At 49.7% G+C, this 144,179-nt stretch overlaps 1 protein-coding gene across 1 annotated transcript; it reads right to left on the bottom strand.

Moving 5' to 3' along the window:
* Positions 1–23,293: 23,293 nt before the first annotated feature.
* Positions 23,294–141,351, bottom strand: LOC144165177 (glutathione hydrolase-like YwrD proenzyme). The gene is made up of 9 exons (XM_077695288.1): positions 141,181–141,351; positions 127,139–127,292; positions 115,854–115,980; positions 105,075–105,266; positions 90,165–90,577; positions 80,465–80,621; positions 69,116–69,378; positions 50,511–50,667; positions 23,294–23,638 (listed from the first exon to the last, which is right to left on the bottom strand). The coding sequence occupies exons 1-9, from the start codon at positions 141,272–141,274 to the stop codon at positions 23,540–23,542; spliced, it is 1,656 nt and encodes a 551-aa protein (XP_077551414.1). The 5' UTR covers positions 141,275–141,351; the 3' UTR covers positions 23,294–23,539.
* Positions 141,352–144,179: the final 2,828 nt, after the last annotated feature.

Raw genomic sequence — 144,179 nt, 5'->3', positions numbered from 1 at the left:
TTTCCGCTTACAACGTAATGCTTCTGGCGCAAGCCTCTAGGATACCCATGTTATCTGTTCCACCGAAGCGTTGAGGAATTCTTTGAAGGCGCTTGTTGTAGGTTTCTGCTTCCGCGACACCCTTGTAGCAGTGATCCCGCTTGCCGCTTGACTGAGCTTCATTTCGCTTAGGGCCTGCTCTTTCTTCAGAAAGTGCAAGAACACCCACAAGTTCGGTGAAGCGCACCCTACGTTGCTGTGACAAACGAGAATGGGACCATAAGAAATACGATATTAAAATTGTCAATGGAGTTTGCCCGATAAAGTTAGTCGCATAAAAATTATGAGCAATTACCTGCAGGCCATAGTGCCACGCCTCTACACTGTTGTTTGTACGGGACATTTCATGAAGTGCCGACTCGTACACGGACCACAGTGTCGGAGGAAACCGAGCCGAGCACATGCCGTTCCGACGGGGCCTTCCGACGTACACGTCCTCAAAGTAGCCGGCGAGTTCGATCGCCTCCTGGTCAAAGACTTCTAACATGTCTTGAAAGGCCTCCGGGATAGCACCATCAGGCAGAAAGGCGAAGGCCGGGAGAATTTTTATCTGGAAATAAAACAGCTGTTACGTGAGCTGTGTTAAAGAAAACGGTCGTTTATCTATGTATAGGCATCTTGCGGTGGACAGAGACCATTGCTAATCCAGACATGCACTACCCAGCGCTATGCGCTAATTTCTCAACCTACTATGACCCAGAGTATGGCGGGCTGCATCCCGATCGGTGCAGTGCACCCCGATGAATGACAGTGCCGATTCGCAAGAGCAGAGCAAGAGCAAAACAGGGTAGCAGTTTTGTTGCATATTTCGTTTTGATGACGTTATCACGGGCGCCTTCCACGAATGCACTAATGCCTTGGTGGCATAACTCTCTCGATTACTATCTAGGAAAATGTGCTGATGTTCACGTTCTCTGAATTCAATGAACGACGGCTATAACGAACGCTTGATGTACTACCCATCTAATGACGCCTTCTGTTCGCTGAAGCGTTGACGTAGAGAGCAGCTGAAATGCGGTGCTGTCCGTGACCTTTGCTGCCGCGTCCAGAAGAATCTGCTGTACTGACGCCCGTCCTCCAACTAAAAAGGCAGTATGCGATGACTATCCAATAGAAATTACCCTCACAACAAAACACAGTAACGAATATTCATGCGTTTTCACTGGCGCTCGCCTTCATTTCTAAACGAATTTTCAGGCAGCTAATCTCGGTTGGGTCTGGAGCATGGCTGTGGTCATTTGAGACTCTAACAACGCGTAGCTTCGAGACGTCAGTCACGATCTTTGCTTCGCAGGTCTCTCTTTTTCTACACAACCAGTAAATCCTTTGCTCAGTCCTTCGGTTAACAGTATATAAAAATCCTTTGCAAACCAGCATTTCCCCGCCCCTTTCTGTCGTGATGACTTTCATAGCGACTGTGAAAACGAGCGCTTAGACCAGTTATTTTATAGTATTTCGCTGGTGAACTTTATCGCGCAAGTCTTGATAGTTCGTTCTGGAAGCTCCATTCAACTTTCGGCCTTGAAAGATAAGATTGGTCCGGCGAACGCGCAGCCTCCGGTGCACTGTCAGCTTCAGGGTGAATTGGACTTTTCTTTTATGCAAGCACGTACCATGCCCCTCTTTCCCGAATTCCGTTATGCTGTAAGCCTGGAAATGTAACAAAAAAGTTTTTTTCTGAGCGACTAGATGCCCAAGCGACGAGTAGCCCTATGACGAATTGCCCTACGTGACCGATTGCCCTGCTACGAATTGCCCTATTACGAATTGCCCTATTACGAATTGTCTTTCGACGAATCGTCCGTACCCTATCGTCTGGACACCTTCCCACTCCAGTCTTCGTGGAAATCTCGTCGCTCACACGAGTGCCCGAGAATAAGCCGGTCGCGCTCCACAAGAAGATCAGCAGGGGGTTAACCAGTGGTTGGTCACGTACAGAAATTTCACTCAACTATAGGCCTTCCCGACAGATATACCCGCAAGGCCATAAACCCCTCACAAAAGAGCACGAAAGCTCACTTAGGCAGCTACAGACCAATACTTTTCCGCACCCTACCAGGCTCCACGCTATATTCCATGCAATGTATACATCCACTGGCCCTCACTGTGGTGAGCTCTCAACCTTATATCACATGGTGTGGGCTTGCCAACACAATAAGAGCATAGACAGAATACGAAATCCAACTTTAGAGCAGCGGGAGCGAGAGCTGGCCAGCTCAGATCCTGATCGTCAGCTTCGGCTCATCGAGAGGGCGAAGGCGGCAGCACGCTCTTCTGGGGTCCTGTACTGAGGACTCCACTCACAGCGCTCTTATTTGATATGAATAAAAGTCCTCGCTGTCCCTATTGCACACGCCCCGCGACAGCACACAATCTGGCGTTAGTTCTCCCAATGCTTCTTTCTCACCCCATACTTTGGACGCCTCCACGCTGGATCTCGTTGCACGTCATGCCATTGTTATGATAAAACAGTGTTTCCGTGCTGACTGGCTTTTTATTAGACGAAGCTCCGCGAAGAAGAGCATTTTAAACTCTGATCCGCTTGGTGGCAGCAGTAATTAGCTAAGTTGTGGCACTGTTAGGGTGATGGAACAGGCGGCATTCAATGAAAAGTTTAGCGGGCGATTTCTCCGCCTTGCAACACTGAAAACCGCCATGTCGGTGGCCACTGTGCCAGCGCATGCGCTTTGCGACCGCATCTTGAAGAAAAAAAATACCAGCGCACATTGTCTGCTGCGTTTCAACCCGATTACCGGTAGTGGCGTCAACAGATATAATATTAATCGCACTCACATTAAGTGGTGGCGCTCTACTTACCCTCGAGCACTTCGAATCCACGGAGGATGAAACCGCGGCTGCGAACGGCGCCTAAGTCTGACGCTTCATTTCGCTGCCGCCGGGGATGTCGACGCAAGTGCACGCGCACCGCCTCCATGACTTTATGTCTGTTAGGTGCACTCTAATACATCATCATCATCATCACCAGCCCATCTACGCCCACTGCAGGGCAAAGGCCTCTCCCATTATTCTCCAATTACTTCGGTCCTGTGCCAACTGTGACCAATTTATCCCCGCAAACTTCTTGATCTCATCTGCCCATCTAACTTTCTGCCGCCCCCTGCAACGCTTGCCTTCTCTAGGAATCCACTCTGTTACCCTTAATGACCAGCGGTTATCTTGCCTTCGCATTACATTACATCTTGCCTTCGCATTACATTCGCATTGCCTTCGCATTACATGCCCTGCCCACGTCCATTTCTTCTTCTTAATTTCTACTAATATGTATTTAACACCAGTTTGCTCCCTGACCCACTCCGCTATCTTCTTGTCCCTTAATTTTGCACCTATCATTTTCCGCTCCATTGCCCGCTGAATCGATCTCAATTTAAGTTGAACCCTCTTAGTGAGCCTCCATGTTTCTGCCCCGTAGGTGAGTACCGGTAAGATGCAGCTGTCATACACTCTCTTCTTCAGCGACAATGGTAGTCTGCTATTCATTATCTGAGAATGCCTGCCATATGCACCCCACCACATTCTGATCCTCCTAATTATCTCTGTCTCATGGTTGGGATCTGGGGTCACAACTTGGCCTAAGTGGATATATTCGCTTACCACTTCCACTGCCTCGCCACCTATATCACACCGCTGTGCTGTCACGAGGTTATTGATCATTACTTTAGTTTTCTGCATATTAATTTTCAGGCCCACGGTTCTACTCTGTTCGCCCAGTGCGGAAAGCATGCTTTGCAATTCGTCCCCCGAGTTACTTAGCAAAGCAACGTCATCAGCAAATGTGAGGTTACTGAGGTATTCTCCATTAACCCTTACTCCCACCTGTTCCCAATCCAATGTTCTGAATACTTCTTGTAAACATGCTGTGAATAACATTGGAGAGATTGTCTCCTTGTCTGACACCTTTCCTTATAGGTATTTTACTGCTCTCCCTATGGAGGGTGATGGTAGCTGTAGACCCATTGTAGATATCCTCTAGTATTCTTACATAATGCTCATCTACCCCCTGGTTCCGTAATGCCTGAATGACTGCTAGGGTTTCGACCGAGTCAAATGCTTTCTCATAATCTATGAAGGCTATATATAGGGGTTCAGTATACTCAGCGCCAGTCTATCACCTGATTGATCGTGTGAATATGGTCCATTGTTGAATAGCCTTTACGGAACCCTGCTTGTTCTTTAGGTTGACTGAAATCTAAGGTTGCAGAAATTCGGTTAGCGATTACCTTGGTAAATACCTTGTAGACGACTGACAGTGAGCTGATCGGCCTGTAGTTTTTCAAGTCCTTCATGTCGCCTTTCTTATGGATTAGGATGATGTTCGCGTTCTTCCAAGATTCCGGTACCATTGCGGTCATTAGGCATTGCGTATACAGGTTTGCCAGTTTTTCAAGTACAATTTCTCCGCCATCCTTCAAGAGGTCTGCTGTTATCTGATCCTCACCAGGTGTTTTGCCCCCTTTCATTTCTTTCAAAGCCTTCCTTACTTCTTCGGTCGTTACTGGCGGGATGTCTATCTCCTCTGAACTACTGTCTCGTTCGGCATTATCCTGAATGTCCCGGCTGCTGTGCAGATTCCTATAGAACTCCTCGGCCACTGTGACTATTTTATCCCTATTTGTGATGACATTGCCTTGCTTATCCTTAAGTGCATACATCTGATTTTTCCCCACGCCAAGACGTCTCTTCACTGCTTTCAGACTACCTCCATTCTTTACAGCGTATTCGATCCTCTCCATATTATACTTCCGTATGTAAGCTGTCTTGCGCTTATTGATTAACTTCGAGAGCTCCGCTGGTTCTATTTTGTCAGCTGCGGTAGAGATTGTCATGGTTTGCCGTTTCCTGATTAGATCTTTCGTCTCCTGTGAAAGTTTACCAGTATCCTGTCTAGCCATAGTGCCCCCGACTTCTACTGCACACTCCGTGATAATGCGTGTAAGGTTGTCGCTGGCTTCCTGTGTCGTAAGCTCGGCTTCCTCGTTAGGAGCGGAATATCGGTTTTTCAGCGCGATCCTGAATTCTTCTACTTTACGTCTTACTGTTAGCTCATTTATCGGCTTCTTTCGTACTAGCTTGTTGCGGTCCCTCCTCAAATCTAGCCTAATTCGATATATTACCATACGGTGGTCACTACACCTTACCCTTCCGAGAACTTCCACATCCTGCACGACGCATAATATAAAGTCTGTTTCATTTTTGTGCTCCCCATTCGGGCTCCTCCAGGTCCATTTCCGACTCTCCGGTTTACAGAAGAAGGTATTCAGTATGCGTAGGTTATTCCGTTCTGCAAACTCAACTAGTAGGTCCCCCCCTGCTATTTCTACAGCCCAAACCATAGTTACCAACTGCCTTGTCTCCAGCCTGATTCTTGCCTACTTTAGCATTGAAGTCCCCCATAACTACGGTATACTGTGTTTTTACTTTAGCCATTGCCGATTCCACATCTTCATAGAGGCGTTCCACTGCCTGGTCGTCGCGGCTAGATGTTGGGGCGTAGCCCTGTACCACCTTGAGCTTGTACCTCTTATTGAGCCTAATTACAAGACCTGCTACCCTTTCGTTAATGCTATAGTGTTCTTCTATGTTGCCAGCTATGCTTTTATTGACTAGAAATCCCACTCCCAGTTCTTTTCTGTCCTCTAGACCATGGTCATATAGGACGTGTCCATTTTTCAGCACCGTAAAGGCTTCGTCTGCCCTCCTAACCTCGCTAAGCCCTATTGCATCCCATTTAATGCCCTATAATTCCTCGAACAACACCTCGAGACTTGCTTCGCTATATAAGGTTCGCGCGTTAAACGTTGCCAGGTTCAGATTCCATTGGCGGCCTGTCCGGATCCAGGGATTCTTAGCACCCTCTGCTGCGTCACAGGTCTGACCGCCGCCGTGGTCAGTTGCTTCGCAGCCGCTGGGGACTGAGGGCCGTGGGTTAATTGGCGTATTCATGGGAGGTTGTGGCCGTTACTACACCAGGGTGGCCAATCCTGCTCTGGTGAGGGAGTGCATTACCGGCAATGGTCGCCGGGGCCAGGCCGCACCCCAAGCCCCTTTGTGCAATTCCATCAATACACGGATTTTTTAAAATTTGGTGGGAATTGTCCGGCACCGGGATTCGGACCACGGTCCTTCTGCACGCGAGGCGGGTGTTCTACCTCTACGCCATCGCTGCATCTCTACAATACGTGGTTGAGTACAAAAGCGAATAATTTCTTTGGAGAAATGGCTCACGCGTACACAGATTGCGCTAAATGTTCTCGTGCGCTAAATGTTTCACAACCAGCAAAACAACTCACGTCTGACGTTAGAGCGCGGCGGCTGGCAATCAGCCGATCTGCGGGGGCTACTTCATACGCGTCTGGCGATAGGTAGATCGTATTGTGCTGCACTCAGCAGCACTTGGCGTCGAGGTATTACTTTGCGTTCAGAGGGCAACAGTTTGGTAATGATGCAGTTCCTGCTGTCAAACGGACCACTGCGCTCACGTTGCAACCTTTGTGCCCCGACCGGCTCGCACTCGCTCGTATACGCATGGGTCGACAAACTCACTCATGAGCGCACTCGCACATCCCCCACTCGCCACTGACGAGTGAGTAGTGAGTGAGCCTCACCGTCATTTTGGCCTGGTGAGTGCGAGTGCGAGTGGCACTCACGGTGAGCCCCTTCACCACTCGCGAGTGCGAGCTCCACTCGCGGCGAGCCTCGCTCAGCACTCGTGAGTGGCGAGTGAACGCGCGCTTCTTGCGCGATGTGCGGGGCTTACCGCAGTGAGCATCACTCGCTGTTGGCATTCGTCGCAGGATCCGCTTGCTGCTGGCGATATCCACTCGTACGCACAGCCACTAGTTAATGGAACGACTGCCTTTAGCTTCGGGAATACTCTCCTTCATAACCCGGCAGCCGGTGATGGCCGCGTGCTTAGGCGTAAAATACACGGGCGAAAATATCGCGCGGAAAGCCTCTCATGCTGAAAAATTATAGGCTCACGTTGGCGTTCAAAGCCGGCAAGTTGCTCTCGTAACGCCTGATAACGGCGCTACCGCCGTTATCAGCCCATTGCGAAAGAGAAATCGGTGGTGGCGAGGGGAATAACAGTTGTGAAAGTAGTGTCAGCAGTGGCGAGGAGAAGTCTAGTTGGGTTCGCAATATTGTGGGCTGCGTTTTAGGTTTCATGGTACACAAAATTAGCGAGATCAACGAACCAAGGGGACACCACAAACGCAGCTATCAATTTATTTATTACAAGCACAATATTTGCATGGACATCATGATGGGCAGCAAGATGCCTCAATACCCGCCGGGGTGGTTATAAGGCGTTGCGCTGCTGAGCACGAGGTCGCGGGTTCGATTCCCGGCCGCGGCGGCCGCTTTTCTGATGGAGGCGAAAAGCAAAAACGCCCGTGTGTACGAGATTTCGGCGCATGTTAAAGAATTCCAGGTGGTCAAAATTAATCCGGAGCCCTGCACTACGGCGCGCATCATCGCCTGCGTTGCGTCGGCGCGTTAAACCCCACAATCAATCAATCAAGATGCCTCAATAAGAAGCTTCAACTACACCGCCACACGTGCCAGCAAACAGCCCCCTCAGGCAATCTGTCGCTGCACTGGATTATTGAGAGTGCCGCCCAATGTATGAAAATTCTTGTTTTGGAAAAATAACAGATCAACCACACGCGAAACTTCGGAAGTCTATCACATGTGAAGCGAGCAGAGCGCATACGTGAACTCTTGTTCGGTTTTTCTGACCGCGCCTGCAATAGACCTAACGAAAGGCAGCTTACAGAGAGTCGACACACGGAAAGAATAGGCGCCAGGTACGCGGGTTCGATTCCCGGCCCCGACGGCCGCTATTCTGGTGAAGGCGAAAAGCAAGAACGCCTGTTTTTTCGAGATTTAGGCGCACGTTAAAGATCCCCAAGTGGTAAAAATTAATTCGGAGCCCTCCACTACGGCGCGAATCATAACCTGCGTCGTTTCGGTGTGTTAAACCATATAATAAATCAAAAGCGTCATGCAGAGAATATACTGCTGCTTAAAGGAGTACTGACACGAAATTTCTAGCTTTCAGTTTTTATGCTGTATAGAATACCTATTGGCCCAGTAATTACGAAAATCGAACCGAAAGCCGTCAGCCGCCAACACAGAATTTATTAGAGCACGTTTATTGCAACCAATTTCAAATTTGGTCGCCGCGCGGGAAAATGGCCGTTCGAAGGCCAGCCTGCAAGCGGGCCAGCCTTACGTCATGGTCTCACCCGTGACGTAAGGGACGTTTTTCTTTCCTCCATGCGTTCGCCGCATCGTCGGCTACATGGTCCTGCACATGGTCCGCCCTCGCCCGCGCAGTCGACATGTCGTCTGAATCGTCAGACTCGGATGAGTCGCTGCCACCCGACAGACAGAACAACTTTATTTGGCAAGGCGATTAGGCTGGCGATGTCTTCGCCGTCGTCCGTTTTTTAATATCACTGCGGCTCGTACCGGCGCAGACCGTGATAGCAACAGCTTGTTGCCACTCTTCTAATCAATCTGATTGCGAAAAAGAAGTTCCACATGCGAGAAAGTAGATGTTAGTGTGTTGAAAAATTGTGCTAGGGGTTGTTATCAGCGCTGAATTTAAAAGTGGCGTTCAGATATTTGCCGCGATGGTAAGCCTACGCTTACCGGAAGCGGAGGTTCGGCGCTCCGACCCAGCACTGCCGGCACAGCGGTGCGGCGAGCGGCCGAAAGATGGCGCCACCTGCGCGCTAGAATCAAAACAGGCCGCGGCAGATGTCTTGGTCACCGATCGCCGAAGCGGAGATTATTGCCAAAATAAAGCTCCATATGCGAAAAAGAGGATGATGGTGTGGTGATTAGTTGTGTAAGGGATTGTCATTCGCAGTTGTACAGATACCAGCGATCAAATAGTCGCCACGATACCAACGATACCAAGCCTAAAGTTCCCAACACCCAAGGTGACCCGTGCAACCCCGAGCCGGCTGGCTTGGGCGACAGTTCTAGCGGCCGCCGCGGCGCACGAACGCAGTCCACGTTTAGCGCTGCATGTCGTCGCGTGGAAAATAATGCATCTTGGCGTTGTCGTCGATTTGCTCGGACAGGTTTCCACGAGCATAGCGCGAGCTTGCCATACCACAACCAGGGCGAGCTGGGTGACGCGCGCACCGCCGCGTCGCCGCGGTGCCCGTCGACATCGCGCAGTTTTCGGCACCAGTGCAAGGGAATACCATGCGCCGGCCACGAACTGAAGAGCAAAGACGTCGAACACGCAACGTTTACAAGCATTGCTCACACAGCTACGCCCACGTCTCCTGCCCAAACGAATACCACCGACAACAGCAGAGCAGGATATCGTTTCCGGTTCCGAAAACGACTATATTACGTCACCCTGAACCGGCCAGACACGCAGGCCAATGTTTCGTCACGCCGAAAGCGATTTCGCTAGTGCTGCCGATTTGTGAAAGCTCGCGGCCCGGGCAATCAAAACCGATTTTAGATGTGATTCCGGCCTCGGATCGCTGCAAAAATTTCTGTGAGGCATCTGTACAAACTACTGAAGCCAATGATATCATTTTTTAGGCGTCAAAATTTGGTTTCAGTACTCCTTTAAGAAAAAGTGCCTTTTACCAGCTTATGATGCTTTGCCGCCTGTCACCTGGGAGTTATAGTGAAATATTTTCCCACACTTGCCCCTCCCCCCTGCTATTTGTATCTTCTAACACTTACGACGTGTTTGGTCTCCAAGGAAATAATGTACTTGTAATAAATCAATTTATACAGTAGCGCTCACACCGTCCACTTGGTGTGTCTTAATTGGTTTCACCATGTAACCTAAAGTGCATTCTCCAAAACTGAGGTTAAATTCATTTTGATGTATTGAGGGCGCAATGATCGGCCTAGCAAATTAGCAGACGCCGCTGCCTGGAGTCGGCCGTTAAAGCTGAAAGACTGTCGCCATAGAGAAATATTTTTTAGCTGTAGCGCTAAGCAGCTGCATTACCGCTTTGGGAGGTTACGCGTTACTCCTTTTTCAGCGTGTGCTTGAGGCAGTTGTTGCTGGCTGTAATGTGTGCGGTGTGCGGCGTCATAAAAAAAACTGTCATCGTTACTCCAGCTGTTTACCGAGCGCACGAGCAAAGTCTCACGAGGAGCGCCCGGTGTCGTCCTGGCTTGCGCGTGGCGCTCGCAAAAAATACCAAGACAACAGTTCGCGTACGTCTGCGCCTCAATGGGGGAGCACAAGGCAGCTCGCGCCACAGACGCCCAGTTCGCGAAGTAGATTTCACCTGCGGACAAAACGACACGGACCCGCCAGTCATGCATGAACAACGGTATCGATGGATATGACAATGGCTACTACTACCGCAGTGAAAAGCGACTATGCAACACGTAAACAAACAATTTCAAACCAAATGCAATGCGTCGTGGTGCTTACATCGAAAGAGAGTGCCTACAGAGAAAAAAATCATCCAGCTTCGTTGTGGTGTAAGCCTTGCGCAACTTAGTGCAAACTTCGCCATTTTTCATGTGAAGCTTTTACTCCTCGCTGATGGCGTGGGAGCCTGAGTAAAAGCCCTGTAGGAAAGCCAACTTTACACAGTGGGTTTCAGAAAACAATGATGATGTTAAGCGAAGGCACATCAAGCACCTCAACAAAAACCTTTCCCTTGGTGAGGATTGAACCTGGGTTTCCCGCGATATGAAGCGGACGTCTATCCAATCCGCCTTTTTCACTGCGGTGTGGCGCCCTCTTGAGGTAGCGACGGAAAGCAGATCGGAGGTCAAAGTTAGCGCGGTGCGTCGTGGTTGTTGCCTTCGGCGTGAGCGCATTGTTTTTCGACACTAGAAGAGAAGGTAGGCTTTCGTCTCACCTAGTCGCTTTTTTTAAAATCTTATACTTCCCTTGACGACTGCAACTGCATCAGCATGCAATCGCCAGGGAAACAATTACTTGCCGTTACCCACGACTGGACGGACTTGGCCCGGTCGACTACCCGTAATACCCTATAGTTACACGGGCGCAGTTAACCAGGGTTAAGCGAACGGCGGTTAGACAAAACCGCAGTTTGCAGCCGAAATTGCGGTTGCCCCGCTAACCATGGTTAACGCAAACTGAGCTTGGCCACCTCAGTTCAGTCACGCTAACCGCAGTTCCCGCAGCCGCAGTGCTCAAAATCGTGCAAGTCAGTTCGGACGCAAGTGGCGGCGCATCAGCGGAGGCGAAAAAAAAAAAAAATCACCTGGCGTATCGGAGGAGACGAAGGTTCTCAAATAGCGGGCGCCCCAACGCTGCCCCCAAGAGGCGCTGGCGTTCTTTGCGTTGCTCTCGCAAGCAGCGCGACTTGCGTTGCTCTCGCAACGAGCGCAAGCAGCGGCTCGTTTCACGATTCACCCGATCAACTACGAAAAAAGCCGTGCTAAATTTGTAAATTCCGCGCGTAGTCCGCCAAAAAAATGGATAAACCAGGCAATTATGAAGCGTTTTCAACACTCGGAAACGATCGGCGCGCGCGTCGGCCGTGCCTGTGAACACGCCGGCGCGCCTGCCCGCACGGAACTACAAGCGGCTCGAACCGGCCCAGACCACGGCATCAACAGCTTATCGCCGCTCCGTGAAATCAATCTGATCGCGGAAAAGAACTTCCACATGCGAGAAAGTTTATGTTAGTGCGGTGAAAAATTGTGCTATGGATTGTAATTCGCAGAGAGAGAGAGAGAGAGGAAATACCTATATTCGGCCGAAGTTACAGGCCGAGCATGTCCACCGCCTGGGCGACCAGTCTGCGCTGTTGTTCTTCTCCTTCAGAGCCAAGCCAGTCGGTCCAGGTGGTGATGGAAAGGGATGGGGAGGGATAGGAGTCGGATAGCTGAGCCACCGGGCAGTAGAAGAGGCAATGAGGTAAGCCAGCGTAGGCAGTGGGGCAGTTGGGACAAGAGGGGTCAGATCTATAGCGATAGAGGAATAGGCGGGAGGGAGTGATCAGGGCATTCATTTGGATGTGCCGGAGGAGTCGAGCCTCCGTTACGGTGAGTGATGGGTGAGGAGGCGGGTAGAGGCGTTTGTCAAGACGGAGCTGAAGGTAGACCTCCTTGATGGTACAGCGAAGGGAGAGCCTCGCACCGTCCTCCGAGGGCCCGGGCCAGGGGATCAACGGTGCCCGGTAAGAGTTTCGCGGGCGAGTTGATGCGCCAACTCATTGCCGTCAATCCCGGAATGTCCAGGGACCCAACGGAGGAAAACGATGGATGGCTGTAGAGCGGAGACCGCTCGTTCGACCTCCTGTTGAAGGATAGAAGGTAGGGAGCGATTTTGTATGTGTATAATAGCGGCGTGAGAGTCAGAAAAGACTGTGTATTCGGGGACGGGGGGGAGAGAAGCAAAGGACTGAAGGGCATGGGCAATGGCGAGAACCTCAAGAGACATTGCTTCCGGAGGGTGAAGGTACGGGCCGCTAGTGTGGGTTTCTGCTTCAGCAAGGTGAGGGTGGTACAGAATGTAACCGCACGAGCCTCGAGGCGCCAAAAAGGAGGCATCTGTGTAAGCAATTCCCTGGGTCGCGAAAAGAGGAGAATGATGCTGCGCGGCCGCATGACGACGACCTGCATGAAGGACAGGGGACATGTTCGACGGGAGAGGGAGAATACGAAGGTTGGGCGCCGAAATTGCGTCGGGAGGGGTAATGGGGGAGACGGGCATCGGAGATATACCCGCCTGAACCAGTAACCATTGACCTTGACGGGTAAGGGAGAGCCGAGAAATCTGGGAATCTCGATGGAGATTGAGGAGAGAGCGAAGGGAATGAAAGAGGCCCGTGGCAAAAAGCTTATCTGTAGAAGTGGTGATAGGGAGGTTCAGTGCTGCTTTGTAGAGTCCCACCAAGGCGGTCTCAAGGGTATTGAGTTGAGTGTTGGTGAAGGAGATGTATGGGATAAAGTACAAGAACTTGTTGAGCGCGAGGGCGTGAGCAACCCTGCAGGCATTAGCTTCGTGAAGACCCGCACGTCCAGTGACCACACGACGTAGAAGGTGGGTTACCGAGTGGCAGGTCGCGACGGCGCTGTGTAGTGCTTGTATGTTCTTGGCTGCATGCAAAGGAAAACCAAGAACCTTGCATTTGGTGACGACAGGAATGGGAGAAACAGAAATATGGAGAGAGATGAGGGAATTGTGGGCGCGCTGGTAAGAGGAATGGTTGAGAAGGAGAAGCTCGGACTTTTTCGGAGCAGGGGAAAGACCAACAGCGGTGAGAAAAGAGTCGATGGGATCCAAGCCACGTTGCAGGGTGCTCTGCACATGGCCCGGAGAGCCAGATGAACACCAAAGGGTGATGTCGGCGTAAAGAATGTGATGAAGATCAGGGATTTCAGATAGTTGGGAAGCCAGAGGAGTCATAGCAATATTGAAAAGGGTAGGGGAAAGAACAGCACCCTGAGGAGTGCCTCGAGTGATGTGGTGGGGGTCGGACAGATGAGAGTCGACTTGAAAGTGAGCCACTCGGTGGAAGGAGCGGAGAGAGGAGTACATGCGGGAGCCGCAGGACATTGCGGCAAGCTGTGCCAGGATATGGTCATGGCACACACCGTCAAAGGCTTTACGGACATCGACGGTCACCAGAGCGTGGATTTGGGTGGGGGTGGAAGAGAGAAAGGTGTTCTGGAGAAGCAAAAACATATCCTGAGCACCGACACGGCGACGGAATCCGATGAGAGAATGAGGGAAGAAGTCCCTCTTTTCGAGAAATTCAGAGAGGCGAGTCAGCGCCATACGCTCAAGGGTCTTACCAACGCATGACGTTAAGGATATAGGCCGAAGGTTAGCGATGGAAGGAGGTTTTCCAGGTTGAAGCAAGTAAATCGGAGTGAAGCAAGTAAAGCTCATCCCCACACGCTCTGGTCTGACAGTCGTATCAGCCGATCAAGCTTCAATAGGCAACCTACAAAGGGCGATAGAATCCCATGCTCACCTAAAGACTGCACTGAAGACATCCCGACCTCCCCGCCGCCTACCTCAATTCAAGATATCTGGGGTGGACCCCAGTGTAGTTCCTGCGTTGCTAAGGAGTAACATAAATGCCAGAAACAATCTCAACATTCCTGAGCAAGAGTTCAAGCATCGTACATATTTCAAAGACCGGTCTGGTAATAATGTGCACATTGTAGAAGTATCTCCATCGGTCTATAGATTATTGAAGGACAGGGAACGAATCTTGGTTGGTTGGACTTCTTGTCCAATTAAAGAAAACTTCTATGTGGCTGCCTGTGATAAGTGCTGCACATACGGACATGTCGCAACAAGATGCAATGCGCAGATTCTTTGCTGCGCTTATTGTGCGGATTCTCATGCGTCGGCAGAGTGCCCAGTGACTGATCAGGAAAAAGTGGTGTGCAGGGAGTGTCGCGCAGCGGGTCGGCGGTTCGACCACGCTTTTAATGCGCCATGTTGCTTCATGGTTGCGTTTCGAATCTCTAGGCTAAAAGCGAAAACAACTTACGACCTACCTTCTACGCCCGCTCTCTGCGTTCCATCCACCGCCTAAAGCACTTCAACAAGCCCTTTCACTTCATTTATTTATTATGGCTACGCTAAATTTCCTGCAAGCTAACCTCAACCACACGCGCACTGCAACTTCTCATTTAGTTGACTTCATCGAGGCGCATCACATTGACGTGGCTTTTATTTCTGATCCATACGCCCGGGGGTCAACTGTACCAGGAGTGCCGCACCATTACCTCACGTTTTTCAATCAGGAGGCTCCTCATGGTATGATTTTATTGCCTCGACGAAACTTTGACGTCTTTCCTGTTTATTTGGCTCCTTACGTGGTTGCAATCAAAATACAACACAAGGAATTTATTATGCTTTTGATTGCTGCATATGCTGCGCCGTCCGTTCCACTAGATTACATACTCACTCTACTGAATGATGTCATCGAGCGCTACAATTGTGTCAATATGGCACTGGCAGGGGATTTCAATTCCCGAAACCCCTTGTGGGGTGGCACCGTATTAAACACTCGTGGGCAGCAGTTAGCACATTTTTTGCTTGCCACTGGACTGCAGCTACTGAATGATCCGACATCGCCGCCGACATTTCTGAATCAGTATGCAGAGTCGTGGATTGACCTGACGATGGTGCTTGGCCCTGTTTGGGAAGGTGGTAATCATTGGAAAGTCCATGACACGCCTTCTTTGTCAGATCATCGCTTAATAGTTTTTAGCCCTCTGTCAGTTACATTTCCTCGTAAGAGACGCCTAACGAAAGCGGCTACACGTCACATGATTGAGCACTTGACAAGTGATCCTTGGTTTCACGACATCGATCCGCTATGCTTTGCCACGCCCGAAGCCATCGATTCTGCAGTTAATGCATTTTATACAAAGTTTGATCGTGTCAAAAAGAAGTACGAGAGCGTCCCAAAAAAAAAAACACAGCGGAAACATGTGGTGGGCCGATTCCCTTGCTAAGGAGAGGTCTGCAGTCCGTGTTCTACGTCGGCATTTTCAGCGATGCAAGGATGCGCTTCAACGAGCACATCTCAAGTTTACCTATTACAAAGCCCTCAGTGACTACAGGATTCACATAGAAGAAGCGAAGGTCACTGCAGCAAGACAGGCGTGTTCATGGGAAACAAGAAGAAGCTTATTCGGGCGTCCCTTTGAAGCCGCATTTAGCCGCTATACAGTTCCAACAGTATTGCCTCCTCTTCTGCAAGCTGACGGCAGCTCTACAACTGGCACCATACAATCTGCCGACCTTCTTCTAAAGACACTTATATCAGAGGATACGAGGGAGACTGATACGTTGGCTCACATGGCGTTACGCACGTTTGTTGCTCACACACCATATCAGACGGATCACCAAGACGTCTACTTCACCCAAACCGAATTACGAGCAGCCGCCCGCCGCCTGAACCCTAATTCAGCCCCTGGATTTGACGGTATTACTACTGTTATGACTCAGCTATTAATTACCCACATTTCCCCATTCTTCCTCAATCTGTTTAACACCTGCCTTCAGCTTGGACACTTTCCGTCCCAGTGGAACATTGCCCGGGTTACGTTCCTTTTAAAACCTGGAAGGCCACGACATCAACCCTCGTCATACCGAACAATTTGTGTTACATCTATGCTGGGGAAGCTGCTGGAGAGGATGCTAAATTCCCGTTCTTCCTTTATCAATCTGGTCTCCTCCATCCTCACCAGTATGGTTTTACTAAGGGGAAGAATACGACGACTGCCTTGGTGGATCTCCGTCGCTCCCGGCAAGAACGCAGGGATAAAGGTGACTTATCTTTGGTCATATCTTTGGACTTTGCCGGCGCCTTTGACTCAATTTGGCATCCGGGGCTTCTATATTTCTTCCGGTCACAACGGTGCCCTAGCAATATATACCGGCTATTGCATTCCTTTTTGGAGGGCCGAACAATGTCATTTCTTTCCCACTCCGGAAGCATTACCCATGCAGCTACAAAGGGAAGCCCCCAAGGTTCACCTTTAAGCCCGGTTTTATGGAATGCTTATATCCATGGTCTGCTCTCTATTCCGATGCCTGATAACGTATATCTTCAGGCATACGCGGATGACACGATCGTTGTCATACATGGCGATACGCGAAGGCAGCTTGAGACAGCGGCTCGCCAAGCCTTGGAGAGAATTACCACTTGGAGCAACAACGCCAAACTTCGGATTAATCCGACGAAATGTTCCTGCTTACTGGTTTCGAGAGGAGAACGAGGAGCAAGCCGAAAACCCACAGTGAGACTTCACGGGACGTCATTACGATATGTGCCTGAGATGAGGCTCCTTGGGGTTGTTTTCGACAACCATTTAACCTTTGTCGCTCACGTTAATCACCTCAGAACCATTGTCGAAAACCTTGCGGTCTCTATGATACGCTTCAGTCGTATGCACACCATTGTAAATAGACAGCATCTTCGCCTATTACATCATTCGGTTGTGATGCCAGCCGTTTCGTACGCCGCTCCTGCGTGGTGGTATACGAGTCAACACTCCATGCTTCGGGCAAGAGTACGCTCGCTTCTCAGATCTACACTGTTTGCGGTCACAGGGGCGTACACGACAACAAGAACGGCTGCTCTAGAGGTAATAGCTAATACGTTACCTCTAGACATACACCTAGACATCCAAGTACTTATGTTTCTCCTGTTTTCGGAGCGGCAATCCATCACGTTCAACTCGATTAATTGCGAACCATCCGACGTAGACCTTCCCACTGTCTCTCTCACACATCCAGCCAGATTGATTCGAATTAGCAGCGGGAGGCTTAATGCTGCCGATGCTAACCAAAGATTACGAATCCCTGGCCTACACGCCTACACAGATGGGTCGCATACTTCTACTTCAGCTGGTGCTGGCTTTGTTATCATGTCTGGGCCTGATTCTATTACAGGAGTGCGCCGTTACCGGCTCGTTACCCCAACCTCTTCGTTCGACGCAGAAGCACTAGCCCTGAACAAACTACTTCAGTTTTTGCTTGATAATCCACCTTCTTCTCCGGTTCACATCTACACTGACAGCCTCTCTGTCCTAACCGCCCTTGACAACCCGTTTAATCAATCCACCGTAGTTCGCCAATTGAAAATAGCCATCCTTTCTCTCGCGAATGTTGTTTCTGTGCATCTTTATCACGTACCGGGGCACTCAGGTGTTTGGGGCAATGAGCTGGCGGACATGGTGGCGGCAAGTGCGGCTACGAGAGGAGAAGATGCCCGCGGTAAACTGTCCAAACGCATGATGAGATCTCGATTAACAAAAGAGGGTCACCTGCAATGGCAGCGAAGGTGGTCGACGGAAAATACCGACACAGAACTGTACAGATGGATACCCAATGTATTGGACATTCCCTCCTTCTTCCCTCCACCAAAAAAGCTAACTCAATTGATCACTGGACATGGACGGTTCCCACATTATTTTTATAGGTTACAACTGACGGTAACATGTCGATGCTTCTGTGGACAAGACGCACCTTCCCTTTCTCACTATTTACAAGATTGTACAAGAACAGTTGTGTACGTTCGACGACTCCACAATGTAATAAGAAAAGCACTGGAACCACCTCATTTACGGACAGTATTGAATGACTGTGTAGCAGTAAAAATTTTAACGGAACTCGTTGAGTTTATTTCAAAGGCACTGCCTGAAGTGTGACAGATATCCAGCAACCCGAGTCAAGATGTACTTTTCCGCGAGTGATGTGCTCAGTTTCTTTTTTCCGTGTTAGTGTGACTGGCTTTTGTTCTTTGCAGTGTGCGGGGCTGCAGTATCACATGAATAGCATTTTCTAGTTTGATGTGTGCAGTGTGCGGGGCTGCAGATTTGTGCTGGCTACCGTATCCTGATTCGCTGTGGGACTGGAGTTCTCTCGTGCAAGCGCAACATGCACTGAGATTTGTCTGTCTTTTTCTTATGCAGTGTACAAAGATATAGCGTCATGCTGTTTCTCCCCGCTTTTGAAACTTTGCGAGATACGCTTTCACAAGCTAGTCATAGGTGCCACTTTTTGTTGACTGGTGTCAGCTATATAGCGTTGTAGACCGCTTTTCGATACTGTGCGATGCCACATAATATGTGCACTGTTTACCTTTTTCTTTTCGCAGTGTGCGGGGCTGCCTTAGTGTGTATGTTTTATTTGTACTGATTCTGATTTTGTTTTGTCATTAGTGCTTAACCACTTCGCTATTAGCTTGCTCCCTGAGATTTGGGTAAGCGTGGAGAGTTTGGTTTGGTGCTAAGTATCATTTTTTTTCTCATCTACAAATTGGTTTCTACAAAAAAAAAAATATTTTTGGGCTATCGCTCCTTTTTATTTATTTTTTATTGGCTGTTAACCTGCCATAGCTTGGCTGGAGCGGGTTTCGTTCCCCGAATTTTTTTGTTTTTTTTATTATGGGGAATACGGAATTAATAAAGGAATAAAGTTTTGGGAATCATGGTAATAAGGGAAGACGTCCAGGAGCTAGGTAGGCTGCCACTGTCCCAAGCTTGATTAAAAATCTGGAGGAGGAACTCTTTCGCATTGTCGGGGAGGTTGCGGAGAGCCGTGTATGTGATGGCGTCTTCTCCAGGAGCAGAACGTTTAGCATTTCCAACCAGGGCCGCCTCGAGCTCCCGGAGAGTGAAAGGGCGGTCCAGATCAGAATTAGGTTCACCTGAGTAGTCCATATAGCTAGGAGTAAGAGGGGGCGGGAGATAAAGAGAGGCTAGTAGGTTGAAGAGGTCGGAGGCTGTTCCTTGAGCAAGAGCTTTAGCTAAAGTGGGAGCAAGCGTGGGCTTAGTGCCTAGGAGAGATTTAAAAAGAGACCATGTTGATCGTGAGTGCAAAGCAGAGTCAAGATTGTCGCAGAGAGCACTCCATCGAGAATGTTCGAGGGAAGCGCAGTGGGTAACAATCTCGTCTCGTAGAGCAGCGATTCTGGAAGCGAACTGAGTGTTTTGGGGTTGGGAGCGGAAGGAGCGCTGCAGTCGTTTACGCCGGCGCCATAAACGGAGAAAGTGAGGGTCAGGGTCTTGGATTGGATGACGGATGCGAGCACGACGACTGCTGCTCGAAAGCGCAGCGGCAATGCTCGACGTCCAGTTCTAATTCGCAGTTGTAGAGATAGCGGCGGTCAAATATCCACCGCGATCTTAAGCCTAAAGTTCCCAACACCGAGCAGACCTGAGCAAACCAAGCCGGTTGCGAGCAGTTGGTGAAGCCCCTCTCCTCTCCGCGCGCGAGTGCGTTGCGTTTGGGTCTGAAGCGACTGCTTTAACGATATTTCGTTTTATCTACACTGCTTCTCTTTTGTTTTTTCTCGTTAAGTTAAAAGTGTGGTACTTCATTTTTTGTTACGCTCACAACAAAGTGACCGCGGTCACCACAATCGGAATTTCGTGTGTAGCAGACAAAACCTCAGTTTGTGATAACCGCGGTTAAAGTTTCGTAACCACGGTTAAACTTAACTGCGGTTAATTTCGCTGCCCATTTTCAGACGGGCGTCTCACAGCCCTAATCCAGGCATCTCGGCGTTGCCGGTCGCGCGTAGCTGACGGGAAGCGAAAAAAACGCTCCTTCTCAGTGTCACCCTAGGCCCTAGAGGTGCACTTGTACGCAGCATACGAAAGCGGCATTGCATTCACACTACACAGAAGTGGCTAGATATTTGCAGATCACGTTGCCGACGAGGCATGGGGCTCAGCCGAGTATCGTGGACGCTGCAGACGGATGGCGCAGTGGCCCTCCAAACAGTTTTTCGCATTCACCGCTAGGGCTTCACGCATGCGCAGTGGCGTCTTGAAAAAGGCGGATTGCGACACACTGTTGAATCAGTTTCGATTTTAAACTTTGACTTTGACTCAGGTTGCACGGGAGAAAGAAAGCTTCGCGCTTCAATTCTCGTAATACAGGCTTTTCTTTTTTTTCAGTTGGATCAAGTTGGATCAAGTTAATGATTGTTTTGGGGCATGCCTCATAGCCAATGTGAAGCTTATCTCTTAAGGCGCCAAATTTTTTTCTCGCTTCACGTAACATAGTAGTGTCGGTGTCAATAGGGCCGCATTGAAGGTCTCCACAAAATGGAACGATTCATGTGGTTTACAATAAAGGCGAAGTTTAAACTCCGGTGCTGTAAAAACACAGTCAGTGGGAATGTGAATTTGCGGTGCTTGTGAGTGAGTGTGACTGGGTGGTCGGAGTGGAGAGTGCGTGTGAGTGGAGGAAGCGAGTGGTGATTACGAGTGATTGTGAGTGGTTATTGCAAGTGGTGAGTGTGAGTGCGAGGCACTGTAAGCGGCGAATGCGAGTGGTGACGATGAGTGGTGAGCGTGAGCGCGAGTGAGTGAGTGGTGGGGATGATTTGTGAACGTGAGCGTGAGTCAAGGAGGTTGTAAGAACTATGCAACCTCCTTGGCGTGAGTGAGTGCGAGTTGTGACGACGAGTGGTGAGCGTGAGCGCGAGTGGTGAGGATGAGTGGCGAGCGTGAGCGGGAGTGAGTGCGAGTGGTGAGGGCGGAGTGGCCAGCGTGAGTGCGAGTGAGTGCGAATGTTGACGACGAGTGGTGAGCGTGAACGGGAGTGAGTGCGAGTAGTGAGGCCCGTGTGGCGAGCGTGAGTGCGAGTGAGTGCGAGTGGTGGGACGGAGGGGTGAGCGTGAGCGCGAGTGAGTGTGAGTAGTAAGAGTGGAGTGGCGAGCGTGAGTGCGAGTGAGTGCGCGTGGTGACGGCGGAGTGGCGAGTGCGAGTGCGAGTGAGTGCGTTAGGATGAATATATTTTTTTTGAGTGAGTGCGAGTGAGTGGCATCCAGTTTTGCCTAGCTATGCTCGTAGGTGTGCGCCGAGGCTGGGGTTGAATTGCAGATTAGGTTGTCACACTCATGAGCGGAATCGCGACTTTTCGCATGACCAACGCTATCGCGGCACAACTGACTATCGAATCACTCGCACACGCCTTGCACGGGAACCCAAGGTGACGCGCGGCCCGAGGCCTGCCTGGTCGCCATGAAGGCATGGAGAAGGAGAGGGGTGCCTGATCTAGGGTCCGGGAGTACAACGTCGCCTTGGCAACAGACGCTTGGGCACAGATATGGCGGTGCACTCGCACGGTTGCCTGCATGCATTCTGCGCTATTGAATATCGGCTATAAGAAAATTAAAGCCGTTCCACTCAATGTGAAGGCTGTCGGTAGTGCAGGGCAGTGATTCGCCCTAATGGGCGGTGGCGCCGTTATCCGCTCACTGCTACCACCCATCACGCTCTTCGCCACCCTGTCTCACTCCTCTCCTGATGAATATGCAGTTCAAATTTCCCGCCTTCTCAGTGCTCGCGCACCCCCTTCCTGAAACTGCGCCAGCGGGAGTTCTGCTCTTTTTGTGCTTGCTTTAATTTCGTATGCTGGAGCTGTTTTGCGTCATTTCGAGAGCAAATTCTTTTCTTGCGCGACTGAAGCCTTTCTGCGTCAATTCCAACGCAGCATTTTTTTCTTGTGCGGCCGCTTTTTTCGCCTACTGAGGTAAAAACCAGCAAAAGGAGCATTCCTAACTACACAAACGCTGGGGCTCCCGGTTATATACACAGACTTTTCCTGCAATGTACCTGCAGTTTTCCTTTCACTGAACAACGGGAAGATGTATGACAAGCGCCAGCGGTTCACGAGGTTTGAAAGGTTACGACTATTTAACCGCTAGGTTTTCGAAGCCTCAACGTGACACCCTGACGACTCTCTGAAGCCAGGCTCTACTATGGTCCGTTATCTCACTGCGGGCCTGATTCTGGCAGTCGCTTGACATTGACCGTTAGCGAGCTACGACGACAAGGCGATTCCCTAAAGTGCTCTGCAATGAAAATCGATCTAGAACGAGCAGTAGCGAGCCGTGAGTCTGTCCTCTTAACCCCAAACTGAACTTCCCATGGACCCGCCGGTCTCGCACCGAGAACTGAAATGGACTGTGAAATGGATCCAACGCCGCAAAATCCCTCCCTTCTGCACCCCACTGAGGTGCGCGCGGCGTGCAACGTAGGAGACCCGTGCCGAAAAGACCGGTGTCGCTGATTGGGTCATTTCAATTAATAATCGCGTAACGCTTAGTGCGATGCCGAATTATGGCTAAAGACAGGATGGCAGACCGCCGGCGTAACGGAGACGCGCTCGTTGTCGATGCTATCTCAGATCTCGGCAGACGGTGATCAAGAAGCTTCTCGAAGAAAATTGCCGCTATTGCGTGCGAATAACTTATTTTAGGTGACTGAACGATCGAATCGCTAGAGAGGATTTATATGTAGGTGGGATTTATGTATTACATGCATGATTTATTATTAATATTATTTGTTATTTATTATATGTACAGAGGATTTATCCGCAGTAATGGCAGTTGTTGCGCTACTACACTTTGTTAAATTTACGGCGTGTAATGCAACATGCCTGTTTCTAATGCACGCTAGTGACGTGCTGGCGTGGTGTGTGTTGGGAGAAGGAAGGCGCAGAGCGCCGAGAATAACTGGCTCGGCTTGAGAGGCGGCTCTGTGCATAATGTTTTGTTGGTGTACAGTGAAATAAAAGTGAAGAACCAATTTAGTAAAATAATCGCGCAGTACACGCGCAGACATATTTCGGAACGTTGTCGGGTCTGTACAAATAAACTATCCCACATTTTGAAGCAGCTTGGAAAACACAGAAAAACTGAACAATACTTTCCGAGTTCCACGATTTTTCATGAAAAAAAAGGAAGATGCTTCTTGCAAGGCATGGTTTACGTGTCAAACTAATGCGTTTTTCTTTGTTGCTTGTGCTCGTTGTGGTATACATAGGGGCGATAATAAGATTCAGTTAAAAGAGCGCAGCACTGTCGTACACGTCTCGCGCTTGTCTGTCAAGCGGTTGCATTTCTCTCCTTGAACACCACCCGCAAACGGAGTGCACTGCCCGTGGACGCAGTCCAGCTTTTCGGGTGGATCGAACGCGTGCTGCTGGCCGGCGGGGTCGCAGGCGTGGGTCTCAAGGTTCCCCTCGGGGTGGCGGAGCCGCCATGGCTACTCCGTCGCATCGAGGGTCGCAGCCGAACCAGAGCACCGGTGGGCCTTCCTGGACAGAGTCCTGCGAGTCAACGTGGTATAAAAATAAATAAGAATAGTTGTCCGATATTTTTTGGTTATACGAGAGGTGTCTCCACGCAACCTGTGGAGAAGCGCAGACAATCACAAATTCTGAAAGTTCTCACGTTGCCTTAGGACGTGCCAAAGGCAACTCAGATAAATCTAGCTCTAATTCATAATCGGGGCGGTGTCAAGGAGCGTAAAAATTGCAGGCCCGTCAGCCTACTGTCTGCCGTGTGTGAACTATTTGCAAAAAATAACACTCAATCAAATAAACGGCCCGCCATAGTCATATTCTCAAAAGTCCACGGATCGAACAGGTTTCTCACTATCATGCAACTAACTACGCATTCGAAAAATTTTGCCATTGTAATATACCTCTGTGTACGACTTTATAAATATTAATTGTAGGGTTTAACGCGCCGACGCAACGCGGGCGATGAGGCGCGCCTTAGTGGAGGGCTCCGGATTAATATTGACCACCTGGGGATCTTTGACGTGCGCCGAAATCTCGTACACACGGGCGTTTTTGCTTTTCGCCTCCATCAAAAAAGCGGCCGCCACGGCCGGGAATCGAACACGCGACCTCGTGCTTAGCAGCGCAACGCCTTAGCCGCTGAGCCACCATGGCGGGTGGCTTTTATAAATAATGAAAAAGGCATTTGATAGAGTCTCCACTAGCACAACGGTAGAGGCATTGAGAAATCGCGGAATACAGGGCGCCTGATTGGCTGTTCAGGATTTATACGGACGGTCCTCGGGTACCGGAATACTTTATAAAAGGAAAAGGAGTCGAACCGGTAGACGCAATATCTCCGAAATTATTTGAAGCAGCGTTAAAAAATCCATCGAGAGAGGATAACGGATAATTGGGGAATTCTTGAGACACTTGAAATTCGCTGATGATTTGCCTTGTTTGGTTGTAGTCGCAGGGAATTACACAAAATGATTTCGGAAATCCACTCGGAAAGCTCAGCTGTGGGACTAAAATATGAACACGGAAATATACGCTGAAGAACACCCTTCAAAATAGAAAACCATCAACTGGAACAAGCTCGTAGAGCAAGAGCTGAAAGTAACAAGATCGTGAACATCCTTACCCGGACATTTCCACGGTGGTTATGTACGAACTGCTACGTGCCACCTGCTCCCTATCCGCCACTGCTTCGCTTGGCATGGATATAGCAGCAACTAAACTTTATCGTCGTTCACCTTGTTCCGCACTCATCTCCCATCTCTTTCCTGTGCCAGGGCTCACTACCCTGTCACGCTACCCTGTCCGGGACATACAACGAGGCTCGTCCAATAAATCCCTGCCCAAGACTTCTGGCGTGTACCTTACAGCAGTTATAACTACCTTGTACAAATGGTTTGCGCTGATATGAATCACTCACAATAAATTGGGCATAGCATTAAATTGGTTTGCGCAGTGTTGGGTACGCATCCTGAGTGTTTCAGCAGTAACCCACTTCTGCCGCTCTAAAAACTGGTATTCAGGTTGTGGTACTGCGGCTAAGAAACCTGGGGTCTCGCTAACCACGTTGAAAGGAAAGCTAAATCGGGAAAGTACAAGGAACCCGCCGCGGTGGCTCAGTGGCTAAGGCGTTGCGCTGCGGAGCACGAGGTCGCGGGTTCAATTCCCGGCCGCGGCGGCCGCTTTTCTGATGTAGGCGAAAAGCAAAAAACGCCCGTGTGTACGAGATTTCGGCGCACGTTAAAGATCCCCAGGTGGTCAAAGTTAATCCGGAGCCGTCCACTAAGGCGCGCCTCATCGCCTGCGTTGCATCGGCGCGTTAAACACTACAATCAATCGACCACAGTCGAGGCAGCAGCGGTTGCGGCGAAGGACTGCGCAACTAATCTCCGTCTGCCTTGCGAGCAGGTTATTCACACGTTATAGGCACTGTCTAGCACATTTTGTACAAGTTTTGCCGCTCCAACTGCTGCCAGACTGCTACTGTCAAATTTTGCGTGTGTGAGTGTCTCAGCATTTTTGTGTTCGGGCCTTCCGCTCTTTCGCTCCCTTTTCCAAGTGACCATGCCAACTAACGCGGAACTTACAAAAGAAATAGAAACACTACGCGCGGAAATCGGTGAACTTAAGTCGAGTCTCACACTGTTCAATGAGCTATATGAGTCCGTCAAAGAAAACCAAGAAGCACTTGTAAAAGAAAATAAGGATTTGGGCAATGAAACAAGAATTGAATTGGGAGATGCTTTCATCACGTAGAAGAAAATTGCGATTAAAACGTTTATATTTAATATTTAATAATAAAACTAGAATCGACAAGGACATGTATTTACAGACGCCATATTATTTGTCAAATCGAATTGATCATTCCTTTAAACTGAGGGAATACCGTCCCAGGACTGGAATTTTCGCAAATTCATTTTTTGTCAAAACGATACATGAGTGGAATGGGCTCCCAAATGTACAAGTGTCTGCTGTGAATGAAAACGTTTTTTTTCGAACCTGTCACCCCCCTGCTATAACGCCATCGGGCGCTGCAGGTATATGTTGAATAAAGAATAAAAGGAACCAACAGCTAACGGAAAGAGTTGCAGCCTTAGAGCAGTACTCAAGGCTAAACAACGTTGAGATTAGAGGTGCACCAGCCACAAAGGGTGAAGATTGCTCCGAAATTCTGAAGAGAATTGGCGAGAAAGTGAACTGCCCCATCACAAGCAATGACTTGGACGTTGTTCATCGGGTTCCTGCAAAAAAAGAATCTAACATCATTGTTAGGTTCTGCTCGCGCGAAAAAAAGGCGGAATTCGCTGCGAAGGCCAGGAAAGCTCGCTTAACAACTGAGTCGATCGGCATGCAACTTGAGCAACACAAACCCGTGTACATAAACGATCACTCGACACCTGAAAACAAGCGCCTATTTGTTCGAGCCCTGGAATAGAAAAAGGAAAAAGAATGGCAATTTCTTTGGGTGCAAAACTGCAGGATCCTGGCGCGGAAATCGGAGGACAGTCGGGTCTTTCGCATTTCTGGCGCCCAGAACCTGCACGTCATTGCTTAGGTCATGTAACATATACCACAGTCTGAGTTATGGCCTATCATTCCATCGATCAGTTTTCAAATCTTCTTCAGAATAACGCTATAAATCATAACTCCCTTGTTCATCTAAACATTCGTAGCTTACCCAAACATTACGATTACTTGGTAAACTTTTTAACCTTAATTGGTCACAATTTTTCCCTAGAGTGTCTTTCCGAGACTTGGCTAACACCAACCGATGCCCGCCTGTTTTCTTTGCCTAACTATCGAGAAGAGTTTGCTAACCGTGTGGACAGTCGTTGTGGCGGATCTGCTATTTTATCTCAATCATAACTAGCAAATGTGAATCGGTCTGGATTGAACTAGATAAGCCTTTTCTTTCCAAAACAAACACTATAATCGGATCAATCTATCGCTCTCCGTCATCCTCTTATCCAGAGTTCTGCCATGAATTTGATGAAGTTATGACTCGACTTAACAAGGAAAATAAAAACATCGTTATTGTGGGAGATATTAACATAAACATATTAGACATTTCTGATAGTACGTGTCTAGATTACGCTACTAATGTGCTAGGTCATGGCCTTGAATCTTTGTTAAAATTTCCCACACGTTGTATTCCTCAGGGACCAAGCACACTGATTGATCATATTTTATCCAACGTCACTACATCACAAACCGCTGGAATCATAGTATCACGGATCATTACCCTATTTTCCTGCTGGTCGAATCCGCAAACACAAATGGACCGAAACTGATCCAGAAAAGCTCATTCGATTACCGTCAATTCCACCAGAACATTAAAGAAACAGACTGGGTTAACATTTTGTAGGACGACTCCGCTAACAGTGCCTTTAAAAAATTCAGTTACGAAATATCTCAAAACCTTAAAATTTGCACAACAACGTCAACTGAAACAAAGTGGTTTACGGCCCCAAGAAATTTTTGGATATCAAAGGGTCTTTTACGCTCCATCCGTAAAAAAATAGCTTGCATAAAAAACTAAGGGCCAAACTATTTAGCTCTACTCTGCTTAAACGCTACAAGACGTATTCCCAACAATTGTCGGTTTTACTTCATGTAGGTAAAAGAAACTATTACCAAGCTCAAATTGTCAAAAATGGGAATACCACCCGCAAGAACTGGCAACTTATCAAAGAATTTCTTAACCAGGATCCAGGAAGTCCCGGAAGCTAATCCCAACTTTATCACTGATGGAACCGCAGTCTATTCTAACGACAGCGACATCGCAAATGCCTTCAACTCGTATTTTTCCCCCCATTCTTCCGCTGCCAATCAACCAAAACAAAGCTTCACTCGCTGTTCCCATTCCTTCTACTTACGGCCTACGTCATACGAAGAAGTATTTCAAACTCTTATCACCATGAAAAGCAGCGGTGCCGGGCTTGACAACATCTGCCCTGCTAAAGTAAAGGCTGTAGCTGGCGATATTTGGACCGTTATTGTGCATTTAATCAACACAATATTCAAAAGCGGCGTCTTTCCCGAAGAACTAAAGAAAGGTAAGATAGTACCAGTGTTCAAAAAGGGTGACCGAAATATCTTATCCAACTACCGCCCCATAACAATACTGCCCTTTTTCAGTAAACTGATTGAAAAACTGATTGTGTCGAGATTAATGAACTACTTCACAAAATTCAGTCTTCTAACACCACAACACTTTGGCTTCAGGCCTAATTATTCTACTGAACTTGCACTTACTCAGCTTACGGACTATATCAAGCAGAGTTTAGATAATCGCATTTTCGTGGGTGCCGTATTCATTGATCTTACAAAAGCATTCGACACTATCAATCATAATATCTTGTTGCAAAAACTAGAATCGCTGGGTGTATGCGGCCCGGCGCATTTACTCATAATAAATTACCTAAGCAACCGAAGCCAATCTGTGAAATTCGGCAGCGCTATGTCTGACCCAAGAATCGTAATGTCTGACCCCCCTATGTAATACCCTCATTGAGGGCCTTTAGGGGTAATATGAAATAAAATAAAATAAATCGTCAACCAGGGTGTTCCTCAGGGTTCTATTTTAGGTCCCCTACTATTCCTTATTTATATCAATGACCTCCCTACCTGCCTCAACAACAGTAACTGTATCCTCTATGCTGACGATACAACATTTTCTTGCGACAACGATAGCTCTAATCTAGCAGCAAAGTTAACGACCGATCTTGAACAACCTGTTACAAATTTACAGGCTAAAAACCACTTTCATGATCTTTCATTCCGCTCACAAAGAACTTACAAACACACCATATATGTTCTGTTCCTTGCCACCATGTCTTCATTATGCCACCATGTGATGTCATGTCTTGCCACTTCGTATTTTACTTTCCTTCGCAAAGTATTACACCATGTTTGTTTTGTACCGGCCTGTTCCCCACTCCTGCCATAGCCCTTACGGGTTGCAGTATGTATAAATAAATAATAAAATAAATAAATATATCATTTTTGACAATCACGTCATCTATTCATCAGATTCTACTACGTTTCTTGGAGTTATCCTAGACAAAAATATGAAATTTGACAAACACATAAGATCGGTCACATCTTATATTGCATTCGGCATTCGTGACCTAATTAAAACCCGCTATTTTTTCCAATTGTCCCTTCTACGATCGTTGTATTTCTCGTTCATTCACAGCCACTTTACGTATTGCTTGTCTTCTAGGGGCAACACGTATAATACCCATCTTGCACCACTGCGTCGTCTTCAAAATCAAGCCGTTCGTCTGCGTACTTTCAGTGATTGCTGATCTACTGTAAAACCAGTCTTCCACCACCTTGGCATCCTACCCCTCCCTCTCGAACTTGATATTAAGCTATGTGTACTTATTTCCAGTTTACGAGATAATCCTGAATTTCTCCCGTCCTTTGACAGAACATGTTTGCTTAACAGAAACAACAACAGGTTTTCAGCCGCAACATAATATATTACTTCCAACTGTCCGTTTCAACTACGGAAAACAAACACTATTATTAAATGCAGAGCATTTCTTTAACTCACATGTAGCGTCCGCCATCCGTCCGCAACAGCTCAGCGCGCAGGTGCGCCCTCTCCCCCACTCCTCCTCTCCCGCATTACGCTACCCTCCTCGCTCTCAACAACAGGTCCGCACCCCTCCCCCTACATTATATATATAAAAAATAATAGTTATCGGCGCCTGGTTTCGATCCCACGACCCTGTGGGCGGAACGCGAGGTACATGGTGCTCTTCCCACTGCGCCACAAAAGCGACACAGAACCAAAGGGTACGAACGCGCCTTATATCCTTGACTCATTCAAACTACGTCAAGAAGCTGCTGATACACGGCAGCAGTTGCATCGACGTCGTCTTCACCAGTTGCTGCAACGCACGACCATCTGCTTAAAGACCCCTTAACAGTACACTTTAGCGACCACGAAGCCGTCGTTCTCAGCGTCCAATACAACGACAGCAGCAACAAATAAATAAATAACGACTTACAACAACCTACTCCTTGCCTTCACTTCTTGCGTTACACACAAAAAAAGAAAAATTGGGCCCATCTCTCCTCGAGGGGAAATTCGAGTCGCAAAATCACGAAATAATTAATATAAGAAAGAAATAATAATAATTAATAGTAATAAGCAATAATAGTTAACACATTCACTACCACCCCACCACCACCCCCCAAACACTAACGTTAACGCAATACACCCACCCCCTACGCGACGCATTTACTCGAGTCCCCCCTCGTGGGGAGATGGGCCCAATTTTTTTCTGCTGCCACCATTTGGAATGCCTTACCCCCTTCCCTTAAATCGTACCCCTCCCAGTGCTCTTTTTATAGGTCTGTAAGAAAATTCATACTTGGTACACTCTCATAATCAAACTCTGATCGCCTGCTTCATTCCCTGCTCAACCTCAGGTATAGATGGTGCCTCGTACTTACGTCACAAGAAAAAATATAGATGATAACTTCTTGAACTACCTACTGCGCACATGCGCAACTATTTGTATGAATTTGTTCCTTTGTGTTCTATTTTTATCGCTGTGTATACCGCCTCCCCAATGATATTTTTGTTTGTATTATGAAACGGGAGGTCCCCCTTTCGGATTTTTTTAATAGGACCTCCTTCTGTAAAACCCTGTTTTTGTAAAAACTGCACCGCACTACTCAATAAAAAACAATGTCAATGTCAATCAATCAATCAATCAATCAATCAATCAATCAATCAATCAATCAATCAATCAATCAATCAATCAATCAATCAATCAATCAATCAATCAATCAATACAAGGGGTAATTCGGATGAAGAAGAACAGCTGCGCCATTCGTTTAAGCAATTGACACCGAGGAAACTAGGTTACGACCAAACATTCGATGGACAGATGAATACAGCTCATTTTGGGCAAAGAATTAACGCGGAAAACGCCCTTTGGAAGTGGGGGCGAACGTTTGGGAACGCCTTTCGTCCTGCAGTGGACGGAAGCAGGCTGATGATGATGATCATGATGTAATTGCGCAGGCAGAGCCGTCTGAAAAACAGGACACAGCACATGTGTTCTGGTGACAAAACTCAGCCTCCGCCATCTGGGAATGACTTGGAACCTTTCTCACATTCGCGGAGGGGCGAAGTAGCTACACGGACACACGTCGAAGTGACTTGCCTCCACTGTTGTAGAACATAATGTACACTTTCGTATAATTGACAACTATAGCCTAACTGATTTTTCAGAGTCACAGAAGGGCGTACTAATGTCCTGAACGACAGAAATATGTGAATAAATTACTGCAGTAATGGGAATCTCTCTGCATGGTTTTATGCAAGAATGTGTCTTTAAACCCTTTGTGCGTGTATTTGGGGTCGATTCCCTGCGCATAAAGCCACTCAAGGACAGGAATACAATTCACAGCAGCAAGGAACGTCCAGCGGCAGCTCGAGCTCCACGACATGCTTGGGAAAATGAGCTAAGGGCACTCAGAACTTTTACGAATGGAATGCACATGGGCCGTCATCTAAATTTTAGTACATGCATCCGGATGCGCATACAGGTTGCAGAAATACAGAAACTTTCAAACTTTCAAGCATAGGTCGGCAAAACAGAAAGAACTTACTCAAACTCTACCACAATTTTTTTTCATTCAGTCCAGCGTAGCCTGCTGAAGAGGGCTAGGGCAGCCAGCGCGGACCAGGGCTTCCCGGATTAGAGGAGGCCCTCACCGGGCGGGCGCCCAACCATCAGGGCCTGAAGCTCGTCTATATAAAGTTTACTCACTCACTCACTCACTCACTCACTCACTCACTCACTCACTCACTCACTCACTCACTCACTCACTCACTCACTCACTCATTCACTCACTCACTCACGCTGTACTCACTCCAACTGAGACTCTAGAAGCTCGTCTGTTCTCAAAATCACTCGTACTCACTTATCACATACTCATTTGTAGTCGTAGCCACTTGTGCTCACACGCATTTGTCTTCGCGAGTACCTACTCAATCTATACTCATGAGTAATGAATTTTTCTGCACTAACTTGTACTCATAGTCAATCTTTACTCACTTGTACTCATACTCAATTATTACTGACGAGTACTCGTACTCATCTGCACTCACCCGTAATGAACTCATCCCTACTCACGAGTAACCTACTCAATCTGTACTCATGAGTGGTACTACGTTTCTACTCCAACTTTTCTTCATTCTTTCATTTCTCTGTTTTGCCCATCTTCCCTTTTCCACAGGCGGGATAGCAAACTAGACTCTAGCCAGGTTAACTTCCCTGCCATCCTCCTACATTCTTCCTTTCTTCCTTCCTTCTGTACTCATGAGTACTAGAATTCAATCTGCACTCACGAGTACTCAACTTATCTGTACTGTTAGGTATAATGTAGGCCGTGGCTCGAATAAAAGACCTAATAAAAAAAGTAAAATGATTAATTGAGTAGAAAAACAGGTTACATATAGATCGAGATAGAGGACCATGGGAAGAAAACGTCTGACGCGGTGAGCTGTCGCCGGGAGACTCACTGCGCGAAGGCCCGTACCACGGCCGCTGGATGAAAGGACTGACCTTGCGTGCGTTCTCATCCAGCGGCCGTGCCCGTACACGTGAAGGAGCGAAACGGAACGTAAGCACTCGCGTTGCGTTTGGCGTCTCCTCTTGTTCTCCGAAATAAAAAAAAACGAAGTCTGGGCCACGTGACGATCTCCGCGGGGTGCTCGAGGCTTCTCGGCGTGGCGGTGGCCGTAAATTGCGGTTTTGCGCGTGTCTTAGGGCGGCAGCAGCTTTTGTCGTCTTGAAGTTCATGAGGATGGCTTGGTGGGCTAGTTGGTGTAGCATCACAAAGGGTTAGCAGCGAACAAACACGACGACACACAAGGAAGAGAAGACAAGACAAGCGCTGAACTACAACTGAGCAGTTGTAGTTCAGCGCTTGTCCTGTCTTCTCTTCCTTGTGTGTCGTCGTGTTTGTGCGCTGTTAACCCTTTTTTGTCGCCTGTCTTCGTTTCTCGGCGCGCTGATATTCTTCTAATCGTGCTCCGAAAGCTAATTGCGCATGCTCACAGGCACAATCCATTAGTCTGCGTAGATTGACGTCCGTTCGTATCCAGATCACTGTCCGCTTGTTTACAGTTGCTCGATGCTTTGTTCCCGATACCAGAAACTTCGTTAAGAGGGCGTTCGTATCGATGAGGTTCAGTGAAATTCAAATCGGTTTTATTTTTTTGCGTACCGTAGCATTCACTTCGTCGAACGTGAATATGACAGCGTTTACGGCGTTGCGTTAATCACGCCACTTCCGTCGGCGATTGTGCTTGTGTACCTCGTTGCATGCTTGATGCATGTGGCAGCGGAGGTGATGACGATGATGATGATGGCTGAATATTAATGGCGCACGGCCAACTAGGGCGAAGACGGCCAAGAAAGTGTTTCGATGACTAGGTGACAACTCAAATTGGTTAGAGTGAACACGAATAAAATCAATTGAAGACTAGGAGCACGGCTGGTTTACAGGGCCAGAATGAAGACCTAAAAGTGGTTAAAAGATAAATAACGTGGCTGGCGTATAGGACCACGGGTAAAACTATGGGTGGTATGAGATGGGCTGTAAGAAGGGAACTTCTTACAGAAACTTAAAGGTGCGATGAACATTCTCCTTAAAAGTATGACGGATATGTAATGGAAGATGTTGCCTGTAGAGTTCTCTAAAGTGCTTGCGCCGTGTAATGCCGAGTGCCTTGCATTGGATGAGGATGTGTATCACGGGTAGGTGCTCCCCACGCCTGCTACACAGGGATCGTGGAGATCCCGTGAGCAGGTGGGAGTGCGTTACATGTGTATGGCCAATCCATACATGGCCCAAGTGTGGTTTTATTACGTGTAGAGTGTTGTTCGATCCAGTCTGATTGCCTAGTTTTACGGAGTTGCTGTCTGATATGTGGCTCGAGGTCTGTGTAAGGTAGTGTTGTTATGTTTATTGTGTTTCGGAGTGCAGCACTGGCGGCCTTGTCATCCGTCAGTTCATTTCCGCCGATGCCAGAGTGGCCTGGCACCTAACACACAGTCACCTCAAGGTTTGAAGGATAATCCGGCATAATTAATTCGAAGAAAAGATTATTGACATGGTTTTTTTTGACGACTTTCCGGATGACAATGTACGGACAACGCTAAGCGAATCTATATATGATAAATTTAGGAATATGATGTTCAACTATGTGACTTACAAGAAAAATGCCATATGCTTCTGCCGTAAAAAAACTTGTCTTTCCATTCATGGTTCTATCTGCTTCAAAATAGGGTCCATGCGCAGCACAAGACACCGCAGTGAACATTCTAGAAGCATCACTGAAAAACTCTGCAGCCCTGTATTTATCCTGCAGATACATGAAATGCTGCAAAATTCCAGTTATAGGTGTCCTGTTCTTATTATATTGTAAGAAAAATAAGTCACATGATACAGGACGAAGATGCTATGGTGCTACAAGATCAGTGTGAGATGATTGGAATGTATCTAAGCAGGAGACCTCATCAATAGTAACCTCGTCCCTCGCTTTCCTCTCAATAGTAACCTCGCCCCTCGCTCTCGGTAGAAGGAAACAGAAATTGATGGGTAGTTTAAAAAGAGTTGAGTTGTGGATGTATCATTAAAAACCGGTTTAAAGGGACGGCCTCAAGCAGCCATGTCTAAGTCCTCGTTCTGATGGTTCTAGGTAGGAATTCAGCCTTGTCATTTTTTAGAACTGTATTTTTGGCATACTGCTGGCCGCTGATCTCAACTCTCCCTAGTTGTGTTTTGTATCCTGAGCAGTGGTATGGGTGTAGACATGTCTACATATCGCGCACAGATCGGGTCATTTGTTCCTTGCCGTGAGCACACAGGTTACCCTAGAGCTTGCTTCAATGGCGCGTCTAACCTGCTGCGCTTTGTTAGCCGGATACCATGTGTTTTGTTGAAAAGCACATGCCCTTCACTGCTCCTACTCTGCGCAGGCGACGTGGACGCAAACCCTGGTGTTAAGATCGATGGCGTTCTAGCTTCGATGAAAGATTTTCAACTACACTGACAGAAATAAAACAAGACATTGCAAGCATTAATACCAAAATTTATGAAATTGAGAAAGGTCTGAAACAAATGTCGCAAATTGAGGCAAATTGCGAAGATGTAGGTGATTCAGTTCGGGAACTAAAATCAAGCATATCAAAAGTAAACGAAAAACTTGATGTAGTGGATGACATGAATAACAGGATGAGGAGAAACAACCTCATGGTCAAAGAGCTTCATTAGACCGACAAAGAATATTACGAGGAAACATAAAAAATTGTTAAACATTTGTTTCCCGCACACCTTGAGGTACAAGTTGGTGACATCGAACGCGCCCAACGCGTCTGTGAGCGGCGCCCAGATTTCGATCAACCAATTATCATCAAATATCTAAACTTTAAGTCCAAAACGGAGGTCTTGCGCAATGCCCTGAAGCTAAATAACTTAGATTTTCCCAAGGTTTGGATTGACGAAGATTTTTCGCCGAGGTGCAGATGGCCCGTAAACGGTTGAGGGACTTCGCAAAACTTCACAGCAAAGGAAGCGAGAGTTATTCGCTTCGCTTCAACTGTTTGCACATTTGGGACCGCGTTTATCGATTCAATTTTGTCACTGAAAGCGTTGTGGTGGTAACTACCGGACAGGAATTCACTCCCCATGCAATAAAACACCAAGGCAGTGCCTTTAATGTAGCCTCATCACAGCAACCTCCCGCCGATTGACAAACTGTCTCTTCCAATCGGAACAAACACCACCGACCAATCCGAAGTATCTTCGGTCGTAATGAATTTCAGGAGCATTTTAAATAAGCTAGAAAACCTAAATTATCTCTTGTACACCTGTTCAGCCGACATATTGATCGGTACGGAAACGTGGCTCTCGGACGACATTTCCAACTCTAAACTTAAAGGGCTACTGAAGCGCTTTTAAAACCGGGCAAAACTCTACTTTATACAATTATTACATTGGTCAGTTTATGCCTGTACAGTTTTTTTCGAGATTTTTAGCTTGGGGACAGCGGTATTCGTCGTTAAAGTTGACCTACCGCCCACTGCTCCCTGCCGCATCGCCGGAAGAGCAAGAAACTGAGAGGCAGCGACCGGAAGTAGCGTCATATTCGGAATGCGGCCAGCGACGTGCGCCGCCGCTTCGCTGTGTCCCAGTTTTCTGGGCGAAATTCCGAACTAAGCAGGCGTGTAATCTGCAATTTATTAATCTTTATTGTGTAGAGGTGCTTCCGCGTCTATTTTTAACCGTAATGCTACTGTGTGATTCCCTAATGCGACTCCTAGATACCAGAGATTTCCTACCCGAGCGCCCGTGGCTACTACATCGCCTTCACGAGTAGTCGCGGGGCCGGCCGTGTCGGCGGGTGCTTCATACGCGAAGCGACGGGCTCAAAAAATACGGAGGTACCCCAAGTTCCTGATCCATTATTATAAGGGAATTAGAAAATTTGTGGGGCCACAGCGCTCTGGGCTTCCCGAACTTCTTGCTCGTTTTCTCGATCAACATTGTTAGCTGTGACGACTAATGACAGCTTAGCTAAGTATATTAAGTGCGAATGCACTTCTTAAGCGACCCTGAACCTGCGTCCACCGGCGATGTCCGCGCTCGTGCGAATGCACATGGCACATACCCACGTGGGGGATTGGCCAGGAATCTCCTCGTCTTCCTTGGCAACGGGGGGAGATGGGCGCGCGCTGCCTGGCCGCTGACACGGCACATACCCACGTGGGGGATTGGCCAGGAATCGGGCGTGAGAAGGGCTAATGCACCCGCTTAAAGGAGTACTGACACGAAATTTCAAAGCTGAGATCCGCTCTAGCAATCAAGTACAACGACAACACAAATAGGTGTCTGTGAATAAATGCATCTTTCTTTCTTTGTAGTTGTGTGTGTGTGTGTGATCTCTCTTTCGCGAACATTACCGAACCGCGCAAATTCAACTCGTGCATTCGCACTTTCACATTCTTCCCCTCGGGGAAATGCGGGGAATTTTTTTAAGAAGAAATCAAGCAAGGAGGAAAGCATGAAGCGTTTTCTGCGTGTCGGAGCGCTCCGCACACTCGCCGGCCGAGCACTCCCGTGCGGCACACGATGCGGTTCGAACCGCACATGCCGCGGCACCAACAGCTCTTCGCTGCTGTTAAGAAACAAGGCAGCCGCGAAAAGCAAGGTAAACGTGCAAGAGAGGATGATAGTGGGGTGAAAAATTGTGCTAGGGATTGTCATCCAAGGAGATTTCGAAAGAGGTTATCGAATTTGTATCGCGATGCGGAGCGCCGACCGGTCGCGGAGGCTCGTCGACGGCAGCAAACGAACCTGCCCGAGCACGAGATGCGGCGAGAGGCCGATAAGGTTCCTCACGCGAGAAAGGGGATGATAGTGCGGTGAAAACTGTGTTAAGGATAGTCATTCACAATTGTAGTGATAGCGGCGACCAACTATCTCCCTTGGTGCTAAGCCTAAAGTTCCCAACATCAGCGGCGATCCGTGCAACCTGAGCCGGCTGGAGCTGTTGGGGAAGGCGCTCTAAAGCTCGTCGGGGACCAGCGTGCTGCGATTGAGTTCCTCTACCTTTTGGGAGGCGACCAACGTTCAACTCCCCTATTCTAAAACATGCGAATGTGCAGCAATGCCACGTTCCGCTGACCGGCCGAGCAGCGACCCGGCACCAGCACCTCTGCGCGACGCGGCGACCGGCGGCGGCCGCGCTGCCTGTGCGCATCGCAGGCCGCTGCACAGAGCTTGTTACCGCCTGTTCAAATGTAAAAACAAAGTTCCACACTCGAGGATGGGGATGATGGTGGGTTGAAAAATTGCGCTAGGAATTGTGACTAACACTGGTAGTGAAAGCGGCGAACCAATATCTGCGCAACTTCCTTGCACCCGACAAACAAGTCGGCCGTGAGTCGTCGGGGAAGAACCCCTTTCTAAAGCTCGCCGCGAGCGAACCTGTTGAGTTTATACTTCCCTCAGGCTCTCCTATTCTAAGGAAAGATTGTGTGAGCCCTCCATTCACCAGAGGACCTTCTGGCCCGTATCTGAACGGGAACAGAATGAGATCTTCAGGCCAAGCGGTCAACGCAGCGCCGGCACTTCCGAGTATGATCTCATCTGCCGCCAGCCAATCGCGAAAGGCAGCCAGGGCTCTCACCGCGCCTGCGGGCAGGGGTCGTTTGTTTTGACGAAAAAAGATGGTTTGGTATTTACACATAAAACAAACATGTTTTTCGAATTCAGCGTGAAGAAAACCATAAGGTAATGCCCCCATCAAAGTTTTTTTGAAAAGCTCTTCACCAGCCCTCTAACTTTCCTTCACAGTTTGCAGTCTTCCGCAAAGTAAGATCGGTATCTAAAGGGGGAGGAGTAATCATAGCGGTTAAACAAGAATTCCAACCGTCAGTTATCGCCTACGATTCGTCCATCGAAGTAATTTGGGTTACTGCGCAGTGAGCTCACATCAATATCGTTATCGATGCCTGCAACCGACCCTCCGATAGCGGACCAGACTTTGCCGACTTGCTGAATGATTCGCTTGAGTATGTGTATACCATTATGCAAATTTTGTTCTTGTTCTGGGCGGTGACTTCAGCTACCCTGGCATAAATTGGTCGTCTTGTATCGGCAGTAACAGCTCCCACCATCATGAATGCTTGCGTTTTCTACGTTTGGCACACGTCCATTTCACGACCCAGTTAGTAACAGACCCTACACGTGGCGATAACATTTTCGATTTCTTTTCACTGAAAATTCTGAGAAAGCTTTTACCCACGAGCTTGAGGAAATTAGCGACCATGGAGTTGTCCACTGTTCACTATCTCTACCACGCGACGACAAATCAAATCAAAGGTAACTAAACAGTTATTGAACTACGTACGCGCCGACATCGACAAGATGAACCGTATGCTAGATGACTTTACACCCACATTTGATTGATTGATTGTGGGGTTTAACGCGCCGACGCTATGCCGGCGACGAGGCGCGCCGTAGTGGAGGGCTCCGGATTAATTTTGACCATCTGGGGATCTTTATCGTGCGCCGAAATCTCGTACACACGGGAGTTTTTGCTTTCCGCCTCCGTCAGAAAAGCGGCCGCCGCGGCCGGGAATCGAACCCGCGACCTCGTGCTCAGCAGCGCAACGCCTTAGCCACTGAGCCACCTCGGCGGGTTTACATCGCAGGTTTCGAACATCGCACTGCAAGTGAAAATTGGCTTCAATTCCGCGAAACACTAAAGAAATAGAAGAATACTGCGTCCCGAAACTAACAATCAGCACTAAAAAAACGACCCGTGGTTCACACACGATGTAAAAAGATCCTTAAATAGGAAGAAACGAGCATGTAAAAAAGGCTACGTAAATAATGCTCCAGAAGATTGGCTTAATTATAAAAATCTTTCAAAACAAACTGACGGCTCATTACAAGAGGCCAAGGATAAATATTTTAACTGCACTTTACACAATATTTTAACTGCACTTGTTGACAACTGATCCCCAATAATTCCTTGGCCTCTTGTAATGAGCCGTCAGTTTGTTTTGAAACATTTTTATAATTAAGCCAATCTTCTGGAGCATTATTTACGTAGCCTTTTTTAAATGCTCGTTTCTTCCTATTTAAGGATCTTTTTACATCGTGTGTGAACCACGGGTCGTTTTTTTAGTGCTGATTGTTAGTTTCGGGACGCAGTATTCTTCTATTTTTTTAGTGTTTCGCGGAATTGAAGTGCATCGAAGGGGTGCTCTCCACAGTCGACCCTTCTGAGTCAACTGTACCGAGTGATCAAGGCGAGGCTCTTTCGCTACAGGAAAGCGCTGAATGCTTCAACAAGCATTGTGCGTCTGAATTCACGGAAAAGCTTCCACTTGACTCACTGACAGTGACACAACCTAACATTCACGACCTTTTTTCTTCAATTACAATAACTGGAAATGGTGTTGCATCAGCTATACGACTTCCATGTGAGACTAGCCCGGGGCCCGACGATATTAGTGCAGAACTACCTGCCACAAATCAGCTTACCTATCGTCACAGATTTTTCAGCAATAGCTCGACACGGGTTGTCTAGCGGAAGACTGGAAATGCGCCATTGTTAAACCCATATTCAAATCCACCCAAAAGTCATGTCCCAACAACTAACGTCCAATCTCTCTAACCTGTATTTCTTGCAAGCTATTAGAACACATTATTTATTGGAAAATTATTTTTCATTTGAACAGAAACAACATTCTCATCCAAAATCAACACGGTTTTCGGGAAAAACGTTCTTGCAACACTCAACTGTTTGAATTTTTGGCAGACTTGCATAAATCGATGCATGGCTCTGCTCCTACAGATGCTATTTTTCTCGACCTTTCAAACTCTTTTGATGGTGTCCAACATAACCGATTACTGACCAAAGTCCGCAACCTCCAGCTTGATCAGAAAACAACCAAATGGAATCAAGAGTTCCTCTGTAACCGGTCGCAGTCAGTCAAACTTAACCACAGAATTTCCAGAAAGTGCATAGTAAAGTCCGGAGTACCCCAGGGCTCCGTGATCGGACCGTCATTATTTTTAGTTTGCATTAATGACATTGGACCTAATATAGTTTGTTCCTTACGCCTATTTGCAGATGGTTCCTTGATATATAAGGAGATTACCGAACCGAATGATATTAGAATCCTACAGTCAGATTTGTTAAAACGAACAGAGTGATGCAACTTGTGGCAAAGGGACATCAACGCAGAAAGGAGCAAACACATTAGATTTACTTCCACAGCCAACCCTCCCTCCGGCAGATTTATAGTTAACAACACAGGAATTGAGGCCGTTTCTTTGACAAAATACCTCGGCATTTTCATTAGTTCCGACTTAACCTGTAACAGTCACGTTGAATACATCACCAGCAAATAGTTGAAAAAACTCGGTATTTTGATACCGCGCCTGAGGTGCGCAAACACAGAAACTAAACTTCACGCATATACATCTGTAATCAGGCCTTCACTAGAATACGCGTTAATCATCTGGCATCCGCATACGGCAATATTATCTGGTATGCTAGAATCGGTGCAAAATAAAGCAGCTCGATTTATCACCTCCTGTCATTCTCGCCACCAAAATGCAACATTTCTTTAGCATTCTCCGAACCTTCCATTGCTTGCCCAGCGCAGAAAGTACTCCCGCCTTTATTTTTTTTCCAGAGTTTATATTACAGTGACTCGTCATTTTCTCGAGCATTCAGTACCCCGGCTCCCTATGTTTCTGTTCGCGTCGGTCATGCACGTAAAGTCGATCCCATACACTCACGCACTAAGAAAGATCAATATTCACCACTTTTGTTTTCCATAAACGAGTGGAACGCATTACCCTCAAACATCGTCGCTATTACAGTATCCTTGCTTTTCCAATCTTCCGATCTGGCAATCCACCAAAATTATCCGGTTCAGGAAACGCTAAGGATGGCAAGGGGGGGGAGATACTTCGGTGCGGCCTCTTTTCAGGGACCGATCACGTTTGGGGGGGGGGGGGATTAGGAAATACCATATTTCATAGCATATAATCAGGGGACGGGGGTACTTTCTACGCTTGGGTTACCCTCATATCGAGAGAGGTCGCGGAGCTCCCTGCCTGGTAAACAGACAGGGAGCCCATCCACCGGAGATTGACCTGGGCTCCGACGGATGCAGAGCATCCGTCGGAGATGCAGAGCATCTCATTCACTCGCCTTGTCCCTCCGGCGTCGTCGTCGGCGTCGTCCGCCCCTCCCCCATTCTCCTCGCCGCGCCAGCTGCGCTCTCCACCGCTCACCCCTCTCATCTCCGATAGCGAACACTCTCTCGCGAGGGGCATTGGATTGGATTCGATTGGATTGGCTTTGATTGGATTGGATTAAAGTGGATTGTGTTGGATTGTGTTGCGTCATAGCCGCGGCAGACGCGCTGGGGCCGGCGCATGTGTCATACGTGGCGAACGACACGGGCGCGCTGTGCATATAACCGGTGTGCCGTTCTCCGGCGAAGCAATATCCACGCTTGGCTCAAACACCTAGAGTCCACGCCGCTTTACAAGTACGCCAACGTCGTCATCGACCGGGACCGGCTTACGCAGTCCCCTCAACGTTATGCGCGCTATAAAACGCGGTCCCTTCGCCGCTCCGCCTATGCGTCGCATCTAAACAGGGGTTCCCGCGAGGGGAGGTGGGAGTTTTTGGTTTCTGCCCTTCACCTTACACCTCCTAGCCACGGTAGATTACAGCGTGAGGATGGGGACTCGGGGTTCACGGTGTCGCCAGTACCGTCACCAAGATTATTCAAGGTGCCCCGTGCGGGGAGCGTAAGCGACCATTTTGTCCGGTTGCGAGCTGCGGTGTAGATGGCATAGTTGGGCGCGTTGAGGACGTTGCTTCGATTGAGGTGTGCGTTGCGTATGGTGTGGGAGCCGTTCGTCTTTTCGTTTAGCGTGCGGTGGCGCGGCGTTGTCGTAGGGTGGAGTGGCTGATCGTCAAAATAGTTGCGGCCCCGTGCTCGCTTTTTCCGTTCTTGCCTCGGAAGTGAAGCCGCTGAGGTGGGGAAGCCGGCCTAGATCGTCCCACATTTCTTGGTGTGACCTCATCGGTAGGGCATTTGATGCATTCGTTTGGATCGGGCTTATTCGTTGTCGTTCTTGCCATGTCCGTGTAATCGCTCAAGCTCTCGTCTTTTGCCCGTTGTTTTGAGAATGCTGAGGTCCGTATCTCACCCCTACAAGCAGGCTTACAAGGGTTCTGTTCGTTCCGAGTCCGCTTGTTCGCGTTTACGTCCTCTTGTACGAAATGGTGTTTGTGGGGTGAGCCTCGATCGGAGTTGCGGGTGCCGGGGATCTTGGTCGTTGCGGCTCGAACATGCCGCACGCGCTGGCTGTGTCACTGCTCGTTGAGGGACCTACCTGCACAAGTGTGATGTCGTTTGTTGGCTGGACTCAGGCTGGAGCAGCGGGTGCCGGAGAGCTCTTATTTTCCGGTAGGGTTAAAGGGGTCCTGAAATGCCTTCCGCCGATGCATGGATGTACATGTAACCAAATAAAGCAATGTATTAGCAATCTCCTCCTGCAAGAATTTTGTTAAAGCGATGAGCATTAGCTGAGAAATCGTAAATCAAAAACCGCGAATTATCGTCGCGCCGTATTTCCTCCTCCTTTCAACTGTTTCTTCGCTGTTGGCCTCCCCTCCCATGATGCTCCGCTCCTCAGCGGTGACGTACTTCCGCTATTGCGCTCCCACATACTGCCGTCTGCTACGGGCCAGCTCTTTCGGCTTTTTCATCTCTGTAGACACCATGGACACAGGCTGGAAAAGCGAACGAATGACCTGGCCGCATGTGTGCGGCCTGGCCTTGCCCTTTCGCGGTGTACGTAGCTGCAGGGCTGCAGTTGGTATCGGCGGCGAACTCGCAGCCGCGTGGGGAGAATCGTGCGCTCGTTCCCTTTGGTGCACCGCGCACTGTTTATCCAAAAAGCGGGGTCTCAGATGTGGCCCCGCTGGTGCCGGGTGTATTTTGCGGTGGTTGTAATTCCTACTACCGGCGGCATGTGAAAAAAGACATTTTCAACAGACACAGAACCCGTGCACAAAACGCGCCGGATCGGATCGCTTTATCAGCGGCGATGAACGTGAAGGCGAAGAGCAAACCAACGCTGCACTCGATCAGCGAGAACCCGTGTTCTGACAAGCTGCACCCATGTGTTGCATTCAACACTGACGGGAAAGCGTTTGTTTGCACTTGTTTGGATAGTCGTAAAATGTCCAAACACTCCGGCACTCCGCTAGCAGATCAGCCGGCGAGACATTTCGGAAAACATTTGACAGATGGCGCCGTATGCATTAGTGTGTCGCTACGCAAAACTGATGAGACGCTCTACTAAAACTCCCATCGCGGTGTCACGTAGCGGGACGCAAAAATTTAGCGTTTAGCGTATGCAAAGGCCACAAACGCTGTACTAAAACTCTATTAGCAGCAAAATAGCGTGCGTATGTGAAACCGCTTGCGTTTACAAAGCTGCACGCCGAGCGCGTACGTTTCAAACTATAGTGACATCGTTTAAATACACTGGCAAGCACAGTGCAACGTAGTCAGATATCAACCGTATGCTCAGGCGACAAGCAAGAGCTTGTTTTATGTGGGGCGGAGATTGCGCATAAAGGCCCGTTCGCACTTGCGACGAAAGCGAGTGAGAGCGGCAGGAATTCCGTCGCTTTGTCGCGCGACGATCGTTTTTGTCGAATGGTCGGGACAAATTTTGGTTGCGCGACAGAATTCCCGTCGCTTTCGCTCGCTTTCGTCGCAAGCGGGAATGGAAAGTTCTGCCGCGCTGCCGTCTGCTACGCAGCTCGGAGGTAACCGCGCGATCTGCTCGGGCCGGATGAACGCGCACACTCCCGCACGGCAGCGCCCCAAGCGCAGACGGCCGCGTACATCGCTCCCGGCGCCCGCCTGGAGCCCGCCCTCGGCACACTAGCCAGTATATTTCAGGCACTATAATGGAGGAAAGATTTTTTGCTTCCGATGAACCTAGTTCTTTGCCCCTGTGTTTTTAAATACTTGAAGTGGTTAGCACGTCGTCCTCACGCAGCTCTGTATCGTCGTAGCATCGCTGATTGTCCGAACGAAGCTTGCAGCTAAGCCAATGCAGCGACCGAAGCTGTGTGTGTGTGTCTGTGTGTGTGCATCGCCTCCTGTGTGTTGTGGACGCGTTCGTTTCGCGATGAAATGCGACATTGTACTTCTGCGGGTGGATAGTGCTTCCGATGGTCTGGATTATCTTTCTCGAACGACGTACCACTCAACCTCGCATGGGGTATGTGCAGTGTGCCTGGCTAAAAGCCTTCTCGCTTGCGCGCCAGAGTTGTGACTTGCTGCTCGTCCCCGCAAACCGGGTGTGAGGTGAGTGCCGTATTTACGACGGGCAGGAGGAGGCAACTCATCGTCTGTCAATCGCGGTTCAGACTTGCAACGCATGTTGTGACGTTGCGTTCGTTCGAAACGCATCTCTGGATTGTTTTGAAGTTGAATAAAATGTACGCGTCAAACCCGGGCATTCAGCTCAGGGCGTTCTCTGCGATTGCATCAAAGAAGTGCCACGGGACTTTCTTTATGGTACGTACTCACGTAAGATAAAATCCACGTCGTGTTATGGCCGTGTTGCATTCAATACAAACGGTTAAGCGTTTGTTTACACTTGTTTCGTTTGTCGTAAAATGTCAAAGCACTCCGGCACTCCGCTGGCAGATCAGCCGGCGAGCCGACGCTGAGCAGACGACTCATCTCTTTGCCGGAAGTGCGTGAAAAAGCCGCCCAATAGCAGGATGTCTAGCTCATGACGAACATCTGGGAATCGATGATGTAGACATGTGAAGATGGCGGCGTCCAAAAACACGAAGGAAAGGGTGAGAAAAAAGCGACAAACTTTGCAATAAAAGTGTGAGCTTTCCGCTGCGCGTAAAAGAGTAATACTTGGCACAGGTGACGTTGGCGACCCAATCTAGCGATTGCGCTAGTTCATTTAGTGTGCTCAAAATGCCTTTCAGGGCCCCTTTAAAGCACGTGCCCTAGGTGTTTTGTTGCTTGTGTCAATGTTAACTTTTGCGATTGTGACGTTCGCTTGCCAAGTCTAGATAGCAGCAGCGCGAGCGGATGATGTTGCGAATGGCGTTACTTTTTGTGTGTGCTGGCTCGGTCGCGTTGCGTGCGCCAGGCGTTTCCTTCGCTGTGGTACGCTCGGCCAGTCCGGGTTGGATGTCGTCCATCACCTCTGCTGCGCTTCGAGCGCTGTGCGTCTCGTTTGTCGTGGGAAACCATGGAGGAAGAAAAATGTTAGGAGGGAGCATGACGTCAGGCGGCACAGCTTTGGCAAGCCAACCTCCTCTGACGCCGCATTCTCCTCTCCTCGGGCTCCTCCCGCGCAATGCATTATGGAAGATGCACCATTCTCGGGCCCGCGGTAGCATTTAGTGGCTCCGGCTGGCTGCCGGTGGAGGAGGAGGCGAGTGGCGTTGCCGAAGGCGCCGTACGCGATTTTTCGCCAGCGTTGCGCTCCCACCCTCGTATCCTGGAAGTACTGTCGCTGTTCACAGCGACACGATACGTAGATCCCATGCTCACGGAGCACCCTCACGAGCTGCGAGCCGAATTTGACGCTTACCGCTGGAACCACGACCGGCTTTGCTCGAACGCGCCGCTGTAAACACTCACAAGCACGGAGCGGCGTGTTTGCCAGGTGTGCTTTGACGATTGCGTTTCCAATTTTGCTGGGAGTTATCGCGCCACCTTCCCTTTACATCATAGCGCCGTAACGAGTGTCCCAGCAGCTGAGAGGTTGTGCGAGAAGCTTTGGTTTCGCTCGCGTGCGCATTTGCATACATTCGCCTTATCGGTGCTCCGGCATGGTGGCACGTTGTACATGCCACAATTGTCGTGACGATGTCTGTTTTGCGTTGCTGTCTCCTTCAGTGCATTAGAAAAGAAAAGGTGCAGAATCACTGACGTTGGGTGCGGGCGCGGGAAGAACAGATCATTTTCCGCCTCGCGTCGCAGGCAGAACGCGGGCTGGTTGTCCGAGTACTGCTCAATCCGTGCGATAGGTATATGGGTAACGAACGCTAAATTACGCCTGGGAGGTGAAAATATAAAATTACCAGAATCAAGGAAGTGAGGTGTGTTTGTGAAATAAAATGTGAGGCACGGATGTCGTACTCTGACATCTCCGCTTTTGCACTGCGGCGGAACACGACACTTCGACTGCGGCGCACTTCGACGGATCCCAGAGCTCAATAAATAAAGATGTTTTCTGTCTCTCCCGTCCGAACACTTTGCCTGCACGATCAGCCGGCTGCGCGTTTAGGGTTGCAGGCAGCGCTGCGCGCAACGCCCGGACGGGGACTCGTCGCCGAAACCCGAATACCCGGACACGCGGCCCGGCAACCAAACGGAACGACGCAGCATAGCGCGGGCAGGTGGACGGCCGCGTGAGGCGCAAAGAACTACCGCTTGCCTATCACGTGAGGCAGAGCATCTCCCATCAGTCTTTCCTTTTTATTTTTTATGACTAGGCTTCACGATAGTCACGTGACGCTCCCTCCTTAACTTTTCTTTCCTCCATGTGGGAAACTCCTCCCCTAACCTTGGTGCGCTGTCGTTCGCCACGTATGACGCGTTTCGTGCACCGTGCGTCTCGCTCGTCGTGGCCATGTCCACCAATCCGGGTGCGATGTCATTGGTTGCGTGGACCGGGGCCGGGACAGCACGTGCGGGAAATGTCGTACGTCCTGGCACCGTTGCGTTTCGCGCTTTTAGTGTTTCATTCGTGGAGGTCTGGGTCGGAAGAGCGGGTGCCGGGCACGTTCTGCGTTCTGGATCGTGCACGCTGCGTACGTTGCGCGTCTCGTTGCTTGTTTCTGAAAAGACCTAAGCGTGGGTTATGTGGCTCGTCGATTGGTTCGGCGTCAGAGACGGGTTTTTCGGTACCTCACTAAAACGGTACGCCAATAGTGTATTCACAGGTCCTTGGACAGCGCGGCGGCGACGACTCCATGTTTGAGGTTGCCATCCGCCGCGCGGGCAGCGCGATTCCCGACGCGAAACGTGGTTTGTGGCGTGGTGCAGGCAAGAACGTTCGTGTGGATGATTTTTTTTTCTTCGTGATTCATGGGTTTGTGAATGCGTTGTCGTATCGAGTAGCTAGCATTGTTTTCGCTGTATTCTGGATGGGCTGTTCACGTCTCATACAACCGCAGACCCGAAGACGGCCACACGACGAAATCAGGCGCGCCGGGATTTTTTCTTTCGCTGTATCGAAGCGGCGGCTAGGGCAGTGCTCGAAGGCTGTCTGTCTTCATTCGACGAATTCGCAAAGAAGTTATCGAAAATATGGCTAATCAGTACCGACTCCGTTGGAGCCCGTTTCATTCAGGTGGGCCCGGGACCATGAGCGTCAGAGCTTTCACCTCACACCTCGCAACATGTTAGAAACATACGCAGTGCTAAAATGTTCACAAGTTAAGGTAGCCGGCGTACTTTATGGATGAGACGAACCATACTGGGCGCCCAGCCTCTACATGGCTACTTCGAATGTTGAGGTGGACGCACGCGTACATGAAATGTCGCTTCCCAGGTAATTGCGGGAATCCAATTCTTCTTCGTCAGCTTCGACTGTTCTATAATGACCAAGCGTGGTACGTGATCAGACACTAAAGCTTGACGCTGGGTACACAGTTCGACTACTTCAAAAACAGCGCAGAGATGCAGGGACCCAACTAGAGCACTCTTTGTCACTTGTCTCTGTGCTGCTTTCGAGTTTCGAAGTAGCCAAAGCGTGTTCCATAGCCTTGTTCTGCTTATAATTTCCACTTCGTCGTTACCGAAAGGAAAAGACTTGAAAATCATCGGTGCGATCTTTGTCGTCGCCACAAATACCTAATTTTATCACGTACTTACCTCGCGATGGTTTCCATCCATGCAGACCCTGTGCGTAATTGTTACGCTTCATTAGGAGCTCAAATAGACGACCTTCGCGCGTTCAACGCACAGAACACTGTCGCCAGAGCACCTCACCGTCTATCATACTCCTCAAGAAGCGTGCAACATGCCTGGGTGGCACGGTAAAACCAGCTCCTCATCTGGCACGCCACCACCACATCAAATATCCTGGCAGCCTTGGGTGAAAAAATTTTCCGAAGTCGAGATCACTCCCCATTACCCCATGCACGCCCCCCCCCCCCCCCTCTCTTTTGCTGCAATAAAGGTTTGAATGAATGAATCAACTCGAGCAGCGGTCGCTTCAAGCAACAGAGGAAATAAGGAAATCGGCGCACGGGGATGACACCGTGATAGTGCGAAATTGCCGAAACGGACCGGGTTATGCACACCGCCGGCCGCACCTGTCAAAACGTCGGACAGTTGCATTCGTCGCTCGAAATCATGCCGTCTTCAAGCACTGTCATGGCTATCACTTCAAAACCGAAAAAAAAAAAAAAAAATACCCGGCGCATTTGCTTTCGTCGTTCGGCCTGCTTCGGGTCTGCCGTTGTAGGAACGTGAACAGCGCATCCAGAATTTCGCAGCGAAAACAATGCTAACTACTTGATACGACAAGGCATTCTCAAACCTACGACTCACACAGAAAGAACACCGTCCACACGAACGTTCTTGCCAGCACCATGCTGCACACCACGTATCGCGTCGAGAAACGCGCTGCCCGCGCGGCGGAGTGCACCCTCACAGATGGCGCCGTCGCTGCCACGCAGGTAGCACCACCGCGCGGTCCAAACACCCTATCAAACGAAAGTTCCTGAATGGCAACAAGTAGGCAATTTATCAGCACAAAAACTGTCTACGAATCTGTGCATCTAAATGTCATCCCCTGCCGCGTAACGCTCCTCGTCGCGTAACGAGGCGCACGATCATGTGCGCCACGTGAAGAGCGACTGGCATCATCCAGGGCTTGCGCTCCGTAAGGAGCTCGTAAAAGATACAAGGAAACAATAACGAGGGTTTTCGAGCTTGCGCCTCGTGAGGAGCGTCCGACGTCGGCCAGGTCAAGTTAACCTTGCGGAACACACTGTCCAGCGTTAGTTATGTCATCTCTCGCGTGCTGTTCTCTCTGCCAGTTCTCGCGCGTTCTCGCCTGAAGTGGGGAGCACAGCCGCCGAGTTCGCGAAGCCGGCTGCCGTGCGTGCTAGCGCCTGCTAGCGCGCTCCACGTCGGGAGAGACGTGAAATGCTGCTGCCGGAACGGTCCGGGGGTGCCAGTCATGGAGAACTTTCTGCGGCAAGTTCTAAAATCCATGGGAGGGGCGTCAGCCGGACCTCTGACGAACGGAGAGGGGACGCCAGCTCTGCTGTTTCTCCAACCCTGCACCACTAGTGCAAGCTCCGACAATTTTCTGCTTTTGGTTGAAATGTTGGTTTAACGCGTTTCTTTGCGATCGCAAAAGTTACTCCCACTTCTATGCTTCATTACGAGAATAGTGCAAACCATCATAATCATCATCATCATTATCATCACACCCTATCTACGCCCACAGCAGGGCAAAGGCCCCTCCCCAGACCTCCAATTATCCCGGTGCTGTGCTAACTGCGACCAATTTATCCCCGCAAACTTCTCGATCTCATCTGCCCATCTAACTTTCTGCCGCCCCCTGCCACGCTTCCCTTCTCTAGGGATCCACTCTGTTACCCAAGTTAATGACCAACGGTTATCTTACCTTCGCATTACATGCCCCTACCCACGTCTATTCTTCTCGATAGAGGCGCGTCACCGGTGAGGGATGGCGATCAACTCAAGATGCTTGCACGCACACGCGGCCGCCCTCTCACCTGGCTGTCCCAGCAGGAGCCTCGAGCGACGATGTGAGCCATGCTGGACGTGCAGCGCGCCAGGCCGCCCAGACGGCGCGGATGCAAGCGGTGGCCTCTCCGGCGGAGCTCGTTCGCCGCGTCCTCCGGGAAGCCTTCGTCCAAGACCAGCTCGTCCCTTGACAAAAGAGCAGCCGAAAAGAGCAGATGATGAGCAGCAGACGACAATGCGCAAACGACGACGGATCGCGCTGACCGCACGCGGTCGCACTTTTTTCCTACCCTTGCTTCGAATGCACGCAAAGCACGTGCATGGTGGACATACTGGGCTTCTTCGGCACAAAAAATATCCGTCAGCACCCAAATAAGCACCCAGGCGGTCGAGTTCGGCATGTGGTGGTGATGATGATAATTGCTAGTGGTATCCCCTTTGTAACGTGGTAATGACGTGTCATCTTACCAAAAAAAAAAGCAAATATACCTATGTTTTATACTCTTCGTATAATACTACCGCTGCTTTTAGGGCAGGAAAAAGATACTGAGTTTTTTGCTGCAGGTGGTAGCTGCCCTAAGCAATATTCCCTCCTTTGCATTTCTTCGACCATTATTCTAACCTTTTCGTCGCCTCGACAGCCTTGAAGTTAATTCCCTCTGTGCTACCCTTAAATTCCAGGGCTTCTGGTAGCTGCACATTTCCCCCACGTGGATCTGGATGGATACCCTCACATAGTAACGCTATGTGCCTCATAGTTTTTTTCTTTTACGCAGATCCCGCATACCCCATAATTTTGTGGATACTTCCCCACAAAGCTCTTAGTTCTCAAGCCACCCGCTCTAGCCTCAAAAAGCAAAGCACTGCCCTGGGAATTATCGTAGAAATTGCCCTTTCTGATGTACAATTTCTCATCCCTGTACACCTCTAACGACGTTTTAGCTTCCATTCGTTCTCTCCATTTACTCATTTTTATCCGCCTTGCTTCTTTTTTGGATACCTTGGCTGTCTTTGTTTCTTTGAGTCACCCGAGCCGGCTTTGGGAATTTTCTGAGGAAGGGAATTTATTTTTGCCACAAAATAACTTCACATAAGTTTTCCCCTGTGCACAAGGAGATATACACAAAATTTTCGTCTAAATTAAAGATGTCGACGGGACACGCCTGTGTGATTTCTCGTGAAAACACCCAGCTGTTCTTTCCGTATTTCAGCGTTAGCCCTCTAGTCTTCCTTAGCCCCTTCGTGTCCACGCTTTCCATGTATAGGTACCTAAAATCTTTAGCTGTCCGCCTACATTGATCCATTGCTGTCAGCCTCCGCTCAGCATCCATTGCTGTCACCCCCCCCCCCCCCCCCCTTCCCACTCCCTTCTGTCGGAGAGTCAGGCCACGCCACACAGCGGGGCAACAGGGAAGCACGTTGTGTAGCTCTTTTTGTCAGAAACAGATGGTACCACTGAACGGAAAATCCACAACAATGGGCCAATCGTAGGGGCGTTTTTACTGCGAAGCAATAGGTGTCTAACCATCGCCCCCCACGTTTTCATTCCGGTGAAGCGGATTTACTCGGCGCCTCTCCGGTGCGCCTCCTCGCCACCGTCGACCCGTATTTCACAACTGTTATTCAGTTATGCGCTGAAAAACTCGGCGCAACTGTAAATCCTTCATCAATAGAAAGAGCACATAAAATAGGTAAACACACGGCCTAGAAACCACGCCCATTAATAGTCAAATTCGGCCTTTTTAAAGACAAACAAAGGGTCCTTTTTGATGCGCTGAAACTTAAGGGCACTAATATCTCACTTAGTGAAGACTACTCGAAGAATGTTCGCCAAGAAATGGCAAAACGTTTAGCATATGCCCGAGAAAGCAACAAAAATACACGCTTAGATACAACAAGCGGACGATTCATGGAAAAACCTACATATTTGATGCTACCACTGATGTCGTTAGGGAAGTCACCCGATATCAGTTAACCAGTAGCGAAACCAAATCCAGTTATCGTTCTTTTTAAGTGCGAATGCACTTCTTAAGCGACCCTGAACCTGCGTCCACCGGCGATGTCCGCATAGCATACCCACGTGGGGGATTGTCCAGGAATCTCCTCGTCTTCCTTGGCAACGGGGGGAGATGGGCGCGCGCTGCCTGGCCGCTGACATGGCACATACCCACGTGGGAGATTGGCCAGGAATCGGGCGTGAGAAGGGCTAATGCACCCGCTTAAAGGAGTACTGACACGAAATTTCAAAGCTGAGATCCGCTCTAGCAATCAAGTACAACGACAACACAAATAGGTGTCTGTGAATAAATGCATCTTTCTTTCTTTGTAGTTGTGTGTGTGTGTGTGATCTCTCTTTCGCGAACATTACCGAACCGCGCAAATTCAACTCGTGCATTCGCACTTTCACATTCTTCCCCTCGGGGAAATGCGGGGAATTTTCATCAATTGACCGTCATAAATGTAATCTGGAGAAGCCTCAAAAACAAAATCGTCGTCGAGTTTGATGGATAGGTCAGCATTGTTCAACCAGACATAATACTTGGAACCGAGTCTAGGTTTGATGCCGACGTTTCAGACACTGAGGTTTTTCCAAGTTGTTATATCTCTTATCGGAAAGACCGCAACACACGTGGTAGCGGCGCATCTATTTTAGTCCGTGATACACTTCAGCGCATGGCCCTTCACTTTGCTGACGATGCATCCGAATCAATTTAGTGAACAATATTATTTCCAATGGCGGCAGCTTCGTTGTGGGTGCTTTTTATCGACCGCCAGGATCGAGTAGTATTGAACCGTTGCTGGGGTTGTCACGATCACTGACTGCTGTATCAGCAGGCACGATTCGCTGGGCGGTGATTTTAGCCTACCCGAAGTCACTTGGAGAGACCACCATCCGGTTGAAAATAACCGTTCCGGGATCAATGGTGTTCTTTGTGAAGTAGTTAGAACATTCGACCTTTTTCAATTTGTAGATTTTCCTACACGGTCTGGCCGCTCAGGTGGTAGTATACTTGATTTATTATTCAGCAACCGCAAGGAGTTACTGAAGTAAGCTATAGCAACACCTCGGATTAGCGACCACGATGTGGTGTTAGGTGCGGTAGCAGGTCAGAGTAGAGCACTGCACGGGCAGATTTTTTCCAGCCCGGGCCCGGCCCGGCCCCAAATCGCCATGCTCCGGCCCGCCCGCGCCCCGCCCGGTGTTTTCAAATACGGCCTGTACCCGGCCCGGGCCCGAAAGGTTTGGGCCAGACCCGCCCGGCCCCGCCCGTTTCAGCCAATAATGCCTTGAGCATAAACGAGGGACTGTCCAATCTCCAGTTATTGTGAAGATACCAGGAGCACATAAGATATTTTTTGGAGAATGCTGTGAGAACTTGAGACAACGTCACGATTTTCAGTGGTACTGTGTATACCTTCGGTTAATTACGCCCGTAACACTTTTGCGAAATACTTGCAGGGCAATATTATAAGCGGAGGCATAGGTGCATACACGCAGTGCTAACTACGCAATGTTCTTATTGCATTTAAAAGAATGACTACAACATACAACGCCACACATAAAGTAAAAAAAACGGTGGACATTTATGGTTCAGCTTACATTGATTTCTGACAAACTGGGGCTGTTGAGTAACAACAGCAGAAAATTCTCCTGCAAACTTCGTTTATTGCACAATGCAACGAGAGAGGGAAAAACACGCTGCAACTGCTCCTGGTGGGATTACGCCAGGCTGAGTAGCTGAGACAGGCAGGCATCCGGAGCATCTAAATGCTGCCGCGGGCCTGATGGAGGAGAATTCTCCATGATGACTTGCGCGGGAGGAGCCCGACGAGAGGAGAATGTGGAATCAGAGGAGGTTGGCTTGCCAAAGCTGGGCCGCCTGACTACACGCTCCCCCCTAATATTTTCTTCCTCCATGAATATCACACTACCACAATCGAAGGCTGTTATACCTCTTCGATTTTTTGTGATGATGATGATGTTGGCGTTTAATGGCGCAAGGCCAACGAGGGCAAAGAGCACCAAAACAGTGGTTAGGTATGAAGGATGTAAAGGTAAACTCTAAAATCGTTTAACAAAACAAAAGTGAAATCAGTAAACGGCAATGAGTATGGCTGGTGTAAAAGGCCAGGCTGTGATGGTGCATGGCATGAAAAAGGTTTAAAAAAAGACTACGCGTGATAGGAAATGAGGTGTAAAAACTTGATGTCACTAAGAAACATAAAATGCGTTGTACAGGAATCACGGGATTATCCGCCAGAAAGAGTGCTGGGTGTAGTGGAATGTATTGTCTGTAGAGTTGAGGGAAGTGCTTAGGTCTTGTTGTGTGGAGTGCTTTGCATGTAATGAGGACGTGAAGTACGGATAGGCCCTCCCCACACCTACTACACAGTGGTCTTGGAGATCCAGTGAGCAGATGGGAGTGTGTCGCGTATGTGTGGCCTATCCGTAATCTAGCTAGAGCAGCTTCGATGAATCTGTTGTGTGAGTCACTAGTGTATTGTCCTAAGTGTGGTTTTATTATGTGTAACTTGTTGTCTGTCTGTGTGCTCCAGTCAGAGCTTGCCATGTTTTGCGAAGGTGTTGTTGTATGTGTGGCTTGAGGTGAGTGTAGGGTATTGTTGTTATGTCCACTGTGTTTGCAATTGTAGCAGCGGCGGCCATTTGATCCGCGGTCTCGTTTCCGGCGATTCCAGCATGGCCTGGAACACAGCACAGGATTAGTTGAAAATTCTTAGCATATATATATACATTATGGCATTAAAGACAAGATTGACAATGTGGGTTTTCCAGGGTCTGTGTGAAGACAATGCATGCACAACGCTCAAAGAGTCTGTAAAGATGACAAACCTGGGAATTTGTTTTTTAAGAATGTGCTGAACGATGAGTAAAATGCCATATGCTTATGCTGAGAAGATAGTGGTGTGTACATTTATAGTTCTGCAAGAATTAAAGTTGGGACCATGAGCCGCACATGACACCGTATTTGAAGTTTTCGAGGCATCACTATAGAATTAGGCACATTTATATTTATCCTGAAGCGACAAGAAATGCTGCAGGATCGCAGCTCTCGGAACCCTGTTTTTATCTATTTTCGTAAAAGAAACACCACGACAAATAGGCCGCAGTTGCCATGGTGGTATAACGTCAGAAAATGATGATGATGTGCATACATCTAAAAACCCAACGGAAATACCTGAAGCTTCCTCTCTCACCCTCAGAGAGTAGGGCAAAGACACAGATGGACGATTTGAGAATAGCTGGGTTGTCGATGTATCGTTGAGGACAGGTTTAAAAGGATGGTTATTCAATGATGAGACCTTAAAGCATATAAAAAAAACTCCCCCCACCTCCCCGAAGGGGATCGTGCCGAAATGCGAATGCATTGGGTGCACCGATGAGTGCGCTGCGGCAAGCAGTCACGGAGAGAGGCGCGCGCTCCACTGCATTTATATATATTTTTCCTAGCGCAGCGAGCGGAGAGAGGGTACGCGGAGAGGAGAGAGAGACCCGCTCAACACGCCCGCCCCGCGCGCGAGCTCTCTCCGCCGAGCTCCGCGATGCGAGCGCCCTTACACGCCCGAGCGCGCTCCTCCTCTCCACTCACTCTCCGCTACTCCGCCCGAGCTCCGCGATGCGAGCGCCCTCACACGCCGAGCGCGCTCCTCCTCTCCCCTTGCCCTCCGCTATTCCCGCCCGAGCTACCACGCGCTCCGGTTGCTAGGCGCGCCACAGCTGTTGCTAGGCGCACGCCGGCCAACGCACGACAACCCCCAACTAAGAAATGCATTCGCATTTAAAAATCAATGTACATTCGTTGATGTTCCAGGCACCATTTGTTACTTTCAGCGTACAGACTCTGGGCCGGGCTAGTGCGGAACGCACCACACGCAAGGCGCAGGCTCAAATGGAGCACTGGGTCAAGCATTTTTAGTGCTGTTTTTGATGCCGACCCATACACAACTCTACCGTAGTCTACCCGAGACCCGACTAAGGCGGTAAAGACACGGAGAAGGAGTTCTTTGTCTGCACCATAGGATTGGTGGGGGAGGACTTCGAGAATGTTTAGTGTTTTCAGACATTTATGTTTAAGTTGTTTGATGTGTGGAATGAACGTCAGTTTTTCATCAAATATGACACCTAAAAACTTGTGCTCCTTTTTTACAGGAATAGAAGCGTGATGAAGGGTGATCTCAGGGTCTGCCTTAATCCCGCGCTTCCGGGAGAACACAACACAAGTACTTTTTACAGGGTACAGTTTAAAACCGTTTGCGCTCGCCCAGCCAGCAAGTTTGTTCACCCCAAGCTGGACTTGGCGTTCACAAATTGAAAAGTTACAGGACTTAAAAGATATTTGAATGTCATCTACATGTACAGAACAGGAAATGGTTGGTGGCAATGCCTTCCGAAGAGAGTTCATCTTAACAATAAAGAGTGTACAGCTCAAGACACCGCCTTGAGGGACGCCATTTTCCTGCACGTGTACATTCGAAAGAGCACTGCCAACCCTCACTCGAAAGGTCCTTTCCGACACGTAGCTAGTGAGGGTGTTCGGCATGTTGCTGGAAACACCAAACGACTTGAGGTCACACAAGATACCGTACCGCCAGGCCGCGTCATAGGCCTTTTCCATATCAAAGAAGACTGTTATACAATACTGTTTATGAATGAAGGCACCTTTAGATATGATTCCAATGCAACCAGTTGATCGTTGGTGGATCTCCCAGCCCTCAAGCCTGCCTGGCAGCTCTCGAGAAGACCATTGTACTCAAGCAAGTACACGAGTCTCCTGTTTATCATCTTCTCGAGAAGCTTGCACAGGAAGCTTGTCAAAGCAATGGGCCGGTAACTGGAAGGAGAGGGAGCCTCCTTCCCCTCCTTCAGGAAAGCCACTACTATGGCCTCCCTCCAAGAGCGTGGAATGTGCCCCGAAAGCCATATGTTGTTTAGATGTAGGAGTGTTTGAAGAGTGTCTGGGTGTAGGTGTTGTATCATGGTGTATGTGATTTTGTCTGCACCTGGAGCTGAAGGCTTACATGTGGTCACAGCGGCCTTCAGCTAACGAATTGAAAAAAGGGAATTGTAGGAAGTGTGCGACTTGTTATCACGCAGGGACTTCTCCGCAGATGTTTTGTGTTTTATTAAAGTGTTTGTGTAGTGTAATGAACTGGATACGTGTTCAAAATGTTGTGCAAGCATGTCAGCCTGGTCTTCGAGTGTGTCCCCTGTTGTGCTAACCAGGGGCAGGCTGTGTGTCTGTTGTCCTTTTAGTTTGCGTATACGTGTCCACACTTTGTGAGTGTCGGTGTACGAGTTGATAGAAGTGAGGAAGGCGCGTCAACTCTCCCTTTTCGTCTCATGACGCACACGCTTCCCAAAAGCCTTTGCCCGTTTAAAGGAAATGAGATTATCCGACGTGGGGTACCGGCGAAGGACACCCCACGCCTTGTTGTGGACCACTCGCGCTCGCCTGCAGTCTTCGTTCCACCAGGGCCTCCTTGGGTTGCATGGGGCACCGGAGCCTGGGCTTTTCGGCGGCGTCGCGGATGTGCGCCGTGAGCAGTGGGGTCGCCTCTTCTACGTGTAGGTGTTTTATGGATGTGTAGTGCGGTTTACATGTTTCTGTGAATGTACTCCGGTTTGGTCTTCCCTCATTGAACCTTTTATGAGAGGGGGAAGTGTTTGTACCTTTGCCTATGTATGTCAATTTGGTGGGGAAGTGGTCACTACTGTTTAGGTTTGTGTCCACATGCCACTCAAGAAATGGGAAAAGAACTGCCGAGCCAAGAGCCAAGTCAAAATGTGAATAACTGTTTTGTCCTATGTTATAATATGAAGCTTGGTTTTTGTTAAAAAGGTATGCTCCCGATGATGTTAGAAATTTTTCAATTAGGCGACCTCGGGCATCTGTGCGGGAAGAGCCCCAGATTGAATTATGTGCATTGAGGTCGCTTAAGACTAAGTACGGTTCAGGTAGTTGATCTATCAGGGCCTCAAAATCAGTGTTCGATAGTTGGTAATCCGGAGGGATGTAGAGGGAGCATACCGTTATTAACCTATCATAAATAATTGTTCGAATCGCGACAGCTTCAAGCATGGTGTTTCGGTGGATGGTGTGACACGCTAAGGATTTCCGGGCTACTATGGCCACACCACCTGAAGAATACGTGCAAGTGTGCCCGTCTTTTCGAAATACCAAGTAGCTATTCAAGAAGTTGTATGTTTACTATTTAGGTGTGTTTCCTGAAGACACATGAGACTTGGCTGTTGTGAATGAAGTATCTCGTGCACATCATCTAGATTGTTGGTAAGGACTCTACAGTTCCATTGAATGATGTTGTCTGTTCCCATTATATACATTTAAGAATGACTGGAGTGTGTGTGTGTGTGTTCATGTGTCGTCTTTCGGGGCTGTTACTCTGGTATTGGGCTTTTCGGGCCTTCCTGTAGGCTTGGAAGTCGGTGGCCGCTCCTTGCGCTGCGTTGCAGGCAGGAACGGCCCGACATCCATCTCGTCGTCGGATGTCCGAGGGGTGCCCGACGGACCGGGCTCCACGGGCTTGGCCCCCCCTCGGGAGCCCTTCATTTGAGCCGCCACCGCCGAGGGCGTGGGACACCAGAGGTGGCACGGGCGGTGCGGTGGCGGTGGGAGCCGGTGCGGGGCCCGTGGTGTCCATACCCTCGGCACCCTCCAACGTACTGGAGGACGGGGAGGCAGGGGCGGGAGCGGCACCGGTCCCTACGGAAGAGGTTGGCACCACAACCGCTGCTGCCTCAGCAAGCGGCGTGGTGACGGGTTGGGTGCCGGAGGCAACTCAGCGGGGGGCGGGGGAGGGACCAGGTCAGACTCGCTGAACCCTGTGGTAACCAGACGCCGCTCCGCCCCCTGGCGAGCTGCGTCGGCGTACCTCCCCAGGGGGAAAGAGGCGAACCTCTTCCGCGCCTCTGGGAAGGTTATGTTCTCTGTTACCTTGATGTTTATTATCTTTTTTTCAAGTTGAAAGTTTTCGCACTTGCGGGAGTACGCCGCATGCAGCCCCCCCGCAGTTCACACAAGTGAGGGTGTCAGATGGCCACTTGTCGCTCGGATGGTCGTGTGCCGCACATTTTGCACAAGTCGTTCGGCCACGGCTGGAGTTGGTACCGTGCACGAACCGCTGGCACTTAAAACAGCGCCGCGGGTTCGGGAAGTAGGGTCGGATGGAGCAACGAATAAAACCTGCATTTATGTGTTGTGGAAGAACTGCGCGGTCAAAAGTCAAGATAATGTGCTTGGTGGGAATCTCCTTGTCGTCTCTGCGGATAGTGATACGTCTCACGGCAGTGACGCCCTGATCCTTCAAGCCGTCAAGGAGATCCGCATCCGTTTCGTTCAGGAGATCTGTCGCGGATATCACACCCAGCGAGCTGTTGAGGCTCCGATGGGGTGTGACCCTGATGCCTAGATCAGCCAGTCTAGTCTGAGCTAGAAGCTTTATGGACTGCTGCTTGTCATTTATTTCGATGAGGAGTTCACCAAACCTTTGTTTTTTGCATTTATACGATTTTACTATTATGGCATCAAGATATTTTGGAATCAAGAAGACTGACTGAGATGCAAGAGGTTGGGTTGGATTCAGCGATTCTATTACAAGAAATCGAGAGTAATGATCCGGTTCAGGAAATGTTAAAGATGGCAATGGGGGAAAAGATGCGGCCCCTGTTCAGGGACCGATCACGTTTGGGGGGGGGGGTTCCAAAATGCCATATGATACATTGGAAAGCAGGGAGACGGGGGTACTTTCTCCTTTGACGTTGCCCTGGTAGTCAAAGAGGTCCCGGAGCTCCCTGTCTGGTAGACACGCAGGGAGCCCATCGGTCGGAGCTTGACCAAGGCTCCGACGGCCACCGTTTACGGGCTATACCCTTCACCTTTAAACACCACCCCACGGTTGCACACAGGTTATGCTTGGGAGCTCGGGGTCCGTGGTGTCGCTGCTCACCGTCACCATGAATACTCAAGATACCCCGTGCGGGGATTTGAATTTTTGTACCATGCAACGTTGTGACACGAGGTCCCCCCGACAGTGTTTCACTCTGGGACTTCTTCTGTAGGTATCAGTTATTGAATATCAATGCACCAACTATATTTTTCAATAAACCTTCTAACTTTCAAACCTTCAATGTGTTCCACCATTCATTTTTTCCTAACACTATTAGTGACTGGAAGGACCTCCAAACGAAGTGTTTCTTGCCACTAAATTGGCTGAGACTATAGAGCATGCTGTATAATTTTCTTTCCCAATTTTATTTGCCTCATGTATTGTTGTTCGAATAAGTGTTTCATGGTTATTTGTCTTACACTGGCAAAATTATATACTGTATGCTGTTCGAAATAACCCCCTACAATAATGCCCTACGGGCGCTGTAGGAACATGTAATAAATAAATAAATAAATAAATAAATAAATAAATAAATAAATAAATAAATAAATAAATAAATAAATAGTGACCGTTCCAATTGATGTGCAAAAAACCCTGCAGTCCCTCCCTCGCCACATCTCGGGCGACAGCGTGGTGGAGGTTCACATCAAGCGCCGACTCGTACACAAACCACCGTACAAGTCCGGAGTGCATGGGTTGCGAGTGGCAGAGGAGGGAGGCGGCGTGCACACGCAGCTATAGGTTGTATGCCCTTACTGCTGACACGTCCGTTGTGCTGGCGGGAGGATCAAACGACGATGTCAAACGGCCCAATGAGACCTCAAGCAGATGGGGTTAGTGTGTTACACAAACGTAAGATGCCTAAGGCGCGGGAGGAAAACAGACAGCTCCATCTTTGTCCTCTAAATAAAGCTGGTCATTTCAAGCTGCATTGAGCTTACTGGCCTGTTAGTGTGCTCAATAGCAAATTACAAACAAACGTGGTTTGTTTCACGCACTTCAAGGACTTCGACCAGCTTCGCAGGTAATCCTTCTTCACAGATTGGAAGGGCACAATTTTTTAGTTTGTCGAACCGAAAAACACTATTGGTTCGTTTACGGTTCGGGGTAGGGTAAAATAATTTTTTTTCTGGTTCACTACCAGTTCGACTAAATTTAACACAGAACCGGTTCGCAAGCCTGAACCGGCTCGCGAACAGGTTCGGAGTGATTAATTAAAACTAAATTGTAAAATTTTCTGTCTGTAGTTGAAAAGAATCTCAACAAACAAATACAAGTTTGTTTTATTCGAAATGTCGATCTTAATGGCAGCTTTAACCATTCAATCTGGTAAATGAACGAAGTTGCCGTTCACCAGGCCCCGTCCTTGTAAAGTGATAGGGACACATTTATGTGCTTGGCAGCCGCCGACCGCAGCCACCACTAAAAACCAGGTCTGCGAGGTTAGCGCTGCTTCCAGTTTTGTTTCACCGTTTTATACTCATTTATTCGAAAAACCACCACTGCATGGAACCACCACCCCCTCAATTGCTGGCATAACCGATTTGTCTGCATTTAAAAATACTATAGAAAAACACTCGTTGATCCGCGTTTTTTTTTCGATTTTTCCCGTTTTTGATATTCTTTCCTGTGTTTGCGGTATGTATTAACTCCACTGTGAGGCCGAGGAGCCTCAATAGCGGAAGTACAACAGGAGGTCAGAAGAAAACGCGCCATGCAACTGGTTACACCCTGCGGCTAAAGAGACCCAAAGTTTTTTTTTTTTCGGACTGCGAAGCTCGGCAAGGCCCGACATCCGTGCGGCCGGTCGCCGTAGATCGCGGCAGATATTTGAGCATCGCCTTGAAAATCGCCACTGATGACACTACGTAGCACAATTTTTCACCACACTAACATCCACTTTTGCGAATGTGAACCCCTTTTTCGCAATCAGTGTGATTTTAAAAAGCGGCAACAAGGTGTTGCTGTCGCGACCTACGTCGGTTCGAGCCGCCGGCGGGTGCAGGCACGTCGGACGTGTGTGCGGAGCGTTTCTGCGAGCAGTAAGCGCTTCATGATTTCCTCCTACACCTATTTCTTGAGAAAGACCACCGAAATCTACAAATTTAGCTCGGTGATCGTCGTAGCCCAGCTAAGTGTTGATCAGGGAAACGTCCGCATACACCACCACGTTCAAGTTTTATGCGGGCTGCAGCCTGCCACGGTTATAAAGTCCCCATGAGGTCAAACTACGCTTCACGCACTGATAATGAACTTCAAACGCCGAAAATTAGCACGGAAATGCACTTAGAAAGCGCGTCATAAACGAAATGTCACGCGCGGCAAGCTAACAACGCAAGGTATACGTGGCGCCAAAACGATCGCAGCGCCGGCCTCTCCAGTGCTGGCCATCGCGGCCAATACGCGAAACGTGAGAAGCTACGCAATCGCCTGAATCGTGTGAATCGCAAAGTTATGAATTGTAAAATGTGACCCCAAGATCCCCCTTGGATTTACCGTTTGTTTAGTAAGGTGGGAAAAGCCGCTAGGGGGCCACGGAGTGCAGGCGTGCTTCAGATGGGCTCTTGCTACTCAGTGCAGTTATCCCAGTTAGTTACGACGCAACTCTGTGAGCAATCATCGGACTCGCCAAGTGACAAAGAACACGCGGACATCAAACACTGACTGGTACGTTGACTGTAACCACAATAACTGATCACCCGAGTGCGCGACGTGGCCTAAGCCCCAGCTCGCCAGGCAGCAGCTCCACGGTGCACGTGGCGCTCGTGGCCGGCGCGCCGCTCACCGGTGAGCTCGTGGCCGCCTGTTACTGCTCCAGCATGCAATCGCCGGAGGGAGGAATGACCCAAGAAGAAGAGGAGGAGATGCAGGACGAAACGCCAGAAACCGTACACCAAGGCGAAAACAACGCCGTAAAAGTAAGTTTCGATGCAGACAGCGGAAGAACAGTATACCAAACGCTATGGATGAAAGAAGTCCACAGACGCAGCGCAGCCAAGACGAAAAAAGAAGAGGAGGGAAAGTCCGAAACCGCTGCAGGGATCAACAGCCTATCGAAAGTTGCCAGCAACCCCAGTACCAGTATCGGCAAACCACCCAGAAGAACGGGGAAATCCACGGGCAACAGGTCACCACCTTTGCCGGAGACCGACTACAAAATAGTCTTCAGACCAACTGCCGGGCTTCACCTTGCTAAATGGAAGGACTCCGACGCTGCCCTCGCAATGGCAAGAGCCGTAGACATGCCGCTTCGAGACTTTGTAAACAAAGTGACTACTCAAGTTCAGTGGGCCCAAAATCTACTCGTGGCAAGCACAGCGCACGAGGATATGATCGACCGCCTCACAGCCATCACACAACTCCAGGTAGGCCCAAACCTGTGCAACCTTACTGCCTATCTCAAACCACTGCCCAACACGAGTGCGGGCGTAGTTGTGGGAATTACAGATTGGCTAACCAATGACAACATAATGGACTACATATCGGCAGAACGCCATGAAATTGTATCAGCCAGACGACTGGGAAACTCGTCAGCGGCCATAATACACTTCGAGGGACCACATGTGCCTTTTTACATAAAGGTACTAGGAACAATAGCCAGATGCCGCCCCTACCGCAAATCTGTGCAATACTGCAAGGCATGCGGAGATATTGGACATAGGCAGGATGTTTGCCCTTCGCCAAAACCAGAAGTCTGCTCCAAGTGTGGAAAGAAACCCGAAAACGAGGAACACGACTGCAACCCGACGTGCAAGCTCTGCAACTTACCGCATGAGACCGCCGGTAAAGAGTGCAGGCGCCGGTTAAAACCACCCCCACCCCCGCTTCGCACCAGGCAGGCATGGGACCAAACAAGCGGAAAAGCAGCCTGGTCAACGGCTCCCTCAGAGACCAACTGCAACTCATTTAGCCTAAAAAGTGCCATGGCCGCAACAGGGGTGCCCTCAGGCATTCTGAAAGAAAGCAGTAGCGAATCGTCCCCTTCCACCAATTAGAGATCCAGATCACACTCTCGCTCAAGTCAAAGGATCCGTAAAGAGTCGCGATCGCCATCACGATCGCTTTCCAGGCGTGCACAAGGAGACGTGCACAAAGTAGTGTTCTCAGACGAACACTTCCCTTCCCTTGCACAAGTCTCCTGTCCTTCTAGTACCTGCACTAGTAAAGAAGGACGAGATGCACCCGACTGGGCAGCTGCCTTCGAAGCACTCAGGCGTAACGCTGAAGAGAACACGCGAATTACCAAAGAATTGATGAAAGAACATGCGCTTACGAGATCGTACATGGAAGAAATGCTGAAAGAAATAAAGCAAATGAAATTGCACCAAGCGGGACAAGACAAAGAAGTCAACCAGATGAAGCAGGATCAGGGCATGTTCCAGCAGATGGCTATACAAACGTTCGAGCAAATCCAAGCACAAATTCAGAATATTAACACCACCCTCAAAGAAACCTGGAAACCCAAAGAAAAATTCAGGACACATTGGCCACTCTCATAAATGAAAAGACCGAACTAGATAGAAGAGTTACCACCATAGAAGAAAAGGACAAAGCTCGTAAAAAGCCCAAAAGCTACCCGGGAAGAGAAGCAAGAATGGAGGAGACGTTAGACGATGACGACATATAGCCCCTCTCAACACTTCGACGACAAGAGCGCGGATCGACGACTCAAAATTTGGCAATGGAACTGTAGAACAATTAGGTTAAAGAGACATAATCTCTCACAACTAACTGAAAACCGGACATCCTGGCCCTTCAAGAGACAGGGACAGATTCATTAACATTGCGGGAATACGAAACGCATATAGCAGATGGCAGGACCCGCACAGCCATCCTAACTTCGAAATATCTAACGACGCAGCAGCATTCAGTCCAACATAGGATTGAAAACACCGTTGTTGAAATTTTGCCTCCAAAGAAGAATCAGAAGAGCCTCTTTATATTGAATATATACAGCCCGCCCTCGGACAAACTAGGGGACCTTGACAACCTAATTCGATCCGTCTTGAAAGTGACAAAATGCCATAAACTTATAATGGTTGGGGACTTCAATGCACCCCACGTAGCATGGGGATATACCCGAACTCTAAAGAAAGGGGCTGAAGTCCACAATGTGGCCCAACAATACCGCCTCACCCTGTGGAACGATACACAACACCCCACCAGGATCGGCAATAGCGTGTCGAAAGACACCAGCCCTGATCTCGCCTGCTCCAGGGGAATACCACATGTAGAATGGGAGAGGCTAGATGAAACATTGGGCAGTGACCACCACATAGTCCAACTGAGCCTCAACCATCACCACAACCGAACACCCACCAGAGTGGGCAAAGCAAGAATCACGGATTGGAAGGCCTTCAGAGAGGAAGATGACGACGAGGAAAATTCTTTGGATGACCTAGAAAAGTGGACAAAAAGCCTGGTGGAAAGGGCCAACAAATACACAAAAGAAATTAAACTGACAATAGAAAATCCAGCAGTGGACCCTCACCTTCTACACATCTGGGAGGCCCGCCGCAGCCTCAGCCGGAGGTGGAAGAAACAAAAGTGCAATAGGAAGCTAAAACTCCGTATTGCAAATCTAACAAAGCAAGCGGAAGAATACGCAAATCAACTGGCTCGACAGAACTGGAATAAACTATGTGACAGGCTACAAGGGACTCTTAGTACAAGGGGCACTTGGAATATCCTGAGATCCCTCATGTCTCAAAATAATGAATCCAAATCATCCACCAACAAACACGTCGCACGCCTTATTCACAATTTCCCAGGGACAGAAAAGGACGTCCTCCAAGCGACGAAAGAAAAGTTCCTTGGAAATAATAGCACCACGTCCGCGCCACCTGCCGTTACCAATCTGGACTACAGAGGGACCCCCAACCCCGAGTTAGACAGACCATTCGCAGGTGTGAGCTGGACGCCGCTCTGGCCAAACTCACAAGAAACACCACCCCGGGAAGTGATATGGTGACGAACAAATTACTGCGTAATACAAACGAAGATATGCAGAACAAAATACTAAAAAAAATCAACGATGTATGGGAGCAAGGCAGGCTACCGGCCAGTTGGAAACATGCCGACGTCACAATGATTCCGAAACCAAACAAACCTGTCGAAATACCTAACCTCAGACCAATATCACTGACGTCGTGCTTGGGTAAACTAATGGAGCACATGGTTCTCAATAGACTCACCTGTCATATCGAAGAATCACCAGAAAACAGAGGGGGATTTCCGGACACCATGTATGGCTTTCGCCCCCACTTGTCAACTCAGGATATCCTTTTACAAATTAAAGAAGAAGTGATTGACAACCTGAATACCACGCAAAAAAGCGCCATTCTTTCCCTAGACGTCAAGGGAGCGTTTGACAATGTGTCGCATGCAGCCATACTCGAAAATCTCCAGGAAACTCAATGTGGAGAGGAAGCCTATAACTATGTAAGGGACTTTCTATCCTCACGGACGGCAACTGTAAGCCTAGGAACCCTACAAAGCGAAAAATTCGGCGTACCAGCAAAAGGAACACCCCAAGGCTCAGTGATCTCGCCTCTATTATTCAACCTCGCAATGATCAAATTACCAGAATCACTAAAAACTATCCCAGGGCTTCGACACGCTATCTACGCGGATGATATTACTTACTGGACGACGACAGGGTCAACCGGCACACAACAGGATGCACTACAGGAAGCAGTAAACCACACAGAACAATACCTCAGGAATTGCGGCCTTTCCCTAGCTCCGGAGAAATCAGCACTTCTAATACTAAAGAAACGGACAAGAGGACGACCACCACCGGAGTCCCTCGACCACGAAGTGACGCTTCATGGGGTCGTCATCCCAAAGGTGGACACGCTGAGAGTCTTGGGACTTGTCTTCCAAAAGGACGGCGCGGGATCAGCCACTCTCCAGAAATTACAGTCTACCATCTCCCAGGTCACCCACCTGATCAAAAGAGTGACAAGCAAAAAGCACGGGCTAAAAGAAGAAGACACGATAAGAATGATCCAGGCACTAATCATAAGTCTAATAACCTTCGGAACCCCTTACCTAGGACTGAAAACAGCAGAAAAAGAAAAATTAAACGTTTTAATTCGACAAACATACAAGATGGCGCTTGGATTACCGGCCAAAACCTCAACCGAAAAACTCCTGCAACTAGGGTTGCATAATACGTGGGACGAACTGACAGAAGCGCACCGGGCAAGCCAACTGGAACGGCTCAAGCTTACAAAAACGGGCAGAGCTACCTTGTGCCGCCTAAACTATCAGGGCCCAATAGAAACAGAAAACCAAAAGCAACGCATCCCCCTCGATTTAAGGACGCACATCGAAGTAGCAAGCATCCCACGAAACATGCACCCCGTCTACCACAAGAAGCGTCGCGAAACCAGAGCGAAAGCACTCCACAGATCCTACAGAAATTATCAAAACTCAAGATACGTTGATGCGGCAGTGTATCCAAGCCAAATAAATAAAGGAGCTCATACAATAAGCGTTGTAGACTTCAAAGGTTCCCACCTATCATCGGCAACAATCAAGACGGGAGACACGGACTCGGCGGAGGAGGCAGCGGTTGTGCTTGCCGTCACCACAGCGCCTCAAACCAAAGAGAGAATCACAGTGCTCACAGACTCTCAAGCAGCCTGCAGGAATTACCAAAAAGGACGAATTTCTAAAACGGCGCATGGAATATTATCCAAGACTTTTCAAGCACGCCGAAACCCAATAGACATGTACATCGTGTGGACACCGGGGCACGAGTCCCTAGAAGGTAACACAGCGGCCGACGCCGTAGCCCGAGACCTCTCACTCCGGGCAGTTGCCTTGACGGGAACAAACGTCTTGCCCGGGATGCCACACAGCCATTCCATCGCCAAACGAAGCAAAGACATCTTGGAACGCCTCAGGCTTACAAGAAGGAAATACCCCCCTCCACATCCAAAGCTCATCAGAGAAGAATCAACACAACTACGAAGACTTCAGACAAATTCCTTCCCACATGCAACACAATTGCATATGATGCACCCCACATTATACAGCTTCGAATGCTAGTTCTGCAGCGGAACGCCCAACACCCTATACCACATGGTGTGGGAGTGTAAGGGCGTCAAGGAACTACCGGAGGTCCTGGCGCCATCACCGGAGCAGTGGGAGGCCGCGCTGACCAGCGCGGTCCTGGAGAACCAGCGTGGTCTGGTGAACCGGGCTCTTCGTGCTGCGGCAGGCCATGGCATCCCGGACTAGGGACGCCAACCAAAGGGGGCGATCACCTCAAGACCAACGCAGGAGATCATCCTCCGCTCCTTTACCAATTATGGCAAATAAACGTTTATACTACTACTACTTAGTAAGGTGCGATGGGCGCAGTATTTATCGGGTTCTTTTCTCTCCATTGAACGGATACGTAGGTGCGGCTATAGTGGATGCCTGCGTGCTCTTGGCTTTCTTGCGTTGCAGCGCCGTGTCTTTGACGACGACGACGATGATGCACGTACGTTAGGAACGGAAATTATATATTTACAGTTCCGGCGTGGTAGGCGGACATTTAGGCAGAAAAGTATTGAGCTTTGCGGGTCGCTGTGTGCTCTACGGCACTTGATCCGACATCAAGCACAAATGGGCACAGCCTAGACTACTCGCCCATTGCGTTTTTCGTGAGCATGATTATACACTTGCTGCTCCTCTGCGCTGCTGTTGTGCTCACCCCGGCCGCAGCACGTATCCGTGGCCGATGAAGAAGCGCGGCATGTCCAGCGCCTGCTGCGGGTCCAGGCCGCGCTCGAGCATGGCCAGCAGCAGCTGCAGGTCGACCTGCGGCTGCCCGTAGCCGCCCATGCTGCCCAGGGCGGCGAGCCAGCCCTGCGATTCGTCTGTCACCAGCACGGGCATCAGCGTGTGGTACGGCTTCTTCCACGGCCCGGCGCAGTTGGGGTGGCCCGCCTCCACGCTGAACCCACGGCCTCGGCACTGCATCGATCGACAAAAGCGCACTACTTGCAGTCGTACCCCACTGCGCGCACAAACCCACGCGATTCGACAAGTGAGACAAGAACTTTGTCCTGGCTGGGTGGAAAACGGAATTCGCAACCATTGCGCTCACTGCCACAGGGATGTCCACCTACGTTGTCGCCCGTTTTCATCTCACCGTTAAGTGCGCTAAATTTTAATTTTTATGCACACCGTGGTTGGTGTGTACTTTTCCGATTTCTCCCGCACACGCTCGCAACCCGCTAGATTTCGTCCTGCGAACATTCCCGCCGTTGCAAGCGACGTTAGCAAACCTGCGGGGAGCACGGTGTGCAGGAAACAGCGCACACTTCCCGTTGGAAATGCCTGCATATCGACCGACAAGTCAGGAAGCCGCCTACGCATTCTACACTTTAATGCGTAGCATTCTTCGCCGAGTACCACCACAGCCAGGACCGTGTAACGCACGGAATTTGCGCAAAAATGCAAGTATCACGCAAGTTGCACTTGTGATATGCAAGTTGCACTTGTAATCGCGCGTAAATCGAGAAAATTGCTGGAACTAAATCTTGAAAAACTGAAAATAAGAAAACTAAAAAATTACGGAAAATAGTGCACCGTGTATTGTCACAATAATGCAGATCTCGCAAAAGTTCCACGCGTAATTGTTATAATAGCCTAAATGGAGATAATTGCTTCATTTTCCATAATTCTGTTTCCTCGGCCAGATGCCATGAAGGCTGTTCCAACTGGGAGCTCGACATACTGCGTCCGCTCGTCGGGGTTAACGCAAGCCAATGCGCTATCATCGAATGCGGGGCGCACCGCACCGCATGTTCTTTGTATTCGTAGCGCAGCCATTTGATTTTGACTTTGGCTGAGTTAAAGCGGACTTAGCTTCAGAATTTGGCAGTTTGGATTTTGGACTGAGGAGGGCGGATTGCGGACTCTGATTTAATTTGGTTTGCATGGAGAAAAGTTCGCTTTTTAACTATGTTCCTCTTAAGGAAGTGGCAGAGCTAACCAAGTTAAAGCTAGCGAAGACCACCAGTCCGCTGTTTCCTCAGCCTTCCTTCGCATCGTAATTGCGAAGGTGGCCGGATTTTTCTAATGTTCAAGAACCACCACAAAAAATCACTGTGGAGAATCGATAGATCCAGTGGGGAATTGACAGATCCAGAACGCAACTGCAATGGTCAAGTACCCGGTTTGAAATTTCCCCCAGACTTGGGGAGCTTTTTGCAGGTTATGGGGTTCTAAAAGGCCCAGACAGCGTTCTGAGCATTGATCAGTTATTTATTGCCAAAAACCTCCTTCCATCACAACGGCACCGAACGGGCCTTTCGGCTGGCGGATGTTCCCCGCAAAGAAGCTCGTAGAACGTCTTCCCTGAACGTTCTGAGCTAAGTAGCGAAGCGTGACTCAAGTGTGTTTGACCCAAGAAAACCCAAGTAACGCCTCACCGCCGTGAGGCTTCGTCGCTCAACTGAAAAATTGCTACGCAAAAGCACGGCGTACGTTTAGCATTTCTCTGCCGATTAATTTTTAGATGCGACGCATCTCTTACTTTGAGGCATGTCCCTCCTGCGTCGGCGTCGGCGGCGTCCGCACGCCACCTGCGCATGCGCGACTCTCCCCGCTCTTCTCCCCGACAGCTGTGCGCAACACTCTCACTCCGTCTCATTATCATAAACAACAGCTGCGTGCGCGCGCTTCGCTCGCTTCGCTCCGCTCCCGTCGCGCAAGTGCGCGCATGCGCGACTCTCCTCCGCTGTCTCCTCTCCTTCAGGCGTTGTGAATATAAAGCGGGTAGCGCGCTGCGGCGGCTCACCCAGCGCTCGCTCTCGTTCGACTTCGCGTCACTTTGCTTGACGACTGCGTCACTTTGCTTGACGACGACCTCGTATTATACCTGTGGGATGCGCCGAATGAGACGGCCGGAGCAACGTCGCGCCGCCGGCAGCTGATCGCGGAGGCCATGCTTGAGAGGCCTGGCGGCACAGGCCGGCCGGCGGCCTCTCTCGCTCCCGCCGCTCGGGCGCTCCGATTGCTGGCAGCGCCCTCTGCACAGCGCTATGCATGCATCAGCGGCGCGGACACGCCTCCCCATAGACAAGGCGCGCGGACGGCAGACTAGCTCATATTCTAGGGACCATACCCCTCGCGAGAGAGTGTTCGCTATCGAACAGGAGAGGGGGAGAGTGGCTGCGGACAACAACAACGGACGCACGCACGAAGGACGGCCGCCGACAAGACATGCTCGCACCGTCGCATCTAATAACCTCGCAGTTCACTAGGCCCGAGAGCAATGCCCAAAGGCAAGTCACCTCACTCTCGGTAACCCAACAGGTGGAAAGGCGCGTCAGCAGTCAGCGCACCAGCACCTCAATGACGGCGCCCAGATGAGCTCTCGAGCCTTGGCGGAGGGTAGCGACGGTCCCGTTTAAGGTGGCCCAGCCGTCTCACGGGGTAGTTTCCACGGGCCGCGCCCTGTTCCGCCGCTTAGCTTCCAGCCGTTTCCTATCCAGCCTCTGCGATCACTTTGTCTTCGGATACTCTTGCACAATCGTCGGGACTGTGACCTGGCCTGTTACACTTAGAGCAGTTTTCGTGCTCCGTGATCACAGTGCGACAGTCTCGCGCGTGGTGTCCAGGACGATCGCATACAAGGCACTTCTTAGTTGCCTTTCCCGGTGTGTTCGCTGCACCCCCTGTAACGTCTGGCGCGTCAGTTGTAGCGTTCCCCAAGTTCGCAAGGCTTTGCGCCTCCAGGAAACGGTCCGTGACGTCGGCCAGGACACCCAGGGTGGCACATTTGCGTTCCTTTAGGAAGACCATGAGCTTCGGGTGGCAGCAACAGTAGAACTACTCCGAAATTACCAATTCGCGGAGTCCTTCATACCTTTGAGGAATGTTGGCCATTTCCACCCAGTGGTCGAGGTAGCTGGACAGCCTCGCCGCAAACTGCCTTCCCGTCTCGCCTTCTTCGGCCCGAGCTTTCCGAAACTTCTCCTGGTGCCCTTGTGCCGTGAATCTGAACAGCTGGAGTAACGCTTTCTTGACCTTGGTGTAGTCAAGCGACTCCTCTGGAGTCATGCGGCCAATTACGGTCAGCGCTTCCCCGGACAAGCACATACTGAGACCTACGGCCCATTTGTCCTGCGGCCACCCCTGCCTAGTCGCCAGGCGTTCGAGGCGCCGCAAGTAGGCGTGTAGATCGTCGTGTCTCTCATCAAACAGGGGTAGGAGTTTCTGAGGATTCACGATGGGCACATTTCGATTGGTTTCGTTCCCGGTAGTAACGGTGGTGGTGTTTTGCGACATTTCTTGAAGACGAATCTTCAACTCCAGGATTCGCATTTCTCTCTCGGCAGCTTCCTTGGCTATCTGGGCAGCTTCTCGCCGTCCCTATTTTTCCCGTTCTGCAGCTTCACGGAGTGCCTCCCGCTCAACTGCCCTTTCTGCACGCTGCTCTGCCCGCTGGGTGTCGATCCACTAGCGAAGGTCCAGCCCTGAGAGACCCAGTTGCGTCCCGATCGCCACTAGCTTCTCCACATCCATGTTATTCTTCAGTGACGTATTTTCACAGCATTCACCTTTTCTGCAGATGTTAGTGGGGGGATCCTGGCAGGCTCGCCACTTTTGTTAGGAATGGGTCAAGGACCATGCAGGCGGAGACGAACAGACGAACGCTATTTAACACGCTGAAGATATATTTCACGAGCTGAAGAACAAGCACATGACGGGAGCATAAAATACGATGGGGGAAAGCGCAACACAGTCTGCCCGTCCACAATATGGTCTGGCTGTTCAGAAGGTCTGAGGACAATGCCCGGTAGTGATTGGCTTACATTCCGTCGCGATGCGTTTCTGGCGGCTCAACAGCAGGAACGGCGGCGCCCGACAGCCGGAACGGAGTGTCAGCAATTGGTGCACCAGTGCCGCGATGACGGTACGTGGCCAGACGCGCTCTCGAGGCTTGACGGAGGGTCAAGAACGTCTTGTTTCGGGTGACCCGTGGACCAGACGTCCCACGGGGTCGTTTCCCACGAACCGCGCCTCGTTCCGCCGCTTGCCTTACAGCCGTCCTCGTTCTAGCCCTCGCGATCACGACCCCGCGCGGCTCCTCTTCCTTGTCGCTGCTGCAGTTACTGCTGTTTCAATGGCGTGGTCAAGCGCTCGCGTTGCCATTCATCACACGATCCTCTTTCCGGCTTTGTGTTTTAAATGCAGAGCATTTCAGTAACTCACGATGTCACCCGCGTTGGCGTCCGTGGTCCGCGTCCGCATCGCTCCCCCTACACTATATAAATACTTGCCGGCGCCAGGTTTCGATCCTACGACTCTGCGGGCGGAACGCAAGGTGCACGGTGCTCTACCAACTGAGCCACAAAGCCGACACAGAACGGAAGGTTACGAACGTGCCTTATATCCTTGACTCATTCAACCGTCGGCCAGAGGTGCGCCCTCTCCCCCGCGTCCTCCTCGCCTTCTCTCCACTCGCAACGCCCTCTCTCGCCGCGTTCGGTTCGGGCGCACAACAGGTGGGGACGTGCGCAACACCCTCTCTCGCCGCGTTAGGTTCGCGCGCAAGAACAGCTGGGGCGCTCGCATCCCGCTCTCTCGCCGCGGTCAGTTCGCGCTTAAACCACATATGGTTCGCGCGCGCTGCGGTCGCTAACATCTGTGGCGTGATCGTGACGTCAGCATCACGCGTTCGCGTGGTGGCGATTTCGGCGCTATAACACTCTCTCGCGAGGGGCATTGGATTGGATTCGATTGGATTGGCTTGGATTGGCTTGGATTTGGATTGGATTGAATTAAAGTGGATTGTGTTGGGATTGTGTTGCGTCATAGCCGCGCCACGTTGCGTCATTGCCGCTCCACGTTGCGTCATAGCCGCGGCAGGGGGTTCACGGCACGTTTCACCATCGACTTCATCGACAATGTCTACGCTGGAAGACAACAATTACAACAACAACCAATACGTAATCCATACGACTTGCAGGCGCCCCCCCCCCCCCCCCCCGCAGAAATGCTCTGCATTTGATCGTGCCCCTCGCGAGGGGGATGTTTTTTGACGAGCGCTGTCGTGTCACTTCTTTTTATATAGTAGGGACAACGACGGTCCGGACTACGGACGTCAACGCGGGTGACATCGTGAGTTACTGAAATGTTCTGCATTTAAAATGCTGTCCTCCTCTCCCCATCCTCATCGAATTTCCTATGACGTTTCGTACGACCTCTAAACAAGGTGTCGTGGCTTGAGTGCACTACTGCACGGCTCCCCGACCCTCCGACAGAATCAGTCAGCCCAGAGTTTAGTCGGCCGGTGGGTTGTCGCAATTCGTTCGCTCAGTTGAAACTAAGCCACGGCACGTTTGTGCAGGAAGAATGTGCCTTTAGTTCGTTAGTTTCTACACTAGTGTCAAGCTCAAAGCCCAAGTCATTCCACACAAGCCCACATGCGACGCTTCGTTGACCGGTACGCTAGTATAGAAATCTGGTACGCTAGTAGAGAAATTGAATTCAACCGAAACATATACCGTACAGCGTAAAACCAGGGTGCGGAAAGCACTTTCTACGCTGTGTGAACTACCACAGCCGTCGGCAGCACGACCACACAGGAATGCCGGGTGCTGACATGATATTCTGTGGGAATGTGGGGGTCTGCACGAGCACTATACAAGAAATAGTCATCTCAGCGGATTGAAATGCTAAAACTTGATGAAAATGTAAACTGGCTATATACATTATATTCCGAACAGGCGGCCGTGCTCTTACTGCAGGTTCACGGCGTTCACTATACGTTGAAGCAAGACTCGTGTGCAGTATAAGAGTTGCGGATGCACTAAGCTGGCTTCATTACACTCTAGCTATAAATGAAGCCTTCGTTTCACTATTTTCTTGAGCAACGTAAAGATATTGTGGAGCAACAAAGCAATTACGCTGCCGCTGGGCTTCTCCGTCGGTTCCATTCGCATCTGGCGCGTGTGACGAGGCAAAAGTGAGCGACGGTGACAGAAGCAGCGTAACCAGTTTAATCAGTGAGGTTTTGAGCGTCGCTTTATTGTCGCTTTATTTGGCTACCCCTTAATAATATGACGAATTAAAAGGTCAAAACGCTCCAACATCCAGACACGCCACGAGCTTGTGTTGGCTGCTTGTTTTCTGTTGGCATTTCTCGCCGGCTCGCCGCTCCGATCGGAAGTGGGAAATTCTGCTCTCGAGCACGGAACGATCCGTTCGTTGGCGGCGGAGGCGCGGGGATTTTGTTGGCTCATCGTGCAACTGGCCGCGACCCACTGTAAAAACCCGCGTATAATACGGACCCGCGTATAATACGAGGTATAATTCGGGGACAGCAAAATCAGAAAAAAAAGTTTGCATCAGCATATAATGCGAGGTAAAGAACACAGAAAACATCTATTTGCACTGCAGTTACCGTTCAGCCATTGCCAGTTTTCGCTGGGACTGTCTCCCGACTTCCGTTTAGTCATCGTCAGGTTCGCTGCCGCTGTCTCCTGAAGTCGCCTTGTCGGAATTGTCTTCCCACAGAAAGTGGTCCTCAGTGCCATCAAGGGCGTTCGAAATGCCGCATTTCTTAAAAGAGCGACTGACGAGCTCCTCTCGGATGCTGGCCCACGCATCCGCGATCTAGCCACAAAGCACCGCTCGAGAAACCCACGTTATCCATTCGGTAGCTGTCACTTACGGGTCTCCTGACCTCATCCACTCTTAGCAGCAGGACCTGATGCAGCCTTTGAAACGCTTGTCGATGGAAACGTCTAGCGGTTGCAGCTGGGATGTCATTCCTCCTGGCATGACAATGAGTTCAGTGCGGGGTTCACGCAACAACTTCTTCACGGAATCGGCCAGCTGGCAGCGAAAGGCGTCCAACACGAGCACTGACGGGAATCCCCAACAGTGCTCCAGGCCACCGATACCACACAGACTTTATCCAGTCAAGCACCAGTTGCTTTCTCCACTCGCGAATGCTGCCTTCGGTGACGCCGAACTGCCATCCTGCGGCGCAATTCCTGATGGTCTCGGCACATAAAACACCTTTTCTTTTAATTGCAGCCGAATACTGTTTTCGTGCATCCGACATCGTGATAGACTTGCGGTGAACGTGCCGAGATCCTTCGCGTGGTCAAAACAATCAAAATGGCGCCGGCTGACAGAAGCAGCAGCTAGCTAACGCCACCGCAAGGTGGCGCACCCTCCGCTGAAACCAAAAGTGCAAATTTTCGGCTGAAAACTTTGGGATCCACATATAATACGAGGCACAAATTTCACATAGTAAAATTTGGAAAAAAAACTCGTATTATACGCGGGTTTTTACGGTAAGCTCTACAGCGATCATGGAGGCATTGCACATAGCAGAACGAGGTGATAAGTGTGTAAGCCAAACAAGCGTGTGTCTGCATCCTAAAGAGATTGCCTATCTGCGTGTGCCTTGACTGTAACATGTGTATATCTACTTCTGTTGTCACCGTGACCTTTGCAAACTTGTTTCGACCATGCGCACTGTCTTTTGATTACTTGATTGTTTGTTTTCAGCATTTATATTCAGCCTTTCTGATATTAAAATTTAGTTGTTAGATTAGCGGCTGTCCATGTGTTGCACTTCCTTCGTCTTCGTCTGAGTTTGCGCTGGTTTTATTCAAGAATGTCTTTCCAACTAGCCCAGCTTGCAACCCTTTCTACAGCGATTCCAGGCGCTCTATTATAATTGCTTTTTTATTACACTGGGCGCGAAAACGCGCCGGGGACACGAAAGTCGCACTGAGCAGGCTGCGCGGTCACTGGGCACGCGGCGGCCACGGTCGCGAAGTGGCGCCGGCCGGCGCAGGTAGCTCGAGCGACAGCTTGTTACCGCTGCACAAAATTTGACTCAAGTCCCAAACAATGCAGCACATACAAGAAAGGGGTTAATGATGCGATGGCTAATTCCATTAAAAATCGCCATCTGCACCGCTTACGAGAGCGGCAATCGAATATCCGCCGCAGTTTCAAGCCAACACATCTGTAGACGGACCTGATAGACCGGCCGGCTGCTCCCAGCGCGCGTCGCCCCACCTACTGCCGTGGCGCGTCGTTGTCTAGCTTTGGCAGCAATTTGCACTGGCGGTGCCTGGTTCACGTCCAGCGTCGCTTTTTAATTAAGCGGCTGATGAGATTAGTACGCAGGTCGGGCATTCGCAGAAACTGCCCCCGACGCGGAATCGACAGTGCTGCGGCAAATCTGCTCTGTGATATCCGTCCGACAGTCACGTGGGCAGTCTTGTTTGTACCAAAATCAGCTTTCCGCGGCACCCGCTGAAATGAAAACTGCGACTGGCCACATTAAAAAACGTCTCTAATTGAATAACCGTCGCGCGTTGAAGGAAATGAGGTTTCTGCACGTGATAAATAGACAATTAGCCACTTATTGCTACAAGAAAAACAAGATGGTAAATTTTTGTATCAGTGCCCCTTAAAAGCAGACACGTCAGTGGAAGTGAATCTATGTATGATAAGGTGTGAGCATCAACCTGGTGTGTGCGTGCGCGTGTGCGTGTGTACGTGCAGTATAGCACAGCCAGATGGTTGGGTTAGGGGTTTGGTGGGGACTGATTGGGGTTGGGTTTTGGTTGGGGATATGAGTTCTCTTTAGATCACTTTTTCGATGAATGAAGTTGTATGAGTTTATTTGTTTGCGAGTGTGGGACATGGGATGACACGTGTATGAGTGCAGAGGTTTCTTCGGCAGAGGGAGGGGTGTGTCCCGTCTGCGCCTGGGTTGTTCCGGGTGAAGTGCTATGTACGGGAGTTCTTCAAACAAACAATTGTGAGCCAGTGACCATCCCTATCTTTTCTGTTTCCGCTCTCTGCGAAAGGTTCGTCCAGGGGTTTGTTCATTCATTCCGTCATTGATGTCCTCCTATTCACGAAATTACATAGCGCAACGCGACACCGTGACTATGCTCATTGAGCGATTTTCTGTGGGCGCGCCAGCCGTGGTTGTCAAGAGTCTTCGTGAAGACGCCAATGGGAAAAACGACGGCTGTGGATTGCGTGCTTGCCTGACGCCAAAATCAGACTTGGCGGCAAGAGGAGTGTGAAAGGAGCAGAATGACACCACGGCGGAGACGAAAAGATGGCTGCGCAATTTCGTCCCACCGCGACGCTCCTGCGCCTTGGAGTCCTCCCCCTGTGGCCTGTCGCCTGTGGCCGGCCTGTGGTTGGCCGGCTGTGGTCGCAACTGCCCTCTCTATGACCTTGGGTCACCTCAGTACAAAAATGGGCAAAATTTACACAAGGCTTTCCGAAATCAATGCGGGCCTCTTGCTGAAGGGTAACTCGACGGGACAAAGCAACGCGGACGGGAAACGCAGCGACTGGGCCACGTAGTCTGGCAGAAGAGAAATGGGAATTTCTAGACTTTTGAAACAAACGGGAAACTGAGCACGTGAGGCGTCCATTCCCTTCTCGACAAGGAGATTGGATACCTGATTCGAATGGTCACAGAGGCGGCTGAAATGTTATTGCCGTCGTAATTTATTTTTTCAAAACATGTAAAGTAACCTCATGCCTGATCGAAATTGCGCTAACTGGAAGAAATGAAAGCAAACCGCATTGTTTGTCTTCCTTCCTCTGCATGTCCAGTTAGTGCACTGAACCAACTAGCCAAACAGCGCATTTTACTGATGTAACGTAACATTTTATATCGCTTTTTTGTCTTCCAGTTTTTTGTATATTTTCCTGCCACGCTCAAGTGCTCATCAACGCCCGTTATTCTGATTTCTACCGTTGCGTGCGCCGCTCTTTCTTGCGAGTGACAATGGTTGGCCTGCATTATTGACAGGACCCGGCTATCATGTATAGCAGTCAAAAAACATACTGCTAGGTAAATAGCGTCTAATCCGTGCATCTCTCGCGGCCTTTTTGAGTGCCGGCCGCTCTATCTGCCAAAGTGGTTGCTCGGGGCAATGCCGCCTGTATTAACATTGCCTGACGCGTCGCGCGCTTTTCAATGGGAAGGGTAGGGACGCTTAGGTCAGGCACTGATCCGCTATGTGGCGCGTGCCGGCGGACATCTCGCCTTACGTCACTGCTCGCGAGTCGCGAACGCTGCACCCACTTCTACGACGTGTGTCTGTCAGCTTGCCTATTGGGCTTCAAGGGCCGTTTCGCTTACATCTTAGCCGCGGCGGGGCGCTAGTTCTGTGGCGCACTGGGGATCTCGTTCAACGTGTCGCTCGCTTCATACTTGCTGCACTTTTCTAAAGATAAAGACGGAGGCGGACTGAAATAGTGTAAGAACATACTTATTGTCGGGTGGACATATAGCTAACAGAAAAACGATATTTTCGGATGGGGCAGCCATTATTTTACTGATATTTTTCTTTCTGGAGTATTTAGAGAAGAAAAAATTGCGTGCACGCTTTTTGTTCAGGCGCTCACTTGTACGATTACTTTCCAATAATATCACGTGCTTGTAAACTTAAGAAAATTATAGGAAACAAAAGGATAAGCAGCTGGGATCCCGCCACGCTGTCGGGGCGCTTCTACAGTACAGTCCTCAATTTTAGAAGTGCGTACCGATGCGGAGTGCGAATAGCGGGGTCAAAACAATACCTAAATGCGGAGGGGATAGAGGTGGGATGCCCCACTCAGAAAATTTCAGGGCCTGTGATCCGAGTAGATAAGCGCGCAAAGCCGGCATCAGCCTGCATGCGGCAGCGCAAGGGATTTTGCTTCGTGACAAAGGAAGGTTTATCAGTGACAGACCAAGACAGACAGGCATGGTGAACAATAGGAAGGCGTAGGAGCGCCGCCTCGGGAACGCTAAACAAACTTTCCACTATTTTGCATAGTTTCCGAGAAGCGGCGCTGGCTGGCGGACACGAAAGCACGCTGGAAGGCTACGGAGCGGGGAAGGGTAGGAGAGGGCAACAGGAGAGTGGCTGTTCGGCCATTTTTCGCTCACGCGTTAATCAATGTTTATACAGGCGGCGTTGCTCGGGGCCGTGTTACGCCAGCACAGACTGAAACTCAGCAAAGGCTGTCGCGTCCCAGCTGAGCGCGCCTGCGCACTCACGTGCACGGCGAACCCGTGCTCCGGTACGACGGCGCAGCCGAAGCCCAGGAAGTTGCTGTTGATGAAGGCGCACACGTTGCCCCGCCAGTCGGCCGTGACCAGGAAGGTGGTGTGCGACTGCTCGCCCCCCGCCACAGGGCCCGTCCACGGGCGGGCTCTGCGCAAGGCCAATGAGAACTGGATCGGTATCAAAAAGAAACTAACCGAACTTAAGAATAGCACGTCCCCAAGGCCGAAATCATCTCATCAGCTCAAAGCACATGGTTCACGTCACACGTGAAAAGAGCAATAAATAAGAAGAAATGCATGTACTCAACAGCCAAGTTCTCTACCTTGGATGGCGATTGGGAACACTATCTCGAGGCATAAAAAAATGGAAATTTTTCCTTCAAGATTCTAAAAAAAATTTTCAGCAATGATATTATCAGCAGGTTAAAAAATACCACAAAGAAATTCTAGAAAATAATCAACCCCAAACGGGTTTCGTAAGTTACAGTAGAAATAGTTAAAGAAGGCGAATTACTTTGACCATCCTAGGTTGCCACCGAATTAAGCTCCTTTTTTAGCTGTTCTCATAGATGAAAGCTCACTACCACTTGAACTCCAACCAGCTTCTTATTACCATCACACCGGAAGGAATTGAATCTGCCATTGATCGACGTTCGAATAAATCCGCCCCAGGGCCCGATGGCATTTGTCCAAAACTGCTCCAAATGAATGAAGCAATTATATTTTGTATTTTAGCCGTAATATTTCATCAATCACTCGACACCGGTATCATAGGAGATGACTGGAGAATCGCACGCGTCATTCCCGTATTCAAATCCGGTGACCGATCGGAACTTTGAAATTATAGACCGATTTCACTAACAAGCATACCATTCCGAATTCTAGAGCATATCATATCATCAGCCATCATGACATATCTTACAAAGAACAACTTTTTTCATATTCATCAGCATGGCTTTCTTCGAGGGCGTTCGTGCGAAACCCAATTAACTGAGCTTGTAACCGACCTACATCAGGCCGTTCACGATTTATCCCAAATGCCTTATTCATCGGCTTTGCAAAAGTATTTGCTGAAGTACCTCACAAAGGCGTAATGATAAAACTTGCCCCCCGCTTAACACAAAGAGCAGCGTTATCAACTGGAATGCAACATTTTTAACCAAGCGCTATCAATACGTTTCAGTAAACGGCCACAATTCCCTTTAACAAAAGTGATATCAGGAGTGCGTCAGAGACCTGTACTGGGACCAATTTTATTTTTGGTTTACATTAAAGGGGCCCTAAATAGTCTTCCGTAGGTCGCCATTTCAATCGCGCAATCGCTAGAGTACCCCTTCACGACAACGTATACCAAATATTACACCTCTGCGTAAAGCAGGGGCAGCACAAACATACAAAAAAGATTTCACTTTCTCTCCTGGCTCACCAACCATACCTTGCCGCCACACTGCCGAGCTCTGACGCAGTTCTTTCTGGCTCTGACGCGCCTCTATGACGCACCAGACATTGCCCAGTACGGCGCCGCGAACGCGAACCACAGCGACAGCGCTCACCGTGTAACCGGAATCTACTGGGCGGGGCATGCGCATCGAGTGCTAAAAAAAAGCGCGCGCAGGGCTTAGCCCAGCCAATGACTGCACGTACACCAAGGAGGGTGATGGATTGCACTGTTTCTCTCGGTGGTCTTGCGCCGGGTCGATGACGTCGTGGCTTCCACAGTGCTTCGGAGGAGCTGCTGGAGGAGGAGAGCCCCAGGCCTTATGGGTGGCGCCTTTTAATGAGCGATAACTCGGATAATACTTAACGCATTTAAACAATTGTTTTCGGCATGACGTTCTTTGGATAGTACTGCGGATAGTGCAGTTTCCAGTAACCACTTTCGCGCCTATGGGAAGATATTCTCTGCACTGTTATCCTGATCGCTTTCTTTTCGAGTTAAAATTTCTCGCACTTCCTGGAGTAAGCCGCGTGTGGGCCTTCGCAGTTAGCACAAGTGAAGGTAGCAGAGTTGCAATTGTCCGTGGGGTGGTCCTGTGCGGCGCAGTTGGCGCAGGTTGTTTTGCCGCGGCAGGAGTTTGTGCCATGCCCGACGCGCTGGCACTTAAAGAAAAGCCGCGGGTTTGGGATGTAGGGACGGATGGAGCACCGGATAAATCCTGCATTGATATGTTTATTGAAGTGCCGAGTGGTCAAAGGTCAGGATGATGTGCTGCGTAGGAATTTCCTTATCGTCTCTACGAATATTGATGCGCCGCACAGCCGTGACGCCCTGATCCTTGAATTACTCAAGGAGGTCTGCAATCTGTTTCATTCAGCAGATCTGGCTCAGAGATCGCACCCTGGGAGCTGTTGAAGCTCCGTTGGGGTGTGACCTTGATGTCCAAATCACCCATTCGTGTCTCAGCTAGAAGCTATAAGCCTGTTACTTGTTGTTTACCTCGACAAGGACCTCACCAGTCCTTTGTTTTTTAGCTTTGTAAGAGTTTACACAAACGCCTTCACGATATTCGGCAATCAAGAAAACTGATGTTGTTGCAAGAGATTTCATAACAAGAAATCGAGAGTAGTTTTCCGGTTCAGGAAAGGTTAAGGATGGCAATGGGGCAAAAGATACTTCGGTGCGGCCCCTTTTCAAGGACCGATCATATTGGGGGGGGGGGGGGTTAGACAATACCATATAGCATAGTATAAAAGTAGGGAGACGGAGGTACTTTCTTCGCCAGCCTTACCCTGATAGCTGAACAGGTCCTGGAGCTCCCTGCCTGGTAAACAGACAGGGAGCCCATCAGCCGGAGCTTGACTTGGGCTCCGACGGCCACCGCTCGTGGTTTCTTACCCTTTACCTTCAAACACATCACCACGGTAGGTCACAGCTTATTATGGGGGGGCTCGCGGTCCGCGGTGTCGCCAATACCGACCCCAAGATTGTTAAACGTGCCCTCTGCGGGAGGTCGAATGATCAAGCGAGTGACCTCCAAAAACCACGGAATGATGCAGTCCAGAGCCACTAAGCTGGTACAAGCCTTTGTAACAGTCTCTAGATACACGTATGTTGCTCCTTTTCTAAACCGCATACCCAGAGAGAGGGACAGACTAGGCCGGGCTCTTCGTAAGTGCCCCAAACTATCTTTGGGCCTCCCAGTATCTACGTCCAACGAGCGCCTAATGGCTCTTGGGGTCGATAATACCACGATAGAGCTCAAAGATGCGCAACAGGTGCTCCTCACGTGGACAAAAACAAGCAGAGCCACCCTAAATAGACAAGACATAACCTCTCAGACAATGGTGAAAGATCGATTCGATATCCCCCAGAAATAAGAGAACGCATTTACGTCCATCCCCTTATCAGACACATGCACCCAGAACACGATCAAGTCCGCGGAGCACTCTGGGCCCAATACCTGTACAAAGCGTGGGAATCCCACCCTGCTGCAATCTACGTGGATGGTGCCGGACCCACCAATGGGGTGACCACAGCAGCAGTTTGCTCGTGCAGTGGTAACCCCATTGCAACGGCATCATCAAAACGACGGATCCGACCCGCGAGGAAGAGGTCGCCATCGCCCTGGCTATCTCTGCCCATCCTCGCGCCAGTATACTACCAGCTTCCTAAGAGACTTGCCGAAATTTTCTCAGGGGCAGGATATGTCGCCAGGCCCTTCGCATAATGGCGAATCAGCCGCCTGAAGGACGACGACGAAGTGCCTCTTCTGTAGGACGCTGGTTCTTTCGTCTGCGACTATTTGTGGTATTTTTTGCTCTCAACCCGCGTTACAGCGCTTTTTTCTGAGCTGTGATGGACGGGGATCCCCCGGAGGAGCCGTGCGACGTCGATCCACCGGCAGGCGCTGCCTCCAGAAAGCGCGCCGGCCTCCCAACTGACACGGACACCGAGGACACCGAGCTGTACTCAGCGCCCAGCGATGGTGATTCCGACGATGGCTTGCAAGTGTACCTTGGAAAAAAGGCGAAAAGAAGGATCCTCACGGCATCTTCGCGGTCGAGCACCTCGACAGTGAAGCCCGTGCCTAGACACCCTGTGCACACTATCCTGTTCGTGCCAGAGGCCAAGACAGATAACTTGAGGATGCTTAACAAGCAGGCAGTCTCCGCGTTCCTCGAGGCCGCTGTACCTGGAGAAGTCAAAGACGTCAGGGTTAATCCCCGACGAAATATCTTGGCTATCGACGTGGAGCACCGGAGTGCGCTGGAGGTCTTGCGGAAGATTACGTCACTGCAAGACATAAAAGTGCGAGCCCATGACACTCCGTATGAAGACACGACGGTAGGCGTCATTTATGACGTCGATGCGTCTATCCCCGAGAAGGACCTGCCAATACTAATCAAACCTGCACATGAAGGTATTATCATCCGACGCGTGAGCCGCATTGGTACGTCCAGGTGCCTGAAGATAGTTTTCAAGGGCGACAGCCTTCCTGCCCACGTTAAGGTGGGACATTTCCGTCAGCCTGTCCGACCATATGTTCCAAAACCCCTCCAGTGCCACAAGTGCATGAAGATTGGCCATGTCGCTGCTGTCTGTGGGAGCGCCACTGTATGTCCCAAATGTGCTGGGCCGCACAAGGCTAGCGACTGCAGTGAAGGCACCCTGAAGTTGGCCAACTGTGAGGGACCTCATGATGCCTCATCGAAGAAGTGCCCACGCATGAAGAGGGAGGTCGCTGTCTTGAAACAGATGGTGAGGGATCACTCCACGCACAAGGAGGCTGCTGCGACGGTACGACAGCGGCAGCGCCACCGATCTCGACGCCGGAGGCCTTCAAAGAAGCCTGACCATTTTACACCCAACTCCTCTATGCAAGCGGATCCTCCACCAGTGCAACAAACACTTCGCCCACCGCTACCACCGCGGCGCCCGCTTCCGCCGCCTCCGCCACCCCCGGTCCAGCAGGAGTCGCCGAGCAGGCATCGGAAGGAGTCTCAACCCATGTCGGTTGACACGTGGCCCCAACTGCCACCGATTGTACCTCCGACTGAGCCCCAACGCTCAGGGCAGAAGACAGTCATGCGATCTTCCGCCCCGGCTTCAGGCCCAGATATGCAAGTCGTAGCGGTCTTAAGGTCCGTCATGAATGCCATCCGCACGTTACTGAATAACATAAACACTCCATCAGCGTTGAGTGCGCTACAAGTACTGGAGGCCCTGGAGCAAGTACTCGCAACCTTCGGGTGAACAAGTGCAATGGCTAATGTGCACCCTTCGTTCAGTGCGGATGTCAAGGGCGCTTCCATATTTCAGTGGAACGCCAGAGGTCTGCTGCCACGCATCTCTGATCTCCGGCAATTTGTGTTTACGAAGTCGATCCCCATCCTCGTCATCTGTGAGCCGAAACTGTATAAACCTATTAGGCTATCAGGTTATGAACTTTTTCAATCAGCCACATTCCGGGAGCCCAGCAAGGTCGCGGTTTTCATCAGACGTGAGCTCACCTACGTGCACCATCCTGTACAGCCTCACAATAATAACGAGTACGTCTGCCTGACCATCAGGAAACGCAAGCTCACCTTCACACTCGTGGGTGCGTACATACACCCAACATCTCGTTTTGATCGCAAGAGGCTGGAGGGCATACTAAGCACAACGACTGGTCCATGGGTCGTTACGGGGGATTTCAATGCACACCACTTGCTTTGGGGAAGCTCAGGCATTAACAGCAAAGGCCGGAGCCTGGTGTCCTTTGCCTCAGACCATGGCCTGTGCTTACTGAACGATGGAAGTCCTACTTTTTTACGTGGCACGAACTACGGCAGTTGCTTGGACCTAACGTTTGTGTCGCAATGCTTATCCGGCCGTACACAATGGTTTCCAGACATAGAAACCCATGGAAGCGACCATATTCCGACTTATTTGAAGATTCATGGTCTACAAAGTCGCTTCGACCGCAACGTTATTCAGGTGACCAATTGGTCACAATTTCAATCCAAGATGGAAGATTTTTGTGGGGGCGACGAGCCTGGAGATCTGGAGTCTGCCATTGGAAGTACGCTAGTTGCTTGCAAACGTTCCGTCCGGCTGTCTCCTAAAATCACAGAGTTCGACATAGAGCTGGAACGCCTTAGAGCTGTCCGCCGGCGCGCCGAACGAAGATACAGACGTACGAAGTCTCTCCAAGATTTAAGAGATGCGAGAAGGACGCACAAAAAGATCCAACGCCGCATTATCCAAGTGCAAGCGCAGCGTTGGAAGTCCTTTTGCGAATCACTCGACCCTCAGAAGTCTTTGTCTGGAATATGGAGAACTGTGCGAGGGCTAATGACCCCCGTGCAACAGCGCTCCCCATTCAAGGCTCTGGCTCTTCACCAGAAACGCGGGGAGCTCGAAGTAGCACAGGACTTCTGCGTTCGGATCGCCAGTGGAACAGGTCCTGCTGGTTCATCACTTGCCACTGACACTCCCGCTTCGCGGGATTCTCGGATGGACGTGCCGTTTTTAATGGAAGAGCTCGAGGCGGCATTGGCTCTCTGCACCCGATCGTTATCGCCTGGGCCAGATGGAGTCACCTATGCTGCCCTCTGTCACCTTGGCAATGGCGCCCTGCACGCCCTTTTGAACTACTTCAACGACCTATGGCGTGATGGCATAGTCCCTGAAAAATGGGGGTCTAGCCGCCTTGTTCCGCTCCTGAAACCTGGAAAATCTCTGCTGGACCCGGCGGCATACCGACCCATAGCACTTGCCAGTTGCGTTGGCAAGCTTATGGAGCGAGTTATCCTTGCACGCCTGGAGTGGTTCCTGGAACACTACAACGTCTACCCTAGAGTCATGGCTGGTTTCCGTCGTGGCCGTTCTTCTATCGACTGCGTTATCGACCTGGTGACCTTTGTGCAGCAGCAGAGACGCATCAAGCGCATATGCGCTGCACTCTTTCTGGACGTGAAAGGAGCGTATGACAACGTGGAGCATGAGCCATTCTTAAAGCGCTGCGGGCAGTGGGGCTTGGCGGCCGCGTCTACCAGTGGGTGCGAAGTTACCTCTCGGGGAGGTCATTCTTTGTAATGACTCAAGATGGCCCAACGTGAATACACTACACCCAACGCGGTGTCCCCCAGGGAGGCGTCTTGAGCCCCACGTTGTTCAACCTGACTCTCATCGGCCTCGCAAGCTCCCTCCCAAGAACGGTTCATCTGTCGATTTACGCGGATGATATTTGCATCTGGGCAGATGGAGTGACTCGACGGCACGTGCGCGCGCGCCTGCAAAAGGCTGCAGATTTGACAAACAGCTATCTGCACAAGCAAGGGTTGGAAGTGTCTTCCAGCAAATGCGCAGTGCTTGCGTTCTCACGGAAGCCTATGTACGCATACCCTTTGACTCTCCGAAAACTTGCTCGGGAGACCACGCTATCGAAATGGAGCACCCAAGAGTTCACGAGCGCTCGTATCCATGCCCTGGACCCCCATCTTCAGCGCCCCCTCCCATTAGGCCTCCCACGATCTGATGCAACCATTCTTTGTCGCCTCTGGCTTGGAGTCGCATTCACAAATGCTTACTCCTATTTGATTGGAATGGCAGCCAGTGAGGCGTGCGAAGTCTGTGAAACACCAGAGACCATACGACATGTCCTCTGCGATTGTCCACGATTTTCAACCGAACGCAGCCAGCTCTCTGCGACTCTACGAAAGTTAGACTCTCGGCGCCCGTTTTCTGAGGAGAGACAATCCTGGGCCACTGGCCTTCTCCGTCGTCTGCGGACAAGGCGACAAAAGCGCTCCTGTGTTTCCTCAAAACGACGGAATTGCACAAAAGACTGTAGCGCAAGACTACTCTCTACGAACTGTCTGAACTTTAGACAATGTCTATAGTGTCCTATCGCTGGGCAGACCACTCCACGCTCTGTCCGTACCTTTCCCCTTCTTTTTCTGTTTTCCTCTTTTTCCTCATTGTTCCCCTTTCCCCCGTGCAGGATAGCATACTAGGCCGTAGCCTGGTTAACATTCCTGCCTTTCCTTTACTTTTTCTCTCTCTCTCAGCCGCCTGAATGCGCAAAGATCATATTGTTTCCGGGTCATCAGGGACAGACCGGGGGGAACGTCGCCGCGCACGCGTTGACTCCCCAGGCAAGGGAGCCAGCCGATCACCTTCACCCCCTTCACTGCGTACCGCCTACAGGGAGATACTGCTTGAATAGAGTCTCAGCCGGAGGAGATTTCCAGCCTCGTATCCCTCGCTCACAAGAATGCAGGAGGTGTTGCTCCGACAGCTTCACACAAAGACACTTCCAATTCCCGCAACCCTACACAAATACTACCCGGACATCTACCCAACACCACAGTGCCCGCACTGTGACCAGACGGGAGATTTACTCCACACGATGTGGCACTGCACACAAAATCACAACACGAAGAACATTACACCGAACAACAGATCCACGACACATTGGGAGGCCACCCTGCTCAACCCGCATACAGCTTGCCAAAAATGGCTCAAATACCAGGATGAGAGAGCTACCCGTCGGCCACCGGCAGCCCCGGAATAAAGGGCCCGACCATGGCGCTGAGCAAATAAAGTTTCCCTCTCTCTCGCTGCTTCCCCGTTCGCCGCTAATGCGAGCCACGTGATATTTACGCACGACGTTAAATTATGATTTTCAACAGCACGCTATCCAGCGGCGGCGACGCGTTGTGAGATTATAGCAGAGTAGCGCGAGTGGCCGCGCGTTCGCTGATCCCGCATTCACTTGCTAAGACGCAGCAGATATGCGCCGTGGCTGAGAAAAGTGCAGCTCGCGCTGCGCCCCAATTTCGCATAGGGAGTATAGTATTGTCAGTGCATTTTTTAAATGCAGAGCATTTCTTTAACTCACGATGTCACCCGGCGTTGTCGGCGTGCCTCGGCGTCGCAACAGCCGTTCCAGGTGCGCCCTCTCCCCCACTCCTCCTCTCCCGCATCACGCTACTCTCCTCGCTCTCAACAACAGGTCCGCACCCGTCCCCCTACACTATATAAAAAATAATACTTACCGGCGCGTGGTTTCGATCCCACGACCCTGCGGGCGGAACGCAAGGTACATGGTGCTGTATACCCTCTGCGCCACAAAGCCGACACAGAATGGAAGGCTACGAACGCGCCTTATATACTTGACTCATTCAAACTACGTCAAGAAGCTGCTGATACAACGCATTTACTACCTGTGGGCGGAACGCGAGGTACATGGTGCTCTTCCCACTGCGCCACAAAGCCGACACAGAATGGAAGGCTACGAACGCGCCTTATATCCTTGACTCATTCAAACTACGTCAAGAAGCTGCTAACAACGCATTCACTACCACCAACTCCCCAAACACTAAACGTTAACGCAATACACCCACCCCCCTATGCGACGCATTTACTCGAGTCCCCCTCGCGGGGAGATGGGCCCTTTTTGTTACGTGTATGCAGGAACGCCTTCGGGCAAGGCCAACTTTATCGCGAATGCTCAGCAGGAAACGCTGTAAGTGTACGTGTGCCCCTTAGGAAGGACCTTGGGCTACGCGGAAGAGAAATAAAATTCCCTTTACTACTTCCACCTACACTGTTTGACAGCCCTGCGACGAGCGCTATAGCGCGTTCGAAAGTTGTCACAGAACGGAATGGCTCAGCACTTTCGACACGTAACCCTAGTTCAGCGAATGTCATTTCGAGTGTGGACATCGTACCCGTTTCCTTGGCGCTGGCCCAAGACGTGCTTACCGGTCCGGGTCCAGTGGCGGCCGGCTGGCGGCGTGCTCCTTGGCAGCCAGGCGACCGTCCCTGGCGGCGGGGCCCCCGTGCGCCACCCAGGCGAGGCCGTCGGCCAGCGCGGTCCGCAGGGCCTCGACGAGCAGGTGCTGGTAGGAGCCGCAGTCTCTGCCGCGCAGCGTGAATCCCTCCAGCAGGTTGAGCGCCTCGAGGAGCACGCTGCCGTGGCTGGGCAGGGGCGCGGTGTGCACGCGCACTCCCCGGTACGTGGTGCTCGCCGGCTCGACCAGGCCGTCGCCGCCCTCTCGCAGGTGCCGCGCCAGGTCGGCGGCGCTGAGCACGCCGCCCGCGGCGTGCACGGCACCCGACACGGCCTCGGCCACGGCTCCCGCGTAGAAGGCGGACGGGCCCTCGCGGCCCAAACGCTGCAGCACGTGCCAAATGTCCGCATCATGCCAAGTGGGTGGAACTTTGCGTTCCACAATGAGTCTACTCCTGCCGTTCGCTAGCACGCGGCAACTTTCTCCGCATGCAGCACGTGGGTCGGTTTCTGCGGAGCGCACCGCGCACATGCGTCCATTAGCGCTTTCAAACAGGCGTGTATCCAAACAGCGGCCCGTTTGACCGATCTACACACTAATGCAGTTCGTCCGGATCTTGGAGGGAACCACCAGGCGGCAGGGTACAGAGTTATATGACAGCAGCAAGATCAATGAAGCTTCAGTTTGATTTGCAAGCGTGAACAAAAGACGCGGGAAATTGTGGAGGCTGCTCAAATTGCAAGAATGAGTGACAAGTCTACCAGTTCGCCCTCCGTATCAATGCAAAACTTTGGAGTTAATTATCTGGGCGTCACTTTGCTGTGTGTGGGATCAGAGTCATTGCGTGCCGTATACTGTCTGCGTTATTTCTTTTGTTCGTCTGTACATATTTGCGGGTTTCAGTAAAACCCTCGGTCGATAGCATTTGTTCCCCTCCCTTTGCGTCCTTCCTTTCGCGCCTTGTTTCATCCGCACCGTTACCGATTCGCCCAGTTTCCGTACATGCGTCAGTTCAAACCACCGGTTTTCGGCAGCACTATGTTCCGACTACAACGCCTTTGTTCGAGGATGATATGCTTGCACCTCTTGGCTGACAGAACATGGTCATGCCGCCGCCGTAGTTGCTCGGTTTCCCGTACTGACTTCGTTGGCCCAAGAATAAAGATTCGCTACGACCTTCGCAGCTGCCACGTGGCCTTCGCGCTTTTTCATTTTGTCTGAGTCTGGACAGTTGTTCGACTCCGAGAGCTGTCGACAAAGCTTCTGCGGAAATATTGCGGACGGCACAGCTTAGCGAGGGAACTTACGAGGTGCCGTTGTTGCCAGACGTGTTAAGCTTTCGACCTGAGACGGTTCACGTGGTCCGCATGAAAGCGTTCGTTTCGCGATGAGGTGACGGCGCAGGCATCTCGTTTTCGGTACCTACATCCCCTTCAGCGTCGGGACGATGCTCCTCTGGGAGAGGGATAGTGTCGCGTGTGGAATTCGTGTTGAAGCAAAATGACCACGCCGATGCCGAATAGCCAGCCTCACCGATGCCCAGCTTCGAAAAGAAAACAATGGCGATTTGCGGTGCGCGGTGTTCTTCATCTCACCGCGTCTCGGCGTCAGGCACAAGTTCGCCTAAATGCAGCCTGTCTGCCGCTGTTTTCTTGATGACCTTTGAGTTGCGACCATATTCTTCTCCGGCTGACAAACACCGCCAAGTATTGGTACCGTTTCATGCAGAGGTCCGCCGACTCACTCATGAGTCCACTCATTTAGACTCATTTGGGCTCATACTCACACGTGAGTTTGAGCTTGACCGAGCGTGAGGCTATTATAACATGGTGAGTTTGAGCCTGAGTGAGTTTGAACCGAGTGAGCCTGAGTGATTTTGATGAGCCAGAGTGATGCCGAGTGAGTTTGAGCTCGAGTGAGTTTGACGACGCCTGAGGTACAAGTCCATTTGAGGTCTGAGTTCATTTTACCGAGGCTATTTTACTGAGTGCTCTACCGAAGCTATCGAGTATTACCTTAGTTTCCCGCATAATAATTTTCAGGCCCATGATCCTACTCTGCTTGCCCAGGGCGGTAAGCATGCTTTCCGATTCGTTCCACGGGCTACTTGGAAAGGCAACGTCATCAGCAAATCTGAGGTTACTGAGGTATCCTCCATTAACCCTTACTCCATTAACCCTAACGAAACCCTCGTCAAACTTGAAAAGTGGACACAAGAAAACCTGCTAAAAATAAATGTGCAGAAAACCAAGGCAGTACTATTTCACGACCGAAATAAAAATATAACAATAAAACAAATTCTCCTTCTGAAATCAGACCCAGTTGAAATAGTTCCCTGCATGAAAACATTAGGTGTTATGTTTCTCAAGACCATGTCCTGGGACGAGCATAAACGGTTTGGCAAAGTCTCTCACAAATATTCGGACTCGTATACAGAAACGCAAGTTTACTGCCACGTAATGTAATGATGTTACTATACAACACCTTATTCTGTTCTAGGCTCAACTGTTGCCATTTAATCTGGGCCTCAACGACACAAACAAATCTACAAAAGTTGCACATTCTCCAAAAACGGGTTTTGCGCGCTGTCGCCAATGTCCCGGCGCACTTTCCTTCTGCACCTTTATTCTACACCTATAATTCTACACCTATAAGGCCTGTTACTAGGGCTTATGATTACCGCCTATGCAAACAGTATAATCAAGACCTGAAAAATAATACCGGGTTTTTGGGCCAGCTAGCAAAGCTAAAAGAACACTCTACCCCATATAGCACGCGACATTTCGAGAGATGGAAAGTTGACACATGTAGGACAACATACGGACTACAAATGTTAAAAAACCGGCTGCCAAGAGTGCCTAATACACTGCTTCAGGGAAACATCGACCCGAAAAGATTACTTTCAGGAAACTTCGCGAGTACTTTGGAAACTGAAAAACGAAAACAGAAAAACCGTCTCACCAACGCTATCTTTTTGCTACTATATGTGTGCACGTCTTGCTGCACAGCTGTTAACTGTAGGACTGTCGTCAGAATGAAAGTGTCTTTTTGAAAGAAACATTTGTGCACCTAGCTTTGTTACCGGCGTAATTTTTTGTGAACTGTTTGATATGATGTTATGTATATGTGTGTTATGTTTCGGCACATGTGGCTTGTATTCCCGAGTTTTGTAATGCCATACCGGTGAATTTGAATGTGTTGTTTCGCTTTATGTCCGCCTAATTTTCATTCGAATGCGTTTTATATGGTTTATAGCTTTTATGTCCAATTTTATGATTTTATTGACCACTGCCTAAAACCGCCAATGTGGGGGCCTGCGGCCTTGTCAAGCTGCCTTTATGACAGCTTTTTCCGCGGGCCTCCAGCGTCACGTATGCGTTATGTACGTCATGCGAACAAAGGCTTATTATTATTATGATTATTATTATTATTATGTGGCACGTTACTGCCGCCGTGGCATGACGGGTGCGCGCAAGGCATCGTGGCCCTTACCCTATACGCCAACACCGCCCATGGAGCACGCTCCGACCCGGCTGCCGACGACTGCTCCGTCTGATAACCGCGACTTCATCAGCCGTCGTTCGCTTTCCCCATGACGCCGCTCACTCTCTCCGATGCGCCGTCGTTCTTCCAACGATGACCCAGAAAATTAGACGCCGCAGTTTCGGAGGCGCAAACTGCGTCGACGTCGAAATGCCCAAGTCCTCATTGTTCGCCGTCCAATGTAATCGAAGTGTGTGTAGATGGTGTTGCTACCCTGGAGCTTATTGACACGGGAGCTGCGGTGTCTGTTATTGACGCGAAACTTTGCCGAATGCTACTAAAAGTGACGACACCTATAGGTGGTGTTACTCTCCCAACCGCTAGTGCACAACCGTTGGAGCCGCTGGCTGCATGCACAATTCAAGGGGTTGTGCACGTAGTCGAGCTCATCGTTTTGTCGGCGTGCTCTCACAACATGATTCTAGGATGGGACTTTTTGTCGCGCCACCACGCCATCATTGACTGTGATCGCGCTGAAGTTGAGCTGCTTCCGGAGGTAGAAAACCCGCAGGATGAGGCAACCGCCAAGTTGCGTGTCAACGACAACACGAACATTCCGCCTGGCTCATCTGTGCTTGTGCTGTTGTCGTGCAACAGTCGTCTTGGCGCCATCCGGTCTTATTTGTGCTCGCAAAGGGTTGTCGCTGCCGTTCGTCGTTCTTGATATTGCAACTGCTGCCGGCACAATGCTTATTTCGAACCCGACGTCGTTCCCTGCCACGCTTTTCCGCGGCGAATGCCTTGGCGCTGTAGAAGTGCATCCCGGTCTAGTTGTCAGTGTATTCAAGGAATCGACGCCCGTTGACATCACTGCACTTGGTATTCAGTCTACACCTGATGACAGACACCCTTTTGAGAAGCGCCATTGACGACGACCTTCCTTCGGCCGACCGTGACGAGCTACTTACTCTTCTACACCGCCTCACTTCATCCTACGACACCGCGTTGGGCCGCACGTCGACTGTGTGTCATGAGATCGACACCGGCACGCACGCGCCGTTGCGACAGCGACCCTATCGCGTGTCCTCCACCGAACGGCGTGTCATTGACGAACAAGTCGCGGACATGCTGAAACGCAACGTCATTTGACCATCCGTGAGTCCTTGGGCTTCTCCTGTGGTTCTCGTTAAAAAAAAGGACGGTTCTATTTGATTCTGTGTGGATTATCCTCGCCTGAACAAAATGACGGACAAGGACGTTTACCCGCTGCCTCGCATAGACGACGCGCTCGACTGCCTGCAAGGAGCCGAGTTTTTCTCGTCATTAGAATTTAAATCCGGCTACTGGCAAGTGCCCATGGCCGACGCTGATCGTTCAAAGACGGCTTTTACGGCGCCCGATGGCCTTTACGAGTTCATCGTCATGCCGTTCGGACTCTGTAATGCGCCGGCCACATTCGAACGAATGATGGACAACGTACTGCGAGGCTTGAAATGGAAAACGTGTCTCTGCTATTTAGACGACATAGTCGTGTTTTCGCATGATTTTGCAACCCATCTCACACGCCTCAAACAAGTGCTATCATGCCTTGCCTCCGCTGGTCTGCAGCTGAACCTTAAGAAGTGCCGCTTCGCTGCTCGAAAACTCACCATTTTAGGAAACGTTGTCTCAGAAGACGGTGTCCTCCCGAACCCGGGAAAACTTCGTGCCGTGTTGGAGTTTCCGAAGCCAACCATGCGGCCCAGCATGGTTGGCTTTACTTCAGGCCCAGCGCGGCCTTCCGACCTCGATTTCTACGGCCCACTCCCAAGCAGAGCCGCCGGTAACCGCTGGATCATCGTCGCCGGTGATCACTTAACGCGGTATGCCGAAACAGCTGCGCTATCGGCCGCCTCGGCTCGGGACGTTGCGTCTTTCCTTCTACGCCGTTTTGTTCTTCGGCACGGCGCTCCTCGCGAACTACTGAGCGACAGAGGCCGCGCCTTTCTATCCGGAGTCGTGGAGGCCCTTCTAGCCGAGTGCCACGTGGTCCACCGAAAGAGCACGTCCTACCACCCCCAGACTAATGGCAAGACCGAAAGATTTAACCGCACACTTGGCGATATGATCGCCATGTACGTCTCCTCGGACCACTCTGAGACCTCGTTCTTCCTTTCGTGACGTATGCTTATAATACGGCCACGCAGGCGACCACACTATTCTCGCCGTTCTTTTTACTCTATGGTCGTGAGCCCTCCTGAATGCTGGATACAGTACTTCCGTACCGACCTGACGCCGCCGAGTATGCACCACTGTTTGACATCGCTCGACACGCCGAGGAATGTCGCCAGCTAGCCCGAAGATTTACATCGGTAGAGCAGCAACGCCAAAAGGCGCGTCACGATGACTCCATTACTGCTCCAACATTTACGAAAGGATCACTGGTCATGCTTTCAGTAGCGTGCCCGGCTCCCGGTCTTTCGTCGAAATTTCTTTGTCAATACCAAGGGCCTTACCGAGTACTGAAACAAACGTCCCCTGTGAACTATGTTGTTGAACCCGTATCGTCCACCTCGGACTGCCGACGTCGTGGTCGCGAGATGATTCACTTCCCGAGGCTGAAGCCATACTATGACCCGTTCGTCTTGTGTTCCCCGTAGGTCGCCAAGATGGCTCCCCTTTCCGCCGGGGGTATTGTAGTAAGCATGTTGCGCCCATCAAAACTTCGATGAGCTTCGCCACAACGGGCAAATCCCCCTACGTGGACATGCTGCGCCGGATGCCGCTTGAGGAAGAGGACGCGCTCGTTCAGTGTCAGTCTCGCGAAAAGCTGGTCATTTCGGCTCACCCCGCCTGCGTCGACGCCGCGTTCGTGATTAAACAAGTCCAGCCTTCTATCGGAACGCCGACTATCTCCTTTACAATACTTCTATACACAATGTTTATTATTTACATATCGATGCAATCTTCCCGCGCCCGCTCCGATTTCAGGTTCTCCTCCCGCCGCTTGCGTGCCGCCTCTGCTACGCGGGCTCTCACTTCGGGATCCGCTATTCGACGGGCCCGCTTTGCTTCGGCTGCGTGAGCCCTCGCCGCTGCCGCCGCCTCCGGATCGATGCTGGTGCTGGCTTGCGATTGCTGCGGACGCTGGCGTCTTTCTTAGGCCTCGCGAGCTCTCCCCACGGGGTCTTGGCGGCGGGCCCGCGCCGCTGCCTTCGCTTCCAAGGTGTTCATGATGTATAGCTTGTGACGCGCCGCCTTGAGCGGCGGCGCGCCATCTAGCGGGCGACCTATGAACTATTGCACAGCTGCGTCTCTAGCGGTCGCCTCGAGAACTAGTGGACACGGTGACGGCGTGACGAGGGACTTGCCCCGAGCAAAAGGAGCTTCGCCCCTAAAAGAGCAGTCGCGCCGACCATTCCGCGTTCCCGCGAAGAGCGCGCTGCCTGCGACGCCGCGACAGACTGATTCTCAGGCCACGAGAACGGCACTGCCTGTCGGACTATTCGCCACGAGATATACACCTTGGCCTCGCGAAGGCTTTGCCGCTATCCATCTCGCCTGGAGCCTACAGAATTCGTGTTCTGGAGTCATCTAGCACGTTAGCTGCCATTATTTGGCAATCACTTGTGTTAGACATCTTCCTCGGAATTACGTAGATCGGCATCTCAACGTCAACAATCCTTCTGCAATCCTATCGAGGCCCTTTCTCGGGGCCAAGTTCGCGGCGTAATATATGGAATAGACCCAAACGATCCTGAAAGGGAACTCCTGCACAACCTTTCTTGCCGCACTCACTGGATCTTGGCTGCACGACGGACGGGGAAAAACAGCCCTCATTACGTTTGAAGGAAAGGTATCTCACGTTATGCCATGTACTACAACTGCATGATGGCAGTTGCTCCGTACATGCCAAATTCAGACATATGTAATCTGTGTCATGACATCGGGCGTAAGCCAGACAGGTGTCCCAATTCTCAACACCACCGTGGTGCCAAGTGCGACAAAGAACACGCTGATGGCATCTCAGACTGCACAGGTAGTTCTGCCCAGTGCAGGAACTGCGGTGGCTCCCTGGAAGCAATGGATCCACCTTGAAAGAAGCGCATTGAAGCAAACAAACGCATTAGAGCCAGACGGACACGTCGCCAATCGTTTAGGGGTCTATGCAGAGTGATGAATCCAGAACACCTCTCAAGAATACCACGCGCCGAATAGGATGGCGGGATTCAACCCCTCAGTACGGCACGGAACACCACTCGACATCTCTAGCAAACCAATCGGCATCAATACCACCGCAGTCGTCGCCACCACAAAGCACAGAACCCCCTCCGGTACTCACACAACCATCGGATGTCAGTTTCCGCCGGAAGGGGCGCCGTGAACCACCGCCACGAGACTCATCGATTCAATATATCCACCCTTACCACCCAACCCTTCGGCGTCAGGGTCACCGCCAGGAGACTCAGCGGCCCCCGCCATCTGGCATTACAGCTCAGAATCCTTTGCTTACGTAGGCGCAGCAGTTGACAAATGCCGATCACAACGCCCAGGGCATCCACAATCGTCACCTGAAGGATCAGGTTCAACTACCCATTCTCTTTGGCGCTTCCACCGGTGGCCCAGATCTTACAGTCCGAATCTCTCCATGAGATTCAACAATGCGGGTGGACGTTTGTCACCAAAATTCACTCCTACGCCAATCAAAAGTTAAAGTTAGAGCCATAATTGCTTTCCAGAATCAAACCACCATTAAAACCATTATTGCGGACGGAATACAGAAGGCCCTCGTGGAACGTTTGCCTCAACTCCTCCACGAAGCCGTATCAGGCCAATCCCACCTTGTCTCGGACGTGTTTGTCGATCCGCACGCTGCTCTCGCAAGCCGAATCATGCCCACTGAGGTCCTCGAAGGCGCCTGTGCTGTGCACCGTGATGATGCGTTAGACAAGTCAGCGCAACGGGTCGGGTCAACCTGTGACAGTGATGCAATGGAACTGCCGCGGACTGATCACACGATCCGTTGAGCTAAATAAACGCTTCGCAAGAGACGAGATGCCAACAATATGCTTCAAAAGGAAACAAACACTTCTAATATTACGCTGAGAGGATGCAATGAGTATAGAGCCTCTGCCATTCGAAAAACGAACAGAGGGTGAAACAACGGTGACACGTCCAGCCAGATGTCTGCAACGGTCAGGCTGCCGCTCTTGTCGCCAAGTGCGTACCGCGAACTCAACATGACACCATATATCTGTGCGACCCGAATCGGGAAGTTGTGGCGGCGGAGACTCAGCTCCGGGTTGAGACGGTTGCATTTGTTTCGGTGTACTAAAGGCCCAGGGGATAAAGCAGCCATGGAGGAACTCCCTCACGCAGACCCTGCAAGGTCACCCAGTACTTATTGGTGGGGAGCTGGCACAGCGCACATTGATATCCCGCTTCAGAGGTACCCAGCAGTTTGCCTCTATGCGACGTGCACACTCAGAAGTTTTCAACTTCCCTGAAGTTCCTACGAGCATAGCAACGTTCGTGTCCCAGCAAGACACGACCGGACCTTATTTGGGCTTCTCCAAACCTTCTCCAAACCTTCGGGGCGTGAAACCGGCGCGGCCATGACTGCGCCGCTCACGAACGTCTTGCTTTTCGTGCAGGTGCTTATCGGACCCTTTTTGCGTCAATGCCCCATCGATGCACCCATATCATTCTTGCCTTGCCGGTTTCAGCCCCAGAGCTTTTTGCAAGTGTTAGTTCAAACTTGAATGTGCGCGAAAAACCTTGCCGAAGGCGACACCATTTCTTTCTGTTTCGGCGCTGCGCATTTTATCTCCTGTTGCTTCTACTGTGCGGTGATGTCGAGCGAAACCCGGGCCCAGGGGATGATATACTAAACCAGCTCTTGAATGGACAGAAAGAGATTAAGCTTAAGTTAAAGGCTATTGGGCAATATCAACCTGATAATAAAAAGGCAATGAGCGACCTAAACGCGCGCATGGCTAAACTTGAATCGCAAATAATTAGGCTTGACGAACTGCAGAACACTGTCAGGGAGTGCAAAGAAGTCAGAGTATTGCAAGACGCTAAGCTAGAATCTCTGGTTAGTAAGGTAGATGACCTCGAAAACCGTAGCAGAAGGAGCAACTTGCTCTTTTATGGCGTGGAAGATAACGACGAGCATGAAAAGTATCAAGTGTCTGAAAAACACGTTTTGGAAATCTGTCGGTCGAACATGGAATTGGACGCTGTAGAAATTGAAAGAGCCCACCGTCTGGGCAGATTCCAGTCGGGAAAAAACCGGCCGATCATTGTGAAGTTTACCACGTTCAAAGACAAGCAAGAGGTACTGGCAAATGCAAAAAAGGTAAAGGAAACTGATTTCAGCATATCGGAAGATTTTTCACAAAATGTGCGAAACAAGGAAGCAGCTGTGGGAGTACGCGAAGGTTCATCGAACTGAAGGCGATAAAGTAACCCTTAAGTATGACACACTATATTTAAACAAAAAGAAGTATATGTATGATGAGTCACTTCAGAGGGTTGTACCATCCGCCTGACAGTTACGCCCACAACCCTCCCCCTTTACTGTACTTGTAGTAAAGTGCAGAAGTATTCTGAATAAGACAGACGAGTTTTCCAGTCCCCTGGAAATGGTTAAGCCAAGTGCAGTTCTTGGAACTAAGTCTTGGCTGGACGGCGACGTAAGAGATAATGAAGTATTTCCCGAAAGTTACGTTTGTTATAGGAAAGATCGCGGTAGTCGTGGAGGAGGCGTTTTTATTTTAATTCACGAAACAGTTGACTCCCGGAGGCTGGAAGTTCAGGTCGGCCAATGCGAGTCTGTTTGGGCTCAAATTAGACTGAAGAATGGAAAATCTTTATCGTTATGTTCGTTTTATCGCCCCCCTGGAAGCCCTGTGAAAGTGCTTAGTGACCTATATGATTCTATCGAGACCATGGACACCGATGACTAAGTCGTCGGAGGGGATTTCAATTTGCCTGAAATCGATTGGTCGCAGCCACACAATACTGAAACCTCGGGAAATGCATCAAGTAAAGAAATGATAAAGATATGCCACTCCTTTGCATTGACTCAGCTGGTGTTACAACCCACACGTGGGAACAATATATTAGAGCTTGTTTTCAAAAACGTTCCCATGGCCGCACAGTCTACGGTGGTTGTACCAGGAATAGGGGATCACGATGCTATAGTTTGTACCATGAACTTCAGATACGCTAAAATTGCAGATAGCGGCCAACGCCGCGTGTATAGTAACACAAAAAGGCCCGTATACATGATATATCCCGAGCATTAGAGGCGTATTTTACAGTTTTTGAAACCTTATCGGAAACATGTGACGTACACGCGTTGTGGCACATATTTAAAAGTAAAATTTATGAGCTTCGCGAACGTTATGTGCCATCACGGGTGATGACGTCACGTCGCTGCAAAAATAAACCGTGGTATACAAAGGAAGTGCGCAAAATCGCCAAACGAAGGCAGTATGCTTATGCAAAATGCAAAACCAGTCGGTCAACCGAAAGAACGCTTAAATTGCGGCAGCTTACAAAAGAAATGAAAACTGCTGTGAAACAGGCTAAGAACAAATTTTTTGGTTCTTTTCACTCGCGTATTAAAAGCTAGCCTAAGTTGTTCTGGAAGCTCATCAAAATTAACAGAAAAGACGACGTATCGATTCCCCCAATAGATGACTCCGGCAGCATTGTTCATGACAACCTTGCCAAAGCAAACTGCTTTAATTCGTGCTTTGCTTCCGTGTTTTCGGCACGTGGAAGTGCCAATACTGTAAACATGGATTACGGCAAAATGGGCGGCCAACCCATGGAAGACATTGAAATAGATCGGAGAGGAATTGAAATGCTACTGAAGAGATTGGATGTAGGGAAGGCTTGTGGACCTGATGGTTTACCGGCTGCAGTACTGTCTCCGTGCGCTGAGTCAATTTCGAAGTATCTTTGCAATATTTTCAACAAGTCCTTACAAGAAAGTGCCTTACCTGAAGATTGGAAAGATGCAAATGTTGTTCCTGTGCACAAGTCTGGACCCCGTAACAGAGTTTGCAATTACCGGCCGATTTCCTTGACAAGTATTGTGTGCAAAGTATTTGAGCATATACTCTTTACTAACATTATTAATCACTTAAACAGATTCTCCTTGCTAAGCCCTTGTCAACACGGATTTCGTACCGGTTTTTCCTGCGTTACTCAGCTAACAGAGCTTACTCACGATGTAGCAAGTGCATTAGGTAACGGCTGCTCGGTTGATTCAGTTTTCCTGGATTTTAAAAAAGCTTTTGACGTTGTTCCGCATGATTTGTTGATACAAAAGTTATCTTGGTATAATTTGAATAAATCAGTTATTTCTTGGATTCAGGAATATTTAACCTCAAGGCACCGGAAAGTAGTATTAAACAGTCAACACTCGCACGAGATAGAAGTAACATCAGGTGTACCCCAGGGATCTGTTTTGGGCCCTCTGTTGTTCTTAATTTACATAAATGATCTAAGTGTTCACATCTCGTCTCATGTCAGATTATTCGCTGATGATTGCGTGTTATATAGAGTTATTCATAATACGAGTGATTGTTTTGCCTTGCAAGATGACCTAAATAGGGTTGCAGAGTGGTGCAAAAAATGGGGTATGCGTATAAATTTGCAGAAAACTACATTTGTGTTTTTCAAGAAAACGTACTCCCTATCAAGTTAAATACACAATTAACTCTGAGCAGCTTTCATATGTACCTGAGTTCAAGTATCTTGGTGTTTTCTTTACCTCCACTCTGTCGTGGCACCGCCATATTGAATATATTTCCGCCAAGGCATGTCGAGTATTAGGATTCTTGCGACGCAATACAAAACATTATCCATTCCAAACTAAGCAGCTACTGTATATTATGAATGTTCGCTCTATTCTTGATTATGCTTGCACTGTATGGGACCCTTGGCTAAAGAATGACATCCAGAAGTTAGAAAGAGTGCAAAACTTAGCGGCCCGTTTTGTGTTCCGAAATTACACTAGGAATTTCAGTGTATCGCGTGCGAAAGAGATTGTTGGATGGGAACCATTAGAAGAACGTAGAAGGGCTCTTAGGCTGAAGTTATTTCATAATATCTTTCACTCCAGGACTGGCATAGAGCGAGAAAAATACTTTTTTAGGCCTGATTATGTCTCTTCACGCTTGGATCATGAGAATAAGGTAAGAGAAATGAAGTGTAAAACAGAAGTCCTAAGAAAGTCTTTTTTCCCCAGGACCATATCGAATTGGAATCGGCTACCTCGAGATACTGTGACAGTCATGTCTAACGATGCATTTTTTTCCATGTTATGACCCAATTTTTTGTAACATTCAAGTTGTGTATTCAAGTTGTGTATGTTGTTTAAGTTTGACTCTGCATTTATTGTTAAATCACTTGCATTGATTAGTGTATATTTTCTTGTAAGCAGACCAGATTAGACACACTCAGAAGTAACCACCGGCCAGGCATTGCAAGCGATACCAAAGAAACGACAGACCGCTTTCATAAAATGGGAAAAATTTCGCACAATTACAAATGAACGCGATCCTGCAGATCACATCTACACATGCATTGGCACTGCTCTGCGGGAGGCCACAAAATCGGTTCTTGTCAAAGATGGTGCACCCGCCCCGGCCTACATTTGCTAAATCTATGGGCCTTCCAGCAATTTCGCATAGGAGGGCGGACACCTCTGCTTCGATCGTGCCTCAACCAGGCAACTGCGATGGCATGTCAGTACTCCTTGCAGCTCTCGTGCGATAACTGGCATCGGCCGCCTTCAACGCACAAACCTGGCCCAGCGAAGTCTGGACAACATTTCGCGGCATGCAGGACAAAAGAAAGAACGAAACGGCGGGCTAGAACATCGCCCCTCGACTGATCATCACAGAGATTGATATTGCGACCAAGGCTGGCCAACTCTTCTTTCCCCAAACCCCGCTTGGGGTGCAGCCCAGAGGGCTGGTTCTCCCACGTGCGACGCCTCCTGAAATGAACACCAGCTTAAACGACCCGATTACAATGACCGAACTTCTAGCAGCTCTTCAGAAAACCAAAGTAGCGGGCGCAGCCGGTCTGAATGGGATCACTTGCGCAACCCGTCGCACCTTGCCGGAAGCGCACAAGGAGCAACTCTTCAACTGTCTCAATGCTATCTTGGAATCTTGTATACTCCTAATGAGTCGAAGGAATCGTGGGTGGTACCCATTTCAAAGCCTGGCAAGCCACTCACGCAGAAAGAGAATCTGAGACCTATTTCTATGATTTCTAATATGAAACTTATGGAGAGAATGGTTCTCGCAAGAATTCAATGGCATTGAGAAACAACAGGCCTACTCCATCCATGTCAAACGGGGTTCCGGAGGCACCTTTCTCCTCTAGACAGTTTAAAAATGCTGTCCGAAGATGTTGTATCTAACATCTCATCATGTGATCCCCTTCTAGTGCTAACCATCGACGTTAAAACGCATTCGACCCCGTTTGTGAAAAAAGCGGAACTGACGGCCTTACAACTAGCGATAGAAGAAGTGTACAAAATTGCCGTCACAAACCCCACTGAAGCACCAACCACTTTCCTGCTCTACAGGGACTCAAAGGAAGCCGTGAGAGAATGCGGAAAAAATAATACGCGCCGTCGGATGGTCGCAAGAATTCGTGCAGTGGCGAGAGATCTTCGACCGATCGGTCATGCAGTTACCATTCCTTGGCCACAAAGGGATACCGGGCCATGAAGAAGCACTCAAGGCATCATGGGAGATGCTTTTCAACACCGATAATTGTCAAAAGTCTCCGTCGCTACCGACGAACGTCTTCCGCGCTCTCCAAGTGTCAACACCTCCCTCTCTGGAGCTCTTGCTCTACGAGTTGGCAGAGGAAGGGAATGACCTAGAGTATGACTATGAGGAAGCAGATGCCAAAGCACGTGCTGAGCGACGTGCAGCGCTCCGACTTCGTTTACCCCATGACGGTGACCCTATCCCATCCGGTTATAACCGGTAGGCAACGGTTTCACACCCACGTATTCGGACGAACACAGCCGTAACGCCGCATATCATGGCACGCTTTCATCTACACCCGGGCGATGCAAACCGTGTTTACAAACACATGCCCATGCTCTCCGCTCTCATCAAGGCAGGCCGCAAAACGCTGCGGGAGTGGACCCATCCCAGAGGGCCTACAGAACACAGGAAGATGGTTCTCGACTCTTTGCTAGTATACTTTCAAGAAGCAGCTATACAGGACCACATTTATTCGGAACACTAATTCCCACCATCTCCCCCACCGGCGATGACAAAGTTGAAGGCACGGAGTGTAATTAAGATTAACAGATACATATTACAAAAAACATCCAAAAAGACGCATTTAGTATCACTAAGTTTCCCACCTGGAGCAGTTCTGCGAGCGGCTCGTTCTGCCGAACCTCTCCAGGCTGCGGCGGAGGCAGGAAGAACCCACCGCCCACCATAGAGGACAGCTTCTTCTCGTACGTCCCCCACTGGGCGGCATTGACCACGCCGACCGGGAAGCCTCCGCGGGCAAGTCGTATGGCAGGCGTCAATACGTCCGCCATCGACACCTGCAAATGGAGGCGTCTATCAGAGCACACTCTCTACAAGTCCCACCGCCATACCATAGGCTTCAAAATACAACCCAATAGCGCCAATACTATATTACCTGGATGTCTGTATGTTGGTTTCATAGAATTTAAGTTCTAAAACGTGCAGTGGTGGCCCATCTTTTCCCGAAACTAAGAAAAACATATTGTTGGAGGATACACTTAGGTGCCAGTTGAAGTTTGACTTCCTTGGGCCACGCATACCTGAAACAGGACACCGAAGAGAGGCGAGGACTCAACAATGAATAAAACGTTGAGGGCTATTTTATACAGGCAACTTTATTTTATAATGGCTTTAAACCTGCCATAGCCTTGCTGGAGCGGGTATTGGTGGGGGAACACCGAATGTTTAAGAGGATTTAAAAGGAGTCACCGCCAAGCAGCTTTTTGTGTATAATGCACACTCTCAACAAGTGGACACCTCTCTGTCCCGCGATGCAGCCGCCTGGCAAAACGTTCAAAGAATTCTTCAACGAAAGCTTCACATCGGCAAAATGTTCCATAGCTACAAATCTGATATAATATTTTATTGTTATGAGCATAAATTCTATAGTGATATTAGCACTGTTTCTTTAACAAATAATAGACGTGGATGTAATTTTTGTGATCGCAATAAAAAAAACAACGTTAGAACCAATATTTCAGCCACAAACAAAAAATTGGCGTGGTTTGCAGTAGTCGTGGAAGGTTGGAGGAACAGCAAAGCTGGCGTCCCCTCTCCGTTTGTCAGAGGCCCGGCTGAAGCACCTCCCATGGATTTTAGAACTTGCCGCAGAAAGTTCTCCATGACTCGCAGGGCCGGACCGTTTTGTCCGCAGCTTCTTACATCTGTACCAAAGCGGAGCTCGTTAGCATGCGCTAGCACCCAAGGGAACGGGCTTCGCGAACTCGGTGTCTGTGCTCCCCACTTCAGGCACGACCGCACCTGAACGGGCAAGCAAAACAGCACGCGAGAGATGACACCACGAACGCTGGGCAGAGTGTTCTGGAACGTCTATCTGGCCGACTTCGGGCGCTCCTCACGAGGCACAGGCTGAAGTGCGCTCGCTATTTTTTCTTCGTATTTTCAACGCGATAGCGTCATTAGGCTCATTTTTTTTATTTCCTCGTGCCCCTAGCCGCCCGCTATCAGCCGGGCTCATCAGGCGTCCACGGAAATACGTCGCCGCTGCCACCCAGAACCTACGACTGAGGCAGCAATATTCGGGGGCTCCGCTGAATGTGTTATGTGGCGCAACGGTAACAGAAGTTTGGGAAGGAGGACAATGATACAACGTTGGATACAAAGGAAGGGACACGCGTTTTCAACATGTCCGGCGCCTGCGCGGTGGAGTTTGTTCTATGCCCAGTCGGTGGTAGTATACCAGGCAGCCCCGTATATAGCTAGCCGTGTCCGCAACTAACGCCATCACACCAAAGTGTGTTTACACCAGAAAATAACAAGTACAATTTCACGTAATGTATGCCCTGGAGCTACACGTGGGCTAAGAGGCACGCTGTTGCAGATGTCTTGGGAAGAATCCAGACCTCTTTATGATCTTTAACCTGCGCTGAAATCTCGACACACGGGCGTTTTCGTTTGGATCAGAAGTTCAAGGCCTTACCCCCTGATCCACCTGGGCATGTTTTCTGGTAGGAATTTTGCAGGCACCAACATTGCGTGAATTAAGGCCGGGGGCAAAGGATTAACGTCGGTTTCTCAAAAATCAAAGTTGATTATCAGCATAAAAGAACTAAAATAAAGCCCACTACAGAGCGTCTAATCACATAAGTTTTCAAAATACTTTTCAATACTTTCATGGTTCCGTCTTCGCTGCGAATTCGGTTTGGCAAACGACAGGTGGCGCCACGCGGCCAGGCTAACAATCACCCTAAAATAGGTACGGATGACCTCCCAGACAACAGTCACGTATCTTGGGGAACAGCGCGAACTAACAGGGACACAAAAAGAAAGAAGTGGACAGGACTAGCGCTGACTTTCAACTCGATTTATTGGAAAAGACGTAACTACTTATACAAACCCAGAATCCTCCTCCCCCACCACGCCACGTGCCCACACCAGCCAATGACATACTATCAAGGCCAAAACACTCCACTGTTGACAGCGCACATTTCTTAACACAAGAACACCTTATCGCGACGACCGCTCCAGTGCAGGACAACTGATGTTTCACTGATACAATCTCTCCCCCACTTTCTGATGTAGTATGATTCCAAGTGGGGGAGAGATTGTATCAGTGAAACATCAGTTGTCCTGCACGAAAAAGAATTTGGTTATTTGGAGCGGTCGTCGCGATAAGGTGTTCTTGTGTTAAGAAATGTGCGCTGTCAACAGTGGAGTGTTTTGGCCTTGATAGTATGTCATTGGCTGGTGTGGGCACGTGGCGTGGTGGGGGAGGAGGATTCTGGGTTAGTATAAGTAGTTACGTCTTTTCCAATAAATCGAGTTGAAAGTCAGCGCTAGTCCTGTCCACTTCTTTCTTTTTGTGTCCCTGTTAGTTCGCGCTGTTCCCCAAGATGCAAGTACACCAACTCGCCCAACTCGCCACCCTGCAACAGTCACGTAACAAGAATGGGCGTTGCTATAGAGACGAGCGGAAGTGCCAAACTCACAATCACCAAAAACCAAAAATTTAATCAATTGCCCACAAACAAAACGCCCAACTCAGAGCAGCGCAAAAAAAGAGAAAAAGAAATGATTGCTCATGCAACCACTGATCATGACCCGAATATTGCAGCGCCTACCATGCCGCAATTTACCCGCACCGATGAAAGTGCAAAGAACACCATCATCAGGAAAGCACATAAGGCACTTCTCAACATCGCAACTTTGACCGCGAGACGAACTTACACAGGGTGAACCAACAGGGTAACGGAATGGACATGCATAGACAAGTCTAGAAGAAGGGGACGGTCATACTCTCGATGCGGGGATAACATACCAATATTCGGAGCAAAGAATAGACTTGGGAAGCGCAGATCGCGTGAAGGTCAATGAGAGAGTCCTTCACCCTGCGGTCGGCCAAAATAGAATTTTGGTTATAATGGCGATCAATATGTCCTCAACTTGTGTCTTTCTCACGAATTTCGAGAAAGCGAAGAAACCACTTTCCTAGCACCAAGAAAGCGGATGCAAAAAAAAAAATCACGAGAACCGGCATTCCTCCACCCCCTTTTGAAAAGAAACGACTGCAGGCCATGATAGACATGGCACCGATCCAGCGACCCCGCATGAACACTCTCTTCTCCCAATATTATAGATCTTGTTCCAGAAATAAGAGACGGTATGACAGGGTAAAGTTCATTTGGGAAAATTTTCAAAATTTAGTTCCGTTCCGTTCTGTGAAGAAGGATGACCAGCAAAGCTGCGGTGCCGAGCCTCAACGTGAGCTTTGACCGGGTCGTAGTCCAATGCGTGCATGAAGCAAAACAGGTTTGTTTAGAATCTGCGATTGAGGATTCAGGCCTCATCTTGGTACTGAGGATGGCTTGGAATACCTGTCATCTATGGTTTTGGTGGGAGCCCGTTCTCGCCGTGTTAGGACTGTGCTAGCTATGGACATATGCAAGGCGCATGATAATGTTAGCCATGCTGCCATCTTAGAGGTACTAAGTTGTCTCCGCCTCCTAGACAAAGTATGTGTCTTTGTCCGGCACTTCCTACAACACCGCTCTTTCTTCGTACGCATCTACGGTAGACGTTTCGGCTCCTTCACACCAGTGCGAGGCGTGCCACAAGGGTCTGTTCTGTCTCCGCTACTTTTTAACATCATCTTGGTGCCGCTAGGCTGGCCCCTGGCCACTATTCAAGACCTGCATTTCCTCATATACGCAGATGACATCACTGTATGGACAGTCCATCCAGACCTGCCAAAACAAGCCGATTGCCTCCATCAAGCGTTAACATACTGCCAGAAATGGTGTGAGTATCTGGGCCTCACCCTCTCTCAGGAGAAGACTGCAGCACTTACAGTCGCCAACGCTTGGGGCCGTCGCTCCCTTGCCGTATCGCCGATGGTCCTACAACTGAACGGTATCGCCATTCCCATTGTCGGACACCTTCGGGCTCTGGGCTTAGAGATATCGGCCTCAGGGTCGCCAGCTCAGTGGATACGATCTGTTCGACACAAAGCCGGACAACTGCTCCACCTTGTTCGCCGCATCTCCCAGAAGTCGGGCGGGGCCTGCTCGACGATGGCCCGTCTCCTAGTACGTTCTGTACTGCAGCCAAGGCTCGTGTCCAAGGCACAGTTCCAGCACATGACGCAAGGGGACTGGGACCGGCTGGAGACTATTAACAGGGCCGCGATGCGCACTATACTGGACTACCCCGCCTAACACCAATCCCACAGCTCCAAGCAGACGCCGCGCCGTTCCGCATGCCTGCTCAAACGTGGACTGGTTCCACAGGCAGCAGCTCCCGCCGCGCACATGGGCCAGCCGCCGAGTACGATGCCAGCCTTTTCCGCCGCAAGGCCGCCCTGGCTGTTCCATCAGGTGACGGACAGCAAGCATCTCACGAGGCTACTCGTCCGTACCTCGGGCCTTCAACAGCCCCCAGATGCCGTCCTTCATGTCCCTGAATGGGCGCCTGAGATGCAAGAGCTGGTTGTCCAGGTTTCTGTGGACGCCGGGGCATACGACTGCTTCGCCACCACGGCCTTGAAGTGTCCCTCCTACCCTGCCCTAAATCAAAGCTGCGCGTACGAGCCACTCCGTGCACTCCAAAGCCTGCTAGCCGAACTTAGTGCCATTAGGGATGGCCTGCAGGCGCTTGCATCGACTTTGACTACTGGGGACAAGCTGAAACTTTACACGGACTCAACAGCAGCGATTCGGGATTTGTGTCGCTTTGCGCGTTGTACAAGCCTGGCCGCACGCATTCACGAGATTATGGACACTTATCCATGCCCTGTCCGCGTTTCATGGATTCTCCGGGACACGCTTTCTGCCCACACTGTGGCAGATCACGCCTGCCACAGAAGAGACCTCCCCCGGCCACTACCACTACTTCGAGTATCTACCCTAGAGAAACTGTTCGTGGAAAAAGAGACCCTCCGCCGCGCCACGCGTGCTTTACTTCCACTGCGTGGAACTGACCTCCCCAGTGGGCTCGCTCGCTGGACGATGGTCTTGCTGCGAGGCTTCGAGTTGGGGTGGCGTTATTCCCAGCAGTTACCCACGCTTGGTCTGCCCGATACCACGCCCCGCTTGCGGACACCTGCCACTTCTGTGTGACTCCTGCGCCAGAAGCTGACGTTGAACACCTGGTGTGTACTTGTTCAGGTCTTAGAAACGCCAGAATTCAACACCTCCGAGGCACAGGGCACCATTCTGGGAGATTCCCCGATCTTAAGCGTTGGATGTGGGGAGCCCACTACCGGTCTCTTCTTGGCTTTCTGCGTGCAACTGGTGCAATGTTGTACCTATAAACCTCCCTGTTATGCCCTGGGGCAATCAATCGCATTAAAAATGTAATATTGATAACTATATAAAACCCGGCGGTGTGTTAGAGTCGCCTGAGCGACTAATTGTCATAAAACTTGTTTTGGCATAGTTTCAATAAAACAAGTGTTACAGCCACTTTCTGTAAAGTTATTCCCTCCTAACATTGACGTGACTCACTGTGCAACTCTCGATGTGGGAAAGCCATCTTAGAAAGATCAAGCTTATAAAGATCCCCTTAAAGTCTGCTTCACCTCCTAACACAAATAAATTGCTGGGAAGGCATTGCTGGGAAGGCTGGGAAGGCTCAGCCGCGTCGGCGTCTTCGTGACCGAGTGAACGATGGAAAGACCGACGAGTGGTAGAGACGAGAATGTAGCGAAATTAGGAGGGTAGGGCGGTTCGCCGTGGCGGCGGGAGCCAGGGCTCTCCGAAAGGGGGCGCAGGGGGCCTTGCTGAAGCCTCACCCTGTGTGGCTTGAGCAGGCGCCGAAGAACGCTTTGAGGCTGCGCCCGCTTGCACCACAGCGGAGTAGGATCGGGTATGTGCCGGTGAGCGTCGCCTCCCTGCCTCGTGAAATGTTTGTTTCTCTGTCACTTTGAGTGTGGTTATTTCTTTTTTTTTCCATGCCGGGAAAGCACGGGAGTATGCTGCGTGGTTGCCCTTGCAGTTCACACAGAGTTATTGTTCAGATTTGCACTTCTCGGCAAGGTGTTCGCAGGAGGCCCATCTGGCGCATGTCTCTTGACCTTGGAAGCTCAGCGAGCCGTGACCGTAGTGTTGGCACTTGTAGCATCGGCATGAGTCTGGTACGTGGGGTCTCAGTTTCATCTTTGTGTACCCTACCTCTACAGAATCTGGAAGGATGCTTGATCCAAAGGTGAAGACGATGTGCGTAGTACCAATTTCTTTGTGTTCCTGCTTGATTTTGATTCTTTAGACAATCGTGACGTTCTGTTCTTTTAGACCTTCCAAAAGGTCCTCCCACATATACTTTAGGTCGTCATCTGAGATGACTCTACGGACTGTATTCAGTGACCTGTGTTCACTGACGGTTAGAGGGATGTCTTCAAAGACGTTAGTTGCGGCAGTTTTTCACATTGATGTTTCTAGAGCTGTTCGAGGAGGAGGTCTCCGTTTGCCAGCTTCTTGATGTGGTAGCCTTCACCAATGGTGGCTGGTAACTTCTTTGCAACGACAAAAGGCGAGACGAGTCGAGCGGTTTTTCTGTGTCACTACTGTGGGCTAAGGCGTTGTGCTGCTGAGCACAAGGTCGCGGGTTCGATTACCGGCCGCGGAGGCCACTTTTCTGATGGAGGCGAAAAGCAAAAACGCCCGTGTGTACGAGATTTCGGCGCACGATAAAGAACCCCAGGTGGTCAAAATTAATCCGTAGCCCTCTACTACGGCACGCCTCATCGCCCACGTTGCGTCGGCGTGTTAAACACCACAATCAATCAGTCATTACTGTGCACCACGTGGAAGCGTGGGAAGTTGTTCACATTTTTCATAAAGAGCTTCGCGGTTGCGTCGGTGCCCCCTCTTTTTCGAGAGGGATCACTTGAACGGAAAAAAGAAGCCATGAAATCAAAAATCTGTTCGGCCATGGTGCCAGCCACCCACTAATGAGCCCGACAAGGGGAGGTGACAGCAACTCCCGAGCAAGTACACCCCACGCCAGCCATACACCACGACTATAACCAAATATGGCTGAACGCAGGGTCATTCGCCACGCGAGGTTAACCCTATCCCTAAGGGAAAAGGTAAACTGGAGAAGGAACGAGGCGACAGGAAAGAAGATGGGAAAGTGAAAGATGAAGGGGCGGCTGCCGATTCCCCCCGGGCGGAGATGCCGCCTACGACGAGAAGCGCAGGCCAAAGCGGAGTGTTGCGAAGCACTCGGCGTCAGCTCAACCTCCAGGACACGGCGGTGCCACGCACGGCTAGACATGGGTGCTCGGGGTCCGTGGTGTCGCACTGTACACACAAACATCTGTGGAGCAATATTTATTTATTTATTTATTTATTTATTTACATACTGCAGACGTTCTGTAGGTCTACGCAGGACAGGCGTTTTAATAAAAGACCAAAAAAAACAAGAACATAAACAACAATACACAATAAACAATAAAATTAAGTATGGGAGTTCACCCTACCGTAATGAATATCAGCGTTCCAATAATTTAATGTCTGGGGAAAAAAAGAGACTTGAACAGGTCTGTGCGAGCGAAATGTGGCGTAAACTTTTCCAGGTGATCGTGGCGTGTAGACCTTCTTGGCAAAGAAATTAGGTAATTACTGTGGTCTAGCCCAAGCTTTTTATTGACGACAAGGGAAAGGAAATCTAAACGGAGTTTCCTCCTACGTGCCTGAAGGAAAGGAATGTTAATATAGTTTAATTTTACAAAAAGAGTCTCTTACTAATGTGCCTTACCATGCAACTCAACCAACAACTGTTCATAAATCATGAAATGATTAGTCTTGCCAAAGAATATCTGTTTGAAGTAATAAATGGTGTGGTTAAGTACATTTCTCTTGTTTCTAGTTTCACTCGTTGTAGAGCCATGTGCGTGAATTCAAGTGACGTCACATGAGTAATCGCATGGGCGTCGTTTAGAGCTTCGCTATCCAACCACCGTCACAGGGTAGATTGGCGCGCATTTTTTTTTTCACAGCCTGGGCTTTGGTGAACAGTCTCTTGTTTTCAATGGTCAAGTGTTCTTCAAGGACTCTGCTCCGGAACCCGAGATCCTTTGTGCTTCCCGCCGTTGCAAAGTAATCTTGTTTGTTTGCCCGAGAGCAGAAACGGACGGGGCAGCGCCTCGGTGCGGATGCAGCCTCGAGCTTTTCAATGAGTTTGGTGATTTCCGCATGAGTAGGCACCATTTAGAGTAGCTCCAAGAAACAGAAATGCACTGCAGCAATTCCAGAACCCACAGCAGCAGTTGCGGAATGGGCCTAAGAATAGATCAGCCAGAAATTACACTGATCTGCAAAGGTGACACAAAAACTTCGCAGCATAGCAGCGTGAGCCTTCCGACACAACTGCTGCTGCGACTACTTCCTTAAAGGTATCGTGCTTAGCTGAGTTATAACTTAGTTAATCTCCACGGCTTGTATGGGCATTTCAAGAATTCCAAGTGTTCGTTGCCCCGTTCGGTGCTAATCTCCCGGTTTGGCGTAGGAGATGGTAGAGCCTGCTTGGGTTGTAAAAGCGGGTTTGGGTTATCCGACCCTTGTCCGTGGGTAGAAAGTGAGCTTCTTGCTGACTCATAGCGCATTGAGATACGAGCGGGGTGTCTGCAGCCGTATTCGTCCTCGTAGAACCTGGGAGCCGTGCTTCGATGGTTGACTCGGTGGCGCCGCCCCATCGGTGGTGGCCGAACTAGCCCTAAGCTTAGTAGACGTAGCAAGTACTCGCATGCTGACCGGTATAAAATCACTGGTATTGTTTGTTTCGTAGCAAGTATGAATTCAAAATTTAGTGAGGATGGGCCGTCATTCACTTCAACGCAAGAAATATTTTGCGCGAATGGAACAGAAATCTTCAAGAATGGGCGCAGTGCTGTCGAAGCTTTTTTTGCATTGAATAAATTTTTCAGAAATATACAAGTTCTCTTTGGGCTCCAGTCTTGGTCTCAATATCACAAGAACGAAGCAGAAGAGCGCTAAACATGTTCACTGTTCAAATGACGATTTCGGACAGCATGCACGACAAAACACTGACGATTACTATGCTCCCTAATGCAAAATCTGGGGATAGCGCGAACTGCAGTCTTCTAAGTCACGGCTGCGTCTGAGGAAGTGATTGTGTGATCAGCGAACGCACGGCGGCGTGCGCTGCTCGGCCCTTATCTCGCAGCGCGTCACCGTAATCAGCCGGGCAGAGGGGCAGGAACCGCAACCCATAACGAGCTACAAGGACGTAGTCAGTCACTATAAAGCCGGAAGGAAGCGATATCCTAAACCACACCATTCTCTAAGCAGAACGCAGCATGTCATATATAGACAAGTTCAAGCCGGGTCGTTCCCCCACCCTTATCTCCTAAACAAGTTCTACCCAGATAGATACGAGAAAGAATGTCCCAACTGCAGACAACTGGGCACACTCTAACACATAATGGGAGAGTGCAATTTTCCCAAGTTCATCCCACCACCTCTTCCCCCCCCCCTCACACCAACCCTGAGCGATGGGAGACCTTGTTGTCCAGCCCTGCCCTGGAAGAACAGATTGCGCTGATCACCAGAGGCCAGGAGTACCTGGAAACATATGGGGCCCGAGAAGAGGGCACCACCCCATCAAGCGCCTAAACTGCTCTAGAATGCTCAATAAAGTTTGTTCTCTCTCTCTCTCTCTCCCGCCGGAGAGCATGTTGTTGGAAATCGCGTTTGAACTTCCCGCGGCAAATGTGACGTGGTTCTGATGACCCATGAATGTAGGAGCAGCTCTGGCGAAAGTTTGAGGGGAAGGCGCTATTCGGCAGCGACGCACGGCGAATGTGTGAGGAGGCAGTGAGAAGGAAAAAGCCATAGCAGAGCGTGCCACCCTGCCCTCACGCTTTGGCCAGCTGTTCTGACGAGCATCTCGTACGAGCTCGGCATACTGCCCTTTCGCTCACACTTTTGTTACAATTTTCTAGTCCGTTTTCTTTCTGTCTTCTCTCACTTGGTGAAAACGCCGTCCCCGTCGCCGCCGTCAAACCACCCTCAACGACCGCGAGGGTGATGCGCACTAAGAGAGGGTTCGGCTGCACCTACCTTGTGATTGTGATAACTACTCAGCACACCGCGACGGACATTGTATAAACTTCATATCAGAATAAACATACGCAAGCTCCTCTAACCGGTGCTCTGATTTTTTAATGCGATAATACCATATTTTTGTTCGGCGTTGAATTAGCACACGAAGCTTGTTCAAGAAGCGTTAAACAGTTGTTTTACGCTGGTCTAGCTCATGCATTGGAAGGCAGTGGTCAAATGTAGCTTGTAGCCATCTCCACAACTTATGCCACACTTGAAGTTTGCAAGGCGTATAACTGGTGATGTCTCCCAGAAGCTGCGCTTTGTTATCGACGCAAGAAAAGGGCATTGTTGGCAACATACCTTTCCGCTGCCGCAGTGTCGCAGGACGTCGAACCAGCCCTTTACGGCACCGGGCACGGTAGCCTCCATGGCCGTGTCCTTTCCCGCCGCGAACAGTTCTCGCGTGAGAGCTGCCGGGCTGTGGCCGCTGCGGAACGACGACAAGATGCAGGACGCATGGCCATGAGGCGCTCGAGCAGCCCCATGAAATCATCGCGTTCTCAAACGTGCTATTCAAAATACATTTGCATCATTTGTCAGCCCAGCTATTACTAGCGAATTACCCAGGATGAATAAAACTTAAGCGCAGAATGACATACGGAGGAAAAAGGGAAACGACACAAGCGCTTGTAATCAGCTGAAAGTTTTATTAAAATCGAAAGCACACATATACCCTGCCAAGACCCAGCAATCAGGAACGTGTGACCGTCGGACATGCCGTACATGAGGACAACCGCCGCTCCCCTCTTTCCTTTCTTCTCTTTTCATTTTTTCTTCTAACCCATCTTCATAACAAGTAACACTTCTTTATCTAAAATGCCCAGTGACGGGTGACTTATACACTCCGAACCCCTAATCCGGATATGGAAGGCTTCGGCAAGTTCACTGGTAGCATGGTCTGTGTGTTTAAAAAGCACTTGTGTCTAATCTTCGCAGCGCACAAATAACAGGACAAAGGAGAGGAAAACACTGGACAAGCTTAGATCCAAAACTAAAATATAAAGCCATTGAAGGTATAAAACAAAGATCAAAACTTGACACCTGATTAGAATACAAGAACCGCGCTTGCCGCCACCACTCCGAACGAAGAATGCGGCACAAACCTGCTGAGTGACTCGGCGAAGGTTTCAGCCAGCCGAAAATGCCTTGAAGTTCCTGGGGGCAGACTTGCGCTCGTGCGTGCCGAGAAGCTGACCTCGCACGACAAACACATACCGCAACCACGACAAAAACATACCGCAGAAGCGCCGGGTCAGTAAAATTGAAAGTAGAACACTGAAAAGAGCCCGCAGAGCGGAGTGGTGGCGGCAAACGTGGTTCTTCAAGGACTGCCTTCGTGCCTGCTGTGCGATTCATGCGGAACGTCGTCGGTCTGCAAACAAGTTCAAAGACTGGGATAAGCAGGCCGTTCAACTGACTGAGTTCCTGTCGACTTCCGTCAGACAAACTTTACCCTAAAAAAAAAAAGCACAGAACGAAGGTGAGGGCATGATTCTTGGAGACTGCTTGGTTCCCGAAAAGTTTCGTCGAGTTGTGCAATTCGGCCCAAAACACTGCTTTGTGCCCGAGTTCTCCTCAGCTGAAAGACATGTCTGGTCCCAGAAGGCGTCTTGGCGAGCTCCCGGCGCCGAAGCAGGTGTGTGCCACCAAGCGGGTGCACAATGGCCATGTAAGATTGCCTCCTGTTGATTATTTTGCCAAGAATGACCGGAGTCTTGTGGTTGCTGACAAGGAGGGCTATTTTGTTGTGATGGCAAAAGGAATGTTTGATGAAAAGGCAATAATGGCCGTTGACAAGTCCTTTGCTGAAGTTTCTGTTAAGCCCTCAAAATTAAAATCGAAAGCTGTGGTCCTTCTTAACGAGTTTCATTTGTCTGAGTCGGCCACAAGTGTAAAAAGTAAAAGAATTTCAGCTGAATGCGTTTTTTTACCGCCAAAACACATAAGGAAGGTGTGCCTTTCCGAGCTATTGGAAGTGAACGCGGCACTTGGCAACACGAGATGTCAGGGTGTTTGCAGAAGCATCTGTCGGCACTACATATGGCGGACCCTTTCCTCATTCCGAGTTCGGTGCAAGTGGCAGACTTTTTAAAAGAAAGTAATCCAGGCCACTGCTCTGCTTTCAGCATTGATGTTGAAAACCTTTCGGTCGCCGGCATCGATGATCGCTGATCGAAGAGATGATCTGATGAAACGACGACTCGCTGGCTCGTTGGCCGACGGCACATAGCCGACGATGGTCTACTCCGAGTAAACTCAAAATGTACAATATGCACACTTTATTTACATTACATATTGTCACGGGAAGAAGAAAACGAGAGCTATCGGCCAAAAGTCCTGAGAAGAAGAAGAAGACCCAGCTGGGTGGTCTCCCTCATGGCCGACATCGTGTATGTAGTGTAAATACATCGCTCGCATCTTCCTTTGTTCATTTCCTGTGTCCTGCCGCCACGTAACACGTTTTGGTTTGGGGTTGCGGAGGTCATCCCATCCTGGCCCAAGCTCCGCTTCGTCTTGGATACTGAACATTGCTCAAAGGCTCTTGGATCGCGTCGGTCCGCCCCAGCCCCGGCGAGCCATGGACGCCCCGTGTCTCCAGCCTGTGACTTGCCGAGACCAATGGACGTGACCAGCCGCTACCTGAGCAGAAGGCGACACATTTCGCTTGCCCTGAACTCCGGCGCCCCTCCGAGGCCGTTGGGGGCAGCTTCACTGCGCCGGCGGACATTGCTGTTTCGGGGCCAGTGTTCACCACGACGAATTATCCTCATCCGTGGCGGCGAAGACTCTGTTTTTCCTCTCATCGCGCATCGCCACCGCATCTAAGGCCTCGACCGGAGCGGTCCTTTTCGACGAGCGGGCAGCATGCTGCCGGAGACACCCAACGACTTGAGGTCGCGCAAGATGCCATACCGCCAGGCCGTGTCATAGGCCTTTTCCATGTCAAAGACTGTTATGCAAAACTGATTATGGATGAAGGCATCTTTTACATACGATTCCAACGCAACCTGTTGATCGTTGGTGGATCTCCCAATCCTGAAGCCAGCTTGGCAGCTGTCGAGAAGACCATTGTACTCTAAGAAGTACATGAGTCTCCTATTGATCATCTTCTCGAGCAGCTTGCACAGGCAGCTTGTCAGGGCAATGGGACGATAACTTAAGAGAGAGGAAGGGTCCTTCCCCTCTTTCAGAAAGGCCACAACGATGGCCTCCCTCCAAGACCCTGGAAGGCGCCCCGGAAGAAAGCTTGTTGTAGAGGTGAAGAAGGGTTTCAAGTGTCTCTGCGTGTAAGTGTTGTATCATGGTGTATGTAATGTTGTCTGCGCCTGGACCTGAAGGTTTAAAAATACTGAGTGCGATCTTCAGCAAATGAGTGAGAAGGGGGTGTTATAAGATGAGTTCGACTTGTGACTATCTCGCAAGGACTTCTTCTCACAGGATGATTTATGTTTTATGAAAGTGTTGGTGTAGTGTGCTGAACTGGACACGTGTTGGAAGGGTTTTGCGAGTGCGTTAGGCTGGTCTTCTAGTGTGTCCCCTGTTGTACTGTCGTGTCCAGATTTTGTGTGTGCCTGTGAGTGAATTGATGGAAGTCAGGAAGGTGCGCTAATGGTCCCTTTTCGCCTCACGACGCACTCGCTTCCCAAAAGCCTTGGCCCGTTTAGAAGAAATGAGATTATCCGACGTGGGTACCGGCGAATGACACCCCACAACATGTTCTGGGCCTCTCGCGCCCGCCTACAGTCCTCATTCCACCACGGCCTCCTTTGGTTGCGCGGACCACCGGAGGCGTGGGGAATGGTCCTTTCGCCGGCGGCGAGGATGTGGGACGTGATGCGTTGGGCGGCTTCATCCATGTGTAGGTGTTTTATGGATGTGTGGTGTAGTTTAGACGTTTCTGTGAATGTACTACAGTTTGCTTTTGATTATCTAAACCTGATATGGGAAGATGGACTGCATGGGCCTCTACCTATATACGTTAGTGAAGTGGAGAATGGGTCACCACCATACGTGTCAGTGTCCACGCCCCACTCAAGACATAGAAAGAGAATTGCAGAACCAATAGCCGAGTCAAGATGTGAGTATGTATTGTGTCCTAAGGTATGGTATGTGGGCTGTTTCTTGTTGAAAAGGAATGCTCTATATTTAAGAAAGTTCTCTATCAGGCGACCTTGGGCATCCGTGCGAGAAGAGCCCCAAAGAGCACTGTGTGCATTAAAGTCGCCTGTGATGATGTATGGTTCGGGCAGCTGGTCAAGCAGCGCCTCGAAGTCAGCTCGAGAGCGCAAGATTGGGAGGAATGTAAATGGAGCACACTATAATATTATCAAGCTATTAAATATTATTGTGCGCATGGCTACATCCTCAAGGACAGTGTTCAAAGTGACAGGGTGGCATGCTAAGGATTTCCGGGAGACAATGGCCACACCGCGAGAAGAGTGTGTGCAGCCAGCCCTGTCCTTTCTAAATGCCATGTACCTATTTAAGAAATTTGTGTGATTGGAATTCAAATGTGTCTCCTGAAGACACATCACACTTGGCTGGTTCGAATGCAATATCTCAAAGATATCATCAAGATTTTTAAGGAGGCCTCTACAGTTCGATTGAATAATATTTTATCTTCCCATTATGGAGATTTAGAAGCTACTGAAGTCTGTGTGTATGTGTGTTCATGTGTCTTTCGGGGCTGTTACTCTAGGATTTGGCTTTTTAGGCCTTTCTGTTGGCTTCGCCGTCTGAGGCCGCTCCTTGCGGTGCGTTGCAGCAAGAACGACACGACGTCCATCTCATCGTCAAATGTCCTGGGGGTGCCCGTCAAACCGGGCCCCCCGGACTTGGCCCCCCTTCGGGAGCCCTTCGTTTGAGCCGCCACCGCCGCGGGCGTGGGGGGCACCAGAAGTGGCACGGGCGGTGCGGTGACGGTGGGAGCCGATGCGGGGCCCCCGGTCTCCATCCCCTCGGCACCCTCCAACGCACCGGAGGACGGGGAGGTAGCGGCGGGAGTGGCACCGCTGGCGCTGCAACAGCTGGCACTTAAAACAGCGCCGCGGATTCGGCATGTAGGGGCAGATGGAGCAACGGATAAAACGTGTATTTATGTGTGATGGAAGAACTGCGCGGTCAAAAGTCAAGATAATCTACTTGGTGGGAATCTCCGTGTCGTCTCTGCGGATAGTGATGCGTCTAACGGCAGTGACGCCCTCATCCTTCAAGCCGGCAAGGAGATCCGCATCCTTGTTGTTCAGGAGATCTGTCTTGGATTTCACACCCTGCGAGCTGTTGAGGCTCCGATGGGATGTGACCCTGATGTCCATATCAGCCAGTCTAGTCTGAGCTATAAGCATTGTGGACTGCTGCTTGTCCTGTGTTTCGATAGGGAGTTCACCAGATCTTTGTTTTTTGCCCTTATACGACTTTCCTAATATGGCTTCAAGATATTTTGCAATCAAGAAGACTGACTGAGATGCAAGAGGATGGGATAAACTGAGGGATGCCATGGCAAGAAATCGAGAGTAATGATCTGGTTCAGGAAATGTTAAAGATGGCAATGGGGCAAATGATACTTCGGTGTGCCCCTTTTAGAGGGTCGATAACGGTTGGGGTGGTTTCAGACAATACCATAAAGCATAGTGTAAAAGTAGGGGACGGGGGTACTTCATTCGTCAGCCTTACTCTGATAGCTGAAGAGGTCCGTGAGCTCCCTGCCTGGTAAACAGACAGGGCATGGCATTTGAGCGTCTGCAGTGACGCGGAGGGCGTTCATCCACTGCGTAGGCCTGGAATTGTGATTCCTACGATTCCAAGCCGTCCGGGGAGGCTTATCTTAAGCATTTTACAGCCGACAACATGGCAGAAGCGCGGTACGACGATTACTGAGATATCCGAAATGCCGATCCAACGATGCTGTCGGATCTCAAGCATGTTGTTTTACAGAACCGAACCCAAAACTTGTTTGAATGCTAACCTTGGACATTGTCCAATCAAGGTGCATCTCCTCCCGTTGGCAGAGCCTTTAGTTGGTGCGACCGCTACAGACCACGCGTGGTAGTTTTTCTTCTTTCCCGCTTTATAAAATATTTACCGACTTATCAACCGGATAAACGATGAAAATTGGGGTAAATTGACCCAGTCTACGCAGTTCAAGCAAAACCGGGAGCTTGACAAATTCACTCTAGTGTGCCTTTAAGGGAGTGCCTTCAGGCCAACTTTCCTACTCATTGCAATGATTGTGGTTGGACGCCTTTCCAACATTATTGGCGGTGAGATCTTTGATTGGCGCCCCCTGGCTCTGACGTCGGCTTAGGGATTCGCGCCGCTGTCGTCTGCTACACTCCGCTTGTGAGGGGCAACAGTGCCTGGGCTAGAAATCGCCCCCTTCGTTGCTGTAGGGCGTTCAAAAGCGTATTTCTAGCGACTCAATTATTTTGCCAGCTTCTGACGCATCTGAATAATTTGAAGCTGTATCCCCCACAAGTTTGCAACACACGAAGAGATAGAGAACACCTTTCTTCAGAGTATCGGCCAGAAGATCGTGTGTATCTCGTCCTTTCTTGCTTATTTGCGAGGATCAGCGATCAGAGCTTCTCGATAAGTATTCAAGATGCGTAGGCTTCCCTGCAGTATTTTTGAGATGCTCCTATGAAGACTCAACAGTCTAACACTACGTACCAAGCAGCGGCCTTACACGCTCATCGCACAGCAGGAAATAAAGCGGCTTTCTTCTGTTTCTTTCGTTGTTGTCTTGTATCGGATTAATGTTTCTTGCTTTTTTTTTCTGCCCAACGCATTAATTTTTCTGCGCCGTCACCAACTTCTTATTAGGAGGTTTCGGGATGTTTGGGAGCCTCACAAAGGTCGTGTGAATATTTCCTTCATTTTGTATGGCATACATTTCCTTCTTCACAAATTGGCTTTCATTACGGCTGCGTGCGAGAAGGTGCATATCCGCAGCGTGCTTTGTTTATTCACATGCAAATACAATGGGAACGTTTGTGCTACGCCACGGCGATCGCGCCCTAAACAACGTTGTCCACAGTACTCGAAGGCGGCTTTTGTACTCCGAATTTCTATCGTAATTATATCGTTATCATAACGAACTGACTCTCAACTCGAACAATGATGACATGATTACGGTGTTGAAGGCATGATATACTCGATAACTAACGTAATAAATAGTATACCTGCATATATTACAAGACTCGAAACCGAACAAGAATTCCAAGTAGCTCTTTATTGCTTTTCAACCCTCCAGGCGCGAAGAACAAATCCTATTCTACTCGGGATGGCGATCTATGATTTGAAGAAAATTACTTGTACTCTCTTGTCCTGGACTGAGGACCCGGCCCACTAACCAGATCGATTTAATTGTTAAACAATGTTTTCCCCTCCTCCTCTTGAGTGTAGTTTTCCTATAACGCATATCTGAATATCGGGAAGATATGGCTGTGCAAAATGTTCCGAAATATCCCTCCAGGTCTTAACAAACATATATGTGTTACTATAAATTTAACGAAGACGTGACTCGTTTTGCTCAATAAACCTCTATACTGGTTAGATGCCTGGTATAGAATCAGCACGCGCGTATATACACACTGGGTTATTTGGAACTCAACCTACAGTTTTTGCCGTCTATAGTGCATGTCGGCAAACTTTCATGCCTTGACAACGTAAAGTGATGCGACAAAACGCGTTCCAGCATTCGGTTCGGCAAGGTTGCAAAAACTGTTTTACCTTACATATGATTACCGGGAATCGTGATGCCTCCTGCCAAAGCCGACAAACCTGAAGGCCTAGAATTTGTTTTGGTCTTCCATTTTCGCTGTTGTCGTTTATTAGTAGCTGACTGTTCCTTTTGTTCGAATGCTTACATGAGAAGCTGACGCCTAGGTCCGACTCTTCGCGCTCCGCACAGGACCGGCTTCGCAAGGAATGGGGTGGCACCGGCAATGTTTCTCCCGTAGCCGTATCCAAAACTATACTTTAATTGACACCATGAGCTAGTGTATGCGATTTTAAGCCTATTATTATGATAAAAAGTTACCCACACGCCAATTCTGGTGCGGACAAGCATCAGACGTTGACCGAGCGCAACGAAACAGCAGGGCGAGCGATCCTGAGTGAAGGCAACGCCGCCTGTATAATCATTGCCTAACGCGTGAGCGAAAAATGGCCAAACAGCCACTCTCCTGTTGCTCTCTCCTACCCTTCCGCGCTCCGTAGCCTTCCAGCGTGCTTTCGTGTCCGCCAGCCAGCGCCGCTTCTCGGAAACTATGCAAAATAGTGGAAAGTTTGTTTAGCGTTCCCGAGGCGGCGCTCCTACGCCTTCGTGTTTTTCACCATGCCTGTCTGATGCCGGGCTGATGCCGGGTTAGCGCGCTTATCTACTCGGATCACAGGCCCTGAAATTTTCTGAGTTGGGCATCCCACCTCGATCCCCTCCGCATTTAGGTATTGTTTTGACCCCGGTGTTCGCACTCCGCATCGGTACGCACTTCTAAAATTGAGGACTGTACTTTAGAAGCGCCCGGACAGCGTGGCGGAATCCCAGCTGCTTATCCTTTTGTTTCCTATAATTTTCTGAAGTTTACAAGCACGTGATATTATTGGAAAGTAATCGTAGAAGTGAGCGCCTGAACAAAAAACGTGCAGGAAAGTCTTTCTTCCCTAAATACTCCAGAAAGAAAAATATCAGTAAAATAATGGCTGCCCCAGCAGAAAATATCGTTTTTCTGTTAGCTATATGTCTACCCGACAATCAGTATGTTCTTACACTATTTCAGTCCGCCTCCGTTTTTATCTTGGGAAAAATGCAGAAAGTATGAAGCGAGCGACACGTTGAACGAGATCCCCAGTGCGCCACAGAACTAGCGCCCCGTCGCGGCTAAGATGTAAGCGAAACGGCCCTTGAAGCCCAACAGGCAAGCTGACGGACACACGTTGTAGAAGTGGGTGCAGCGTTCGCGACTCGCGAGCAGTGACGTAAGGCGAGGTGTCCGCCGGCAAGCGCCACGTAGCGGATCAGTGCCTGAAATAAGCGTCCGTACCCTTCCCATTGAAAAGCGCGCGACGCGTCAGGCAATGTTAATACAGGCGGCGTTGGTGAAGCAGACGACAAATGCGAGAATCCCTAAGCTGACGTCACGGAGGTGTGCTTCGCAACGCCGCCTGTGTTCGCGCTTACCGCCAATACAACAGTACTGTTTTGGCATGGTGACCAAAAAGGGAGGGAAGTAGTAGAATATAAAATTCGAAAAATGTGTGACTCGTGTGTTAGCAGTCTGTCTTTGTCTCTTTTAGATGCAGAATCGGTATATCTTGCTTTTAATGAGTTCATGTGTCAAGTTTTTATCTTTGTTTTATACCTTCAATGGCTTTATATTTGTGTCTCTTAAATAAAAATTTCAGTTTTGGTTCAGCGCTTGTCCAGTATTTTTCTCCCCTTTGTCCCGTTATTTGTGCGCTCTGAAGATGAATCTGTACCAACTAGCCCCATTTCTACGCTACTTCAAGCACTTGTTTGTCTGTGAAGCAGTGTTTAAACCCGCAGTCAGTACAGTGCAGAGCCATGTGTGTGTAGGGCGTTTCTTTCAAGTAAGAATGATGCGCCCTTAAGTGTACATTGAGACAGCGGCCGGTCTGTCCGTCGTGCACCCGGCCACAGGACATAGAAGTGCAATACACAACGTTCGTCCTACACCGAAAAACTGGAGTCTGTGTTTAGTCAAACAACTACTTGAGGAAACACTGTCTCAGGAATCCAGCCTGTTGCTCACCGTGTTGCGAATCTGGTAGCATGAGCGGTGATGAAGTCCGTTGATCCGAAGTTGGGGCCGCGTACGGCGAAGAAAGAAATTTATGCACATATATTTACATAGCGATTGACTGAGTAAACAGGGTTCTTCCGCTCCTGCGCGCACGAGATTAAATAACCAGGTCGGGTCCGCCCCCTTTCACCCTTTCTCCCGCTGCTTTCAGGAAAGCCCCTATGACGGAAATCCGTGGCACTGAAATTGACGTCCACACACTCACTTTTCCTCTCGCATAGGTCAGCGTACGGTTGACTTAGGTGGTGCAACCTTCCTTAAGTTGAAGCCCTTAAGACACTCTGAGGTTAAGACGCGTGGGCCCGGTCGGTAATCCGGCGTCGAGCACTCGTTGAATAGCGGCGTCTCGGACCGACAACTAAGGGGCCCACGATGCGCGGCTCGCAGCTGAAGATTGCCGCCGAAACAGCAATAATGAACGCCTGTGCCCATCCCTCCCTGCAACATTCTCGCTCATTGTGACTTGCCTTGCCGGCGGGCACTTGGGTTACCATGAAGCCGCGGAAAGCGGCTTGTGTCCAACAGCAGAGTCCGTCGCCCCCACGTCCTTGAGCAGAAAGCCTTTTCGCTCCCCGTCGATGAGCGCGGGCGGGATGGGAGGACCGGCGAAACCCGGACGACGGGAAGATTGGGTGCTTGAACCCGATAATCTTGCAGACGGTCGTCGAAATGCCCATACGCCGATCGCAACAACTCCAAACCTGTCCGCCGACTTCTTAAGTACATACGGTATGACCACCTCCTTGTTACACTGGTCGGCACCCTGTATCCGATGAGCGAATTTTTTCCATTGTTTTACAAGACGCTGACAGATTGTCTGGAGCGTAGACAAAGGGAAGCCAGCGTTCTCCAGCCGAATTTTCTGCGCATTGAAGCTTTGTTGCACCAAATAATAACAGCACACGTTGACAGCCGATTTGAGGCACATGTGGGCTATCATTTTTTTAACTAGCTTCGAATGAAAAGAAGCGAACTTTAAGAGCGGCTTGCTAGAACGGAGCGCGTACATACAACATGCATGGTACTGTGAAAAACGGCGCCCGAGATCAGAAAATTTCTAAGTGCTGTGAACGGGAACCTCGTCCATGAACTTCCAACCTTGCCTTAAAGGCATCACGAGCACCACATTTGAAGGACTCAGTTGGCAGGGTATATATGGGCATTAGTGACGACAGGTGCTCTCTGTCGTCACTAAAAAGTACGCCCTGTAGCCACTTGTCACTTCATTGCAAGAAATGCAAGTGTACCCCGTCCTTCAATGACACAACGATACTATACAAACACAAATCAAACGACAACAGGAGTGGTGGAAGCTTTCCACATTAAGAGATTGGGAGAAGGCTGCATAAGCCACCCATCGTTATCCCTGTCAGATAAGAAAGTTACTTTGCTGGTGTCAGGTTTGTAAGAGGGAACGGGCGAACGAACAATCTTGCAGTTGTTTTTTACCATGTAGCGTATAAAAACCTTGCCGCTATTTTTACTGATGCGCGCAGTCATTGCACATGACCAGATGTATGTGTATATGTTCCTTTCCTTTGAATAAACTTTAGTTTAAAATCATCGCCTGTGCTTCTTTTCTGTCTCCGTAAGTTTAGTTCATTTAGCGCTGTTAGAAGAATGAAAAGTTGCCAGTTTGGCAACCAATCGCCATACTGGGAGTGATGCACAAGCGAGCTGATGCAGCAGTACCCGTCAGGCTCTTCGGATGACTGAGCTCCGCGCTTGCCTTTACCTATCCCAAGAGAAAAGTGCACACACCTGCCCTCGATGCACAGCACACGCCTCGTGCGGTTGCAGTAGAAGAGCGCGAAGCAGTCTCCCCCGACGCCCGTTGCGTACGGCTTGAGGACCTGGAGGGCGGCCGCGGCGGCCACGGCAGCGTCAGCAGCGTTTCCGCCCTGGCTCAGCAACTCTGCAACAGCGCCGCACAATCGTCACCGCACCGCCTCGATTCCCGTGCGCGAAGGAAGGGACTCGAAAGGCCTTGAGAAGTAATTGAACGTCACGTAGTTTCGAAAATGCGCCAGCCGACGTTCGGCTCCCGCATTTCGGCCGAGTGTTTCGGTGCTCCGGTGTTTCGGCCGAGGATTGCTACTGTGATATTTTGACACAAGTACCCACTAAGATCTGCAAAAAAGTGATACAAATACATTTATTTATTTTATATTTATTTATTAAATACTGCGGGCCCATTGAAGGGCCGAAGAAGGAGGGTCATAGCATAAAAGTGCCCATGAAAACACATATCAGCAAACAGTTTCTTGGGTGGCATCAAGGGTTGCAGCGTTTGAGGGTGAAAGCTGCTTACACTCTGTTATGGTTCGAGGAAAAAAAGAGTATTTGAATATGTTAGTTCTGGCGTAGTGTGTGGCAAGTGATTGGAGGTGCCTATTCTTGACAACCGGGCTGTGGATGGCTTGATGTAAGAGTCAGGTTGGAGGGATAATTTGATGTTTTTTAGTAGAAACAGGAATTTTAGCCGTAACCTTTTTCTTCGAATTTGCAGCGTAGGAATTCTATTTTTCTTCAAGAAGAGGATACGAGAGTCAGTTGCACGATAACTGGCGAATATAAATCAGACAGCTTTACGTTGAATCATTTCAAGGGCATCGATGTTAATTTTTGTGTAAGGGTCCCATACCGAACATGTGTATTCTAATTTTGGGCTTATTATGAAAGTATAAGTGAGGAGCTTAACGTTAGCAGGAGCATGGCGCAGTTTATGCCTCAAAAAACAGAGTTCACGAAAGCGGATGAGCAAATATTTTAACGTGTTTATTCCAACTAAGGTTATTGGTTCAAGTTACGCCTAAGTATTCATATTCGTTAGCTTTTGAAAGTGGACGAGCAGGGAGATGGTATGGGAAGAAAAGGCTATTTCTTTTGGTAGTAATTTTCCTGAAAACAGTTTTATCTGGATTAAACTGCATCCCCCATTTATTGCAACATGCAATATTGTTATTCAAGGAGGAGTTATGTAGTCGTTGGTCACCATGGTTAGAGATTTCCTTAAGGGGGGCACAGGCGTGTGCCCCAGGCGTGTATCCCGGGGACCAGATGATGCGTATGGCGATGCCTTCCAGTTGAAGGTCTCGGATGGCATGTAGTATATTCGCGGCCGTATAATTATGTGAAAATGTTCGGTTCAATTCTGTAAGGGTGACGTGAGAATCTGTAATGATGCGAAATTTTCGGGTTGAGAGTGAGTCACAATGGTCACGGATGGCTCAGTGCTTGAGAAAGGTATTGAATACGCACTAACCAGTGGTCTCTACAAGATGGTGTAATAACCTGGACCGACACCTATAAAAATCGTCGCACCTATCTCTTCACGGTTTTGCGAACTATATGTTCACGGACTTCAAAATGCTATCCACCATTTCAGGTGACTGAACCTTGAACAGTGTTCGTTTTTCGATTATTCCCTCCCTTCCTTCATGTCCGTCCCCTTCCCTAATAGGGAATTCATGCCCCTCTGATAATAAAGGCATTCCTCCTCCTCCTACAAGCTTAAGTGTCGGGTGCAATATATTAGAATGAACTGGTCAGATTTGCATCATTCTTGCTGCATTTGAAATGTTATAAACTGAACAGTGCAATAAAACCACAAGAAGATAGAATTTAGTTTTGCTAGCACAAGATTTCATGCCGTGCATGTGCATTTTTGGAAAAATGGGTAATTGACGACCTCACGTTCAGTAAGTTGGAAGTGTTTCCAAAACAATGTTAAAATTACTTCTGTGTTGTAGTGGCTCTCCTTGGTCATTTTACAGCACAAAGGGATAGGAAGTATTTGAGTACTTCATGGGTAGGTAATGCAAAATTTGTTCGATTTCGGGGCGAATTCGCCCCGAGCGCAAACACAGTCGACCCCTGGCGGCGGCGGGACGAACCGCTCCTAGTGTGGATGGCACTGTTGCGTCGTCTGCTTTTTCACGTTGCGCGCGGCGCAAGACGCGTGCTGCACACGACAAAAGAACCAATATGTGTACTGGTTTGAAAGTAAGCAATAACATAGTTACCTCTGCTAGCGCATTTCCTCTAGAAACGCAATAATCGGCGGGCGTTGCGGGTTAATGGGCTGGTTTAATTCAACAAAACATCTTCGCCGTGGTCACCGCTTGAGGGTAAAACTTGTTATAAACATTGCTTCCACGCATTGCACTATTCTTATTGTTGAGTGCAGCCGTCTGCCGTTTCGGGAACGTCGAAGGGTGCTTTTTGAAGGTGGCGTGGTGATTATTTAAAGGATATAAGTTTAGTACGCGAAACGGGTAAGAAGCGACAAGATCTGTGCATACCCGTGCATTTTCTACACCCTTCTAAAATTACGCTGTTTCCTTATAGAAAGAAGAAACACAGAAAAACAATTACAGTGCCCACGACCGTGCGCTATCGCCCCTATATTACCGGGGACGTATTTTACACCCGCAAGTGCCTGTGTGATCGTGTTCTTCCTGTACCTTTTCTAAAATAAATAGCATTTTAGGACAGTCATTGGTTATACTGAGTTACTAATTTTACGTATTATTTTACGTTTCTATGGATGCGCAAGAGTATTTTGGGAGGATTTCTCGGTAAAATGAAGCAGTTGTGAGTTTGCGTATGTCATGTGGCATTTCGTGCGTCATTTTGATATATCACATTTTCAAATGCCGACAAGAATCACCTTGTCCAGAAATGTGACTCACACAGCATAACCAAATGCCTAATATAGTCACGCCTTAACCTCTTAGGGTGTACGTAAGTTTAAAGAAAGAGGAAAAATCGCTTAATAAAATACACGTTGTTGCCCACATGCGTGAGAGGTGTGTGCCATGGCTCGCTTTTTTTTTCAATTTTTTCCTACAGTGCTTGCTTCAATACAATTTGGAGAAGGCGAGCCACAATTTCTGGACAATCTCGGACCAAAGGGGGGGGGGATAATCAGTTTTGAAAATAAGTGTTGAAGTAATGCTTTTTCACCGCTTCAGAACACGACGCCCTGGCGTACTTTCGATTGTAAGTAATACTGATAACCAATGTTTGGCTTTTCGCGTGACATGCGTTCTCTTCTCGCTGCTCTTGCAACTTTGGCAACCCCCCCCCCCCCCCCCCCCCTCCTGGAAAAAACGGAAATGCAAAGGAAACTTTTACCCTTGCATTTTTTTTACCAATCCTCAAGAATTAAATGCCAAGGCAAAGGCGATGTCCAGTCTACAAAACAAAGTAGTTACCGGGAACCCGTTGCGCTGATTCGCAACGAGAAATAAAAAGAAACTTTTACTACATCTGCAACAGCGCAACTTCATTTGGCATCTTTAAGGTTCATAAGCGACCTTATACGCAAGAATGCAAACACATCTCGCTGTTGCAGGCACCTGTTAGATTTTAAAAGGAACGCAAATGGTCAACAGAGCAGCCGTAACAGAAAATTCGCGCTCACTGTGATGTCCCAGAAGCTTGGTTTGCACACTGTAAACCTGCCTGTCACTTTGCGAAAACCTAGCTAAACATGAAATGTTGCTTGCACTGCATGCGTTGACAATTCAATTCGCAAGTTCACTTGCAACGAAAGCCGTAAATAAGTGATCCGACACCGTCATTCATCAAACCTTCCTTCAGAGTTGCTAAAATTTCGTTTAAAAGATCCGTTAGAGCGGTTACATTTATATCTCTGCGCTGATCAAAATTCTGTAATTTTATGTTGCCTTTCGGACACACAAAAATATCGTAAGCTCTTAAAAACAATGTCGGGGCAGGTAGGTGGTGTTACCATTTCAGGGCATCCCACAAATGCAAAAATGCGTCATGCTACCAGTGAAAGCAATTGAGATTGCCGTTGTAAACTGAATTTCAGGGATCGAGGCTTCATGATTGGTCTCTGCTTATGTTTTTATTGAAGGCTGAAAGCCATAGTTTGGAAAGATCGTGCTTGCTACGAGCCACGGCGTACAGGTTACAGCCATTACAGCCATTCTGAGATTCCCGGTGGGTCGTCGCTTTTTTGGCGTTGTAATGAAAACGTAGTGCCGCTTCCATACTATACATTGAACGTTGAGGAACCGAACTACAGCATACCACTCTTGTTTGCGGCTTTTGTGCGCACATACGGCGGGAAGAAGGCACGAAGAGCGCCCACAGTGTGCATTTTTACGGCCGCTCAGCGGAGCATCCACCCTAGCAGCGCGACGCTGTCGCCACCTACATGTCGATCTCGCGGCGATCTCTCCGCCGTACGGCAGTGCTGGTGTCGAGGCACCCGGCCTGGAGGAGTGGATCGCGGTAAATTTAAATCGACTTGAGCAAACCTTCATCGAGTTTACCTTGAGAGGAGCGCGACGGAAGAGGAACAGCACGAGAAGTGAGCGGGAAAGCGAAGGGAGGCATTTACTTGCAAATGTCGGCAAAGACTATCGTCTTTTGTCTACATTTGCAACAAGAGGAGCAGATACGCGGCAATTTTTTTCTTGGACTGTGGTAGTTTTTTGCGTGCCTTTGACTATCCTTATTAATTTAGCAGTTACGCAAATGTAACCCCCGTTACTCAACGGCCTGTCTGGGCATGAAATAAACAAAAAATATAAATCTCTGGGTAATTTTGACGCGGTTGCCGTTTTTGTTAAATGTTAAGTTAATTTTTCCTCTTATTGTTATGTTACCCTTTTTTTCTATCCATGCCTGTTCCTATGTGAGGCTGCTTTAGGTAATATGGGTGAATATGCTCTCTGTATCCCTTCTACGTCGACAGCTAAGTTGTCAAAGAATTGAGTGCCATTCCCCCTTCTGAAGACGGGTGGATGATCAGCGAAGCTGTTGGTGGTTTATTGGTTGGCCACAAACTCCCGCTTCAACAACCTGGTCCCGCCGGGAAAGCAGTCAGCGTTAACGTAATACGCTGCATAGCGAAAACGCACGATGGCGACGTCTTGCGTTTTCCACTTCGCGGTATTCGTGGTCCCGCCGAGCATCACGCTTACGCTTGGAACATGCGACGAGATCGTCGACGCTGGTGTTCTTCGGCCGCACTCCATCGCATTGCCCCATGTGTATATTTCTTCTTCTGTGCGTAGGCTTCACCGTGAGACACAGAATGTGGGAAAGTCATGGCTTACAGCCACCGAGCTCACACGACCTGGTAAAGACCGCTTTAAATCTCAGCGCAAATTAATTGCTGCGAAGGTCTTTTTACGAATGCTAAATATGCCATCTTGCATCACAGTATGAAGTGCCGCAGGCAAACAGGTGGCCGAAGGGAGATTGTGTTCCGAAGTGCGGAGTGGAGCGGCTTTTCTCGGAATACGCACGCCTAAAAAATGGGGGAACTAGCTTACAGTGGCTCCTGTGCCGTAAATAAAGACCCAACCTAAAGTCAGTACATAGACGGGCTTGCTGCTCTCAATCCCGAGCTATCTATTGATGTATTTACATTATTTTATTTACACAGTACCCAGAGTGGCTGGGGCCTCACAAGGGGAGGGCAGTACAATAAAAAACAGTAAAGAAATAGGTAAAGCAACGTGACTTCTGCAGCTATTTTCATATATAAAAAAACAATAAAACACAGACACACAAAACACGCAAATCGCGCATGCATACATGTAGATGTAATTTTACAACGCTACGACAACATAGTAAAGAAAGCATCATTGTTATGTGCCCTAACAATATGACTAGTTAGGCACTTCCAATCACTTGCTGTTTGAGGAAAACATATTTTAAACGTCACTTTCAGAAGCGAATTCACGGACCTCAAACTCATGATGTAAGGAATTCAGGTTTATTATGAGGTTCAAGTAGGTATTGTTCACGCCGGAACCGTTGGTTCAACGGTAAACTGAATGAAAAAGAAATTAAGCGAAGTTTTCTACGGCGGCTTTGTAGAAGTTCCCATCCCACTGTATCCTTCTGTACCGTAGAACGGAACTTCATCGTATAATTTCATAAACATAATTTGCGGCTTCATTTTGTGTTATCCCAGTTTAGGGATGGTTTTACTGGTGCATGGGTCCCTAACCGTGAAGGCATACTCCACAACCGATGTGACGTTTGACTTGCACAGAAGCTCGTTGAGGAAAATGTTCAGCGTTCCGGTGAAGGATTGTACAGGCCTGAGCTGCAACGTGACCGGCATGACGATTCCAAGAGACATCGGGGGTTAAAACTACTCCCAAGTATTTATACGCAAGTACCTGTTCTCATGCAGTACTATTTATACGATACAAAGTATTTTGTGGGATGTTGTTCTCTGATAAACATCAAAGGAGCGTATTTTGACAAGTGTAACCGCATTTGCCATAGTTCACATCACAGGGTAATTCAGTACAGGGTAATTCGTTCCACATCTTGCTGTAAGACGCCAGCATCCCCCCTGCGAAAAGTACTGCTGTACAAGACAAGTCGTCAGAAAACAGCTTCATATTAGAAAGAACTCCATCGCTAAAAACATTACTAAAAACCAAGAACAGCTGAGGACCTAACGGACCCCTGAGGTACACCGGATGTAACTTTCGCGTGGAAGATTCCATCTCATGGACTATTAAGAATGCCCTCGCAGCTTTAAATATTGTGAGCGTTTATTGGTGTCTTGACTCATGAAGAAGACTCCTTTAATGAATTAATTGTTATTCGCTAGTGGGACCAATCTCTCACCTGTACATACCCATTATCGTCATCATTTGTGGATTATCATCATCGTCTGGTCTCGTTCGGCTGAGTCACCGAGTTCCCTGCGGGCTGAGTAAAGAGACCTGCCTTGGGATTACCGTTTCCTTGTTCCAGTCTGTTTCCCTCTTACAAGTGGTGGAGGTTGCGTTCGACCCCGACCTCTACCTCAACCGGCCGCACCCCTGGAGGTTCGTTCAGGACGTCGTGTGCAACCCCCAACCCGCCCAATGGAGCGAGAAGGAGCGCAGAATACCGCCGCTTCTGCCCCGGCATTGATGGTGACCTGCCGCCAGAGCGAACCTCCTTTCTTCGCTGGCCTCCGCGGTGATGACGTCGAGGAGTGGGTTGAGCAGTATAACAGCGTCAGCCAATTTAATGGGTGGAACAACACTTTTAAGCTGCAGACCGTCAGGTTCTACTTGACTAAGGTTGCCGAGACGTGGTACCTCAACAACCAAGGTGGCATATCTGACTCGGCCGACTTCACTGAGCAGCTGCGTCGGATTTTCGGCTCGCCGTCTGCTCGCTCCGATGGAGCGAAGCGTGCACTTGAAGCCCGCTGGCAGCGCTCTGACGAGACGTAAGTATCGTACATTGAGGACGTCCTTGCCCTTTGCCGTCGGGTTAGCCCTGACATGTCGGAGGCTGACAAGGTTCGCCATATCCTCAAGGGCATCACAGAGTCCGCATTCAATGCACTTGCGCTGCAAAATCCATCCACCGTGAATGACATACGTACCACATGCCAGCGTCTTGATGAACTTCAAGCAATGCGCCTCCAGCCAGCTCATGGACAAGCTCGTCTTCCTGCCGAAGCGGACTTGCGTGTTTTAATCCGCAGCATAATTCGTGAGGAACTTCAGCTACAAGCTTCGCCCTGTGGTCATGGAGACCGATGCTCCCAGCCTGCGACTAACTTGCGGGAGATTATCAAGGAGGAATTGGCGTCGATAACGGGAAATCCACGCAATGGGCCCCCAGTTGTTTTCGACGTGCCGTCTTACGCGGAAGCAGCTTCCCGAACGCCGGTCTCGAACATGGAAATTTTTGTGCCTCCGCCCGTGCTCGGTAGAGTCGCAGCCGTCTCCTCGCCGCCTTCGGCTCAGACTGGCTACACAAACTGGCGGCCGCGTCTGGATGTTCGGCCTAATGACCGCCCAGTGTGCTTCTACTGCGGTATTCGAGGCCATATCTCTCGCTTCTGTCGACTGCGCCAGCAAGATGAGCAGCGAGGCTACGCTCCGTACGAACGCGACGTTCGCTACAACTACGGTCCTAGGGAACGTGCGTATCCCCCTCGACAGCGCTCACCGTCTCCTCATGATTCGGGCGACCCTTCCCGCTGTTACCGTGATCCGACGAGACGGCGTTCGCTTACGCCTCCGCGCCGTTTTGTGTCACCTCTCGGCCCCGTTCTACGTGACCCTGGCAGCCAATCGGAAAACTAGATGCTGCAGTTTATGGAGGGGAAACTGCATTGGTCGAACTAATCACAACTCCTCCAGAGCGCCCATCAAATATTTGGCCAGTAATAGTGGAAGGTATATCTGTGCAAGCTTTAGTGGACACCGGGGCCAGTATTTCTGTGATGCATTTGGATTTGTGTACACGCTTACGTAAAGTGCGAACCCCATACTCTGGCCCGGCACTATACAGCGGGAATGGACATCTTATAAAGCCTGTTGCAACTTGTACAGCACGCGTTTTCATCGGGGACGATCGACACCATATTGAATTTGCGGTTCTGCCAGACTGTGCTCACGAACTAATTTTCGGTTGGGATTTTCTTTCGTCAGCTTCCGCCATTATCTCCTGTTCTCAACAAGCTATTCACATTACGAACACCGAACCTTCTTCTGCTCCAAGTCCCCGACATCAGTTCTTGACTTTGCATGCCGACCACGTTCTGGCACCCGGTAGTAAAGAGGTCCTGGTGGTTTTTTCTAGCAGCATTTCTGACGGGGATGTCGTGGCCTCACCGTCAACCCGGTTGCTTCCTCGAGGAATTGCCATGTCGGCGTGCCTTCTCCACTTTTCACGGGGACTTGCAGCTCTGGCCGTCATCAACACCACGGGTGAGCCCATTCTATTACCAAAGGGCATGACCATCGCTTCAGTGGTCGATGTAGCGCCCGCATCTGTCGTCTCTAGCTCCCTAACGCCGTCAGGCATGTGCGGTCTCACTACTTCGGATGGTTTGTCAGCTCTTACCGCTGCCATTAGCCCAGACCTGACGACCACACAGACAGAAAAGTTACTTCAGGTACTGAAGAAGCACATTGCATCTTTTGATGTGAATTCCTCCACGCTAAAACGAACGTCCGTGGCCGCACACCGAATTGAGATAGATGGCTCGGCGGTTGTACGCCGTTGCCCCTACCGTGTGTCTTCGCATGAGCGGAAGATTATAGAAGACCACGTCGCTGACATGCTCAAGCGTGGTGTTATACGTCCATCATCGAGCCCGTGGTCATCGCCAGTCGTGTTCGTAGAGAAAAAGGACGGCTCAGTTCGCTTTTGTGTCGATTACCGTGCCCTCAATAAGATCACTCGGAAAGACGTATATCCGATGCCACGCATCGATGACGCTCTCGACCGTCTTCAAGGAGCGGAGTTCTTCTCCAGCCTTGATTTACGATCCGGTTATTGGCAAATCCCGATGCACGAAGATAACAAATAAAAGACGGCCTTCGCCACTCCCGACGGGCTTTACGAGTTCAATGTTATGCCCTTCGGGCTATGTAATGCGCCCGCGACATTTGAACGCATGATTGATACCGTGCTCCGCGGCCTCAAATGGAAAACTTGCCTCTGCTACCTCGACGACATTGTTGTTTTTTCAACCACGTTTGAGCAACATCTCCAACGTCTCGACGAGGTACTGGCGTGTCTCTCAAATGCCGGACTACAGATTAATACAAAAAAGTGCACATTCGCCAGCAAATCGATAAAGGTGTTAGGGGACATCGTGAGCAAAACCGGAATACAGCCAGACCCTGCGAAGATTTCTGCAGTTCTAAATTTTCCGCGCCCGCAACAGCAGAAAGACCTTCGCAGCTTTCTTGGACTATCATCGTACTTCCGTCGCTTCATACGAAATTGTGCAACAGTTTCTTCTCCTCTCAATAACCTCTTGCGTTCTGGCACAGCTTTTGTTTGGAGTGAAGATTGCGAACGGGCTTTTCAAGCTCTGAAAAACGCACTCACGTCGAGCCCCGTGCTTTGCCACTTCGATGACGCTGCACCAAGGGTTCTACACATGGACGCCAGTGGTCAAGGCATCGGTGCAGTCTTGTTGCAACTCGATTCGTGCAAGAGGGAGCGAGTGGTCGCCTATGGTAGCCGCACGCTGACGTCGGCAGAACAAAACTATACAATCACGGAGAAGGAATGCCTTGCTGTTGTGTGGGCCATCGAAAAGTTCCGCCCTTACTTGTACGGTCGACATTTCAATGTCGTCACTGACCATCACGCACTGTGTTGGTTGTCGACGTTGAAGAACCTCTCCGGCCGCCTCGGCCGTTGGGTTCTCCGTCTACAGCAGTATCATTTTACCATCACGTACAAGTCCGGCAAAAAGCATTTAGATGCAGATGCCCTCTCACCCTGCCTCTTATCGCAATCCGCTGTCTGCTTCTCGCCGGCAAGCAAGCCTGCTTTATCCATGGCGCCCATTGCTTACTCCACGGTTGATGACATTAGTCTCCCGGCCATACAGCGCGACGATACTTTTTGTCGCAAGATAATCGACCGGATAGACGGCTCCGCGCGACCTCCCAACAGCCGGTTACGTCGCCAACTCCAGAAGTTTCGGCTTGAAAACGGGGTTCTGCACCGTTACAGCCACCACCCTACAGGGGCCAGGTGGGTCCCTGTCCTACCTCGGGAGCTACGCGCAGCTGTGTTAGAGGTATTTCACGATGATCCGACAGCAGGACATCTCGGGTTTGACAAAACCTACGACCGCATTCGTTGTCGCTTCTTTTGGCCTGGGATGTCGACTAGCGTGGCGAAGTACATTTCTTCATGCACCAAATGCCAGCACCGAAAACGCACTACGACTCCGCCAGCCGGCTTGCTACAACCGGCACCTTGTCCTTCGGCGCCCTTCGAAGCTGTGGGCATTGACCTGTACGGCCCGCTTCCCAGCACACCAAACGGCTATCGCTGGATAGTGACTGCTGTCGACCATCTAACCAGGTACGCCGAGACGGTCCCTCTACGATCTGGCTGCGCCCAAGAAATCGCTGACTTTCTGCTGCAGAATATCATCTTGCGCCACGGTGCACCCCGCGTCCTTTTAAGCGACCGCGGCAAGGCCTACTTGTCCCGAATTGTGGCGGAAGTGCTTCAAGCGGCAAATACGATTCATAAAACAACCAGCAGCTATCATCCTCAGACGAACGGCCTCACTGAACGCTTTCACCGGACTCTCTCCGACATGCTCTCTATGTATATCAAACCAGACCACACCAACTGGGACCAAATTCTTCTGTTTGTAACCTTTGCATACAACACAGCAATTCAGCGCACCACTAGCTACTCACCATTTTTCCTGGTTTTTGGCCGTTCCCCTTCATTCTTTATTGATACCACTTTCTTATCCGCACCGGTCTCTCCCATTACCCCATTTTCTGACCAGTTCATCTCCCGGATTAACCACTGTCGACACCTAGCCCGCATCCACACTGAAGCAACACAGTAGGAACGAAAAGCCCATTACGATGCCGAGCACCGCAACATCAATTTTCATCCCGGTGAAGAAGTGCTTTTGTGGACCCCGACACGTTCGCCCGGCCTGTGCGAGAAGTTTCTGCACCGCTATATTGGCCCATACACTGTCATTGCGCAAACTTCACCTGTCAACTATAGAGTGTCTCCTGCAGTTGCCTCCAACGACCGTCGCCGACGTGGAAGTGAAGTCGTTCATGTTTCTCGTATGAAGCGTTTTACCCAGCGCGCGCCTTAGCTACAAGCGTCCAGGCGGCCGCTTCCCAGCGAGGGGGGGGAAAGTGGGAGCGTTTATTGGTGTCTTGACTCATGAAGAAGACTCCTGGAATGAATTAATTGTAATTCGCTAGTGGGACGAATCTCTCACCTGTACATACCCATTATCGTCATCATTTGTGAATTATCATCATCGTCTGTTCTCGTTCGGCTGAGTCGCCGAGTTCCCTGCGGGCTGAGTAAAGAGACCTGCCTTGGGATTACCGTTTCCTTGTTCCAGTCTGTATCCCTCTTACAATATTTTTGAATCCAAGATATGGCCTGTTCGTGAAGGTTGTAACTCAGTACTTTTTAATTAAGAGGCAATGGGGAACAGTATCAAATGATTTTCTAAAATCCAAGTATATACAGTCAAACCCGGCTCTAATGAACCCGGATAGAGCAAATTATGCTATATATCGAAAAAAAATAATTCAGTTACGAAAATGCATGGGAAACATATTCCTTATAACGAAGTTCACATCCGATATATCGAACTCTGCGCGTCTAGAATGGCCGCCGAAATGCATGGTCTCGGAGCGGTGATTGACATGTAGATTGGCCGCGACCACGGAGCAAGAGTTGCGACTTAGACATTGCGCCTCGCACGGAGCGAAATGACGCCCGACACTTTCCGTAACTGTTTCCGACGCGCGGGACTCTCGACGGAACCCGCGCAGTGAGCGAGCCCGGACCAAGACAGCAGCATCGATGAACTGTGGGAAGAGCTCCCCCACATTCCCGATGATGTCGGGAGTGAAAGCCGTCCGACGCTTATAATGAAGCGCTTTCGGCAGTCAATGTGCTCCGCCAATGCTTCTTAGATTTTGGAGGACGCGGACTCGAACTGGTGCAAATAATGTTTCGTGTAGTTCGTCTAGTTGAAGCCGCCAAAACGAAAGTGAAAACAAAAATCACCGCTTTTTTCTTTGCATCCCCTCCACCGGGCGGGTGCCCTAACAACTGCACCTGTTGTTTTAATAAAGATTTGTTTCATTCATTCATTCTTTGCAAAGTAGGCAGTTCAGGCGGAAAGTACCTTTAATACTTGAAATAAATGGATTATTTTTGGTATGGTAACGGCTACTTTACTGTGTTCGTTTTTGCATGCGGGAATGGTGGAGTTGAGGAGAGGGAGGGGGGCTAACATGTAACGATAAGTTCGTTTGCTAACATGTAACGATAAGTTCGTTATAGGCTCCGCTATATCGAACAAATCGCGGTGCATATTGCAATTCATTATAAACGGGTTTGACTGTAAAACCGAAAACATGTCATCTAACGCGCCAGAAAGATCGTTCACATATTCACACGAGAAACCCATGCTGTGTGACATTGGATAACGAATTCCCATTCATGTGTTCAAGAATACTGCTATACACGTCATGTTCCAAAATTTTACAGACAACGCAAGTTAGGAATACTTTTCTACAATTGGAAGCAATGTCAGTAGTGCCCAGTTTGTGGATTGGAACTACTGTGCATTTTTCCAATCATCTGGAATGCAACAATCGCGCAACAACGTTTCATACATAATTTTGAAGTAAGGCGCAAGCGACTGTGCACGAAGTGTCAGTATGTTGCTTCATAGGCCATCAGGTCCGCCAACTTTGGAAACATTGAAATGTTCTAACAAACACTCAATTCGACATGTACCTAACATAATATCTTGCAGCAAGACTGTGAGCGTGTTGCTGCTTTGTTTCGTCTGCAGTGTGCTGGCAAACAAGCAGAGGAGTAGGTGCCTTTTTGCGCAGAAACTGTAGACTGACGCGGATAAAGCGAACGCCACAGCGTCTTGCAGTTGCTGTGGCGGCCACTGGCGTCACTACGGGCACGTTGTGCTCCCGCCGCCTTTAGCTGCTGACTGAAGAGCCGAATTATCAGCGCATTGGGCGCGCAGCTTCGCTGAAGAAGCTGAGAGACGAATGACTGCGTCCCCCGAGGCCGAACTCGTGATTATTTACCGGTGGTTTAGCGTAGATGTCTAAGGTTGAATTGCTTCTGCCCCGCGGAAAAAATTGGGCGCTCCTTTGTACACACAAAGCAGCCCGGTAAGTTACAATAGGACTGCAGGAACACTGCTTCAGGTGTCCCACCGGGAGCAGCCACTCCTTCTTCGATTGACCCCCACAGTCGGAAAAGTGGTTGGTGCGTGGCCAGCTTACCGACGGCAGCGGCTGTGGCCAGAGGGTCGTCGGTGCTGGCGCCGCCGGTTAGCGACAGCACGGGCGACCGCCGGGAGCTGAACGGACCGGCCATTCTTCGCTGTCGTCGCGCGCTTATCTGCGTGAAGGGACGCGAGCAACAAACTTGGCGCTCGGCTGCTGATAACAAAGAAGCTGCCGTGCAGCTACAAATGGAAGCAAAAGATATGACCCTCTGCAGCGGGCCCTTCCCCAGTCGCGTTGCAAAAATAGGTCGTGAAGGGGCCGAGGTCCCGCGCCGAGTTCGAGCGTGTACGAGCGTGTAAGTGAATTTCAGACAAGACTTGGGCTATGTTCAGACCCGGCCGGACTCAGGAGAGGTGGGCGCCCAAAGAAATAATAGTAACAGAGGACACTCCCATAGAGCCGTGCGGTCGAACTGACTTTTGTGCGCAGCGGAGGCGGACATTCAAGCAAGTTTTCACTTTCGGTTTCGGTTTCATGGACACGGATTTCAGCGAGTAGTTTGAAAGACTGGAAAGCGCCTCCGAACGGCTACGGGCACCGGTACGGTATTGAGACGCTTTCGTGCATTGGTTACTGTTTGTTTGATTGTATCCAGGCTTGGTGCCCGCATGCTTCTAAAAGAAAAAAAATATTCCTTGTTAAATGTGAAATTCCAATTTACAGTGCCGTTTACAGATTGTTACGAATTCTCTCGTGTGTTCACATCCTGTCAAGCCACATAAAAGGGACACGTCATAAATAAACAAATATTTATTGCATGGCACTAAATGGAACAAGTTCAAATAATAATCATTCTTTGCAATACACATATAATAACAGGCCGTTGGTAATACACCATAACAAAGACAATACAGAGTACTAAGAGAACAAGACGTTTCCAAGAATGAAAAAACGCACAAGGTACCACAACCACACAAAGGATTTATCCTCCATGGTGAAGAATCAGCCATCCACAGTTTTACTTATCTACGACACCCTCAGACTGTGTGCGCTGCTTCAGTCATACACAAATATCAACCGTAACAAAATATACGCACTGGGATACTTGCAAGTGTTTACGACCGCAATCTCTGCAGGTAATTTTTTACTCTGGCGGTGTCTCCAGCTAGGATGTGAAAGAAAGGAAACACTTGCACCCCGCTTACCAAGAAAGCTTTGATGGCCTTGCTTGTTCGACGCACCCCAACGAGGTCTATTGCCTCTGGGCAACTTCAAGTCAGTAGCAGTAATAGAACACAAACCACATTTGTGTGGGCATGCGAACGAAAAAACGTTAAGGGTGAAAAAATAAAATTCCCATTGTTTCATTCAAAGGGTGCAATTTCCATAGAACCAAAGCGTTTCCTTCCTAGTAAAGGCAAAGGATCCCCGCTCGGGGCACCTAGTACTCTGGGTGACGGTGAGTGGCTACACCGCGTACCCCGAGCCCCCCATACATAAGCTGTTACATACCATGGCGAGAAGTTGAAAGGTGAAGGGCTAGAAGCCGTGAACGGTAGCCGTTGGAGCCCTGGTCAAGCTCCGGCCGATGGGCTCCCGGTCTGTCTATCAGGCTGGGAGCTCCGGGACCAATTTGACCAACAGGGTAACGTCAAAGAAAGTACCCCAGTTCCCTGCTTTATTCGATGTTGCATGGTATTTTCGAAACCCTCTCTTCCAAATGATCGGGCCCCAAAAAGGGCCCGCCCCGATGTAATATTCAAACTTTTGCCCAACATGAAGTTTAACAACCTGGACAACTTTCCTCGCTCCTTCTCATACAATCCCAAAACAAGGAATCTCCAGTTACCTGCAAGTCGGTCTTCTTAATCTCCAAGTTCATTGAGAGTGTAATTGGTGCAAACTGCAAGGCAAAGAAGCTGACATCTGGGTACGTGCTTGTTGAACTATCTACTAATAAACAATATGACAGTCTCTGGAACCAGACCGACTTACTTGGCCTTGAAATAACTGTAACGCCACATCGGAGCCTTAACAGCTCGCAGGACGTAATTTCCGAGATGGACCTGCTCAACGAAAGTGAGTCTGACCTCCTCGAGGGCATGCGTGACCAGGGCGTTACTGTGGTAAGAACAATATTGATCAGACGTGATGACAAAGACGCAAAAACGAAACATGGGATCACAGCATTTGACCGAAGTGTCCTACTGGAGTCTGTCACTGCAGGCGTCCTTCATTGCAACGTCCAACCCTACAAACCAAACCCACGCCGCTGCTTCAAGTACCAGTGGTATGGGCACTGTACTACCACCTGCCGCGGAAAACTGACATGCACAAGTACGCAGGACATCATGACATCATCACCCTTCAGAGAACTGTGCTTCTTACGTATTGAAATGCGCCAACTGTGAACAACCCCATGCTGCATACTCCCGGTCATGTGGTAAATTCAAAGCCGAGAAAGAAATCATAAACATGAAGGTGACCCAGAAAATTACCTATCAAGAAGCACAATAGAAACGCCTAATGTTTTCGCAAAGGTATGCCGGCGCAGCTCGCCGGGGGGCGGAGGGGCGTCTTGTCACGGTGGCCACCCAGTACTGCGAAGGAGGCTTTGTGCTGCCCCAGCCCCCCCAGGTGCTGCCCAAGGCAGCCCAAGGCAGCCCAAGGCAGCCCAACCACCCGACGCAACACCGGTGGCGCCTGCAAGTGTTGTGTTAGCTGAGAATGTCCGGAGTGATGGTTCTGCCATCAGTCCTCCTCTTCTGGCTCCCAGAATGCAGGCGGCCATGGACGTATATGTGGTCGGTCCCACGACCTCTTCTGTGTCCGCCAAACAACAGCCGGGAACAGCAGGGGCTCCTGCCTCGACTTCAAACATATCCAGAGGTAGAGCCCGCAAGGACTGCATCTTGCCACTGTCACACCACTCAGACGATGTCATCGAGGTAAGACCGCCTCGGCCAGTGCCAACGGCGGCAAGAGAACAGCACACCATGGCGGGGCGAGGCAGAAAGCCACCAGCCGCCCGTGTCACAGGCCCAAGTCAAAAC

Source organism: Haemaphysalis longicornis, unplaced genomic scaffold (genome assembly GCF_048455015.1).
Source record: "Haemaphysalis longicornis isolate Haplotype H1 unplaced genomic scaffold, Haemaphysalis longicornis Haplotype H1 scaffold_14, whole genome shotgun sequence".
In the NCBI taxonomy this organism is placed as follows: domain Eukaryota; kingdom Metazoa; phylum Arthropoda; class Arachnida; order Ixodida; family Ixodidae; genus Haemaphysalis; species Haemaphysalis longicornis.
Note: the sequence above shows the minus strand (reverse complement) of the source record. Positions and strands in the feature narration are given on the sequence as shown.

Excerpts from the sequence above, each read along its gene's own strand:
- LOC144165177 (XM_077695288.1), bottom strand. The coding sequence starts at position 141,274 with ATGGCCGGTCCGTTCAGCTCCCGGCGGTCGCCCGTGCTGTCGCTAACC. Across the intron at positions 127,293-141,180 it reads GGCCACAGCCGCTGCCGTCG|AGTTGCTGAGCCAGGGCGGA; the intron begins GTAAGCTGGCCA and ends GCGCTGTTGCAG. Across the intron at positions 105,267-115,853 it reads GACACTGCGGCAGCGGAAAG|GTGTCGATGGCGGACGTATT; the intron begins GTATGTTGCCAA and ends CTCCATTTGCAG.